The 103882-nt window shown below is 44.3% G+C and overlaps 2 protein-coding genes and 1 pseudogene across 3 annotated transcripts; all 3 read left to right on the top strand.

Moving 5' to 3' along the window:
* Positions 1 to 24465: 24465 nt before the first annotated feature.
* On the top strand, positions 24466 to 79249 carry ZC3HAV1 (zinc finger CCCH-type containing, antiviral 1; the record flags this gene model as incomplete). The annotated part of the gene is made up of 13 exons (XM_081101757.1): positions 24466 to 24788; positions 44162 to 44297; positions 45422 to 45671; positions 51023 to 52105; positions 52543 to 52629; positions 53986 to 54109; positions 55859 to 56033; positions 58960 to 59080; positions 63282 to 63384; positions 73414 to 73504; positions 74273 to 74403; positions 74775 to 74905; positions 78987 to 79249. Exons 1-13 carry the CDS (start codon positions 24481 to 24483, stop codon positions 79247 to 79249), a joined length of 3003 nt encoding a protein of 1000 aa, XP_080957883.1. The 5' UTR covers positions 24466 to 24480.
* On the top strand, positions 71932 to 72442 carry LOC308526610 (biogenesis of lysosome-related organelles complex 1 subunit 6-like; annotated as a pseudogene). Its single transcript has one exon. The product of its transcript is annotated as a biogenesis of lysosome-related organelles complex 1 subunit 6-like (transcript).
* Positions 79250 to 87598: 8349 nt separating the features above from the next.
* On the top strand, positions 87599 to 94158 carry ZC3HAV1L (ZC3HAV1 like; the record flags this gene model as incomplete). The annotated part of the gene is made up of 4 exons (XM_081102792.1): positions 87599 to 87966; positions 88784 to 88919; positions 91906 to 92164; positions 94022 to 94158. The coding sequence occupies 4 exons, from the start codon at positions 87599 to 87601 to the stop codon at positions 94156 to 94158; spliced, it is 900 nt and encodes a 299-aa protein (XP_080958918.1).
* Between the last annotated feature and the right edge of the window lie 9724 nt (positions 94159 to 103882).

The following is a 103882-nucleotide window of genomic DNA, read 5'->3' as shown; positions in this document are numbered from 1 at the left end:
GTTCTAGTCATATTGGATGGAAATAATCACTCTTTTCTAATTAGAGTGGTTCTCAAACTTCCTAAGTCTGCGACCCTTTAATACAGTTTCTCATGTTGTGGTGACCCCTAACCATAAAATTATTTTCATTGCTACTTCATAACTAATTTTGCTACTGTTAGGAATCGTAATGTAAATATCTGATATGCAGGATGTATTTTCATTGTTTGCGACCCACAGGCTGAGAACCGCTGGTCAATAGAGGATCCAGAAATTGACCCAAGCCATTATACTCAATAAATATTTGACAAAGGAGGCAAGAGCATACAATGGAGTCGAAACAGCCTCTTTAATAAATGGTGCTGGGAAATTTGGTTAGATACATGCAAAAAAATGAAACTAGATCACCAACTTACACCATACACAAAAACAAAATGGCTAAAGGACTTGAATGTAAGATGGGAAACCATAAAAACCCTACAAGACTCCATAGGCAGCAAAATTGCAGACATATGTCATAGCAATATCTTTACAGACACAGATCCTAGGGCAAGAGAGACTAAGGAGAAAATAAACAAATGGGACTACAGACACAGACAGACACAAACATATACCCACAAACACACACACATATACATATACACTCAGACATAAATACATACCCACACACATGTACACATGTACTCACAAATATGTGTGCACATATATACATACATACTCTTACACACAGATATACATACGTAACACAAAGACATATGCACATATACACATATACCTACACACATACAGAGACACACACACACACACACACACACACACACACACACACTCACAAACATACTCAGACTTAGAATGGATTGTAAGGAAAAGAATCATGGACCAGAGACCACAGAACTAACATCTGGATGAATGACTGACATTTGGACACAGTGAGAGCCAGCAGCCCCTGGACCTTCACAATATCCAGAAGCACTCCAGCTGCTGGGACAGTAAAAGCAGTTCCGCTGCAAAGCCAGACATGCCGGGCTGGCAGAAAGCACATCTGCGGACCAATTCCAGTTCAAGAATTGCTGGTTGGAAAGTGTTAATCAAGGAACTTGAGCATAAAACTGACAATCAAGGCATTTAAGCTTATGTTTGTAGTCCTGAAATCCACTCCTATAATCTTAAATCACTCCCATTGTTTCATCTTGAAATTGGAAATGGCACTGCTTATCTGTCAGGGATGCCGTGAAGACCGGGTAATGATTATAAAGTACTCAGGAGCTAAGTATTAAAATTACAAGGTACGACACAGGCCAGAATCTGGCCTACGCAGCTGACACAGGCTCTACGCTGCTTCTGTCACACATGCCACTCTCCCTGTGGGGAGCAGGCCTAAGCCGGCAGTTAGACATCCTTAGCACTACATGAACCGGAAGCAGGAGAGGCTACCAACCACCACCTCTGCACTCGCCAGCCGTGAGCCCGGCTTCTGGCTGAGTAGCACTCCCCCTGTGGGAGCACACTGACCACCAGGGGGCAGCTCCTGTGTTGAGTGGGATCAGGCCGAAACTGGCTCTCCAGCATTCCCTGAGGAGTCCTGGATTGTGAGATGGCGCAGGCCAGGCTGAAGGACCCCACCGGTGCATGATCAGAGTTAGGGAGGGACCGTGGGAGGGTTCCAGGGCGTGTCCAGCCCGTCTGGCTCAGTCCCGATTGTCTGGACCCCAGAAGCAAGCTAACCTACCAGTTGGAGCATCTGCCCCCCTGGTGGTCAATGCACGTCATAGCAAGCGGTTGAGCGACCTTAGCATATCATTAGCATATTACACTTTGATAGGTTGAACAGATAACCTGGCGACCGGACACTTAGCATATTAGTCTTTTATTATATAGGATATCTGACATTCCCTTTTTCTTTAAGCCAGTTTGAATTGTAGCTTCTGGCAATTGAGATTGAAAGGTTTCTTCTATCTGTTTAGTTACAATCTAAACAGATAGAAGAAATCTAGCGCTGAATAACCAGCCCTAGAGATTCAAGTGTGCCCTAAGCTCAAAGAAGGCAGGTATGATTTCTTAAATTCTTTTTGCACCCTCCTTGTGCTCCAGCCCCTGCCTATCCCAGACCCCACCCCTTGCCCTGCAATCACTCGGAGAGTAAATGACTGCATATCTTAATTCAATGCTATACCTTTTGTGTACACACGAACATTGATCTATTAGTATAGAGACATACAGACAGGCAATGCACAGACTTCAGAGATGTGCAAATTCACCAGCACTGTACTCCTCCCTCATCTCCCCCCAGCCTCTGGCAACCACTCATCTATTTCTGTCTCTAAGGATTTGCCTATTCTGGACATTCCATGTAAATGAAATTGTTAGGGGCAGAAATAGAATAGTGCAGATTAGCTATAGTTATAAGGAATATTAATTATGCTCTGTGAAGTATTAATCATGCTCTTAACCTCGATTGTTCTGTTCTGAAAGAAAAGCACATCCTGACCTGGCTAGGAGTTGTACACCCCGGAACCTGGAAGTTAACCTCGGAATGTGCTACTTTCTCCTTATCCGAGAACTGCCCATCGTCATGGAAAGATTAACAACTTTGCTGAAACAATGAAGTCCCAGGCTGTAACCACCCAGAGGTGCCCGCCCTTTCCAACCACCTGCCCACATTGCCTATAACTTGTGAGTATTACACCTTGTCTACTTCCCCATACCTGTAGTTCCTACTTTCCCATGCCATCTTTGTCCTTCTACTCAATATAAGCATATGGGGGTGGCAGGGGAGATAGAGCCAATTTGTGTGGATGACCTGCTGCTCTCCCATCCTGCTGGCGTTGTTGGAATAAATGCTTATAGACAATTCAACCCTGTCTCTGCTTAATTGGCTCAAGTAGTGACTGGCATCCTGGACCCATTTGTTGTCCAGTTTCAAAATAATATAAAGAGATGTCTAAATATTGAAAAACTTTAAAATCTGTCTGGCAAACTATTAAATAAAGTGTGGTATCCTCCTACCTTGACAAGTGTACTATAATGAAGGTTAGGCTCCAATGTAGAGACCTATGACTTCTCAGAATTCTGTGCTGCAGGGGACATCTTGGGGAGAGCCATCCCCAGCCCTCAGTCCAGGCTCTTCTCTCCTCAGCCCAGGCTCCATCCTGAAGTAGGAGGGACTTCGTGCATCTGTGTGGATGCCCAGGCCACAAATGCAAGTCCTAGTCACCCATTCACCTGTGAGCTATCAATCCCTGGCAGACATAAACCCTTTCTTTGAAAAAGACTTTCAGGCCCAGCCAGTGTGGTTCAGTGGTTGAGCATTGACCCATTAACCAGGAGGTTATGGTTCTATTGCTGGTGGGACACATGCCTGGGTTGTGGGCTCCATTCCCAATAGGGGGGTGTACAGGAGGCAGCCAATCAATGATTCTCTCTCATCATTGATGTTTCCATCTCTCTCTCCTTTTCCCTTCCTCTCTGAAATAATATATATATAAATTATATATGTATGTATATAAATATACATACATATATATGTATATGTGTGTATGTATATATATATATACACATATATATATATACACATACACATATAAAATAAATAAGTAAATACAAATGTTTAAAAAGACTTTCAGCCATGGTAGTTATATTTATTTAACAACCCCTTAGCTCCATGGTTCTTCATACCTGGTGTAGGGTGTGGTCAGAGCCCAAAGCCCCCTCACAACAAGATCCAAGGGAAGTATTGGCTGATGATGCTGTAAACAACCCTGTTGAACTTGCTAAATCTATTGAAATGATGTGTTTTTCAGCAGTTTGAGAGACCGCTTTAAGCCTCTGAATCCCTGCAGAGGCTGTTTGAACTGTGGCTGTAATTATGCAGGGCAGAATATGGTATTCATTGAGTGTACTTGAGAAAAAGCAGTTATTCACGATGACAGCGCTAATACTCACCCAGGTGTTATGAAACACAGAATAACACAGACACACTAAAGCAGAGAGGCAAAGTTGGAACTGGCAACTTTATTGCAGTTGCAATCGAAGAGCAGTTCTGAGTGATGGTAAAAAATAATCCAGCCCTGGCCCTGGCTGGTGGGCTTAGTTACTTGAGCGCCATCCCATGCATAGAGAAGTTGCCAGTTTGATTCCAGGTCAGGGCACATGCCTGGGTTGCAGGCTCTTTTCCCAGTAAGGGGCATGCAGGAGGCAGCCAATCAATGTTTCTCTCTCTCTCTCTCCCTTTCACTCTCTCTAAAATCAATTTAAAAATATATTTTTAAAAAAGTAATCCACCTCTAAGCTCAGCGTGGTGTTCCAGGCCACAAATGCAAGTCCTAGTCACCCACTCACCTAGTCCCTGTTACTGTACTTGAGTTCTGGTGCACGGTGATGACGACTTTGGATCCTTGGAATCATGTCCCTGTTATTCATCAGGGTCATGAGTTGCTTAAAGACTATGGAACACAGTAAGAAGTTTTGGCATTTCTTATTGTTATGGATTCTCCTTAAGGAAAAAGTCTCATGAAAAAGAGAACCCTCAGCATTTCTATTGGAGCCACAGTAAGTCTGTTCATCAGCTTTATTGAGTACTGTTAGAATTTTCATTCTTTTAAAAAATTATTATATACTAGTATTTTTATTGATTTCAGAGAGGAAGGGAGAGGGGGAGAGAGATAGAAACATCAATGAGAGAGAGAACCATTGATCAGCTGCCTCCTGCACGCCTCACACTTGGGATCAAGCACACAACCCGGGCATATGCCCTGACCAGAATTTGAACTGTGACCTCCTGGTTCATAGGTCAACGCTCAACCACTGACCTACATGGGCGGGGAAAATTTTCATTCTTTTGTTCACTAGTTTCACAAATATTCTACCTTACCATCAAAAAGAATATTGGCCCTAGTTGGTTTGGCTCAGTGGATAGAGCATCGGCCTGTGGACAGTTAGGGGCGACCAGGCTGGCAGGGGAGGTTACATAACCTCTTCGAGTTTTTGTTTTCTGAGGTAAGAAAACCCATCTCACTGATATGCTTAAGACTCATCTGACATCATTTACAAGCAAGAGGCAGTATAATAGTATAACGGTTAAATGTGCAGCCTCTGGAGGTAGACTGCCTGGGTTCAGTTCTTGGCTCTATCACTTATTTTAGCTGTGTGACTGGGGCAAGTCACTTAACCTCTCTGGGCCTTGATTTTCTCACCTGATAATAATAACAAAAGTACCTAACTCCTAGGTTCATTGGTTATGAAAGTGCACAGGAAAAAAAATTCTTTTCTACCCAAATTCTTCTGGCTGATGTAATAATCAAATTGACATGAGACAAATAACCAGGAGAACATAAACAAATTTATTACATTTGTATATATGGAGGTTCCAGAAGAAACTGAGACCTGAGGACAAAACCATCAGTTAAGGCTTATATGCTGTCTTGAACTATGTAGAAAGGAGGGTTGTGGTTTGGGACTTCAAAGGAGAAGAAATTGCCCTGGCCAAGTAACAGTTGGTTAGAGCTTTGTCCGGATGCACCAGTGTTCCAGTTTCTGGTCTGTCGGGGCACATACAGGAAGCAACTAGTGTGTGAATGGATGAATGAAACAACAAATTGATCTCTATTTCTCTCTCTCTCTCTCTCTCTCTCTCTCTCTCTCTCTCTCTCCCGCCCCCCCCCCTTTCTCTATCTGTAATCAAATAACAAAAATAAAGGGGGAGGAAAGCAATTCCCATGAACATGGAAAAGCAAATGTTTGGTAGACAAATGTTTGTTGGGCCATCTTCAACAATGGACACGAGAGAGGACTTTGATCAGACGTGTTTTGCAAGATTCTTCCCTGTCTGTTACACTTAGTTTATATTAAACTGTACTTATCTGTAATGGTATCTTCCTTCCTAGAGCAGGTCGTCTATCTCAGTTCTTTTAGGCAGTTAGGGGGAAGGTCAAAGCTTCTTCCTGAGTCTTTTGTTTCTTAAAAATAACCAGTTTACAGACACTGGTGGTGGTCGTCTTTCTCAGGGAAATCTTTGCTATTCAGGTGGTTTTTGCCTGCTGGGAAGACATTTGACCCATTTTATGGAAAAATTCCTTGGCCCATCCTGTGAAGTTTCTGAGGCCCATTAAGAGACTGAAAATAACAATTAGCTTCCAGGTAGAAGCAATTGCCCCACCCTGTTTGAAAACCTCTCACCTCATCTGTGGACGATTGCCTGAGACTATTCCAGACTGAATCCAATCAGTGTGCAGGCAGAGGCAGGTCTCTGGAGGCTCTGATCTAATTAGTCAGAAAGAGAAGTTTGGGTCCCCACCACAGACACCATCCCAGACAGCTCAATGAGGCAAAAGCCAGTGGGACCCCAAGAGCCTATAGCTGACACCTACTGGACCAGCTCCATGGGGGAAGGGAGCACAGCTCAGAACAGGGGCAATCAAGAAGTGAGATTCAAGACAGATCCAGCCTTTGGGCTAAGGAGTCCTCGACCATTGAACTATTAGGGGATTCAACCTCTTGGACCTCAATCAGGTTGCCCAGGGCCAGAAAGGGACAGTGACTCACATTCACCTGCACTAGAGAAGCTCCCAGGAGGCCCAGGATAGACACGACAAGGGATCAGAGCAAAATCCAGTGAGCCCCACAAATAGTGGATTCAAAGCACCTGTATAACAGCTGGCACAATGACATTGCGGTTGAACTTCACTGGCAGCAAGTCAGAGGGGAGATCTCTCCCACAAGCAGGACATCAACAATCAAGTCAGAATTACAACAGCAGAGCCCAAACAATGCACACAAGGGGCATTCCTAGAGATCCAGCTCAGGTAAACAAAGAGACTATATCACTGGACCTCTTAAGACACTTTCTACATAAGGTCATCCCATAAAGACTGGGAGGCATAGCAGTTCTATCTAATACATAAAAGGAAATACAAAGAGACAACTAAAATGGGGAGACAAAGAAACAACCCCAAAATGGGAGAAAAGAAGGAATCTCTAGAAAAAGAACTAAATGAGATGGAGGTAAGCAACCTATCAGACATAGAGTTCAAAGCATGGTTATAAAGATGCTTAAGGAACTTAGTGCAAATTGCAACAGCATGAAAAAGGAAATAGAGGCCATGAACAAGAACCAGACAAAAATGAAGAATGTTATATCTGACATCAAGAACACACTGGAAGGGATTAAAAGTAGATTAGATAAAGTAGAGGACCAAATCAGCGATTTGGATGACAAGGTAGAAATAAGTAGCCAATTAGAGCAGCAAATAGAAAAAAGAATTGAAAAGCAGGAAGATAGCTTACGGGAGCTCTGGGACATCATGAAACATAACAACATCTGCATTATAATAATATCGGAAGGAGAAGAGGGCGAGCAAGCAACAGAGAACCTGTTTAAAGAAATAATGACACACACACACACACACACACACACACAGACACACAAGAAAAAAATAGAAAGAAATAATGACAGAAAACTTGCCCAACCTGGTGAAGGAAAATGTCACACAAGTTCAGGAGGCACAGAGAGTCCTAATCAAGATGAACCCAAACAGACCCACACCTAGATACATCATAATTAAAATGGCAAATGTTACAGACAATAAATAATCTTAAAGGCAGCAAAAGAGAGACAGAAAATTACCTACAAAGGAGTTCCCATTAGGATGTCAGCTGACTTCTCAATAGAAACACTTCAGGTCAGAAAAGAGTGGCATGAAGTACTAGAAGTAATGAAAATCCAGGGCCTAAATCCAAGACTACTGTAATCAGAGAGGCTATCATTTAAAATTGAAGGTGAAATAAAAAGCTTTCAAGACAAAAAACGGTTGAAGGAGGACATTGCCACCAAACCAGCAATGAAGAAATGTTAAAGGGACCACTCGAAGAAGGGAAAAAAAAGGAGAGAGAAAGGAGCATAGGCATAAAGAAAATAAAAATGCCTCACAGGGAAGGCAGGGAAGGGTGGGATAAGGGGGAGTAAGAGATTAACCAAAGGACTTATATGCATGCATATAAGCATAGCCAATGGACACAGACAGTAGGGGGGTGAGGGCTTGTGCTGAGGAGCAGGAGAGGGTGGAGAGAGGTCAATGAGGGGAAAAGGAGACATAGGTAATACTTTCAACAATAAAGAATTTAAATAAAAAAATAAAAATAAAAATGGCACCCTGCCAGTGTGGCTCAGAGTTTGAGTGTTCACCTCTGAACCAGGAGGTCACAGTTCAACTCCCAGTCAGGGCACATGCTTGGGTTTCAGGCTCCATCCCCAGTTTGGGCTGTGCAGGAAGCAGCCAATCAGTGATTCTCTCTCATTGATTTTTCTATTTCTCTCTCCCTCTACCTTCCTCTCTGAAATCAATAACAAAAATATTTTTAAAGAAGTAAAAGAAAAATGGCAATATGTAAACACCTATCAATAATAACCTTAAGTGTGAATGGATTAAATGTTCCAGTCAAAAGACATCAGTTGACTGAATGAATAAGAAAACATGATATATATATATATATATATATATATATATATATATATATATAGTTTACAAGAGATCTACGTCAGAACAAAAGACACACAGACTGAGAGTGAAGGGGTGGAAAAATATGTTCCATGCAAATGGAAAGGAAAAAAAGCTGGGGTAGCTATACTCATATCAGACAAAGTAAACTTTAAAACAAAGACCATTACAAGAGACAAAGAAGGCCACTTCATAATACTAAAGGGAATGATTCAATAAGAAAATATAACTATTATAAACATATATGTACCCAATATATGAGCACCCAAGTACATAAAAAAAACTCTTGATGGACTTTAAGGGAGAGATTGACAGCAATACAGTCATAGTAGGGGACTTTAACACCCCACTGACATCACTGGATAGACCTTACAGACAAAACATTAACAAGGAAACAGAGGCCTTAAATGACACACTAGATCAGATGTCTTCTCCCCAGGCAAAAACCACCTGAATAGCAAAGATTTGCCTGAGAAAGAAGACCACCACCAGTGTCTGTAAACTGGTTATTTTTAAGAAACAAAAGACTCAGGAAGAAGCTTTGACCTTCCCCCTAACTGCCTAAAAGAACTGAGATAGACGACCTGCTCTAGGAAGGAAGATACCATTACAGATAAGTACAGTTTAATATAAACTAAGTGTAACAGACAGGGAAGAATCTTGCAAAACACGTCTGATCAAAGTCCTCTCTCGTGTCCATTGTTGAAGATGGCCCAACAAACATTTGTCTACCAAACATTTGCTTTTCCATGTTCATGGGAATTGCTTTCCTCTCCCTTTATTTGTTATTTTTAAAAATTTTTAATTGATTACAGATAGAGAAAGGGGGAGGAGAAGAGAGAAATAGAGAGAGATCAATTTGTTGCTCCATTCATCCATTCACACACTAGTTGCTTCCTGTATGTGCCCCGACAGACCAGAAACTGAAACCTTGGTGCATCCGGACAAAGCTCTAACCAAATGAGTTACTTGGCCAGGGCAATTTCCTCTCCTTTGAAGTCCCAAACCACAACCCTCCTTTCTACATAGTTCAAGACAGCATATAAGCCTTAACTGATGGTTTTGTCCTCAGGTCCCAGTTTCTTATGGAACCTCCATATATATAAATGTAAATGATGTCAGATGAGTCTTAAGCATATCAGTGAGATGGGTTTTCTTACCTCAGAAAACAAAAACTCGAAGAGGTTATGTAACCTCCCCTGCCAGCCTGGTCACCCCTCACTGCCCTCCCCTGCCAGCCTGGTTGCCCCCAACTGCCCTCCCCTGCTGGCCCGGTCACCCCTAACTGCCCTCCCCTGCTGGCCTGGTTGCCTGGTTGCCCCTAAGTGCCCTCCCCTGCTGGCCTGGTCCCCCTCAACTGCCCTCCCCTGCAGGCCTGGTCACCCCCAACTGCCCTCCCCTGCTGGCCATCTTGTGTCCACATGGGGGTGGCCACCTTGTGTTGGAGTGATGGTCAATTTGCATGTTACCTCTTTATTATATAGGATAGTACTGGAAGTCCTAGCCATAGCAATTAGACAACAAAAAGAGATAAAACATAAAACGCATCCAAATTGGAAAGGAGGAAGTAAAACTCATTATTCACAGATGACATGATATTGTACATAAAAAACCCTAAAGACTCCACCAAGAAACTAGTAGACTTAATAAATGTATTTGGCAAGGTAGCAGGATACAAAACCAACATCCACAAATTGATGGCATTTTTATACACCAGTAATGAACTCTCAGAAAGAGAAACTAAAAAATCAATCCCATTTACTACTGCAACAACAAAAAAATAAGATGCCTAGGAATAAACTTAACCAAGGAGGTTAAAGATCTGTACCTAGGAAACTATAAAACATTGAAAAAAGAAATAGAGGAAGATACTAGTACAAACAAATGGAAGCGTACACCATGTTCATGGATTGGAAGAATTAATCATTAAAATGTCTGTATTACCCAAAGCAACCTACAGATTCAATACAATTAAAATACCAATGGCATATGTCACAGAACTAGAACAAATACTCTAAAAATTTATATGGAACCATAAAAGACCCTGAATAGCTGCAGCAATCTTGAGAAAGAAGAACAAAATAGGAGGGATCACAAACTATATTACAAAGCCATTATAAACAAAATGGCCTGGTACTGGCAGAAGAACAGGCATATAGACCAATGGATCAGGACAGAGACCCCAGAAATTGACCTACACTATTACGGTCAATTAATATTTGACAAAGGAGGCAAGAGCATACAATGGAGTAAAGACAGTCTCTTCAACAAATGGTGCTGGATTTCATATCTATGTTTCTCTGTTCTCCCTCCCTCTCTCTGTAAAAATCAATAAACTTTTTTTAAAAAGTTAAATAAATTAGCCCTGGATGATGTGGCTTGGTTGGGCTTTGTCCCAGGCCACAAGCCTGGGTTGCAGGCTCAATCTGTGCATGAGGTAGCTGATTGATGTTCTGCTCTCATTGATGTTTCTCTTTCTCCCTCTCCTTTTCTCTCCCTCTAAAAATTAATAAAAATATTTTTTAAAAAGTTAAATGAATTATATACAGAAAACATTTAGAATAGTGCTGAGCACATTGTCAGTGCTATATATGCTTCAGTTAAATTTTTAATGAGGTATAATTTGCATGCCATAAAATTTACAATTTTGAAGTGTACACTGTAGTGGCTTTTAGAATATTCACAAGAATGTCCATCACCATTTTATAATTTTAAAACATTTAATCATTCCCAAAAGAAACTTATACTCATTAGTGGTAACTCCCCATTCCCAAAAGCCCCTGGCAACCATTAATCTATTTTCTGTCTCTATGGATTTGCCTATTCTGGATATTACATATAAGTGAAATCATATATGTGACAATATATGTTTGGCTTCTTTCACTTAGCATAATGTTTTCAAGGCTCATCCATGTTGTAGCATGTACCAATACCTCATTTATTTTTATGGCTGAACAACATCCCATTGTATGGATATGCCACATTTTATTTAAGTCTTCACATTATTAAGCATTTAACATATAGTTAAGGAATAAAGAAATTAAATAGAGTCATTCTGGTCAAGCTGCTAAATTATTAAAATTAAGTAGGCTGATTCTAGGAACTTCAACTTCTGAACTGTCCAGCTCTTCGTTAATGCCTGGATGCACATCAGATCATTGTGCATCAATGCCCAGACACACACCTGACCCTCAGATGAATATCTGAGTGACCTCAAGAAGGAATTGTTCCATTGTCCAGACCACCATTCCTCTGAAGATTACCATCTTGGACCAACCCAGAGGCTAAGAATGCAGGACTGAGTCTTCTCAAGAAGGTACTTTTAAAATATAAGAACCCTCAGCTTTTCTTTCTCCTTTGCCTAGCTGTATTCCAAGTTTGCAAACTCTAAGACCTTTAAATAAACCTTTGCCACTTATTTCTAGCCAAAGCTCCTGACTCCTTTTGAGGACATTCAACATAGCAAATGCTCAGGTGATCTTGTCAGCATCTGACCCAGTGCCTTGGTTCAGGGTCCAGTCTCAACCCTCTTCTATCCCAGGTGGAGTAGTACTCAAGGAAGAAGCCCAAGCCAGGGAAGAAGCCCTACCCAGGTGCAGCCTGCTGCTGGGCCTCTCTTCGCCTGCCTTACGCCTAACCTTCCAGTCACTGGTCTCAGAGATCTCACATTCCCTGTGTTTGCTCTCCAGCCACACACGACCTGGTAACCTGTTGTAATTCCCACTCCCTCTCATCCGCTCTCTTCCCTTAACGATCCAGTGGTTCTCAACCTTCCTAATGCCGCGACCCTTTAATACAGTTCCTCATGTTGTGATGACCCCCAATTTCATTGTTACAAATTGAACATAATTAAAGCATAGTGATTAATCACAAAAACAATATGTTTTCCGATGGTCTTAGGCGACCCCTGTGAAAGGTTCGCGACCCACAGGTTGAGAACCGCTCAATGGCATTCTTCCAGTCCTCCTCTGGACCTGATTACTCACCCAGTTTCCTAAACAGTCCATGTTACTTTGTGTTTGGGAATTTGTGTGTTCGGGCACATTGTATTAATTATACATTGCTGCATAACTATTTACCACAAAACTTCATAGATTAAAGCAATCCACATTTTTATCTCCCATAGTTAAAAATTTTTTCTTTTGTTAATCCTCACTTGAGGATATTTTTTCCACTGATTTTTTTGAGAGAGTGGAAGGAAGGGAGGCAAGGGAGTGGGGGGGAGAGAAACATCAATTGGTTGCTGCCCACATGTCCTTGACCGGGAATTGAAGCCGTGACGCTGCAGTGCGTGGGCCAACGTTCTGACCACCGAGCTGGCCCGGGCCTCCCATAGTTTCTGCTGAGCAGCTCAGCTGGGTGGTTCTGGCTCAGAGTCGCTCCTGAGGTTGAAGTCAAGCTGGGGCTGTAGTCACCTGACGTCTGGCTCACCCACATGCCAGGCAAATTAGTGTTGGTTGTTGGCAGGAGGTCTTTGTGCCCTGCTACATGGACCTCTCCATCGGGCTGGTTGAATGTCCACACAACATAACAACCAGCTTCCCCAGAGCCAGTGATGAGAGAGTGAACAAGGTGAAAGTCACAGTGTTTTTTATGAGTTAGTCTTGGAACTCACACTGTTGCGTCTGCAATATCCTCTTGATTGTACAGACCAGTCTTACTCAGTGCGGGAGGGGACTACACAGGATGGGAGAAGCGTTGGGGGTTGGTTAGCTGAGTATGGTATCAGGCTTTCTCATCACAAAGTCAGCCCCACCTCGAGACAACTACTTGCTTGTTGCCTCTGCTGTCAGACAAGTGTTAGGAGAAGGTTTGCAGCCTGAAGTTCCTCATTTTAACACCATGGAAGCAAAGCCTATACATTTATCCTCAAAGAGGGAAACAACCCTTCTCACTATAAAGTTAACCCCTCCAGGACACCTAGAGCTTCCTCCTTTCCCAGTTCAGTTCTTCTGAAGGACCCTAGCTGCTAGGCAGGTTCAATCTAGGGGAAACCCCTCGTCTGCTCCCTATGTCTGCTGTGCTCTGTCTGGCTGACTAAGACCTCCCGTGACTCCACTATCTCCCAGAAAACACCTGTTTACATGGACTTTGGACATTACATCTGACTCAACCCTCTGGTGTTTATGTACTTCTAATTTCTACGACTTGGCATAGCTGACTCATCGCTGCCGTGTAAGTTTTGCTTCCCTTTTTGATTGGTGCTGGTTCAACAGACTCGCATGGCCTGATACCACACGGATGTGCCCTAGAAACTACAGCTTTGCACTTCCCCCAGCTGTGCACCTCTCTGAAATGTTCACATATGCCCAGATCTTCCATTAAAACAGTAATACACAAGCAAGCAAACAAATCTCCCTCTAACTACCTGAATAATCCCTCTCCTTTTCTCTTCTCTCCTCTGCCTCCTTGTCAATCTTCTAAAAAAAAATGTATTTTTATTGATTTCAGAGAGGAAGGGAGAGGGAGATAGAAACATCAATGATGGGCGTGCAGGAGGCAGCCCATCAGTGATTCTCTCTCATCATTGATGTTTCTATCTCTCTCTCCCTCTCCCTTCCTCTCTGAAACCAATAAATATATAAAAAATAAAATGAGTGATCCATTTTGATTTCCAACCTTAACAGTCTGAAAAAAACTGCTCTATCAAGGAAACTGGAATCTAAGACTGTACACAGGAGAATTTGTTGACATAGGAGCACTCTGGCAGGATACAAGCGTTAGCATCCTGGCAAGGATCAGGGGGATGGTGCAAAATTACTGCCAGGTAGCTTCTAGAAGCCTGGAAAACTGATGGCCTGTGAAGAGTGAGGTTGAAATGCTTATATTTCTGGGGCAGACCATAGGAGGAAGGATTAAAAGACTCAGGAAAGTGGAAACGCTGGGATAGGTATATGATGTCAGGGCCAGAAGACCCCCCGAGGATTAGGCTCCCCAGGAGGGCTCAGAGGAGTCACATTCATCCAGGGTGTCAGGAATGCAGTGGCGACGGGGCACCAGCTTCATTCAGAAGTTCCCACTACAGAAGCTGCATTTTCAGAAGCCTCCTCCAGCCTCCAGCGGGCTTGAAAAGGTGCACTCCCAGGGCATTCAGGACAGACCTGCCAAGGCAGCCCTCTGGTGCCCATGTGAGCAGAGGAGCCCCCGGGGCTCCCCAGACCTGCTCTTTTGTCTACACGAGTGAACACAGCCACAGCAAGACAAAATTGACCACAGCCTCCCACCGCAGATGTCAATACTTATGATGAACAGAATGGCCCCAGAGAATCCCCAGCCAGACCTTTTGAACCACATGGATGATTCCAGCATGAACGTGATACCGCAGAATCCAGCTGGTCCCAACTTGGTTCAGGAACCGACCAGTCAGATCGAGGAAGCAATAGCAGCAGCAGCTATTACTAAGGCAACCAAATCAGATTCTTCCAGCCAAGAATGTGCCCACCTCACACACATCAACCAGTACCCCCCCCCCCCCCCCCGCCCCTGAGTTTCAGGTTCCCATAGCTCCTTCCACCTCTTGCCTGTAGGCCCTTGCAATTTGGCACGGGACTCTGTCATCACCAAGAGTCCCACAAGTGATGTCCAAATGCAAGATCGTCCGTTGGAGAGGCTGGAGGCTTCAGTTCCTGCTTTGCTACCTGATGCCTATACCACAGAGCAAATCATGTAATGGTACAGTTTTCCTGATGAGGAGGAAATACCTGACTATTCTTTCCACTGTGCAGATCAGTATCTCACCCACAGGCCCCAGCCAGAAGAAAAGGGTCCTTAGCATCTTTGCTGATGCAGCTTTAGACCTGTCATTTGGGCAAACCTCATCCAGTATGACAAGCTGAGGCCATTCAGCTTACAGTCTGTGGATGAAAGGGGCCACATGCTGACCTGACAAGCTCAGGAGAGGCCTGCATAGCGGTCTTGCAGACTCAGAGACCTAAAGTAACCACAAAGGATGGTCTGAAATTAAACTTCAACTAAAAGCAGTTATGGTGGGCAGTTATGTCCTAGGCCAGTATCTTCAAGGTCAACCTTTACCTTAACTGAGCCTATCTGTCTTTTTGCATCTATGATAACATACCCTTGAAATGTCTGGGTAACTTGTGACTTCCCGGTATCTGGAGCCCCTGGGGCACAACCAGGTGTGCTGGGTCCCAGGACAGATACCACAAATTCCTTCATTATCATGTTAATCGTTCCTGCACCCACCTAAGGATGTGTCCATCATTTTACTTTTATCCAATCCCAGGGGTTTCCCCGCTTTGCTTTATCCCTCTTCCTTAATCTATCACCAATGAATTTCATGTAACTCACCTATGTCCCTCCTTTGATTGCAATGTATAAATACAAATGTAACCCGCCATTCTTCGGAGCATTATCTCAATTCATTGAGGTTCTGCTTCCCGGCATATGTCGACAGTTTGGCTCAAATAAACTCACAAAAAATCTTTACAGGTTTCAATGGTTTTTTTACGTTAACAAGTCTAAGAAACCGCCTGGAATTCCAGAATCCCTCCACTATAGTGAACTTTGGATCTCTCGGATCAAAGTGCTAATAAATAGGACATAACTGAGGGAAGGAGGGGCTGTCTTGGAACTGGGCTCACGGATAGCCATGGGCTGATAGGATGCTGATGCAATAGACACCAGGCATGGCCCTTAACTGCAGAAGCCAAGGGTTCATAACATCAGGGTCAGAGGGGCAGCCAGGGGATCTGACCAGAAGAGAGCTCCAGAAATTGTGATTAGAACAGAGTTTTCCTAGGAGGAAAAAAGTACTGCTTCACATGTATAATCTGAAAAGAATGAGAATGAGTAATCAGGAGAATGAGGAAGATGGCCACCCAATGAAAGGTCACAATTCCTTGCCTGGTGTCCATGCCTGAATCAGTGTTCAGAAGCAGAACCCAGTGACTGAAAGGTGGCCAGGTTCCCAGAGAGAAGGACCCACAATACTATGGCAAGAATGAACTATAATAGTTTCTCCGATCCTTCTCCACAGAGATCTAGAGTATTCACTTGGATGATAGAACACTGGGACATTTTGATGACTGTTGGGCACAAGGTCAGAGGTCAACAAGTATCCTGAGACCTGAAGCCTCTTCATGCCCCCGTTAGAGTGAGAGCAACTGGAGTCCTAGGGTCCAGCCTCCCTGGACCCACTGGCTATCTATCATTCCCTGCGGGAAGTCATCCATTGTCTTCACTAGCAGAGAGGTGTGGACAAGGATCCCGGAAGGCTGGCGACCCTTGAGCTCTGGCAATGGTCAGGGCTGTGCACCCACTGTTAGTCCAGACCAGGGGTCCTCAAACTTTTTAAACAGGGGGCCAGTTCACTGTCCCTCAGACCGCTGGAGGGCTGGACTATAGTTTAAAAAAAAACTATGAACAAATTCCTATGCACACTGCACATATCTTATTTTGAAATAAAAAAACAAAAGCGTTCTGGCACATTTTCTCCTAAGTGAAAGACCAATTGCTGCATCTCCGATCCCTTGCTAGAGAGAAGGAAGCACAGAGTCTGTTAGGAATCTTTGGGTTCTTGAGGAAACACATTCTACACCTAAGAATACTACTGTTGCCCACGTACTGTGTGACACGGAAGGCTGCCAGCTTTGAGTGGGGCTCAAATACAATATTTGTATTTGCATGTGGCCCACAGGTCCTTAGTTTGAGGACCCTTGGTCCAGACAATGGTAGCTGAAGCAACTTCCCCATTTATTATTATGTAAACCTTGCTGATGGGCTAGTCTGCCTGTTACTGAAAATTGCCTGCCTAAGGGCTATGGGTGTATCCCAAACCAATAAAAGGTTGGTGAGGCCTGAGCACCAGTGGAAGTCCTTCCCCTTGAGTTGGACTTGCTCTCCTGGCCCCCCAATATTTCCAAATTATCTCTTGTCTTGTCTCTTTCATTTGCGTGCGGCTCCTCTTCCAGATCCTGAACCCTGAACCACACGGGACGTGGGGGAAACTTTACACAATTCCCCTTAATCCCCAAATGTACAGTTGGGATTGGGAAGTTGGGCTAACCTCATATTGCATCCTTGTGATCCTTCCTGACTGTGATCGCTCTCATCTGCAGAGTAAGAGCTATCACAGTAGGGAAGGCCAAGTGGGAGCATCTGAAACTGCACCATGCCCCCTGCCCCCAGGCCAATATAGTAGCCACAAAATATCATGGCATCCCAGGTTGGGGAGGAGGGCAACTGCTAATGCCATTCTTAAGTATAAAAAAGATGAAGAAATGTTGTTCCTACCATATCTCTATTTAACTTGCCAGTGTTGACCCAGAAGCAATTGGACCAGTGGTTCTCAACCTTCTGGCCCTTTAAAGACAGTTCCTCCTGTTGTGACCCAACCATAAAACTATTTTCATTGCTACTTCATAACTGTCATGTTGCTACTGTTGTGAATCGTAATGTAAATATCTGATATGCAGGATGGTCTTAGGCGACCCCTGTGAAAGGGTCGTTCGACCGCCAAAGGGGTCGCAACCCACAGGTTGAGAACCGCTGAATTGGATGGATCCTAGAGAAAGGCTTCGGACTACTTTAAGGAAGTGGAACCCCTTTACACCTGCTGTGCCTGATGTGGTGGCTTGGCTAGAGTGGAGTTATGCAGCCTCAGGTACATGACTGCAGCCATCCATTTGGCAAATGCATTCTTTTCTACCCCAATCAGGAAAGAATATCAGAAATAGTTCATATTCCTACGGAATGGATGCCACAGTTTCGTGTTCACTCTTCAGTCTTCTGTCCTAATACAGTCCGAAGAGAACCAGAGCATTTGGACATCCCACATCACAGCACCTCGATCCATTACACTGACGATGCCATGCTGCTCATGCAGGATGAGAAAGAGGTGGAGCACACACTGGCTGCGTGAAATAACACATGTACCCCAGAGGGTGGGAGGTAAGTTCTATGAAGTTTCTGTGACCTGATGCTTCACTAAAGATGTTACAGGCCTGGTGGCTAGCAGCGTTCTGGCACATTTTCTCCTAAGTGAAAGACCAATTGCTGCATCTCCGATCCCTTGCTAGAGAGAAGGAAGCACAGAGTCTGTCAGGAATCTTTGGGTTCTTGAGGAAACACATTCTACACCTAAGAATACTACTGTTGCCCACGTACTGTGTGACACGGAAGGCTGCCAGCTTTGAGTGGGGCTCAGAGAAGGAAAGAGCTCTCCAGCAGGTCCAGGCTGTGATTCCAGCAGCCCATCTGCTTGGACTATACAATCAGGCAGAGCCTAGAGCAGTCATAGCGAACCTATGACACGCGTGTCAGAGGTGACACGCAAACCCTTTTTTTTTGGTTGATTTTTCTTTGTTAAATGGCATTTAAATATTTAAAATAAATATCAAAAATATGTCTTTGTTTTACTATGGTTGCAAATATCAAAAAAATTTCTATATGTGACACGGCACCAGAGTTAAGTTAGGGTTTTTCAAAATGCTGACACGCCGAGTTCAAAAGGTTCGCCATCACTGGCCTAGAGTATTGGAGGTGTCAGATGGGAAATGATGTAGTTCGACATTTATGGCAAGTTCCAGCAGGAGAATCACAATGCCATCCCCTGGGATTACTGAACGAGGTTATGCCAACTGCAGTGAAGAATTACCCTCCTTTCGAAACACAGCTCCTAGCTTGCTGCTGGGCACTGGGAGAGATAATGATTGACCGTGGGTTCAGAACTGGCCATCACAAGCTAGGCCCTACTGGGCACATGAAGTCATAAAGCCAGGCAGGCCCAGCATCAAAGCCATCAGAAGAGGAAACTGGTACATCAGGACTCATGAGCTGAGTAACTAGCCCAGATCTCCATGTCACTCATTACAGCTGCACTGGCACCCCTCCTCCAACTTATATCCTATGGCTGTAGGAGGGGGTCCCACAGAAACACCTAAACAAGGACAGAAAGACCAAACTCAAGTTGTGGATAGGTCATCTCACTATGTGGGCACACGCTAAAAATGGATGGTGGCTATATTACAGTCTCACTCCTGCAGGGAAGGGCATGGGAAACATTGGGGAGGGAAAATCTCCCCGGGGGTGGGGGTGGGGTGGGGTGTGCTTTGGGAAGTGCACCTGGTCATCCACTTTGTATAGATGGAGAATAGCCCAAAGTTAGAACATTTGTGGGCCTATGGTCAGGGATGAGTGGCCTGGCTGTGGATGGGGGTCCTGAAAGAAAAAGATTATAAAACCAGAGACAAGGAGGCCTGGAATGGAGGACTACAGGAGTGGACACAAAGTGGGAAGTTGTTTGTATCGCATGTTAAGGCCTGTAGTAAGTATCTCTTACAAAAGATGTGGCAGCTTTGACAAAATGATTTGGCCCGTTAATACAGCTAGTCTTTGCCAGAGCCCCCTCTCCCCCAACTGCTGCATGATGGGACTTTAACAGAGAGGACATGGTGGCAGAGATGGAGGTGATGCAAAAACCTAACAGCATGGACTGTCATTGACGCAAATGAATATAGCTATGGCCACCTCTGAATGGCCACCCTGCTAGTGATAAAGACCCGTGCTAAACTTTTATATTCCTTAAGGAGGCCAATAGGCTACTTGGTGACCATTTGACCATATTGGGCCCTTTTTTCCTGGTAGGGCCAGCAGTTTACTCTCATAGGAATAGACGCTGATTCCAGATATGGGGTTGCCTTTCTTGCCTGCGTGGCCTCGCTAGCACCACTCTCTGGGGGCTTGAAGATCACCTGGTCCACAAGCAAGAAATCCCATATAACATGGCATCTGACCAGAGGACTTTCTCTATGGCACAGAATGTAGGCGAGTGGGCTCAGGAACTTGGGATCTACTGTTCCTATCACACACCTCAGCACCCAGAAGCTATTGGATAGGTAAGTATTGGAATGGCCAGTTAAAGTTGCAGCTGAAGCTCCAGCATGGAGGTAATACAGTGCAATGATGACATTCCTCCAGGCCATCATAATATATGCCTTTCATCAGACAACTTAATATGGTGCTGTGTCCCCAACAGAAGAAGCACATGGGTCTGGAAACAAGGGGCGGAAGCATGAATGGCCCCAGCTAGCATCATTCCAGGGATCCAGTGGGCTTCCCTATCACCACCATTCTGGGCTTTGAGGAGTTAGAGGTTTTGATCCCCAAAAGGGGTACATTCTTGCCTGGGGTAAGAACAAAGATTCAATTGGGTTACACACTATGGCTGCAACCAGGCACTTTGGCCTCCTAATGTTCAGAGACTAACAGGTAAGACAAGGAATTGCCACCTTATCAGATATAATTGACCTGGAGGAGGTAGGGCCACTATTAGTGGGGACAGTGTGAGCTCCAGTGACCTATTTGGGTGTCAGCTGATACTCTTCTGCCCAACTGTGACTATGAATAGACAAGAGCAGCAACCCTAGTCTGAGAAGGTGCTTAGACCACTTAGAAATGAGGATTTGGGGGGGCTAATTTTGGGGGCCAGGGAAGCTACTGAGACCTGCTGAGGTGATAGCTAAGGGTGAGGGGAATTGAATGGATAGTGGTGGAGGTATATCATGAGGCCCTGTCATGGCCTTGCAACCAATTTCTCTGACAGGGGCTATAGGAAATTCCATTAGCTTTCCTCTGGTAAGTTTCCCTTCAGGAAGAGCTGCCCATCAGAGCCAGAGAGATATTCCCTGAATACAGATGGAGAAATAGATACTGGTGGTGCAAAGGTGGACTATAGCAGGCACAATATGTCACTCAGATCCCCCTTAAGCTAGGAATTGTTGCCCAAATCAAGGAGTGTGTTTTAGGTGACAGCCTCCAGCTTAAGCTCCTTCAAGATCTGCTTCAGTGTCTGGACTAGAGTCACGTATTTCTCCAGTGACTCCTCCCCCATGACCAAGCAAGGCAGTGGCCCAAGGTTGGGCTCCTGCTCCCAGCCAGGCTGGAGGACTTATGAGGTTTGCAAGCCAGTCTGACAGCTCTCACAAACCAATCCAGCGTCTTCCCTTAACTTTTCCTGGTGTTACACTCCTAACTCCGTATCTGTCTGCTTCCTGGAGAACACAACCTGTGACAGCACACATTTCAAAATTTCCCCAAACGGCTGCCTTTCCCCTTCCCACAATCCTTAAATCATTTTTCATGGCTTCAAATTGAGGGGGATTTTATATCTTTATTCCCAACCTCTCTAGCCTTTCTCAAGTGTCTTATATACTAATTACAGCATTTAACCTGATAATAAACAAAATTCAACCAAGTAAAATTGAATAATTGGCTCTATTAAGCAATTCATGAATCTGGCAGGATCCTATCTACCAACTAGAAGGGCCTCCAAGGGGTTATTTACAAAATGGAAGGTTTTTTTATAGGCAGAAGAGTGGCAGGTGAGTTATTAGCAGATGAAATTATTACTTTCAGGCCAAGACATCACCATTTTGCGGGGGAGGAAAGGGCAAGGGTTTTATCAAGGAGACTGCCTCTTCTTCCTGGGCGTTGCGGGAAGGGCTGAGGGGCGCCAGCACAGCCAAGGGTGATCCCGAGTGGGAGGGTGAAAGGATTGAGAAAAGACAGACAAGAGAATGAAAGCTGGGTCTCAGTGGGACGCTGCTCCCTGATGAGGAGACAGCGCCAGCGCGCCCAAGCCGTGTTTTTATTTTATAGCAGATGCCACGAGGCAAAGTAGGGACGTGATCAAGTTGTTTACAGCATCCTCACGAGTTTCAACCTCAACTACATGCACCCGAACTCTATCACAAGGCAGGTGGGGCTACCTGTTCAGACCATAGCTTCAAGCTCACAACCACAGCCCTTGGCTATGATTGTGCTGGGAGGGCCCTGCCCTCCAGCTGGGACTTGCACGTGGCAATGAGAGGACCCTGTCCTTTCTTTAGTCCGAAACTTGAACCTGGCCAAAACACTGTACCTGCGCCCCACAAAGGCCCACATAACAGACTTTTCCAAATTCTAGACTGGTCAATTAAGATTCTATTCCTGGGAGATGGTGAAACTGCAATTAACACGTTGTATGCGGGAAACGTGTTTACACGTTTTACGTATTTATACGTTCTACCAGTGTAGTAGAGCGCAGGACACGTATTAATACGTTGTTTATAGACTAGCGGTAGAATGCGGGTAACGTATAAATACGTAAAGTTACCGTAATTTTACTGAACGTTGCCATTTGCGCAAAAAATTAGCAAAAATGGCCCGCGCCACCTGTTAGCGCGCGATAAAAACTACCCGCAAACAATGTGTTAAAACACAGGTGTGTTTTTTTCATGTCTTCCCAAACACAAGCTCCTTCAGAGCAGGGACTATTTCTTAAACTTCCCGAGTGACTAATGTAAGGCTACCTACATACAATATACTATGTTGAATTGAATTGGTTAAAAGCCCTTTCCTGGGAACCTGTCAGACCACAGTTAAGGCCAAGTGGATCAAAGGCAACTATAGAATAGCCAGAGGGAACAAAAAGTCAAACGATCCTGGGTGGGCCCCATGTTTGGCTGGTGTTCATACCAAAGTCCTCTATCCCTGAGAGAGACAGTTCATCTACTACGAATTCCTAAACTGAGGGGAATTCACATTGATCATTTTGTAGAATTTCCAATTTGACAACTGAATTCTATCTTTCTAAAAAAAGGTTTATTTCTGATCTGATCCACGACCCATTTATTTCACTTGGAGTGTTGCGGGGGTGGGGGTGAGGGTGGGGGTGGGCACACACACTTTTCTCCTCTCCCAACTTGGGTCCAGTGCTTGGGGGCCTGCAGATGAACTGACAATAGGTGAACAGGAGAAAAGACAAGATTTATTTACACATGGGTAGGGGTGGGCGCGCTCAGTGATTGAAAAGTCCTGGAGTAGCCAGATTAAGTCTCTCAATTTAACAAAAGGGGGGAGGGGAGATTAGGGCTTCAGTGGGAGAGGATAGCAGGTTCTACTGGGCTTTTTGATGCGAATAGAACGGGCAGTCTGTCTCCGCCAGGCAACTAAATTAGCAGTCAACTCCTTTCCAAGAGTTAATGGTAGCTGTATTTTCAGGAGCCTCTGCTTTAGTCAGATCGAGAGAATTCCAGATACAATTTCGTGTGCATCTTTTGTAGGTCAAATGTTTCCAATAATCTTTATACCAACTCTGGAGGTCCAAGTGCGTCCCCACACGGGAAAAGGTCTTGTCCCAAAGCCTAAAGAGAGAAACCTTTCTTAGATCCCAGGAATGCGTCTCAACAGGCCCCTGTGACAGCGATTCCAGGCAGGCCAAGGAAGGTCAGAAAGAGATCCTTTCAAAAGCTCAGAGATGGCAAAGGAGAGGCAGAGGCATCGTCGCCGTTTTTCTAGGAGCGCGTGGTGGGGGGGGAGAAAGTGCATATCGGTCCCGGCCAGGCGGTCCGCGAGCTGGGGCCTGTGGGTCCTATGTGGGGAACCTCGGGTAGCATCCGGGCTCCAGCTTGACGACTCAAGTTTCTTCCCCAAACACAGGAGATAATAACATTCCCCTCTAGGAGTGGCCGAGAACCGTGACTACCATCGGAGGCTGGGCTCCCAGCCCCGAGCTGGCGCTTGCGAGGTGTGTTCTTTCCCTGGAAGGGTGGGGTGGAGACAGGAAGCCTCCAGGGGGCTCCCCACCAGCCGCACGCGCCGCCCCGGCGGGCTTATAAACAGCGCCCCGGCGCCTGCAGATCACTGTGGTTCTACTTCTCTCGGAAGAAGTCTCGCCCTGCGCGGACCGGGAACCGCGCCCTCGCCAACCTAGAACCCAGCGGGAGCCGCAGACCCCCCCGCGCAGTTGGCCGCCTATCCACTCGGTTGCCGTCGCGGTTGACTTTAAATCTGAACACAGCGGTCGGGGTCAGTGGGACCTGCCCTCTGGACCCGGAGCCGAGGGGGAAACCGAAACCGCTGGGCTCCGCTAACGGCGGCGGGAGAGCGCGCGCTCGCGAACCCCGCGCCCCGCCCGAGCGCCGCCCGCGCCCGCCCCCGGGCTCCGTAAGTTTCGATTCCTCCCCGAGCCGAGTCGCGCGCCGCGGCCAGTCCAGCGCAGAGCAGCGCCATGGCGGACCCGGAGGTGTGCAGCTTCATCACCAAAATCCTGTGCGCCCACGGGGGCCGCATGGCCCTGGACGCGCTGCTCGACGAGATCGCGCTCTCCGAAGCACAGCTCCTCGAGGTGCTGGAGGCGGCGGGGCCCAGCCGCTTCGTGGTGCTGGAGACCGGCGGCAGGGCCGGGGTCACCCGGTTCGTGGTGGCCACCACCGCAGCTCGGGTCTGCCGTCGCAAGTTCTGCCAGACGGACTGCGGAAACCTGCACCTCTGCAAGCTCAACCTGCTGGGCCGGTGCCACTATACGCACTCGGATCGGTGAGTTCGCCGCTAGGGAATGGGCGGGTCCCGGGTCCCGGGCTGGGAGGACGGTCGGGGCTGCTGTCCACCAGGGTTGCGCCCCCGGGGCACCTCGCACCCCACAACCTTTGCCTCCAGCCCCTCACTTCCCTGCGAAGAGCTCTCCCTCCAGCGCCTGCAGACTTTTCCTCGAATGTGGCTAAGGCGATATTGCCTGGGGAAGACTACCTTAAACTCCCTGCTCCCTTAGAATACGGTGCTTTGGGACCCGCCACGGCCTAGAGACTGTGAAGGCAGGTTTGGGAAGGAAGGAGAGCCTCCCCTCCCCGGAGCTTGAGTCTTTAGCTCTCTGCTACCTCTGTCCCCAGGCGCGCTCCCAGCACCCCCACCGCGCCACGCACCTGGGCCGTCTCCGTTCCTCTCTTTGTCCCTTGTCTGATACCTGATGCGCGTCCGCACCGTCGACTAGAGTGGTCCCATTCGCGGTTACCGATGATGTGTTGTCTCCCCGCCATGGACCGCCCGCTCTTGGGGCCACTTTGAACGAGCGTGGCTTACCTCCCAGCAGCTCTTTCTGTGTCCCCCCTTGTTTTTTATTGCCTCAAGGTGTGCCCCAAGGTTTGGGTTACGCTTTTTGGCCTGTCTCCCATCTCTCCCTAAGAGAGCCCATTCGTCTGGGTTCAGCCGTCACATCCACCAGGATGGCCCCCATGTGCCCCTCGGCCTCCCGGGCCGCCCAGGCCTTCCGGCCCAATCTAGGTTCTAGGTTCTCGATCTCCCTGGGTCTCCCTGGGTCTGAGCAGCGTCTGTACCCGGATAGGAGTCAATCTCATCTTCCTTTCCCCAGGGCAGGGTATCTGACACTCCCCCCAACCCCCCTTTCATCCTTCCCAACACCTTCCTCACCAAGGCCCTTTATTGAAGTCTCCCATCCCCTGCCTGCCTGGTCCTCCCGTCCATCTCCCTTCTGCATGAATGCCTTGTGGAATTCGTAAATGACTGTCTCTGACCATAGTCTTTCTCCCCAACTTTTCTGTCCCTAGGTAGTGCTGCCCAATTATTTTTCTTATATAGTACTTTTCACCCTGTGCCCTCCTTAAAAACTTTCAGTGACAGCCTACTGTCCAAAATGGTGGTCAACAAACTGTTGAGAAAAACTTTCGATTACTCACCTCCAATTTTATATGTGTAATAAAATATATATAAAAGACATGTTTTAAATGGATGAGGTAGTTGATATAATATTTAAAAATATTTTTGTGTGTGTTTAGGGTAAAACTAAAAAAAATTTAAAAAGTGCTTGAATGTGCTTTGTTGTTTAAAAAATATATATGAATATGTTGTGAGGCACCAATGTGCAAGTATTTTTGACTTTTAGGAAGCTATGTGTACAGAGGGAGAGAACTAAGTCACAGCGAGGATGAAGTCAGGAAGGAAGAAAGGACGGAAAGAGGGAGATACAAAGGAAAGGAAAGGAACATTCTAGTAATATACTGAATAACAATAGTGTAGAAAGGCTTCGTTTTCTCTTTCTGTTGTGAAATTTTTTTCCGCCAACTTGTGTTGGCTTTAAGACCTAATTAAGTTTAAAAAAAATGTTTTATTGATTTTTTACAGAGAGGAAGGGAGAGGGATAGAGAGTTAGAAACATCGATCAGCTGCCTCCTGCACACCTCCTACTGGGGATGTGCCCGCAACCAAGTCATATGCCCTTGACCAGAATCGAACCTGGGACCCTTTAGTCCACAGACGGACGCTCTATCCACTGAGCCAAACTGGTCAGGGCCAAAGTTTTAAATATATATGCTTCTTTTGATTTTTTTACTATAGATATTTTAAAACTATATTAAAGTAATGAAAAGAGAATGATGAACCCATGTACACATCATTTTGCTTCAACAGTTTTAAAATTATAGACAATTTCATTTATTCCTTCCTCTCTATATCCATCCCCAACTCCAGTGTGTTATTTTAAACCAAAAAGAGTTCATTTGCTTCATAAATACTATCTAAAGCAGTGATTTTCAACCTTCTTTATCTCGTGACACACAAATTACTGATATTCTTTGGCACACAAAGATTTTGTGCTGATCTGACCCCAAAAAAGGTATAATTTTAATTCATTCACATCAGACAGCTACTGTGGATATGTTTCATAAATATATTTAGAAATTTTGTTTCAATTTCTTATACACCAACTTTAGAAACATTAGTTTAGAAACTTTAGTTTTATGACTTTGAGAAACATTAGTTTTTTGAACTTTATTTTTTGCCTGGTTTAAGACATCAAAACCATCTTAAGGTCACAAATTGGGTTGTCAACCTTTACTTTTCTATATTTTAAAATAATATGTATATATAACATAGGGATAATTTGGTCAGTGAAAGTTGGAATGGATCTTTTGGGGAATTCATTAAAGTTACTTTTTTTAATGAAGTGATCCATTCTGATTTCTTACATTTATTTGTCTTGTAATATTTTTTATTAACTTTTATTTCTTTTACATCACTTTTGAATTTGAGAATTACACATTTTTAATCCATCAATGTACATTGCGTCTTCATAATAAGGACCCTTGGGAGAATTTTTTTTTCTTTTTGCCTTGGAGCCTAAAAATATGTTTTTCTCCCAAGTATGTTTTAAAAATGTTCTCCCCATCTTAGCAACTTATAAAACCTTATCTTCTAAAACTTGAAGTGTGCGAGTCTGAGGACTTGATTCGTTGATCACTGGTTAATTACCATTCAGTTTGGTAAACTGTTCTGTTTGAGGACAGTTTGCATTTTGCTGGATTTATAAAACTGCTTCTGTGGGGCTGTTATACGTAAATGGGATCTCTCCTATTCTGTAGTTCATCTTTTCTCTTACATCGCTTTTAGCCATATATTTTAGTCAGCAACATGGCTTGCTTTATTGTTGGGTAATTATTTGTTTTGGTGCATCAGCTTGGATATTGCTGTTTGCTTTGCTGAAATATTATGCCCACTGGTGGAGTTCTAATCCTAGTTCAGACACACAAACCATAACTAGAATTCATTGGGCAAATAACCATGAACCACGCACTCTAATGAGCACTTTAGAATAGATATCCAAGTTAGTCTTTACCATGATTTTTGAGGTAGGTATTTGTAAGCCCCTCTTAATGTAAGGAAACTCAGGCCTAGAGCTGTTTAGAAATTTACTGAAGTTCACATAGCAGATAAGTGGCAGAGTTGGTGTTGAGCCTATATCTGCATAACTTCTTGACTAGCTGCTTGTGTGGTCAAATAGCCGTGTGAAGTGTGATCTTTCATTAATTCCAGTTATTTTTTTGCAAGCATGATTTCTGTTTAAAGCAGGTGTCTGTGTATTTTCGACCAGCTTTGTGGTTTCTGCTCATGTGGCTGTTTCCTCTGTGCTCTTTCCTGTTTGTATGCCTTTCTTTCCTCTGTGGTGAACTTTGGTTGAGCAGAGGTAGGTGGAGAGAGGGTTAGTTGACTGCTTCATAAACTGAAAACAAAACAAAACAAAAAATCCGCAACCACCCAAAAGAACAAAAAGTGCAAAGAATAGTATAACAAGCACCAGAGTACAGTGGGGCCTTGACTTACGAGTGTCCCGACTAATGAGTTTTTTGAGATACGAGCCATCTCTCGGCTGATTTTTTGCTTTGAGTTGCAAGCTAAAATTTGGTTACGAGCCAGCTTCAGATACCCCACCGCTAGTTGGCGCAGCGAACATACAGTGAACGCCACACTGATTAATGGCATTTCAATTCGTTGTAATGGTGAAAATTGATTTGACATACGAGTAATTTGAGTTACGAGCTCCGTCACGGAACGAATTAAACTCGTAAGTCAAGGCCCCACTGTATATATATTCTGAGTATATTAATATAACAAAAGTTATATAAAAGAATAAGGTCACAACTCATCTTCCAGAATAAATAAATGTTTGCATCTTTCATTTTTGCTTATCTTTTTAAAAATATATTTTTATTGATTTCAGAGAGTAAGGAAGAGAGAGAGAGAAACATCAATGATGAGAGAGAATCGTTGATCATTGGCTGCCTCCTACACAGCCCCCACTGGGGGATCGAGCCTGCAACCTGGGCATATGCCCTGATCTGCAATCGAACCCTGACCTCCTGGTTCATGGGTCAATGCTCAATCACTGAACCACACCAGCAGGATAGTCCATTAATTAATAACAGCTGTGTAGTATTTCATCAAATGATTTATACCACAATTCAGTACCTGTTCTTCCAATAATGAGCACTGGGATATTTCCAGTTTTTGGCTACAACAAACCATGCTGCCAAAAATATACACTTAAGATCAATTCTCTCAGCAAATTTTAGTATACATTATTATTAACTATGGTCACCATGGTGTACTGTGGGGAGCCGAAACCCAGTCCCTGGTCGGGCACCATATGTGGGGAGCTGGCACGGCCATGGCATACTCAGCCCCAGGGCGCCTTATGTGCCATGCCAGCTCAGCCTGGTTCAGTGACCCTGAGTGGGGCGGTGAAAGGATTGAGAAAAGACAGACAAGAGAATGAAAGCTGGGTCTCGGTGGGACGCTGCTCCCTGATGAGGAGACAGCGCCAGCGCCCACAAGCGTGTCTTTATTTTATAGCAGATGCCAGGAGGCAAAGTAGGGGCGTGATCAAGTTGTTCACAGCATTCTCGTGAGTTCCAACCTCACTCAACTACATGCACCCGAACTCTATCACAAGGCACGTGGGGCCACGTGTTCGGACCATAGGTTCAACCTTATAACCACAGCCCTTGGCTATAATTGTGCCGGGAGGGCCCTGCCCTCCAGCTGGGACTTGCACGTGGCAATGAGAGGACCCTGTCCTTTCATTAGTCTGAGGCTTGAACCTGGCCAAAACACTGTACCCGCGCCCCATAGTGTACCTTAGATCTTTAGAACTTACTTATAACTGAAAGTTTGTACCCTTTGACCAACATCCCTCCCCACACCCCTGACAATTCTACTCTCTTAAATGATTTTGGCTTTTTTTTTTAGATTTCATATTTAAGTGAGATGATGCAGTATTTGTTTTTCCGTAACTGGCTTATTTCACTTAGCATAATGTCTTTTAGTTTCATACATGTTGTCATAAATGGCAGGATTTACTTCTTTTATGGCTGTATAATGTTCCATTGTATACATATATACCACATTTTCTTTATCCTTTCATCTGCCCATGGTCACTTAGGTTGTTTTCATGTCTTGGCTACTGTGAATAATGTTGCAGTGAGCATGGGAATGCAGATATCTCTTTGTGATAGTGATTTCATTTCCTTTAGATATATACCTAGAAGTGGGAGGGAAAGATGGAGGGGAAAAGAGAGAGAGAGAGAGAGGGAGACTTTCATGTGAGAGAGACTCATTGATTGGTTTCTTCCTGCGTGAGCCCTAACTGGGGCCAGGAATAGAACCTGCAACCCAGGTACGTGCCCTTGACCGGGAATCAAACCCACCAAGACCCTCTGGTGTATGGGCTGGCGCCCTAACCACAGAGACACATTGGCCAGGGCTGGTATTTCTTATTTTAATTATTTGAGGAACCTCCATGCTGTTTTCCACAATGGCTGTACCAGCTTACAATCTCATCACCACTGTGGTACATTTGGTATTTATTTTTCTCATTATTTTTCTACATATGTGTGTATTTCTAAGCAGTATTTAGGATTGTTTTGCCTGTTTTCAAACCGATAAGCGTCATCAATACCAGATGTATAAATTTTTGCTTTGTTTTCTCTTGTTTGTGCAGCATGATGTTTCTGAGACTCACCCCTAATATACAGAGCCCTATTTTGGTACCACCTTGAGAACTGGGCAAGATGGACTTCTGCCCTGCACCCTCTGCTCTACAGGCCCTAGTTCCAGCCCTCCTCCAGTTGTGTCCTTACTTTTTAAGGAGCCCAGGAGGCCAAGGAATGCCTCATCACCTTCTCGGCCATGCTCTAGTTCCTGGGACCCTGGAATTCCCAAGCCTATTTCTGGAGCTTGTGTGGGCTTCTTCCCCAGGTCTTCATACATGTGGAAGAAATTTGGCTGGCATGTCCATTGCCTTTGCATGATTGCATGAGCAGTGTGGCACAAGAGCCTGAGTTGGGAAGAGTAGTAGGCTGGAGCTGGGAGCCTAGCTGAACTTTCTTCATTCTGTTATTTCTTACCATAGAACTCTGAGGTCTGAGAATTCTAAATTCCAACTTGGCCTTCCAAGTCATTATAAAAGTACTAGAGGCCTGGTGCACCCGGTGCACGGATTCGTGCACTGGTGGGGTCCCTTGGCCTGGCTTGCACCCTCTTGCAATCCAGGACCCCTCGGGGGATGTCAAACTGCTGGTTTTGGCCCCATTCCTGCAGGCCAGGCCAAGGGACCCCAGGGCCTCTAGTATGCATATAAGATCTTTGGTTAATCTCTTCCCACCTTCCCCCCTCCCCTCTTCCCTCTGAGATTCATCAGTCTGTTCCATGTGTCCATGTCTGTGCATTGAGAATCTGCCCCCTGGTGGTCAGTGTGTGTCATAGCTACCAGTCGAATGGTTGAACAGTCGCTTAGGCTTTTATATATATAGATGTTAAGATAGGAAGATAGAACATGTTTTATTGAACCATTTCATAGCTTGATTAATTAGTTTTAAGTATTTAGACACTTGGTGTATGGACCTCTATTTTATTTTGCCCCAGTCCCATAGATTTTAGGAGAGTGACTGCTCTAGTTCATTCAGATGTATAGCTTTCTTTTGTATGAATGTACACAATTTGCATATCAATTTTTATATTTTTAAAGTGTAGATTGTTTTCTTTTTTTTTTATAAATTGTTTTATTGCTTAAAGTGTTACAAAGAGTATTACATATGTCTCTTTCCCCCCCCCCCCCCCACCCTTGACAATCCCCTGGCCTTCCCTACCCCCAGAGTGTAGATTGTTTTCAATTTTTTGCTATAACAAACCATGATGTGTTGGACATTTTGATATATCTTTCCTTGTGCACACATGCAAGAGTTCCCTAGGTATCTAGTAGTGATTATCCAAACTTAACCTTTTTAAAAAATGTTTTTATTGATTTTTAGAGGGACAGAAAGGAAGAGGGAGAGACACAGCCCCCACTGGAGATCGAGCCCACAACCCAGGCATGTGCCCTGACCAGCAATCCAACCGGCAACCTCTTTGTGCATGGGTTGACGCTCAACCACTGACCCTCACTGGCCTGGCTGTTTCCATTGATTTTAGAGAGAGGAAGGGAGAGGGAGAGACAGAGAGAGACATCAATGTGAGAGAAACATGGGTTGATTGGTTGCCTTCTGCATACTTCCCAAGCATGGATAGAACCTGCAACCAGAATCGAGCCCACGACCCTTCGGTGCACAAGAGAATGCCCATCCGACTGAGCCACACTGGCCAGGGCTGTATTCTCCCTGCAGAAGAATATGAGGGTCCCTTCCTTCATTTCCTTGCCAATTGATATCATCAGCCTTTTAAAATTTGTTCTAATACCAGGAATGTGAAATGTACCTCATTGTGGCTTTAATTATTATTTTTAAAATATATTAATTTCAGAGAGAAAGGGAGAGAGAGAGATAGAAACATCAGTGATGAGAGAGAATCATTGATCAGCTGCTTCCTACATGCCTCCTACTGGGCATGTGCCCTTGACTGGAATCGAACCCAGGACCCTTCAGCCTGTAGGCCGACGCTCTATCTACTGAGCCAAACCTGCTAGGTCTGGTTTTAATTCTTTCCGTATTCTGGCTTGTAGCTCTTTTAAGTCACATTGCTTGTCTTACTTGGTGTCTACTTCTTAGTAGTTGCTTACTTGCTTTTTTTTTTTTTTTTTGTCATCTTAGTTCTCTGTCTGTAATAGACTTTATTATTATTATTTTTATTTCTTATCATTGCAAACTGTATATAGTTCAGTGGCAATAAGCATACTCATGATGTTGTGCAACCCTCACTACCGTGTAGTTCCAGAACATTTTCATCTCCCCACAAGAAGCCATACCCATGAGCAGTCACTCCTCTTCCTCTCCCCAGCCCATGGTCACCTCTGACCTACTGTCTTTGCAGATTTGCCTATTCGGGATGTTTCCTCTAAATGGAATCATACAAGATCTGTTGCATTGTGTCTGGCTTCTTTCACTTCGGTTTGCCTTTTACTTGTGTATGTCACATGTCATTTGTGTGGGTGTATTTACCCAGGAGGTGTCTTCCTGGAAGTTCCTTCTGTTGCTCATTGTGCTCTGTCCGTGCAGTCATGTTGTTAGGCTGATGGCCTTGGGGACCTGCTATTTTCTGTGACATCAAGGCACAGATGTGTGTACCCTGTAAGAATCATTTGGAAATTTTCTTTTCTTTTTTATGTTTTTGGTAGGAGAACATTTATTTGTTAAATCACAGAGGCAGAAGAAGTAGTTTCTACAAGAAATGGGCTTAGGCCAGGCCAATGTGGCTCAGTGGTTGAGCGTTGACTCATGACCCATGATCCATGAGCGAGACCCATCAAACCAGTTCCATTCCCTGTCAGGGCACATGCCCAGGTGTCAGGCTTGATCCCCAGTAGGGGGTGTGCAGGAGGAAGCAGATCTTTCCATCTCTCTATCCCTCTCCCTTCTCTCTCTAAAAAAAATCAATAAAAACATATTTATAAAAGAAGAAAGAAATGGATTTAGGAAGCAAGTAGGAGGTAAAGGAATGGAGCTTGGGAGTGAGGAAGCTAATGGTAACCTGCCTGGGGCAGGGAGGGAGAGGGGGAGGGGGAGGGGGCAGGGGAAGGGAAAAGGAAAGGGAAAGGGAAAGGCATGGGCTTGCTCCCAGGAGGGAGAGTGCTCATTTGGAAATTTTTCTCTTTATAGATTCTCTGAGTTTATTTTAATTTGATCCAATTTGACTATCATTTTCTGCAGCTTTCTGTAGACAGTAAGAAACCACGACCGTATAAGTGATACTGAATCATGATAAAATCCAAAATAGTGATAGGTATCTGATAACAATATTTTCTACTTTAAAAAAATAATTCTTTATTGTTGAAAGTATTACATATGTCCTCTTTCCCCTCATTGTCCTCTCCCAGCCTGCCCCCGCCCCCCCAGCCTCCCCCCCCTCCCCCATTGTCTGTGTCCATTGGTTATACTTATATGCATACAAGCTCTTTGGTTGATCTTTTATCCCCTCTCCCCCCAATATTTTCTACTTTTAAACAGAATATAGAGATGGCAAAAATAAATATTTACAATAAGTTTAGATTTGTTTTCCTTCTATAAAAGGGTTCTAATATGCTTACTGTTTCTGACCACATTTACTTCCAAACATGTATCTGTTGTGACCTTTACCTGTAGGCTACTTTGGAATTGGCAAGGCCCCAAGATGGAGTGGGAAAGGAGTAAAAGAATCCAGAAGGACCAAGGATATCAGGCCCAGTGAGAAATCAGTTTAACCAAGTTGGAGCAGGGGAGCTGAACTAGGATTGGAAGGAGAGAGTAGAGACCCATTTTATGATCTTTTAACACTCCCCTACTGAGAAGAGACTCAGTATATTTCAGACCAACTCAGAGCACTGGGTTAAGAGACTTCATCTAGAGAGAAGTAGTTTCTGAACAGTTTTGATTCCTTGCCCGTCAATAGAGGAAATTTTGATTGTGTACACCTGTCCTATATAATAGTAGAGGAATATGCAAATTGTCCCGGATGCTGTAACATCATGACCGCTCAGCAGGAGGCATGCACAGCAGGAGCGGCTGGGCAGGGACTTCCATCACTAGGAGGGCTTCCGCGCCCAGGCCAGGGCAGCTCCCAGCAGAGGTGGCCCCCACGTGGCCTGGCCCGGAGGCCGCCCAACCCAGGGTGGCCCCCGGCGGAGGCAGCACCCGGTGGAGGCGCGTGCAGGCCTGCCCAGCGCTAACGTGACACTGCCTGCATGTGTTCCTGACCTGGGATGTGGCGCTGCCTGTGTGCGTCCCCGCCCAGAGCTGAGGTGAAGCTGCCTGCATGTGTCCCCACCCAGCGGTGACATGGCGCGGCCTGCTTGCGTCCCTGCCCAGTTTATTAATAAATTTGTATATTATTTTCATACACATTTTACTTATTTTTTTTCATCTCTGACACTTCTATTATAGAGAAAGGGCAAATAGCAATATTAAAATATTTTCTCTAATTAATTCCCTTTTAATGTGCATGAATTTTGTGCACTGGGCCACTATTTATGTATATATTTATTTAATAATGTAATGTATATGTCTTTTTTTTTTAATACTCACCCTGAGGACATGCCTAGAGAGAGGAAGGGAGAGAGAGAGAAAGAGAAACATGTATATGAGAGAGAAACATTGGTTGGTTACCTTCCCTATGTGTCCCTACCTGCGATTGAACATTGTGGTGCACAGGACAGTACTCAACCAACTGAGCCACTTCAGCCGGGCATAACTCTTAATTTGTATAGTAAACATTTGATATATTTTTACCTTTTAATAAAACTTTAAAATCAACCTTATTGAGGTATGATTTACATACAGTAAAACGTACCACTTAAAGGTACAGTTGAAGAGCCTTGACAAAGGGATACACTCATGTAACCACCATAGTCAAGATAAAGACTATTTCTTTCAGTCCTAAAGGCTCTCTTGTGCCCCTTCTAAATGAACCAGTTAATTGCCTCTCCCCTCAACCCAGGCAATGATTTTTTTACTCTTTTAGAAAATAAGTGAGAGTTGTAATACTCCTCTCCGCCCCCCAGTGCTGATGGATCAATCTTGGGTGGCCCCCAGCGTTGGAGCAGTACTTCTGGAACATGGCTGTATATCTGTATCACCTGGCGGCGGGTGGGGCGAGCTTATTAAAATGCAGCTCCCCAAGTCACACATCAGAACTTCTGGTTCAGAAGGAGTTGGTTGGGGCCGGGATCTGAATCTGCGTTTTTAACATCACCCTGAGGATTCCTTTGCAGAGGCTCAGGGATCACACTTTCAGAACCAGGATGTGAGGATCACTCCCTGGTAGAGTGAGAAGGCAGGTTTTATGTGTGGCTTCTTTGCAGGGGTGTGTGTGTGTGTGTGTAAAAGAGAAACGGGTTCTTTAGTGCAGAGTGAATGAAGATGAAGAAAGTCTGTTTTCTCCGAGGTTAGGTGACATAGTCCTTGCTTCTCTCTGGGACTGTTGTAGTGTACCCCGCGAATCACACAAGGACGCCTCAAGAAGTTGAATTAGGGAGCCACATTTATTTCCAAGCCTGCGGCTACGAGGGGGCTAATGCTCTCCAAATCTCATAGTGCCTGAGTGATGGCAGTAGCCATCTTATAAAGGCAAAAACCACATCCTGCTAGACATTGGAATGTGGAATTATCTTGCAAAAGCAGTTTTACAGAAGCAGAATTGAGCAAAGTTAAAATCTTTAAAGGTTATCTATACTTTCATCACCTGGAGCCACTGAGTCACCAGAAAGTATTCCTGGAGACACTGAGTTAAGGAAAGCGATTTTGTGGCTCTGGTCCTCAGACACAGGAGAATAGCCTTTGTGATGTGGGCTGGCAACATACTGGGGTGATTTATGTGAGTTCCCAGGTCTCCATCTGGAAACAGGTAACTACCCTATTGTTTAAGCAGGTGTGTACAGAAGCCAGAATAGCAGGGCTAAAATTCAAACAGCAGTTTTTACCGAGATGAATGTTACTATGCTTCATTGCTTCAGTACAATTGACTGGCGATACAGGAAGTGAGGACGTTCCGGTCACCCCATCAAGAATATTTCTTGAGCACATACTTTGTGTCGCAGACAGTAGACTATTCTGAAGCTTCCGCCCCTTCCTTTCTCACTAAAAGAAATCCTCAAATACGGTTAAGCAAGTTAATATTTCTCTATTTTAATATTCTTAACTTCCCAGGGGATCCATGTTGGAAGCTTGGCAGAGGGAGAAGGGGGGTGCGTGTGCGAGGAGAGTAGCCTTGTCTGACCTGCTTCGTCTAATCAAGATTTTGGCAATACTGCCACCACCTCCTACTCTACTCTTGCCACTCCCTACACTTTTTCTCCATCCTAATATGGATAGCACCCAAACTTTGCTGCCCATTGGAATCACTTGCAAAGTCTTTAAAAATTACTGGTGCTCGACTCGTACCCCCTAGACATTCTGATTTAATGTCTGACATGGGTATTGGGATTTTGTAAAAATCCTCACCTGAGCATATGTATGTTGACTTTGAGAGAGAGGAAGGGCGAGAGAGAGAGGGAGACATAGATTTGCTGTTCCATTTATGCAGCCACTGGTTGATTCTTGTATGTGCCCCGACGGAGGAGACACTCCGCAGCCGCTCACCTGGACGATGCTCTAACCAGCTGAGCCACCGGGTCAGGACGAGGGTTTGCTTCATGGATACCATATTATTCTTTAGGCCAGTGTTCTCTAGATTGTATCTCTCACACATCCTTTTTCACCTGGCTTATATTATGGTGAGCTAGTTCCTGTTTTCTGTGCAAATTAAGTACCTCTTTGTTTTTAGCAATCCCCCACCAGGTGTTGAGAAGCTGAGAGGGTGAGGGAGAGATGGGAAGGAGTATTTTGATACAAATTATTGTAAAAAAGACTAGGCTCTCCCTTGGTTATTATCTTTCCCCCTGTTGGTCCGTTGTGGAGCCCAGAGCTGCTGCTGCTGTGTTTACCGACTTGTGAAATGGAAGAGACCAGTCCAGGAACCTAACCCACAGGCCTAATCGGACCACTGCCGCCCTGGTTCTCAGCCCCAGGGCCCCACTTCCCGCTGAGCTAAATCGGTCTCTGAGGGTGTGGCCCAGGTTGAGGTATTTCCAAACACTCCTGGCAACCTAAGAAACGCTCAAACCTGTAGAAAATCTGTATGAGTTTAGCTGAGCCAAACTGACGACAAGGGAAGCAAAATCTCAACGGATTGAGAAAATGCTCTGCAAAATGGCAGTTTTGCATCTTACTTTCGACATTGCAATCAAAGGAGGAAGTGCAAGGGGGTTACAGGAAATCCACTGGTGGTAGATTGGGAAGGCAGGAGAAAGCAGAGCGGGAAAATCTCTAGAATTGGATAAGAAGTAAAAGGAATAGATATATTTTTTACAGAGGTGGGTGTAGGATAGGTAACAGTTAATTAACATAATAAGGTGAAGATTTGTGGTCTTTGCTCTGGTGTGATTGTGCTTAGAGTGGTGGGGAAAGGGAAATTACTTTGATATTCCAAAGAAATGTTATGGTAAATTCAAAAAAAAAAAAGACCGTAGACTCAGTTAAGGTAAACATTGACCTTTGTTAGGGAAAAATACTGGCCTAGGACGTGACTACCACCACGAACTGTTTTAGTTAAAAAGTTACAATTGCAGACTATCCTATGTGGCTACTTTTGGTCTTACTTTTGTAAGGCTGCATGTAGGCCTCCCCTGAGCTTGTCAGGTTTGGTATGTGGCGCCTTTTTCGTCCGGGGATGACACCACTCCGAAGGTGGGGGAGGATGTATTTGCCAGGGTTAAAAGAACATTTTGTTTTGTGGCTGGAAGAGCAAAGTGAGGTCATTTGCGTTTATGCGTTTGGCCTGAGATTCCTGAGAGAAACAGTTCTGCCTCTTTCAAGGCCACCTCTGCTGTTTTTAAAGGCTATCTTTTATCCCAACTCCTGCTGCTTCAAGTTTATCTGCAAACAATTGTTTTTCCCTGGGCAGTTCATCATGGTTTGTAGGCGAGCTCTTTACTGTGCTAGGAGGTGGGGAGTCCTACGGCTGCAAACCAACCTTTTGGGGGGACCCCATTGTCCTTTGTTGGAGAAGGTTGAAAGGTTCAGAGTGGGCTGGGGTCGCACACCTATGACATGAGGCTATAGTGTATTAAAAGTTTTTATTTCAGGCGTCTGGGTGCAGATGGGTGCAGACTGGGCTGAGTGATGAAGGGGAGTCAGTAGAGAGTGTAAGAAGCGGGGAGAGTTTTATCAGCTGTTGCTGGCTGCAAGCAGTTTGGTGGTTGGCTGACATAAGGGTCTGGTCCTTCGTTCCTCCCAACACCAGGTGTCTCTTGGTTTATCTGAACTATGTGGTGCTCAAGGCTGCAAGTTTGCTGCAAGATATCTGCTAAGCACAATAAGTTTTTCTCTGCCCCGTTTTATTCTCTTTAACCCTTTCAAAGGTAATATTTTTTTTTTAATATATTTTATTGATTTTTTACAGAGAGGAAGGGAGAGAGATAGAGAGTTAGAAACATCGATGAGAGAGAAACATCGACCAGCCGCCTCCTGCACATCCCCCACCGGGGATGTGCCCGCAACCAGGCACATGCCCCTGACCGGAATCGAACCCGGGACCCTTCAGTCCGCAGGCCGACGCTCTATCCACTGAGCCAAATCGGTTTCGGCTCAAAGGTAATCTTGAACCTGGTACTTAATTGGACCAGCAGCCTCTGCACCACTTGGTAGCTTGTTAAAAATGCAAATTCCCTGCCCTAGCTGGTTTGGCTCAATGGATAGAACGTCAGCCTGCAGACTGAAGGGTCCCGGTTCGATTCTGGTCAAGGGCATATGCTCGGGTTGCGGGCTCGATCCCCAGTGGGGGCTGTGCAGGAGGCAGCCAATCAGTGATTCTCTCTCATCATTGATGTTTCTAACTCTCTCTCCCTCTTCCTTCCTCTCTGAAATCAATAAAAATATATTTAAAAAAATGCAAATTCCCATTCCCATCCTCCAGACCTACTGATCAGAAACTCTGGAGGTGGGGCCCGGCAATCTGTGTTCTTACAAAGCCCCTAGAACAGTGGTTCTCAACCTTCCTAATGCTGCGACCCTTTAATACAGTTCCTCATGTTGTGGTGACCCCCAACCATAAAATTATTTTCGTTGCTACTTCATAACTGTAATTTTACTACTGTTAGGAATCGTAATGTAAATATCTGATATGCAGGATGCATTTAGGCGACCCCTGTGAAAGGGTCATTTGACCCCCAAAGGGGTCGCGACCCACAGGTTGAGAACCGCTGCCCTAGAGGATTCCGATGTAGGTAAAAGTTTGAGACTCACTCAGTGGGTCTGGGATGGGGCCTGAGGATTTGCATTTCTGACAGCCTCCCAGGTGATGCCTGTCTGGGGACCTCTCTTTGAGAACAGCTGCCTTAAAGAACCCCAGGAAGACATGGGAGAGTTTCACACTATTTCTTGGCTTAAGCCCACTAGCCGATACGAAGGACCTGGAGCTGGGACAAAACGATCAGAAGAAAGCGCAAAGGAAGCTTCTGCCCCCTTGAACCTGAGCATGGAGGCATCAACCTGCTACACCCTCTCGTGGTCGGCAAACTGCGGCTCGAGAGCCACAGGCGGCTCTTTGGCCCCTTGAGTGTGGCTCTTCCTAAGCCTTAGGAGTACCCTAATTAAGTTAATAACAAGGTACCTACCTACATAGTTTAAGTTTAAAAAATTTGTCTCTCAAAAGAAATTTCAATCGTTGTACTGTTGATATTTGGCTCTGTTGGCTAATAAGTTTGCCGACCACTGGTTTATACGCGTCCTCTCTCCTTGGACTCTGCTCTCAGGTTTCCATTTAGAACAGTGGCTTAAGTAACCCAGAATGGTGCTTTTTTCCCCTTCTTTTTTCCTGTCTGACTTGGAAAAGTTTCAGATGTCTGTTTTTGTTTGTCCAGATTGGGTTTTAGTTTGTGTTTTGCGATCTGGGTATTTGAGTCATCTTTGATTTCTCCTTTTCCCCAGCCTTAGTTTCCCAAAGTAAACAGTATACTGTTACCTTAGGATTATTGTGACAAATAAATTAAACAACAAAGTTCCTGTCACTTAGTGAATATGCAATAAATGTTAGTTTCTGTACTTCTGGTCTCACCCCCAAATAGATGAGCACAATCCCACCCCCATCCTGTGGCTGATCAATATGCCGAAATTAGGGCAAAGATAGAGAAGTCTAGGGAATGTGGGGAAACTGAGCAGGGTTTCCGGTGGGGGTGGGGGTGGGGGTGGGGGTGCGGGCTGCAGGTCAGAAACCAAGGGTAGACATAGATGTTGCAGACTGAGGACGGGTTCAAGGTGCGTGTCCTGGAATCCAGAGGAGCGAGCGGTTTGCCCGAGGATGGAGAAGGGAAATGAGAAGTGAAACTGGTTGGGCAGCGTGTGTTGGGTGGGCTCTTCCTCAGGCAGGGTGTCCTGGCTGAGCTTGGAAAAGCCTGGAACGCAGGCTTCCAGCAGAGGAGCCCCCATTAGGCCCCTGGCTGCCTGTAGTATTTAGAGGAAATACTCTAGGGACCTTGGATGTGCTCCACTCCCCCGTTAGGACACAACAGACACCTAGTTGTGACCAAAGCTGTGTCTCTCTGGGGCCTGGAGAGGGCTGGGTCCTTTCTATGACCCTTTTTAGGTGGCAGGAGAGCTGCCATAGTCTTGGCTCTGTGTTCAGGATGTCTGGATTGGAGCTAAAGGGAAAAAGATTCTTAATTCCCTCTGATGAGCACTTGTTACTTATCTCCCAGGCAGAGGGCAGAACCTGTCTAGCTAGTGGTGGGGTGTTTCAATGAGGTTCTTTTCAGCTCCGTATCAAGAGGATCATTAATGGCATCGGCCAGTGGGGTGAGATGCCCTATGAGGTAATGAGGCTCGCACACAGCCTAAAGCTGTGATGGAGGGGCTTTCTGTTCTGGGTGGAGGCTGGGCCCTTCCTGCTGTAGCTTCTCTTCAGACCACCCCCTCCCATGGGGCTTGAGGGAGTGATAAGGTGGAGTCTTCGCCCAGCTGCTGAGGGCTCTGGGTGGTGAGGGTTGCTGGGGAGCAGTTATCTGAAACCACAGAACCCAAAGCAAGCAGAAAGCTGAGGTCAGCCTTATCTAGAAGTGCCCGAAATGGCTGAAAGCCAGGGCCACCTGGTGGAGAAAGCGGCGAGGGCCGCCTGAGAAAATGGCTGGGATAGAGGCAGTGCCAGAGCCTGGCTAGCTGCCCTTGACTTCTCTGAGAAGCAGGGTGCGTGGGAGGGCTGCAGGGTTGTGAGGGGGCTGGCAGTTACCCATTCTGTGATTTTTCTCATGAAGGCTCCACCGCTAGATCTGAAAGCAATTCCAGAGAATTTCAGAAATGCCTTACACACAGGCGGCAGCACGAGAATGAGTGACTTTCAAAGATTAATTCTTAGAGAATAACTTTTACCTCAGATGTTTACATTTAAAAACAAATGATCAATTTCAGCAAGATCATTTTGCAAAGTCATTGGCATTTCTTTTTTCATAGTAATAATGAACTAAAAAAATAGTGGCAACAGATAAATGTTTACTATTTGGGAAACGAAGGAGAACTGTTAAAAGAAAGATTTTAATTCTCAATAAGGAAAATAGAACAAGGCAAATAAATGGAGATATTTATTAAGTGCAAATTAAAAATATAAGTCTAATTCCTACCTATTTGAAATAGCAAAATAATAAAACTCAACGTTAATGTGCTTGTGGGGAAATAATCACACTCACATATTGGTATGTTTTCTGAAGAGCAGTACATCAAACTGAAACAAGTTGCCAAGAAAATAATTGTGTCCTTTGGGGAATACTCCCAAAGGAATAACCCCAGGAAAATAACAGACAGGAAGAGAGGTTATTTGTATAAAGATAATTGTAGTCACACTATTTATATAGTGAAAATCTGGCCATAACCTAACCACCTGATAATTTGATAATGGTTGTGCAAACTAGAAAATAGAACATCCCATCATATATATTTTTTATTGATTGATTTTGAGAGAGACCAAAACATCAATTTGTTATTCCACTTATTTATGCATTCATTGGTTGCTTCCTCTTTTTTAAAAATATATTTCTTTATTGATTTCAGAGAGGAAGGAAGAGGGAGAGAGAGATAGAAACATCAGAGTCAGCAAACTATGGCCTATGGGAGGAATCAGGCCTAACACCTTTGTTTGTAAATAAAGTTTTATTGGAACACATAAAAAAAATGATGAGAGAGAGTCATTGATGCCTCCTGCATGCCCTCCACTGGGGATCAAGCCCACAACCCAGGCATGTGCCCTTGGCCGGAATCGAACCTGGGACCCTTCAGTCCATAGGCCGACACTCTATCCACTGAGCCAAACTGGCTAGGGCTGGTTGCTTTTTTTATGTATCCTGACTGGGGATCGAACCTGAAACCTTGGCGTATCAGAACGACACTCAAACCAACTAAGCAACCTCGCCAGGGCAATATCCCATCATATTAATAACTATTACAATCATAAGTCTGAGAACTTTGGTGATACGTTAGGTAGCATATGTAGATTAAAAAGTGGAGTGCGTTTGTTCTGTAGACATTGCTAACTGTCAAATTCTGTTTGTCCGATGAAACCATCAGTGTTCTCAGGCTTCTCAGTGATCTCAGTCAGTGCATCTTGGACTTCAGTGTGATTTCATCGTTTGGAGATATTGTTGGAAGATGGATTTTGATTCAGTAGGACTAGGGTAGGGCCCGAGATTCTAAATTTCTGAGAAGCTCCCAGGTGCTACTGGTTCTCCTACCACACTTTGAATAGCCAAGATCTAAATCTTTGCCACTTAGTATGGTGGCCACTCGTTATACGTGGCTATTCCAATTTAAATTAATTAAAATAAAGTAAATAGAAAATGCAGTTCCTAAGTCTCACTAGCTCTATTTTAAATGCTCAGTAGCCATGTAGGGCTTACATCTTGGAAAGCTTGGATGAGAGAGCAATCTCATTGTCAGAGAAAATTCTATTCGGGATAGTGTTGACCTACATAATCAAAGACTTAAAGTGAAGGGGGTTTTTATCTCTTTCTGTAGACTTCTTTGAATTCTACCATTAAGAGCTCGTTATATTCCTTTATAGTCACAAATTATACAGGTATACATTGATATATAAGATGAAGAAGAAATAAAGCAATGAACACTTTTGTGTAATTAAAATCTTTGATAAATGGAATTCAGTTTTCTCCCTGACTCTATAGTCAGTCCATAAATGTGTTATTCTCATTATTATTTGTCTCTCATTGAGCAATCAGTTCTAATAAATTGGTTTCAGTTTTTTTTTAAATATGTTTTTAAAAATTGATTTTAGAGAGAGAGAGGAAGGGAGATAGAGACAGATAGAAACATCGATGAGCGAGAAACATTCATTGGCTGCCCTCGAAATGTGCCCTGACTGAGGGTTGAATTATGCCCTGACTGGGAATTATACGGGCAACCCTTTGGTGCATGGGAGGATGCTCCAACCAACTGAGCCATTCTGGCTGGGCCATCAATTTATATTTTTAAAGTGCAGTTTCTAAGCAGGACCAACCTGTACTAGTTCTCAAAGGACGTGGGTCTTGGTTTCCAATGACTGAAAGTTCCCTGGATGATTTTTAAAAATTTTTTGTGAATTGGAAATACTGACAATTGTCATTCCCCCCCCCCTGCCCCCCCCCCCAGACATTTGTGCAAATATTCTCACGATGTTCTCTCAGAAGACAACTTCCTAGTCCTGAAACGTCATCAGATCTCTGGACTGAACAAAGAAGAATTAGCAGTGCTTCTCGTCCAAAGTGACCCTTTTTTTATGCCTGAGGTAAGTTATGATTCCTTGGTTTAAAAAGCAGGAAGAATGTGTAATGGGCAGTGTTGTATCATGGATGTGTTCGAGTAAGACCAGGGAGAAACTCAGCACCAGGGCTCTCACGGGGCAACACCAGCAGATGGCTTCTGTTGGATGACCTAAGAGACTCCAGCAGTTTACTTCCTGCTTGAAGGGTAATAAGAATGGAGTCTGGAATGTCTCCTCTGCTAGGCTGCTGGGGAGCCTGCTGTGAGCAAGTGTGACCTGAAAGTGCAGTAGTAGGGCGAATCGAATGCTCGCTCCCTTTATTTATTTATTTGTTTGTTTATTTTTGGTTTTTTAAAGTATATTTTTATTGATTTCAGAGAGGAAGGGGGAGAGGGAGAGAGAGATAAATATCAATGATGAGAGAGAATTATTGATTGGCTGCCGCCTGCACACCCCACACTGAGGATCGAGCCCACAACCTGGGCATGTGCCCTGACTGGGAATCAAACTGTGACCTCCTGGTTCATAGGTTGACGCTCTACCATTGAGCCACGCCAGCCGGGCGTCTGCAGACTTTTAAACTAGCGTCCTCCAGTCCTGCGTCAGATGGCCTGGCCTCAGGCATAATAATGTTTCTTCTGCCCTCCTTTCAGTAGGAACTACATCTCTGTAGAGCTAGGTATACCTACGTCCATAGCCTTACAAAATTATCTTCTTTGGTTGATCTTTTGAGAAGCTTTGCCACATTCTGTCTGGTAGAGACTTGATTCTGCATTTTCAACGGTTGCAAGTATGACCCGCCTGTCTTCTTAATGAATTGATATCTACAGGTGGGCCTTCCTCCTGGAGGTGCCCTCATCATGGAGGCCTCACCTTGGGTCCTGTTTGGTCCTATCCGTAGCTCACCATTTTACTCTGATTCTTCCAAAGGATTATCAAATTCATATTTCTTGTAGTGAGTCCGCAGGTTCCTTCTGCCCCAAAGTCATGACCAATTGAATATAAGTCATTGAAGACGGTGGCATACGCACGCATTGTCCCCTTTGGTATATGCTTCTGAAATTTCTGTGTCCTCAAACTTGCCTTAATGAATGTGTGGCAGACACAGGAAGGATTTTTGTCTCTGATTCTCATTCTCTCCTCTGTAGATATGCAAAAGTTACAAGGGAGAAGGTCGAAAGCAGATTTGTGGCCATCAGCCCATGTGCGAAAGACTCCACATCTGTGAACACTTCACCCGAGGGAATTGTGGTTTTACCAACTGCCTCCGGTCTCATAACCTGATGGACAGAAAGGTGCTGGAGATGATGAGGGAGCACGGACTGAGCCGGGAAGTCGTGCAGAACATCCAGGACATCTGCAACAGCAAGCACAGCCGGAGAAGGCCCGGGTTGAGAGGTGAGCCCTGTCTACTTGTAAAAATATATATATATATTTTTTATTGATTTTTAGAGCGAGAAGAAGGGAGAGAGAGAGAGACAGAGAGAGACAGAGAGAGAGAGAGAGAGAGAGAGAAACATCAATGTGAGAATCTAACATTGATCGTGCCTCCTGGGGATTGAGCCACAATTTTCATGGTGCATGTGATGACACTCAACGGACTGAGCCACATCGGCCAGGGATATACTTTCTACTTTTTAATGGAATAAAGAGAAATCACAAGGAAAGAAAAGTCACCTACAATCACTCTACCTCACCACGTAAAACCATCTTCATTTTCCCTTCAAGACCTTGTCCACGTTCATACACAATTTTTACATAATTACAGGGGTGGGCAAAAGCAGACTTACAGCTGTTTGTATGGAAAATGATGCAATGATTAAAAACCAATCAGGTTTTAAAAAAATGTTTATCATTTTCTTTTTTTATACATTTGTGTGGGGGGTTTTTTGTGTGTTTTTTTAAAATATATATTTTTTTTATTTCAGAGCGGAAGGAAGAGGGAGAGAGAGATAGAAACATCCGTGATGAGAGAGAATCATGGTGGATCAGCTGCCTCCTGCAAGTCCCCCACTGGGGATCGAGCCCACAACCCGGGCTTGTGCCCTTGACCGAAATCGAACCTGGGACCTTTTAGTTCACAGGCCGCTGCTCTATCCACTGAGCCAAACCGGCTAGGTCTGTTATTATTTTTCTAAAAGCTACTTGATAAAGCTTATTTTTTAAAAATAAAAAGAAAATTTTTTTTAGATTAACCAGTTGTTTACATTTTGTCACAATTGTTTCATTGCTTTCTATCTCTGTCCATATATATGCTCACACATATAACATTTTTGTGTTTAAAACATTTGAGGTATGCTGTCATCAGGACACTCCACACCTAAATATCTGAGCATGTACCTCCTCAAGGCAAGGTCATTCTCTTACATAAACCACAATACAATTACCATAGGAAATTTAGCAGTTAATACATGCAATTTATTTTATTGTTCTCAATACTGTTTCTTTAAAAATGTGTTTGTTATTTTTTAAGTTGCAGTAAAGTAGAAGATACAATTGACTATTTTAACCATTTTAAGACAGTGCAGTGGCATTAAGTACATTCACATTGTGTGCAAGAATCACCATCATCCATCTCCAAAACTTTTTTTAAAAAATATATTTTGATTTTTTTACAGAGAGGAAGGGAGAGGGATAGAGAGTTAGAAATATCGATGAGAGAGAAACATCAATCAGCTGCCTCCTGCACACCCCCCACTGGGGATGTGCTCACAACCAAGGTACATGTCTTTGACCGGAGTCGAACCCGGGACCCTTCAGTCGGCAGGCTGACGCTCTATCCACTGAGCCAAACCAGTTAGGGCTCCAAAACTTTTTCATCTTCCCAAACAAATTCTGTGCCCATTAAGCAATAACCCTATTTCCCCCGCCCTTGGGAACCATTTTCCTTTCTGTCTCTATGAAATTGATTACTCCAGGAATATCATAGAAGTGGAATCATACAGTATTTGTCTTTTTGTGACTGTCTTATTTCACTTAGCATAGTGTCTTCAAGGTTCATCTAATCCATGTCAGAATTTACTTCCTTAAAAAAGTTATGGCCCTGGCCGGTTTGGCTCAGTGGATAGAGAGTCGGCCTGCGGACTCAGGGGTCCCGGGTTCGATTCCAGTCAAGGGCATGTGCCTTAGTTGTGGGCATATCCCCAGTGGGGGATGTTCGGGAGGCAGCTGACCGATGTTTCTCTCTCATGGATGTTTCTGACTCTATCCTTCTCCCTTCCTCTCTGTAAAAAATCAATAAAATGTATTTTTTTAAAAAGTTATAAATATATTATGCCTTGGTGGGTGTGCTCAGTGGTTAGAGCGTTTTTCCATGTACTGAAGAATATTGGGTGTAGTTCCCGTCATTGGCATGTACCTGGGTTGCAGGCTTGATTTCCAGCCCTGGTTGGGGCACATGCATGAGGAAACCAATCAATGTGTCTTTCTTGCATTGATGTTTCTTTCTTTCTCTCTCTCTCTCTCTCATTCCTCTCTCCCTTCCACTCTCTCCAAAAATAAATGGGAAAAATATCCTAGGGTGCAGATGAACAACAACAATAATTGTGTAAAAATGCACTTAATATAAAATTTACCATCTTGATCATTTCTAAGTGTTCAGTGGCATTAAGTACATTCGCATTGTTGTGCAACCGGTCTCCAGACCTCTTTTCACCTTTCAAAACCAAACTCTTATTATAATCACTTTCCATTTCCTCCTCCGCTCAGTTCCTGTTAACCACCATCTGGTTTCTGTTTCTTTGAATCTGACTTCCATGAGTGGAATCACGCAGTATCTGTCTTTTTGTGACCTCCTTTTTTCACTTTTCGTAACGTCCTCAGAGTTCCTTTAGGCTGTGGCCTGTGTGAGAATGGCCTTCCTTTTTAAAGCTGAACAATATTCTGTGGTATGTATACCCCACATATTGTTTATCCACTCCTCATGGATAAACAATGGGATGCTTCTACCTTTTGGCTATGGGAATGTGGTAACGCTGTTTTGAACACGGGTATACACTATCGCTTTGAGACGCTGCTGTCAATGCTTTTGTGTATGTGCTCAGAAGTGGGATTGCTGGATCACATGGTAACTCTGTTTAATTTTTTGAGGAACTTCCAGACCATTTTCCTCAGTAACTGCACTATTTTACATCCCACCAGCAATGCACAATACCTCCATCTCCTTGCCAGCACTTGTAATTCTTTTTTTTTTTTTTAATATTAGTCATCCTAATGGGTGTAAAGTGAGCAGCACTATTTCTTAAGCATTTTTATATTGTTTAATGGTAGGAACACTTGCCAATTTTTAATGTCTTTATGAGGTGGATGTTGAAGAGGCGAATTTTGTGAAGCAAATAGAATACATAATTCTAAGATTCTTTTTTTGTTTTGTTATTAAAGTATTACATATGTCTCTTTTTTCCCCAATAGGCCTCTCCCTGGCAACTCCTCCCACCCCCCCTCGCACCCCCCATAATTCTAAGATTCTATGAGAGGTAATAAACAATTAAACTTCCTTATATTTGAGAAATGCTTTATAGTTTACAAGGAAAGGACTTGCTCCTCACAGCAAAATAGTGAAGAAAGGCAGGAGTGTTTTGCCTCACTTAATGGAGGAGGAACCTGAGTCTTGGGAATGTTAAGTGACTTTGATTGCAAGCAGCCTTAAGTCAGCTTTAGGAGAGTGAAGGGCGATGCTCTGAATAAATAAAAGAAATGTTTCCCAGGCCTCGCACCGCTGGGCAGTAGCAGAACTCGTGTTCTGATCCTGCATCTGACGTCTTCTCTCCCGCACCATGGTGCTCTCTCAGCGGGGGGACATCTGGAGGGCTGGTTTTTGGCGTTGTTTTCCAAAATGAATTTATTTATTTACTTTTTCTTTTTTTAAAAAAAATATGTTTTTATTCATTTTAGTGAGAGAGGAAGGGAGAGGGAGAGAGAGAGAAACATCAATCTGCTGCTTCCTGCCTGTTCCCTACTGGGAATTGAGCCCTCAACCCAGGCATGTTCCTTGACTGGGATTTGAATCTGACCTCTCGGTGCATGGGACGGCGCTCAACCAACTGAGCCACACCGGCCAGGGTTATTTATTTAAAAAATATTATTTTGTATTAGTTTCAAGTGTACAGCATGTAGTTAGACAATCATATCCTTTACAAAGTATCCCCCCCTATTTCCAGTACCTACCTGGCATCATACATAGCTATTAAAATACTAGAGGCCCGGTGTGCGAAAATTCATGCACTGGCGGGGTGGGGTCCCTCAGCCTGGCCTGCTCCCTCTCACAGTCTGGGAGCCCTCAGGGGATGTCCTACTGATGGCTTAGGCCCGCTCTCTCTGCAGGAGGCTACCAGGCTGATCAGGGGAAGGCACTGCCCCCATCACTCCGCTCCTGCTGCCACTGGCGGCCCTCACAGCCACTGCGGCTTTGTCCGGAAGGATGTCTGGTCTATCTGATCTAATTAGCATATTACCCTTCTATTAGTATAGATTATTGACTGTATTCCCTATTTACATCCCTTTGACTATTTTGTACCTACCAATCTGTACTTCTCAGTCCCTTCACCTTTTTACCCAGTCCCCCAACCCCCTGCCCTCTGGCAATCACCAGTGTATTCTCTGTGTCTATGCCAATATGAACTTACTGTGTGCGAGAGAAATCTTTATTATCGCTTCCAGTTAATCTACTTAAGTAACTACTTTGTTGACAGGAGGAGGATGTTTGCTTTTACTATGTTCCTGCTGCCCTCTGGTTTGGAAGAGAAAAAACCTTCCGCACACACAGTAGCACAACTCACACACATAAACACTCATGCACACTGCACACACCACACATGCATACCACATGCACACACTTCACATACACTCACAAACACATGTGTGTCATACACTTCCTCCTATCTGCTTCCCAGGGGTGTGACTCAAAGTTGTAGAGACACCAATTCTTTTTGATATTGCTCACTTAAGTTTGGGCATTGGGTGGGGTGGGAGGAAGCAAGTTGAAGAACTTTGGGAAACTTTCTAGTTTAAGTAAATTTAGACCTTTACACTGTCATTTCATTTTTTTTTGTTTTGTTTAAGTTTTATGAATTCTTAACTTGTTAGGTACATCCACATCACAATATTAGCAAAATCTAGATGACTTGGAAAATCCTGCCTAATTTGCACTAATCTGCCTCTCCATTCACCCTGTCAGTGGTGGATAGCCCCACCTAAGCGTTTGGGGGCTTGGGAGCTACATCTGAGTCTCAGGAGTGAAGCTAACAGAGCCAGGGTCAGCTTGGCCCTTCTCGTTGGCGGCCTGGTATTTTCTGCTGTGTAGGGAATGGCAGGATGCCTTCATCACCATGAATGCCCTTCTCAGGAGTTTTACACACCACGTTAGGATAAGTAATTTGATCGAACATGGATAGCAAACCTGGGAAGGCTGAGAGGAATAGTGGTCAGAACTCCATCATGTTTCCCAGGTGATGAGGCTCAATGGTTGAATGTCGAACGCGAGCCATAAGGTGATCGGTCCCATTCCCAGTCAGGGCACATGCCCAGATTGCGGGCTCAGTCCCCAGTGGGGGCGTGCAGGAGGCAGCTGATCAATGTCTCTCTCATTGATGTTTCTGTCTCTCTCTCCCTCTCTCCCTCTCTCTCTAAAATCAATAGAAACATATATATATATATATATATATATATATATATATATATATATATATATATATTTTAAAAAGAACTCAATCATTTTAACGCTACTTTTCATTGTTTTTGTCTTTTCCTAGGTCCTGCACGTAACCGGGACCCAGCAGCGAGAGGTAGAAGCAAGAGTAGAGATCGGTTCTTTCTGGCCAGTCAGGAGTTCCTTCCATCTGCCCCAGCTTCAACTGAGACACCCAGCACACCCAGTGCAGATCAGATCGGCCGCAGGTCTCCCCGGGATGATGTGCCTGTAGAGGATCTCACCTGCAAGTTCAAGCATTTGGGAAGTCAAGATGGCCCTCAGCCTTCCTCAGCCTCACCCAAGGCCACCAGTCTGGGAGGAAGCAGGCCAGTGGGAGGAACCCAGAGGTTTTCAGAGAATGGCAGTCTAGAGGACCTCTTCTATGACAGTACAGCCAGCAGTCACCTCACTTCTGATTTGACACCCACTTTCAACCAGAAGGTGCCCACATCCTGGCCGAATGACCAAGGCACCAGTAGAGAGAATTTGTTTTCTCCGAGTCAGGCTGCCTCATATTCTCCTCTTGGTTCTCTGCAAACACCTAACACCGTGACCACCAGAAAAGGTGTGGGCATGCTGTCCCCAGGCCACATGAATGTCGAGGGCAGAAGTGGGAATCCAGAAGCCCAGCATTTCCCACTTTCTAATAATAATTTGGATGGGATGGCCACAGACACCACGTCCACGAGATCTTTAAATTACAAAACCGCAACCAGTAGGCAGAGAGAAAATTCATTACCTAAGAATCAGGAAATCAGAACCACTCACCCTACTCTGGACCCCATCATTGTAGATGACGGTAAACAGAGAGAGCAGGTATTTTTCCACAACACAACAAATGGCTCGACTAAAGTTACATTTGAATCTACTGATGCCACTGATTTTGACGTACCGTCGGCAGTCAGAGTCAGGGCAGATAAAGATGTGTTAGGCTCTGCAAGTCAGAATCTGAGACCCCAGGCCCTGCGCACACTGGGGGAGACCACTGCCCACACATTAGTGAGCACTGTGTCCAAAGTACCACCTGTGACGCCTTCCTCAAACAATAGAGCTACAGCCCATGCGGCCCATGTTCAGAACCCTGCTCCAATGCCTGTCACCTCTGCCAGCGAGCTTGCCCGGAGGACACCCGGCTGTGCGTCGAGTAAGTCACTGAAGGACAAAAGGGGCCCCATGTCGTGTCTGCAGCAGAGCCCCTGTGGCTGGCAGTTTTCCTTAGGAGGTTCCCCAGCAGTTATTAAAGGGCAGCGAGTTGTAGAGGGTTTGAGTTAAGGGGTGGTACTGGTAAGGAGACTGACTTAGAAGGTGGAAGGACCTACCAGTAGAAGAGTATGGAATAAACCGCTACATATATTGAGAACAGGAGTAGTTGGACCATGGTTTAAGAAGTCAACATTGCTGTCATGTGACCCTAATGTTCACGTTTGTTTTTATGGAGGGCTTGTGATGAGCAACACATCAATCAGGAATTTTCTTGACCATGGCCCAGTTTGGCATATTCTCTCCCACTGTGAGATCCGGTGCCTTGATTTTTGGTTTAAAATTAAGATCAGCATACATGCCTCCTCTTCTGTTTTACAGATTCTGTATCTGACGTCACCAATACCATGGATGATCCTGGTTCAAAGGAAATTTGTCTTGACCATCTGAATAACAGTTGTCTATATAGTGAGTAACTTAAGGTCTTTCTAGAAGTAGAAACTATTAATAGGGGCATGGCTAACATTTACTAAGCATTTACTATGTGTGAGGCGCAATGCTAAGAACATTACATGCATCTTCTTTAAACTTTACACCAACCCTAGAAATAGGTTCTCTTGCTAACCCATTTTACAGATGGGGAACCTGGAGGCATGCAGATGTTACGACTTTATATGTACAAGTAGGCAGGTTGGATTTTGACCCTAAACTGCCCAGCCTGCCTGTGTTCTTCACCAGTGCATGCTATTATACTTTCTTCTTTTGCAATTCTGTTTTAGGTGAAATATTATGCTCATTCAGGGACCTATCTTTTCATGTACTAAAAACAAGCAAATGAACAACAAATTCAAAAAACAAAAGAATCCTAGCAGACACCCTTTTCAAGGTTCATTTCCTGTCATTATTTAGCACTAGAGGCCCAGTGCACAAAATTCATACATGGGTAGGATCCCTAGGCCTGGCCGGCTATCAGGGTCGATTGGGGCCTTCTGGCTGCTGGCCTGGGTCTTCCTTCGTTCCGCACTGCCCCTGGTGGTCAGCGCATGTCATAGTGAGCAGTTGAACTCCTGATCTCCCAGTCGAACTCCCGAGGGGACACTTTGCATATTAGCCTTTTATATATATATATTTATTGTCTCGCTTGTGGCCATGCATACTAAAGACACCTGTGCTCTACAGGCACAGTCATCTGTTGGTCATTCCAGCTGAAGAGCCACACCTGGTCACTGTCCCCTCCCATCAGGCTTCCTATAGAAATTATTCCCATGAGACTGTGCTTGGGACAAATTCCTGTCCTCTCACTTTTATATCTCTCCCCTTCCTTCTTCTGTCCCAGGCTTGGACATCATGTCTGATTTCGTTTGCTTGGTCACTTGGTTTTTTACCTTTGAAGAGGAGGATTCTGCCCTGTGCTCTCTAAATCAAAAGTCTTTAACTTAAAATTTTCTTTTTCATTGTCATAAAATACATATAACATAGATTTAAAAAAAATTATATATATATATATTTCAGAAAGGAAGGGAGAGGGAGAGATACAAAGGGTAACTGTACATTTAGAATGACCTCAGATCTTCCTGTGGGTAAAGGGACTTTCTGGGGAGTAGAGAATTGTTGTTTTCTGATGAGTCTCTGTGGGTGATAAAGGAACCTGGGATACGGTTATGGGGCAGTGCAGGCAGCAGCCAGCATGAGCAGAGGTGGAGACAGCATGTGCCTGCATGCGCTCCTGGCTGCGCGGGAAAGGCAGGCCTCGATGGGAACGTCGGCAGTGGCCTTAGTTGAATTGGTTACAGTCCCACTGAGCCCTCCTGTCTGTCTTTGTAGAAGGCTGCAACAGGGTTCACTTCCACCTGCCGTACCGGTGGCAGGTGATGAATGCCAACACCTGGGTGGACCTCCAGCCCATGGAGAGTATTGAGAAGGCCTATTGTGACCCCCAAATCTGCACGTAAGTTGGTGGCTGGACTCTGGCTTGTGAGATTCACAATATCATCAAAGGAAAGCATCGTGTTAGGCTTATGGGAAGAAGACACAATTTTCCTTCAGAATCCCGTTTAGTTTTAGATAAAAACAGCAAACGCCTACTGAGTTAAGGAAAAAAAAAAAAAAAGAGTGGATTTGAAGTCACGCAGAGCCTGGATAATGCTAGGGATTCTGAGAATATTTGCTGATTCACGCAAAGTAAACATGACACGATTATTAGTTTAGTTAATATTTGTCATTGTGTCGTGCAAATAAACACCATGCAGAGGCCGGTTTATATTTCTACCAGCTTATGGAAGAACTATTAAAAGTACTAAATGATTACCTCAAAAGAGCCTTTGGCTTAATTTCACAGTTTTAGAATATGATTTGAGCAATTTCATACAGTTCCAGCGCAGAATTTTGTTGTAACTTTTAGCATTTTATAACTTCCTTTTTGTTTTCTGTTTTCTTTCTCCTAGACCCTGATATCTCTGATTCTGTCAGGGCTGAAATAGGTGATACCACATATGACAATATTTATAAGATGCATCCTAGTTTAATAAGGAAATTCCTTGGGGGGAAAACAGATCTCATACATTTCATCATCTGCAAGTTTAGTGAATTTTTGGTGGAGATTCTGCTGCTGCATTTGGCCACTAGAGGGCGGCATCAGCTATTTTCTTGTTTGTCGGTGAATTTCGCCCCCTCCCCAGATAAATTTGAAGTAGAGTTTCTTAGCACTATTTACTTTGGGGCCAGAAAATAATAATAATAATAATAATAATAATAATAATAATAATAATAATAATAATAATTTCTTGGAAGGGGTTGGTGTAGCAGCATTGCTGGCCTTTAACCACTAGATGTCAGTTGTGATAACCAAAATGTCTATAGACATTGCAAATGTCCCCCTGGGGACAAAATCATTCCTGGTTGACAACCACTGATCAAGGAGGTGCTTCTGGGAGCAATAATTCTCAAGCCTTTTAGTCTCAGGACCCACCTCTCTACAGTCTTCAAGTGTATAGAGGATCCCAAAGAGCTTCTGATTATATGTATTATAGCTATCCACATTTATCATAGTAAAAGTCAAAACTGAGACAAATTATTGATTCATTTAAGAGTAAATTCATTACATGTTAATATGAATAATATTTAACTACATTTATATAATTATACAGTTTTGTGCACATAATTATAGCTGTAGATATGTATAACTAAAAATAGCCGTTTTCCAAAACAAAAATTCATTAAGAAGAACGACATTGTTTTATATTTTTGGAAATCTATTTTGAAATCACACATGATGTGGCCTCTTGAAAACTCTGCTGTGCACCGGTGAGTGTACGTAAGTGAAAAAGGCACAGAATGTCTTAATTTTATGAAAATATTATTACCTGTGAAGAGGTCTTTTGATAAACAATTGAAAACCTGACCTACTGTGAGTTTCTAACTCACTTTCTAACCCTGAACCGTCTTATTTGGGAGAGTTTTTGAGGAAAGAATGCATTTTGTGATACCATTGAATATGTGGGGTAGGCAAGTGACATTACCGCTCTGTGTTTTGGCTGTTTCTTTCATGTGGTAAGACCGGCAGGTGTATCAAGAACATCTGAAGATTCCTTTCAGCTCTAAAATACCAGTTCTGTGCTTTTGTTAGGGAAGACCGGATTGTAGAAAACAGGGGTCAGGGAAGCATTTTGATTAACTTTAAACTTTTCCCCCTCGTCAGCATTCCTTTCGGAAATTTAAAAATCAATTTCCAGAAAATGACTTGTGGTTCTGATCCCATCCGACGCATCTCCACACCGTCGTCCGTCACACTGCCGGATAATTCTGTCTTCACCACAAAATGGATTTGGTATTGGAAGAGTGGAAGTCACAGATGGGTTCCGTATGGGGAGAAGGTGAGTTCTCTTCCTCCCCTGGAGGCACGTGTTTAAACTTGCCAACTCCAGGAGAGAACCATGACTAACGTGTTTGACGCCTCCATGGTCCCCCATGGAGAGTGGGTGTGGTGGAGGACGGGGTGCTTTTCACAGCATACACAACTGTATTGGCATTGTTTTCGCAGGCATGTGCTGTGATTGCAATTATAAACAAAGACATACATTATTTTTAAGAAATCGCTTGAGATGTGAGTCCGCTGCATGCCCCTCTACCCTCACTATCAAGGACTGGGCTAGGACCTTGAGATAGCTTTCTATGTATTAGTGCATAACTGTACAGATCACGGCTTCCCGCCAGAAAACAGGGAGAGTGTAGGACCAGCAGGCTGACACAGAGGGTCGCTAGGGTTCCCTGTCTGAATTCAGGGGGACTTGAGAGGGTGGGCCTGGAGCATTTGAGGCGTACCCACATAGGGACATGCCAATTGGGGTAGACATTTAGATAAGCAGAGCTTCTCTCTCGTGTCCCTTCCTCTCTTTGATTCATAGGATTAAAAAGAGAGAAAGGGAGTCCGGCTGATGTAGCTCAGTGGTTGAGCATTGACCTATGAACCAGGAGGTCATGGTTCGATTCCCAGTCAGGGCACATGCCCGGGTTGCGGTTTCAATCCCCAGTGTGGGGCGTGCAGAAGACAGCCGATCGATGATTCTCTCTGATCATTGATGTTTCTATCTCTCTCTCCCTCTCCTTTCCTCTCTGAAATCAATAAAAGTATGTTTTTAAAAAAAGAGAGAAAGAGAGAGAGGGAGCACGCTGACGCAGCCAATGAAAGCAGAGTGACGAGAAAGAGATTTAAAAAAAAAAAAAAAGCAAGAGATGAAGTTAAAGCCAAAGACAAAACGGGCACAGGGAACACCAGCGTAAGGTTCGACATAGTTAGAGGTTGATGAGCCGTGAATCTGGCCCTGAGCTGTCTGGCTGCCAAAGCAAACAAAGAGGCAAGCTGTCACGGGATCCCTGTGTCTCCCTGGGAAGAGCACACCAGTTCCTCAGGAGCAGCGCCACTCTTTTCTGTTAATGGGGCCTGAGAAAAACATCTGCCACGGGGCCGGGTAGAAGGGACCGAGGGTGCTGTGGCGAGAGGGTCTCGCAAGTCACTCCCGTAGCCCATGGCTTCCCAGCTGTCCTGGTCTCCGTACAGGTTATCAAACAACCTTTCCCGGAACCCCAGCGAGCGCACGGAGTAACAGAACTTAGTTTCCCTGGGGAATAGGATAGGGGCTCAGAGTTTGGTGTCTTGACCCCTTTGTCGCCTCTCTGCTGCGCTGGCCTCTGGAGCACCTTGGGGTGAACTCTCCCATGATGTTGAGCTTTGTACAGGTTCTAATGGTCAAGCCAAGGATGATGTCAACATGCAGCTTCTTTTTTTTAAAATATAGTTTTATTGATTTCAGAGAGGAAGGGAGAGAGAGAGAGAGAAACATCAATGAGGAGAGAGAATCATTGATCGGCTGCCTCCTGCATGCCCCTACTGGGGATCAAGCCCACAACCCGGGCATGTGCTATTAATCAGATTCGAACCTGGGACCCTTCAGTCTGCAGGTCGACGCTATCCACTGAGCCAAACCAGCTAGGGCAAAGTGCAGTTTCTTAAAAGTGATTCTGTGAGGTGCCCGTGGAAATAGAAATGATGAAGTCAAGTTAATTAGCTTTGGTTAAAATAAACTATAGGTCTCAATGGTTTTTATGCCAAATAATTGAAATTTTCAGTAAGCTAAGGGAAAAGCATTGGGGAATATTTGCATTTTAATGACATCAGGGTTCCAGAGATTAAAGGTGGAAAGAGTGGGTGATCTCAGTGAGAACTTGAAAGAGACAGTAAGCATTAAAAAGGACATAAAAACCACAAGAAAGAACCAGTCAGAAGTGACGAGTACAATATCTGCTAATAGGGTCTTACATCCAGTCTGCCGTGGGCTGTGTAGTCCATTGTATTTGGTTACTCTGGCTCGGTACAGAGGAGGAGGGGCGGGTCATTTACATTTGGACAGCAGTGCACCCACTGGAGCTTGACTTGCCTTCACCACAGCTCGCCCTGCTTTCTCATGTGGTGGGCTAATAGAGCCACCGGGGTCTCCTTCGTGCTAGAGTGCTGGATTCTGTGATCAGGGCAGACACGATGTCCGTACGGTGGGTCTGAGTTGCTTGGTACACTTGGGTCATATTTTATGGAAGGTGTAAAAAGATTATTGCAGCCCTAGTGCTTTGGCTCAGTGGATAGAAGAGCATTGGCCTGCAGACTGGAGGGTCCCAGGTTCAATTCCAGTCAAGGGCACATGCCTGGGTTGCAGGCTTAATCCCCCTGTGTGGGGCGTGTAAGAGACAGCCGATCAATGATTCTCTCTCTCATCACTGATGTTTCTATCTCTCTCTCCCTCTTCCTTCCTCTCTGAAATAAATAAAAATATACTTAAAAAAAGATTATTGCGAAGAGCTATATTTTTCCAGCATCCACCAAGTGTAGTTCCTACAGTGTAGACCAGGGGTCCTCAAACTTTTTAAACAGGGGCCAGTTCACTGTCCCTCAGACCGTTGGAGGGCCAGACTATAGTTAAAAAAAAAAAACTATGAACAAATTCCTATGCACACTGCACATATCTTATTTTGAAGTAAAAAAACAAAACGGGAACAAATACAATATTTGTGTTTGCATGTGGCCTGCGGGCCATAGTTTGAGGACCTCAGGTGTAGATTGTTCTCTCCTGATCCTGGGATGGAGGAAACTATAAAAGGGGAGCCTTTATGATCTGGTCTGGGAGGCAAAATAATCCCTCTTTAGATCCCAGGGCTAAAATAAAATTATGTAAGATACAGTGGTAGATATTACTTAAAAGCCTACCATTACTTAAAAGTCTTTACTTTTTTTTTTTTTTTTTTAATTAGGGCGGCAGTTGGCAAATTTCGAGCATTGATTCCTCATACCTGGAGTCTGTCTTCCTCTGCTCTCCGAGGGGCATTGTGCCGTTTCAGGCGGGTTCTGAGAACTTCGAGTTGAGTTTCCAAGGTAAGAGTCTGCATTTGGCAGTGGTGCCCGTTGCTGGAATGGGCATGAGTGGACATGCAGGGGGCAGTCGAGAGGATGTGGGTTCAGGGTTCTTTTTAGCAAGACCAGCAGTGTGGGGTGTGGAAGCCAGTGGCCATCAGAAGACCCATGCCCTAGTCTTGGCTCTGACATACAGTAGCTATGTAACCCCGGGAGCAGCCCCTGGCCTCTCTCGACCTCAGTTCTCTCATCTGTCAAATGGGGGCATTGGGCTAAGTGGTTTCTGGGGGTTACTTCCAGCGTCACCATTCTAAGTTTCAGATTCTGGGCATGCTGCTTCCCAGCTGAGGCATAATTTTCAGGTGCTGATGACGACAGTGGAGACCCTGGGCCTGTGGGTGCCTTCAGGGTAGTAGAACCTTGCTGATCCTCTCAGGCGTCATCCTCTAGGTCACTGTTCGGTTTCATCCATTACGTTTTCTAAAGATCTGCCTTTGGCTGTGTTTATCTCAGCCACCATGGTCAGCTTCTACTCCTCTGTCTGTGTGTTTAGTAAGAAATCAGGGCAGCACTGCCTTCCCTGTGAATGGGTGGGCCCTTAGCTGCACCCTTGGGACACTCCCTGCAGATGGTCACATTCTTGGTCTTTTAGGACCTGCCCTGCAGGTGCTCTGTAAGAGGTAAAGGAGACTTGCTCAAGTCCTCAAAATGCCCAGGTGGTACCTGAGATTTGGACTCTGTACTCATTACTAGTATAGCTTTGAAGGACCAACACTAGAGGCCCGGTGCACGAAATTCATGCACTGGGGGTGGGGGAACAGGGCGGTGGGGGGCGGCACGCACAGTCCCTCAGCCCAGCCTGTGCCCTCTTGGAGTCTGGGAGCCCTTGGGGGATGTCCTACTGAGGCCCACTCCCCGAGCGCTAAGGATGTCCAACTAAGCCATCAGTTGGACATCCTTAGCACTGCCGCAGCGGCGAGAAAAACTGCCGCCACTGCCACTGAGCTTGCCAGCCGTGAGCGCGGCTTCTGGCTGAATGGTGCTCCTGCACTGAGCGTCTGCATCCTGGTGGTCAGTGCACATCATAGCGACCAGTTGTCCGCAGTTTGGTCAATTTGCGTATCAGCCTTTTATTATATAGGATTTTTGAAAAGCAACCTGGTAATACATATCAAGGAATAGTAAAATGTGCTTGGCTTTTCATCTTCTCAGGAATATTTCTTTCTTTCTTTTTAAATATTCCTATTGATTTTTAGAGAGAGAGAGGAAGGGAGAGGGAGAGAGAGATAGACACATCAGTGATGAGAGAGAATCATTGATTGGCTGCCTCCTGCACGCCGCTCCCCCCTCCCCCAATGAGGATCGAGCCCACAACCCGGGCATGTGCCCTGACTGGGAATCGAACTGTGACCTCGTGATTCATGGGTCGATGCTCAACCACTGAGCCACACTGGCCGGGCTCTTTCTTTTTTTAATAAAAAGCACTTCACGAATGTCTGTGTCATCCTTGCACAGGGCCATGCAAATCTTTTCTGTATTGTTCCAATTTTTGTATGTGTGCTACTGAAGTGAGCACTCAGGAATTTTTCTAAGGAAATACTTCATTGGAAGAAAAATAAAAAGCTGTAGGCAAGAAGGTCTTTATTGCAGCCTTATCGAAAGAACTAAAACAGGACATGACTCAACAAATTGGGGCATTACATTTTAGTGGAGTATTGGGTACTTGTTAAAATTCTGATTATGAAAACTAGTAAAAGCAAAAATTGAAATTGTTAAATGAAAAAGGCAGGACCCCCAATTTCTGTTTCTGCACTTCTCTATTTGTATGCTGAAGAATCTAAAATGGAAAAGATTTTTATTTTTTATTTAATTTTTATTGTTTAAAGTATTACAAATAGTAGTACAAAAACGGGAAAGATTTAAAAATGTAATGTGCATGCTAGTGCAGCAATGTATGTAATGGGACCAAGACTAGAAGGCAATAGAGATAAATAAAAATCTCTTCTGTTGGATGATGAAATGAAAAATGGCTTAAACATTTTCCCCCTTGGTTGGTAGTCTATCATTTAGAGTTTGTCAAAGAAGAAAACCAGTGTTCCAGGTTCCTCCATCTGGAGCAATTTGATCAGTAATCTTGTTCACTTGCAGCAGAGAAAGCAGCTCAGAGCAGTTTACAGGGTCCGGACTCCTTTTCTCTTATTTCTTTTCTTTTCTTTTTTTTTAAAAATATATTTTATTGATTTTTTACAGAGAGGTAGGGAGAGAGGTAGAGGGATAGAAACATCGATGAGAGAGAAACATCGATCATCTGCCTCCTGCACATCTCCTACTGGGGATATGCCCGCAACCCAGGTACATGCCCTTGACCGGAATCGAACCTGGGACCTTTCAGTCCGCAGGCCGACGCTCTATCCACTGAGCCAAACAGGTTTCGGCACTTATTTCTTATTCTTATATTCTCTCATTCATGAACCGAATATTGGAGCGTCAGCTGCGTGCCAGGCACTGTTGTAGCCGTGGGCAAGCCAGGCATTTTCAGAAAGTGCTCACAGCCACAGGGAAAAGAAGCAATGTGGTGAAGCAGCGAGAGAATGGGGGAGTCTTGGGATGCGCCTGCTTTTATGGGAGGAGGAAACTTTGAAAGGGGGGGTGCAGCCCACCAGGAGAGGGAAGACCAGCACTTCAGCTATCAGCTGTAGACAAGCCTGAGGTTTCAAAGAACAGCAAGAAGGTCTGTGAGAGACGAGAGCAGGCACAGAAACGTGGATGTTTTATGAGCCGGAAATCAGGAGAAGGTTGTGACGTGATCCGATTTGCCCTGTTTGCTCTTTTGGTGTTGTGTACCTTTGTTTCATCTTACATCAACTATACTGAGTCGTAATTGCTACAATGACGTGCATGCATTTTGAGCGTGCCATTGGATGAATGTTGACAAGTGCATGCAACTTCTCTCCTCATCAAGATAGAGAACAGCGTCAACAATCGAAGAAGTTTCCTCATGCCTTTTTGCCATGAGTCTTCCCCTGCCTCCAGCAGCTCTGCTTTCTGTTACTATCAATTTGTTCGATCTATTCTGGAACTTCCTATCAAGAGAGTCTTTTAGTGTGTGCTGTGTCTACAGCTGGCTTCTTTCACTCTCAGTGATGTCCTTTAGATTTAGCTATGTTGTTGCATGTATAGTAGTTCTTCCCTTTTTGTTGCTGAGTAATATTCCGTGGTCAGGATCTATCATGGTGTGTTTATCCATTCACCTCTGGATGGGTATTTGGATGGCTACTGGGAACATTCAACTGCAAGTCTTTGTGTAGATACAGGATGTCATTTCTCTTGGGTAAATACCAAGGAATGGGATTGCTGTATCACATAGGCAGTGCATGTTTATAAGAAAAGGAAATCATTGTAGCAATATATACAAGGATTTCCTCTTCAAGGCAATCACTCTGGTTAAAGCTTGGATCTAGGTCTACAGCATGCATGAATTGAAAATGGCATTTCATACTTCATGTAGAAAAAAACCTTCAAAATATATAATTATGTCATGTAGTCCTACATAATAAAGAGGTAATATGCAAATTAACCCTCACACCCTCACAAGATGGCTGCCTACGACCAGGCCGGCAGGGGGGTTAGTGAGGGACGACCAAACGACTGAACAGCAGGCTGTGTGGGTCAACCAGGCCGGTGGAGGTGCAGTTAGAGGCAAACAGGCCAGCAAGTGGGGGGTAGTTGGGGGCAACCAGGCCGGCTCCTCCCTGACCACCTGCTGCTTGGTGCACTGCTCTATCCCGCAAGGGGTCCCGAACTGCGAGAGGGCGCAGGCTGGGCTAAGAGACCCCCCCCCTCCCCCCTGCCAGTGCACAAATTTCATGCACCAGGCCTCTAGTGATATATAATCATTAATGCCTGGTTTAGGGCAGCTCACATGGATGATGTCTTGTTATCTGCCTACCCTAGCTCTCTTCTTTACCACCAGATTTATTGCTAAGATTAGATTCATTGCTAAATGCTATTTACATCTTTGTTTTCTGGGTCTTATAAAAAGGGCAGTGAAGTTTACAAATTTTTATCATGAGCAATTTCCATCCAAAAGTCTTTCCTCTATTTATACATAGTAGGTCAGACATGAATATTTGCTGTTTTACTAGCCTCTGAAAAATAACAATAAATCATTTTCTAGGACTAACCCTTAATTCTTGTTGGTTTTCTTTTTTTCTGTCTAAAGGGATGATGCAGACAAACATCATTTCCAAGACCCAAAAGGATGTCGCCAGAAGACCAACGTTTGTGTCTGCCCGGGATGTGGCGCAGATGAAAAGAGGGCCAGAGTAAGTGTTCTGAGGCAGTGCTTGCTGGCAGGTGTTTGCGGCGGTCACACACTGATCCCATCGACCCACTCGAGTTTGGAGCCTGTTTTCTTCTCTTTTTAAGATACATTTTTATTGATTTTTGAGAGAGGGGGTGGGAGAGGGATAGAGAGGTAGAAGCAACTGGGAATCAAACTGGTGACCTCTTGGTTCCTGGATCGATGCTCAACCACTGAGCCACAGCGGTTGGGCGGAAGCCTGTTGTCTTGATGTTCCTGCTTGCATTCCGTTGCAGCTCCCTTTTGCATTGCCTGTGAGTGAGGTGTTTGGAAGCAGCACAGTGTGATGGGAGGAATACTAGCGTAGGACATCTATCTCTAACTTATAGGGGACTTGGGGCAAATCTCTTCACTCCCCTGGGGCTCAGCTTCCGTAGCTGGGAATGGCTGGATTACTGGGGTGTGCCTAGAAAATGGTCAAAAGCGCTGAGTGTGGTTTTGCTGTGGGTTCTTGTGTGTATCCTTAGTTTTGTTGAGAGAATTTATAAAGGTGGGAGGCTGTGGAAGAAATGGAAAGAAAAAAGTGTTGAGGTAGCTGAGCAAGGGGATTTGGAGAAAGATAAAGTTGGCGAAGGGGATTTTTAAAGGAAATTTTGCTGTGGGGGATTCAGTGTAACTCTCCTCTGTGTGCTCATGAAACTCAGTAAAAGCTGCATTATCCATGAACGTTTTTGGAGTTGGATTTTTTTTTCGGAGTGATGTGTGATTATGTAAAACACATTTCAAGCCTGGCCGGTGTCCTCATGGTTGAGATTCCCGGTCAGGGCACATACCTGGGTTGCTGGCTCAATCCCCAGTAGGGGGTGTGTAAGAGGCTGCCAATTGGCGATTCTCTCTCATCATTGATATTTCTCTCTCTCTCTCCCTCTCTCTTCCTCTCTGAAATCAATAAAAACATATTTAAAACAAGACAAAACAAACAAAAAGAAACATTTCAAGGCGGGTGCAAAATCCAAGTGTTCTAATTAGGTTCTTTTGGTGGAAGGAATTAAGATATTTCGTGAAAGAGGGAATTAGTTAAAGAATAAACATGGTGCCCTGACTGGTTTGGCTCCGTGGATAGAGCGTCGGCCTGCGGACTGAAGGGTCCCAGGTTCGATTCCGGTCAAGGGCATGTACCTTGGTTGCAGGCACATCCCCAGTGGGGGGCGTGCAAGAGGCAGCTGAATCGATGTTTCTCTCTCTCTCATCGATGTTTCTAACTCGCTATCCCTCTCCCTTCCTCTCTGTAAAAGAATCAATAAAATATATTTTAAAAAAAAAAAGAATTAACATGGTGTAATAAGGAAAACATTTTACAAAAGTTCAAGGATGGGAAGAACTGAGCTATGTCAGGCCCTCAGGAGTGGAAGTCGGTTCCAATTCTGCTTTAGAACCTGAGCAGCCTGGGCTCACAGGTCCTTGCCTGTACCTGTTCATGTGACCAGGTTAACGGCCCTGACTTTTTTTCTTAAGTTTTTTTTTATTGATTTTTAGAGAGCGAGGGACAGAGAAAGAAACATTGATGTGAGAGCAGAACATCAATCAGCTGCCTCATGCATTTCCCCTACCAGGGACTGAACCCGCAACCCGGACATGTGCCCTGACCGGGAATTGAACCTGTAGCCTTTTGGTGTATGGGATGTAGCCCAGCAAACTGAACCACATTGGATTTCCAGATGCTTTTCTCTGGCTAGTGCCAGACCATGTTAACCTCAGAAATTCAGTCTTCATATCCCTTTAGCTTAACTTTCTGCCACTACTGCCTAATGTTCTCTGAGTTTCTTTTTTCTTTTCTTTTTTTGCTGAAATGACAAAATTTTATTTTTCAATTACAGTTTACACTTAATGTTATTTTGTATTAGTTTCAGGTGTACAGCATAGTGGTTAGATAATCGTATACTTTACAAAGTCTTCCCCTTGGTATTTCCACTCTCCACCTGGCACCGGACACAGTTATCACAATATTGACTGTAGTTCCCTATGCCGTACTTTACATCCCTAGTGACTATTTTATAACTTCCAATCTGGACTTTTTTTTTTTTTTTAAATATATTTTATTGATTTTTTTACAGAGAGGAAGGGAGAGAGATAGAGAGCCAGAAACATCGATGAGAGAGAAACATCGATCAGCTGCCTCCTACACATCTCCCACTGGGGATGTGCCCGCAACCCAGGTACATGCCCCTGACCGGAATCGAACCTGGGACCTTTCAGTCCGCAGGCCGACGCTCTATCCACTGAGCCAAACCGGTTTCGGCTGGACTTCCGTTTTAAAAAAAATGTTTTTACTGATTTCAGAGAGGAAGGGAGAGGGAGAGAGAGCTAGAAACATCAATGATGAGAGAGAATCATTGATTGGCTGCCTCCTGCACACCCCACACGGGGGATCGAGCCCACAACCGGGCATATACCCTGACCGGGAATCAAACCGTGACCTCATAGTTCATGGGTTGATGCTCAACCATTGAGCCACACTGGCCGGGTCCAATCTGTACTTCTTTATCCCTTCACCTTTTTCATCCAGCCCCCCAACCCTCCCCTCTTCTGGCAACCATCCGTCTGCTCTCTGTGTCTACTATGAGTCTGTTTCAATTTTGTTTGTTCATTTATTTTGTTCTTTCGATTCCACATATAAGTGAAATCATATGGTATTAGTCTTTCACTGACTGACTTATTCCAGTTAGCATAATACCCTCTAGATCAGGGGTTCTCAAACTACGGCCCGCGGGCCACGTGCAAACACAAATATTGTATTTGTTCCTGTTTTGTTTTTTTACTTCAAAATAAGATATGTGCAGTGTGCATAGGAATTTGTTCATAGTTGTTTTTTTAAACTATAGTCCAGCCCTCCAGCGGTCTGAGGGACAGTGAACTGGCCCCCTGTTTAAAAAGTTTGAGGACCCCTGCTCTAGATCCATGCTGTTACAAATGGGAAGATTTTAATCTTTTTTATGGCTGAGTAATATTTCATGGTAGATATGTACCACAACTTTTTAATCCACTTGTTTATTGATAGGCACTTGGGTTCCTTTCATATCTTGACTGATATATATAACTAGAGGCCCAGTGCATGAAATTCGTTCAGGGAGGGGGGGAACCCTCAGTCCGGCCTGCACCCTCTCCAATCCAGGACCCCTTGGGAATGTCCGACTGCCGGTTTGTGCCCGTACTTTTAACACATTGCGTACCACATAGAAATCTCTAAGACATGCGCCAGGGTTTGCACGTTTTGGGGCAAACTGCACGTTATTTAAATAATCATAACTACAGATCATACTGCACTTTAGGTGTTGTTTTGCAATGTTTTACAGCATTCTCGTGAGTCTCAACCCTACTCAACTACATGCACCTAAACTCTATCACAAGGCACGTGGGGCCACGTGTTCGGACCATAGGTTCAAGCTTACAACCACAGCTGTTGGCTATGACTGTGCTGGGAGGGCCCTGCCCTCCAGCTAGGACTTGCACGTGGCAGTGAGAGGACCCTGTCCTTTCATTAGTCCGAGGCTTGAACCTGGCCAAAACACCGTACCCGCGCCCCACAGTGGACAAGACAGTGTGTTGACATCTAAGGTCCATAACAGATGGCGCGTGAAAAACGAGAACACTCGTGAGCGGTCCTTAACAGATGGCGCGCGAAACACGAGAAAACCCCTGAGCAGTACGCGATGTGTTAACAGATGACAGCTCCATTGTTGTTTCTTTCTTTTCATGCTTGAACCCATTGGAATTAGTAGGTATTCAAAGTGTGTATCCATTTTGGGGGGAAACCCTGTATATCTCTAGTCAGTGGTGAAAGGAACCAATGGTGGATTTGGAACCCCCAGACAGGGAACCTTGCTCACTCCCCGCATGTCTCCCCACTGCACTCACCGCATGTCTCCCTCGGTGGCCGGCCCGGGTGTGCGGGAGGCTTGGCTTTCTTCGTCGCCCCAGGAAGGCTTGGCTTGGGCGGCGGCCATGAAGCTGGGTGGAGCGGGCAGAGGCTTGGCTTCCTTGGTCGCCCCGGAGCTGGGTGGAGCGGGCGGGAGGCTTGGCTTCCTTTGTCACCCCAGCTCCGTGGCTCCAGCCGGTGCCGCCATCTTTGTGGCCACGGGCGCTTCCATCTTTGTTGCGGAGTGATGGTTAATTTGCACATTACCTTTTTATTAGCATAGATGCCGCAATGACTATAGGGGTGCATATATTCTTTTGAATTAGTGTCTTGGGTTTCTTTGAATATATATCCAGAAGAAGAATCACTGGGTCATAAGGCTTTTAAATTTTTGAGGACCCACTATGCTGTTTTTCACAGTAGCTGCACCAATCTGCGTTATCACCAACAGTGCACCAGGGTCCCTTCTCTCCACATCCTCACCAACACTTGTTGATTGTGGATTTATTGATGATAGCCTTTCTGACAGGTGTGAGGTGATGTCTCATTATTGTTTTAGTTTGCAATTTTCTGATGATTAGTGACATTGAACATCTTTTCATATTTCTGTTGGCCATCTGTATATTCTCTTGTGAGAAGTGTCTGTTCAGATCCTCTGCCCATTTTTATTGGATTGTTTTCCTCTGAATTTCTTTTAAAAAAAACACATATTTTATTGATTTCAGAGAGTAAGGAAGAGGGAGAGGGAGATAGAAACATCAATGATGAGAAAGAATCATTGATCAGCTGCCTCCTGCACGCCTCCTACTGGAGATCGAGCCCACAACCCAGTCATGTGCCCTGATCGGGAATTGAACGTTGACCTCCTGGTTCATAGGTCAATGCTCAACTACTGGGCCACACCAACCAGGGCTCTTCTGAATTTCTTAATCCAGACTCCCAAGAATAAGAATCAGGTTGGCTTAGCCATCTAAGGTCCCGTCAATTTTATAAATATTCAAATTAATAAAGTAAAAATATTGCAGGGTTGGGAGGTGTAAAGTTGATGCCCTTATGAAGCCTACATCTGGTGGGCTAGACAATAGAATTTACTACTTTAATTAGTGATACTTTAGCAGAGCAGTAAGACAGGGAGCGGGTGCTCCTTTCATCTGGCAACTAACGAGAGCATTGTAGCTATTCCTTGTTCCTGCAGTTCTGGCAGGATGTCTCGACAACATTTGTTTAAACTGTATTCCTTACTACGACCTATAGTTCTGACCTGTTAGTCATTTCCATACTCCCATTTCCTTTTCAACTTCCAGCTGGGTTGTTCTTTCTGTGTACCTATACTTCCAAGGGAAGAAATTAGTTTGTGGCATTTCCAAATATTTTATGAAGTCAGCTCATTGTCTGTCTCAGAGGTTTACATGTCACAGATGTCTGATACATTTCCATGTACCACTTCCCTGGGAACATCCTCCCCATCAGTCATGAACCCAGCATCTTTCATGGCCCAGCTCGAACGCCACTTTCCCATACAAACCTTACTTGGTACTGTCCCCAATCCTCTCCTTTGCCCTCCAGAAACACTTTGTAAGTCTCTTATAATTCTTACCCCATTCTATCTTGTAACACAGTTATGTGTGTAACTCTCTTCCCCAGCCCAACTCTCCCTGCCTCTTCCTTCTCCTTCACAATGATCAGCTCCTCAACTCTTTTGAAATATTTTACATAATGAATGGTATATAATGATACTAAATGGACAGCTAAGTTAGTGAGTGAATAGAATGAATTAAGAAAGCCGTGTTGGTGGGAGGTCATGTAGAGAACCAGATTTAATCCTGCCATCACAAGCCCGGAGGAGACACATTTGCTTAAGGATAAAATAGGGCTGTGAGTACTGTCCTGCGAAGTCTAAAGGGAAATGAACTAATAAATAGTACACTTCCTTCTTGATGGGCTCTTTAAAACAGTTTAATCTGCTCTTCCTTATACAAATTCAGTATGGAAATCTTGAGTTTAGAGTACAGCTACCTTGGGGCCAATTTCTCATTCCAAAAGAATATTCATTTTACAAAAGAGGTCTTTAGATAGTTTTTCCCCCTTAAAGCATTTTTAAATTTAATTTTTTCATTATGGAAAATTTCAAAGTTAAAGTAGAGAAAATTGTACAGTATATCCCAATGTGTTTTTGGGGGGTTATTTGAAGAAGCCCAACTTCAATGAGTGTCAATATTTTATCATTCTTGTTTCATCTATCTCCACCATCATCTCACAGTTTTTCTTTTGCTGAAATATTATCATGTAAATTTCACACATCCTATCATTTCACTGTAAATACTTCAGGTGTGTCTGTTTTAAAAACATTACATAATGCCATTAACCCATCTAACAAAGTTGACAATGAGTCCTTAATATCATCTAATATCTACTTCATGTTCTATTTTTCCCCATTGTCTCAAAAACGAGTTGATATATTCCAATTTGTATCAAAACACGGTATGAATGCCCTAGCTGGTTTGGCTCAGTGGATACAGCGTCAGCCCAAGGACTGAAGGGTCCCAGGTTGGATTCCAATGATTAGTGACATACCTGGATTGCAAGCTTAAGCCCCGGCCCTGGTCAGGGCATGTGTGGGAGGCAACCAATTGATGTGTCTCTCTTATATCAATGTTTCTCTCTCTGCCTCTGCCCCTCCTTTCCACTCTCTCTAAAAATCAATGGAAAAAATACCCTTGGGTGAGGTTTAATAAAAACTAATCAAACAAAAAACAACAACAATAAAACAAACATCATATGAATATGCCATTTTCTAGATTTGTCTCTGAAGCCTATTTTAATCTATTACAGTGTCTCCTCCTCAACCTTTCTGTTAAACCTTAACTGGGGATTGAACCTGCAACCTTTTTGGTGTATAGGACAATGCTCCAACCAACTGAGCCACCTATCCAAGGCCACTTTTTTTTTTTTAAGAAACCAGGTGATTTGTTCTATAGAATCTTCCAAATTCAAAATATAGCGGATTGTATCCTCATGGGGTTGCGTGTAATTTCTGTGAATTAATGGTTAGATTTAGAGGACTGATTAGATTCAGGCTCCCTTAAATTTTTTCTTAGTTATTTTTTTAATATATCTTTATTGATTTCAGAGAGGAAGGGAAGAGAGAGAGATGGAAACATCAATGATGAGAGAGAATTATTGATTGGCTGCCTCCTGCACAACCCCTAATGGGGATCAAGCCTGCAACCCAGGCACATGCCCTTGACTGGAATCGAACCTGGGACCCTTCAGTCCACAGGCTGACGCTGTATCCACTGAGCCAAACCAGCTAGGGCTTAGGTTTTTTTGTTTGTTTGTTTTTGTTTTGTTTTTAATTGACTTGAGAGAGAGGAAGGGAGAGGAAGAGAGAGGTAGAAACATTGATAAAAGAGAAACATCAATTGGCTGTCTCCTCCATTTCCCCTATTGGGATCAAGCTGGCAAACCAGGCATGTCTCCTGACCGGGAATTGAACTGGCGACCTCTGGTGCATGGGTCAACTTTTAATCACTGAGCCACACTGGCTAGGACAGGTTCCCTTTTTGGTCAAGAATCCTATATAATAGCCGAAACCGGTTTGGCTCAGTGGATAGAGTGTCGGCCTGCGGACTGAAGGGTCCCAGGTTCGATTCCGGTCAAGGGCATGTACCTGGGTTGCGGGCATATCCCCAGTGGGAGATGTGCAGGAGGCGGCTGATCGATGATTCTCTCTCATCGATGTTTCTAGCTCTCTATTGCTCTCCCTTCCTCTCTGTAAAAAATCAATAATAAAAAAATATTTTTTTAAAAAAAGAATCCTATATAATAAAAGGTTAATATGCAAATTGTCCCTCCACCAGGAGTTCAACCAGGGGGCGGTGCCAGCCAACTGGACCCCACCCATGCATGAATTCGTGCACCAGGCCTCTAGTACTATATAAGTGGTGCTTTCTACTTCTTGTCACTTTTTATGAAGAGGTCCCATAATGTCTGATTGTCCTATCTTTAGTGATGAAGATGGGAGTGTGGGTTCGTCATTTCAGTCTGGTCCGTCCATTGTAACGTTCTTTATCTGATCTCCTACTCAATGGTTTTAGGAGCTATTGATGTTCTTTGTTGTTTAGATCTATTATTGCCTGAGGGGTTACAAAATGGTGTTTTCCTAATTCTCTCAGTTCTTCTCTAATAGCTGTTATTTGTGTATAAAGAAGACTTTTTCTCATGCATGGTTACCCTGAAATACAGTTCATAGGCAGCTGGATTCTTTCCCCTGTACATTTAATATCCTTAAAAGTTTATCATTTGACAAAAAAGCCGAGGGACACATTTACTTACTGCTAACAAATTAGGACTTTAGAAAGTTGAGCAGAACTATAAAAAAGAGCCCTAGCTGGTTTGGCTCAGCATATAGGACATTGGCCTGACGACTGAAGGATCCTAAGTTTGATTCCGGTCAAGGGCACATGCCCAGGTTGCGGGCTCGATCCCCGGTTGGGGGCGTGCAGGAGGCAGCCGATCGATGATTCTCTCTTATCATTGATGTTCTCTCTCTCTCGCCCTCTCCCTTCCTCTTTGAAATCAATAAAAATATATTTTTTAAAAAAAGAAGAAGAATCAATGCTGAGCCCCTGCCCTGTTCCCAGCGGGAGGGACATGAGTGTCCCTGGGCCGCCGCGGTCGGACGGGGTCCTGATGGGGAGGCCGGGGAGCAGACCCCGGGTTTAAGTGACACTTCTCCAGATGGAGAGTTAATAGAGGACCTGCCTGGAGAAGACAAAGCTGTGAGCCACTGGCAGAAGCATTGCTTTCTCACTACCTGCTGGATCTGCAGAGATCAAAACAAGCCCTCCAGGTACTCATGCAGAACCACGGGAACAAGAGGTTTCAAAATTTAAAGAATGTCATTCTGTGTTGGATATTAATGCTTTGTTCACTGAAGCCAAACGCGTTCATGCCAAGTTGGTAAATATAAGGAAGGAAATGCTGGTGCTTCACAAAAAGACATCAAAGTTAAAAAAAAAAAAAAAAAACACTAAACTGCAGCAGAAGAGGCAGAAAGAAGAGCTGGGAAGGGAACAGCAAGGAGAGGAGGAATTTGAAAGAGAAAAGCAGTTAACTGAAAAGGAGTGAAAAGTTGAATGTGTGTGTGTGTGTTCTTCCTGCCCCTGCCCCACGTGCTTTGCGTTTAAGAAGACTTAAGAGCAGGCTGACGTTAAGGTGGTGCCTCATACCATCGTGTCCTGACTGAAGTCCTTCCCGTAGTGCTGCCTCTAATGTTCATTTTAGCCATTTGAGAAGCTGCTTCTCCCCCCGCCCTCCCCCTTAAGTAAAAGACAAAATGTCATTTGGTTGGACATTTATGCGTAATTTTTCAATTTCTGTTTTACTTCATTTTAAAATTCAGTATTTTTGGCCTTGAATCACATATGAACTGGAAAATGGTTTGCTTGTTTTTTAATAGTCTAGACTTTATTTTATTTATTTTTTATTTATTTATTTTTTTAAAAATATATTTTATTGATTTTTTTACAGAGAGGAAGGGAGAGAGATAGAAAGTCAGAAACATCGATGAGAGAGAAACATCGATCAGCCGCCTCCTGCACATTCCCCACTGGGGATGTGCCCGCAACCCAGGTACATGCCCTTGACCGGAATCGAACCTGGGACCTTTCAGTCCGCAGGCCGACGCTCTATCCACTGAGCCAAACCGGTTTCGGCTAGTCTAGACTTTAAATAGTTAAAAATTAGTACGAGCGTTTTAGTTTCCTAATAACTGTGGAATTAAGTTTCAGTTTCTTATTTTATGAAATGACGTGTCTCTTTTGGCATCCAATGCTGGCTTTTGGCAAAAAAAAAAAAAAAAGAATCAATGCTTTTTACACTTTAAGTGAATGGGAAAATAGCATTTAATTAATTTACCAAAGTTGGAATAATTTCTGCATTTTTCAAAAAGCATGAGTGCTGGTACATCTGTATCAGAAATATGCAGGGATGTAGTCCAAAAAAAAAAAAGAGAAAAATACCAGGAGAAAATGATCTGAGAAATCTTTGCTTAGTGGCTGGAAGTTAAGGACAGAAAATACTTGGGCCTACGGGACAGGGGGCAAGTGAATTGTGACTCTCTCGTCTTTGTAGCCCTCAGCCGGCACAGACCCTGCCAGAGCCTGGTATCTCGGTATTTCTTCCTGAGCAGAAGCGTCCCTTCCCGCCACTGAATGGATATGAGGTACCTGGTTTTTACGTTTCGGTGGGTGGCTATGGGAAGGTGGGGAAAAACACTTTGCTACAAGTGTGTGTATTTGTTTGAATGAAGGAACACATCGCTTCTGTGAAACTCTGGGGTCAAGGTTTAAAGGTGGGCGGCTAAATGGTGATGGTGTCACTTTCCCAGGGACGACTGCCCTGTCCCGGGAGCCTTGTTGTCTCCAGAGTCCTGCCACACAGGATCTCACTGGGCAGACCCTCTGACAAGCCTGTGAGATAGGTGTTAGTACCTTACTTTATGGGCGAGAAAACGGGAACTCGGAGAGTGACAGTGACTTGTCCACTAGTTGGAGTTCAAAGGCTGGTTTCAAGGGGAGACACACAGACTGTGCTCAGCACGTCACCTGGTGCGGCTGGGGCGAGACTTCCTCGGTCGTTGAGGCTGCACGTCATGCTCGAGCTCGGGGTACAGGCTGCTTTGCTCGGGCTGCAAGGGCACCTTCGATGGCCTTTAACTCGCCAGGTCACTGGACTAAGGCACGCACCTTGGGGGTCTCCCTTTACCTCTCTGCATAATGCTTCGTTAGCCACGTCAGCCTGAACAGACAGGCCCAGTGCCAACTAGTTCAATGGAATAAACTGCCAGACCGGGCAACCCAAACCAGCTTATCCCGCCTGCTGTCAGAGGCCTGGCAACGAGACTCAGTGGCATAGGGGGCCACACATGTGGCCATCGCATGCTTTAAATATGTCCTGTTTCACATTTTTACATTTAAAAATTTTTTTTTAGTTGTCAGAGATCAATAGCTATGGCTCGGAATATGCCAAAGTAAGTGGGTATTTTAGAGCGACGATGAAACACGTCAAGATTGAGAAGATCAGGAAGCTCAAGAATCTGCAGCTCTTGAATACTTTTCAAAGGTTGGTGGCCATGTGATCAAGTTTCTTCGCGAAGAGTTTACAGGGATTCGTTGAGGCCTGTCCTTTGCGATGTATAGTCCCTGGTTTCTTTCAGTGGTCAGCAGTTTCTTCGATCTCTAGTTCTCATTGCGTACACTGGAGCTTCTCTCTTTCAGCGTTAGTTTTGTAATCCAATGATTTCACGTGTCTGTCATTTAAAAGTTTTCACCAATTTTGTTTTCTAAAGCTGTTTTCTTAATGTCAGTAGCTCCATTCTGAACGCTGGTGAAACGACATTTTTAAGGCAATTAGACTCTAGTTGGCATTAATGTTGTTAACCAGTGTGGGAGAAGAAATGTTCTCGGTATTAAGTTTCACATTTCCTGTGTTAGGAAAAAAATGGAGATGAAGGTCACCGAAAAATACCTATTTTGTGCCACACACCGCGCTCACGTAGATTCTATCTGTGCGAATAATTTCGACTGGATCTCGCATGGGACTTCTGAAGGCACCTATGGAAAAGGTTTGTGCTGGAATAGAGAAGCCTGGGCTGTAGGTCATAAGGCGGGCTGTGCGTTGCTTCTGTTATGAGGTTGTGTGATTATTTTATATGAACCAGAAAGTCCAAACTTTCGTAGTCAAGGAGAGAAAATAGCTCACCTGCCTTAAGTGCCCAAATTAGAGTGGCAAGTTGACCTGGGACCTGATGGCCACACCTGAGTCCTGCTCAGGTCTTCCGTTTTCGGAAGAGAAAACTTCCCTTTTTTCTGAAACACCTTAATTCTCTGAGACTCTTGGATCTCATACACACTTGCAAGCTACACCACCTGTTGGCTATTACTCAGTTCTGGCTGTGGCTCTCTCTGACCATGTCCATCCCGTAGAAGCCACAGGAAGTAGCCTCCATTGCCACGAAGAGGTTCTGATAAAAGATGGGAGCAGAGGCCTCTCCATTGCAGGCCATGCGGGGTCCCCTGGGGACTGAAGTTACACAGGTCTGTCCACACATGAAGTCTTTTCAGCTCTTTCTGTTTGCTCCTCACCTTCATGCAATTCTTAGAAACAAAACCAACAAAAAAAAAACAAAGTCTCTCTCGTCTTAAAGGAACACATAATAGTTTATCAAGGTTCAAAGTGGGCTCAATTCATACAATTAAGATTAAAATCATACACGCACACCTCAAAAAAGCAAAAAGCCAATTTGTCAACAAATATTTTTCATTGATTTTTTTTAATGTTTTTATTGATTTTGGAGAGAGATGAAGGGAGGGGGGAGAGAGAAACATCCATGTGAGAGAGAAATATCAGTCGGCTGCCTCCCGCACGCCCCCTACTGGGATTTGAGCCTGCAGCCTGGGCATGTGCCCTGACTAGGAATCAAACCAGCAACCTTTCGGTGCATGGGGCAATGCTCAAGCAACTGAACCACACCCTCCTGGGCAGTCAACAAATATTTTTGAGTACCTGCTATATGCTAGATGTTGGGGACACAGTGGTAAACAAGTTAGACATGCCCTCCCCTCCCCAATTATTTCACATGATTAATAAAATGATTGCATGTGCAGCTTCTGGGGAGGAAAAGAATATGTCCTGTGGACACCTAACCCAGCTGGAGAGGTGTTCCCCAGGAAAGGCAGATAGGGGTTCCTCTGCCATCTAGAGTGAGTCAGCATGTAGAGTCAGGGACAAGTGATGGAAAGTATGGCCACACAACAGATTTGGGACGTGACCCTAAGTGCATCGGAAGCTAATGAAGGGTTTAACTTGGTCTTATTCCGCGTGTTGTCTAGTTAACAACGCCCATTATTTTTTGCAGTGCATTTCTAGAGCCCATCCTGATCATCAGAAGCTGACTATGATTCTCTCTTTTTCCTTATATATTCCTTCCAAAGATTCTAATTCTCTCTGAGGCAAAGAACGTGTCCGGATAAATAAAATACGGTTATGTATCAAAAAAAGTGCAAACAAACATAAGAAATAAAAAACACAGCACAGTGTCTTTGACAGTACTAACCCATTACATCAATTATACTGGTTGAATGTTAAAACCTGAATAGAGTAGATTTTTAGAAAGTCAGCATATTGGGAAGTCTAAGTGTGACTTGTGGAACAAATCACATCCAGCTAGGGAAAAAAACAAAAAAAAGATTTGAGAAGAGTGTTTATGAAGATGAGACATGGTGGCAAAGGCGTGGGAGGCTATAGATAGTCTAAGATTTCTAGGACTAAAGCAGAAAAAAAAGGTCTTTACAAGTCATGATTGTATTTATGAAAAAATAAAAATAAAACCATATTAGCTTAAATGTGCATATCTGTATGTACATGCCTAGGAACAGGTGTGTAAGAGAATTCCCACCAAGCTGTTAACTGTTTGGGAAGGAGAGTGGGAGTGGAAATGGTAGGTCAGTATAGTCAGACTATCATTTAAAAAAATATATATATATATATATATATATACTTTCTTTTTTTAAATATATTTTTATTGATTTCAGAGAGGGAGAGGGAGAGAGAGAATCACCGATTGGCTGCCTCCTGCATGCCCCACACTGGGGACCGAGCTTGCAACCCGGGCATGTGCCCCTGGCCGAAATCGAACTGGGACCCTTCAGTCCGCAGGCCTACGCTCTACCCACTGAGCAAAACCGGCCAGGGCAGCCGTGGACAAACTACGGCCCGTTTGAAATGAATAAAACTATTGAAAAAAAAGACCATACCCTTTTATGTAATGATGTTTACTTTGAATTTATATTAGTTCACACAAACACTCCATCCATGCTTTTGTTCCGGCCTTCCCGTCCAGTTTAAGAACCCATTGTGGCCCTCGAGTCAAAAAGTTTGCCCACCCCTGGGCCAGGGCAATACTTTTTATTGACTTCAGAGAAGGGAGAGGGAGAGGGAGATAGATAGAAACATCAATGATGAGAATCATTGATTGGCTGCCTCCTGCACTGGGGATTGAGCCTGCAACCCAGGTATGTGCCCTGACTGAGAATCGAATCATGACCTCCTGGTCCATAGGTTGATGCTCAACTACTGAACCACACTGGCTGGGCCGGACTGTCATTTTTAACTCTAAATATTGTTGAACATCATTTACCCAGAATACCCAGTAGCGTACCTATTCACGATAAGCAATATTTCATGAATTCAAACATCTGAATTATAAAAAAAAAAGCAAAAAATCATAAACATTTGCAAAAAAGTATTTAACATTTACTACTATAAATACTACAAATTCATTTTTCCTATTACTTTTTGCATAGAAATCAGACTTTTCAATATATACTCATTTCATTTAAACAGGCAGAAAAGGCCCTGGCTGGTTTGGCTCTGGATTGAGCGTCGGCCTGTGGACTGAAGGGTCCTGGGTTCAATGCCAGTCAAGGGTACATGCCTGGGTTGCAGGATTGATCCCCAGTGGGGGGGCGTGCAGGAGGCAGCTGATCAATGATTGTCTCTCATCATTGATGTTTCCATCTCTCTCTCTCTTCCCTTACTCTTTGAAATCGATAAAAATATTTTAAAAAATAAATAATATAAAAGGGCAGAAAAGCATGTGGCATTGATAAAAATAAAAGTAGGAATATTTTATTTGTTAGGAACTTGTTGATCTGCTGAGTATGGAAACCTCAGTGATTATCAGAGGGTGTTTTAGAGTTGAGGATGAGGAATCAACTGTCTTTGAAAAGCCCTGCCAGGGTAATGGCTTGCCATTCTATGCCTCTTCCTGTCACATTTTTCACGACCTTAACATCAGTAGTAAATGACCTGTGTCCCTTACAATATTAAATGGCCTTTGCTGGAATATCTTTAGTTCATCAGTTATAATTCAACTCACCCTGCATGAATTGCATCATTGTGATATCTCCACTTGGTCATTGCACCCAGTGGCTCTCACCATCACAGTGAGCCCTGCACACTAGCAAATGTTTCTGTTATTCCAGTAGGATTATGCACTGTATTCAAGTTTACTTGTATAATAAACACTCTTTAAATACAAAGGAAAGCCCTAACTGGTTTGGCTCAGACTCTACAGTCCCAGGTTCGATTCCAATCAAGGGCATGTACCTTGGTTGTGGGCACAACCCCAGTAGGGAGTGTGCAGGAGGCAGCTGATGGATGTTTCTAACTCTATCCCTCTCCCTCCCTCTCTGTAAAAAAATCAATAAAATATATTAAAAAAATAAAAATAAAAATAAATACAAAGGAAAGCTTGTAAGTATCAGTAAGGTATTGTTGACATATACTTAGTCCAGTGACTTTTTTCAAACTTTTTCGTGTCATGGCACACACAAACTAATTGCTAAAATTCTTTGGCACACCAAAAAAAAAAAAAAAAAAAGGTATAATTTTGATTCATCCACACCAGACAGCTATGGTTGTGTTGGCTGCTGTTGTTTTTTTTATTTAACAATCTAAGGGGGAAAAGGTCAGCACCCCTGACTAAGTAGTCAGGTATTGAATGTTTTAAAAATTCTTGCGGCATACGGGTTGAAAATGGCAGGCTTAGCCAATGCCTGTCATCTAATTGTGTGTAAATAATCTTATAAACTACATACTTCCTTTTATAATAATTCTTAACCTTTTTTTCTTATTATTTCTAGGAAATTACTTTACAAAAGATGCCATTACTGCCCATAAAAACTTCCAGTCTGATCCCAAAAACATCGTTATGTTTTTTGCCCGAGTCCTGGTCAGAGATGTTATTGAAGGAAAGAGGAGTTACACAAGCCCTCCTCCACCGTATGACAGCTGTGTGGATTCAAGGTTGAATCCTTCCATTTTTGTCATCTTTCAGAAAAATCAGATTTACCCAGAATATGTGATTGAATATACCGAAGCAGATAAAGCGTGCGTGGTTAGTTAGAAATGATGAGGACACCATCACAAAGGATGCCATAGCCATTCCGTCCACTTATAAAACCCGATCGCCGCCGATAACCGTTAAACTTTTTTACATTTTCTCAATTACTTATCAAATGCCTTAGGTCAGTGGTTCCCAAACTTTGTTGCACATGTGAATCATCTGGAAACAGACAAACAAAAATCCCAGTGTTCAGAATGCATCCCCTTCCAACTAAATCACTGCTTCTGCGGGCGAGAGCCAGGCAGCGGTGTGTGTCGTAAACTTTGGGAACCACTGCCTTAACTGTAACTGTAACTGTAAAGACGTAACTGTAAAGAACAATTTCTAATACTGTGATTGCAGCAACTACTGTCTCTCCCAAATACTCTTACAGTTTACTGTATATGGCACGGTTTTGTGTTGGTTAAATTGAAAATAACTTAATTTGGGAACTTTGAGAGAAATCTAAAAATGCCTATTGAAATAAGCACATAAGACAGTACAGCCTTGGATAATGATTGTGAAAAGATGGGGGAGGGGAATGCTTAGGAATATCCAGGGGGCGGGGGGGGGGGGAGTAAAGGTAATTTAAATGCCATTACAGACACAGCCTGCGTACCGTACCATTGCAGTGAAACTGATGGGCATACATTTCGTTATCTCTACGTTTATTTAGGGGGCCCCATCCAGGTCGACTCTGGAATTCATAAAAAAGAGTTGCCGAGTGTGGCTCAGAGAGAAGTACCAACTCGAGTTAAGGGCCCGTTTGAGCTCTTAATATCATTATGTCAAAGTAGACACTTAGGTTCTGATCAATATGATTCCAGAGAAGGCTTTTCTCAGGTTGGACTTTCATGAGGTGTGTGTGTTTTGGGGGCACTGAGGCGCAGTCACCCGAGTCACACAGGCATGACTGACAAACTGGAGGGCTCCTATAGTCGTTCGCTGTGGCAGATGAGGCTCACCGAGGAATTAGGAGCAGGGCCCTCCTGTTGCAGGATGGGTCCCCTAAGGAGACAAGATTTGTTTCCTGGTGAGCACAGAATCAGAACTAATAGGATAATGCCTCAGACAGGCTTTGCGCCTGCAAGAGGCTTTTTTTTTTCCTAAAGTAACGAAATGTATGGAATTGTTGTGCAGTCAGTTTTTAGAGCAATTAAGCTGCCTGGACCAAGTTCCTTATTATGAGTCAGGTTTTTCCTTTCAATTTTCCTTTTCAAACATTCCATCCCAATCTCCAAATATTCCTTATAGTTCCTTCCAGCAGACATGTTATAAAAACTAATTAGCATTTGAGGTTTTATATGTCAGATTTTTAATCAGTACACAGCCTGCTACAATTCTTTGGCTTAAAGGATCCACCAGTAACAAATGTTGAGAGGACTTTTTAGCGTAAAGTTGTTTTCTGGGAGGCTTGCCACAAATACTCTTGTTTACTTCTTCCTTTTTCATGGTAGTTTCCGTTCTGGAGTTTTCATTTCCTGATCTTGACCTTCAATGTTGCAGAGATCCAACTTATACAACTCTCTCCGACCGCCCATTAGACATCTCTAGTGGGATATTTCACAGGCATCTCTGCTTTACCAGGTACAAAACGGGATTCTGGCTCTGCCTCCCTCAGATGAACCAGTTCCTCCCCAGGGTTCTGTTGTAAGTACGTGGTATCACCATCCACACATCTGCTCAAACAGCAATCCACAAGTTGCCCTGGACCCCCTCCCCCTACCTTCCCCTGAGCATCTAAGCTGTTCTCAAGTTCTGTTTTCCCTCTTAAATACCTTGGTCTCCTTCTACATTGTTCTTTATTTGGCAGCAAGAATGGCCATATTTTAAAATTTTTTACTTAATAATCATCATCTTTCAAAACACAAATCTGATCATGCCTTTAGAGTAAAGTTCAAGATCATTATCATGGCCCCACATGATCTCTCCCTTCCCTACCCTCCATCATTTATTTTCTCCCACACAAGCTGCTCTGGCTTTTCTCCAGTCCTTTGGGATCTTTCACATAGCTCGTTGGTCTTCAATTAGCATCGCTGCCTTCTCTTTAAATGGCAAATACTTTGTAACGTCCACATTATTATCCTCAAAATGCAATTTAGTGGTAATGTACTCTATCTACCTAGATACAATTTTAGAAATACATTTAAAATTAAGTAATGTTAATATAAAAGGGAAGTTAAAAGTACATAACTTGGATACGACTATACTAGAAGACCTAATTAAGTACTCAGATGTTTACATCTATTTAGAATGAATAAGCAGGTAGGAGATTAGAAGCTATTTTGTACAAAGAAGTATGGGAAAATGAAACAGCAGGGATACAAGTGGACATTAGAATAAAAACTAGTGACATAATAACTTACTTGCATATGCTGATAATAAGGACACCTTAATTGATGTGGATATTTTAAAAAAATATATATTTCTTTATTGATTTCAGAGAGGAAGAGAGAAGGAGAGAGAGATAGAAACATCAATCATTGATCGGCTGCCTCCTGCATGCCCCCTAATGGGCTCGATTCCCCTTAGGGGGCATGCAGGAGGCAGCTGATCAATGATTCTCTCTCATCATTGATGTTTCTATATCCCTCTTCCTTCCTTTCTGAATTTCACTATGTAAATGCTCCGGCATGACTACGGTATACGACATCATGAAATAGATATTTATTCCTGCTTTGAGTGAATACCTTTGGATTTAGGAATCGATCAGAGGCTACTTCCTATAAAGAAGTACAGGAAAATGAAAGATAAGACACTAGACACTAGAATGAAGACCAGTATTAGGGTAAGTGATAATAGACCATTACCTTATCTGTGTATGGTAAGGGAAAGAGCGAAATTACCTTACTGTAAATAAGGATAATAAGACAAGGCAAATTACAGATTGTCTAAGAGGAAAACATATATATTCTCTCAGGCGACCTGTAGGTCCTACATAAATGTCCAGCGGACATTAGAAAGTCGTATAGATACTGAATAATTCTTCGTTTTGTGGGGCTAACCCATATACTGCAGGACATCTGTTATCCCTGGTTGCATCCACTGAGTGCAAATAATAATTCCCAGTTATGAAACCAAAACCCATCAATTTCTTTTTTCTTTTTTTTAAAATATATTTTATTGATTTTTTATAGAGAGGAAGGGAGAGGGAGAGAATTAGAAACACCGATCAGCTGCCTCCTGCACATCTCCCACTGGGGATGTGCCCACAACCAAGGTACACGCCCTTGACCGGAATCAAACCTGGGACCTTTCAGTCCGCAGGCCGACGCTCTATTCACTGAGCAAAACCAGTTTCGGCCCCATCAATTTCTAAACTATCACTGGTGAGACCCACAGACTCAGTTAACATCTAGCATCTTGAGATTAGCGTGTTTACCTTCATAAGGAGTCCTATAGATTAGATCGGATGCTTGCCTCCCAAATCCGGTTTTTAAAATAATTTGTGCCTTGCTTTGTTAATTTTTAGCGTCTATCCAACTCGAGGTTGTCTGCTTTCTGCATTAGAATGTAAGCTCCTTGAGGGCCGAGCCAACTTGCCTTGTTCACTGTGCTGGACCCCATAACTAGCTGACTGCTTCAGACCTTGATAAAATAAATTGTGTGGACGTTAGCTCAAGTATTTCTATTTCAGTCGTTGAATTGTATCTTCTTCTTCAAGCTCAATTAGAGACTAATAAAAAGTAAATGCAAATTTTTCTCTGCTGCCTTCATTTGCTTTATTTCTAGGTATCTCCACAAGACAGCCAACTGCAGACACACATGATTCAATGAGGGATAGAGAATGTGTTTTGCCCCTTCCAGCTTTATCATTCCAGTGGCAATCAGGCAGGTGGGTAATGACGAAGGAGCCTTCAGCACATGGCCGGGAAAGGCAGGGTGGTGGTGGCAGAGAAGTCCACAGCCTGTGGGCACATCTTTTGTTGAGGAGGAGGAGAGAGAGAGAGAGAGAGAGGCTGGAAGCTGCTAAGATATCTTTTTTCCTGTGGTCAGGGGTAGGACCAGGGCGAGACTGAGGCACAAAAGTTGAAAGTGTAAATGGTCTTCAGAATTTTCCTTTGAAAGCCCTTCTCATTCTTTCATCACAAAGCTTGGATGGAGAGAGCGGAAAATCCCTGTGTGGCAGCATAGATTTGATGAAAGTGAAGGCAGAATTGCCATGATTTGGACCTCAAGGTAAATAGCAACCTGTTGCTTGCCTGGAGCACGGAAATGCCACCAAACCAAGCATGAGCAGGTGTTTGAGTTTTTCCAATTAGTCATTTGTCCTCTTTGTCTATTTTCTCGGGCATGTCTCAAGTTTTCAGACATGTTTAACGTTGCTATTCCCCAGGTTTAACCTCCCTTCTGTGCTTCTCATTCTTCGTTTTTGCTAAGTGATCTTACCAACTTTCACAGCTTCTGCCACCTAGTACTTTGATGTCACTCACCTATATTTCCCTTCATCTTCCTTCAACTCTTGATCTGAATATACAACAGCCTACTGAGAATGGATCTTGGATTGTCCATTGCAAACTAAATATAAAAAATTGAGATTATAATCACTTAAGTCATGTTTCTTTTCCATTATTCCTTGTCTTGCTTTTCTAGAAATCCATTCTTAACTGCCGCCAGGGATATTTTTAAAACACATATCCTACAGCATGGCCAGGCACTGTTTTAAGTTTAGGCATACAGCAAATAAAATTCCTGCTTTCACACACTTGAATCCTACAAATGCATAAATAAGCAAGATGAAAAATCAGTGGTAGTTTTCATGTGAAGGAAGCAGGGGAGAGAGAGAGAGAAACATCAACTTTGAGAGAGAAACATTGATTGGCTGCCTCCTGCACGCCCCACACTGAGGGTTGAGCCTGCAACCCAGGCATGTGCCCGGGAATCGAACTATGACCTGGTCCATAGGTTGACACTCAACCACTGAGCCACGCCGGTTGGGCTGGGGAGCTACTTTAGATTGGGAGGTCAGGAAAGGTCTTGCTGAAGAGAAGACTAGACCTTCCAAGCTCAAGAGTTGAATGACAAAAAGGAGATCTCTAGATGAGGGGGGAAGCATTCTAGGCAAGGGATCATTTCACCTCCCTCTCCCCCACTAATGAATTCCTGAAGTGGCTTCCCAAAGTCTTCCTATCTAATAAAAGAGTAATATGCAAATTGACCACTCCAACACACAAGATGGCCAGCAGGAGAGGGCAGTTGGGGAAGATCAGGCCTACAGGGGGAGGGCAGCAAGAGAGGACCAGGCCAGCAGGGGGAGGGCAGCAAGAGGACCAGGCCAGCAGGGGGAGGGCAGCAAGAGAGGACCAGGCCAGCAGGGGGAGGGCAGCAAGAGAGGACCAGGCCAGCAGGGGGAGGGCAGTTGGGGGCAACCAGGCCTGCATGGGAGGGAAGCAAGAGAGGACCAGGCCAGCAGGGAGAAGGCAGTTGGTGGGGACCAGGCCAGCAGGGGAGGGCAGTTGGTGGGGACCAGGCAACAGGGAGAAGGCAGTTGGGGGGGGACCAGGCCAGTAGGGGAGGGCAGTTGGTGGGGACCAGGCAGCAGGGGGAGGGCAGTTGGTGGGGACTAGGTAGCGGGGGAGGGCAGTTTGGGGGATCAGGCCAGCAGGGGGAGGGCAGTTGGGGGGACCAGGCCAGCAAGGGAGGGCAGTTGGGGGGACCAGGCCAGCAGGGGAGGGCAATTGGGGGCAATCGGGCCAGCAGGGGAGCAGTTAGGTGTTGATCAGGCTGGCAGGGGAGTGGTTAGTGGCAATCAGGCAGGCAGGCGAGCGGTTGGGAGCCAGCAGTCCTGAATTGTGAGAGGGATGTCTGACTGCCCATTTAGACCTGATCCCACACTGGGCAGTTGGACATCCCTTGAGGGGTCCCAGATTGGAGAGGGTGCAGGCTGGGCTGAGGGACATACCTTTCCCGCCTGCCCCCCCTCCCTACCCCCCGCACAAATTTCGTGCACTGGGCCTCTAGTCAGTATATAAGTCTAAACTTCATAGCATGGAGAGAAGCTCTTCTGACATCTGGCCACTTGCCTTCCTCTAGTTTCTTTACATGACATTAACTCATTCGATCCTCAGAACCACCCTGTAAAATAGCAATGAGGCTAGTTGAATTCCCAGGTTATGTCTTATTCATCTTTGTACTAGGTCACTGCATTAGCCGTTGGCTCAATAAATGTTCATTAAATGAGCACGGTGTTGGCAAAAAGGATTTTGCTTAGTAAATGTACAGGTCTAGACCCGTGCTGTCCACACAACTATCAAGTGAGCCACGTGGGTAATTTACAATTTTCTCATAGCTACATCAGAGAAGTAAAGAAGCAGATGAGCCCAGCCAGTGCAACTCAGTGGTTGAGCATCGACCCACGACCCAAGTGGTCACTGGTTTGATTCCTGGTCAGGGCACATGCCTGGGCTATGGGCTTGATCCCCAGTGTGGGGTGTGCAGGAGGCAGCCTATCAATGATGTTTCTCTCTCATGATGTTTCCCTCTCACTTCCCCTCTCTTTAAAGATAAATAAAAACATTTTTAAAAAGCAGATGAAATTATAACATTTTATTTAAATATCAATGTAACACAATTAACAAAGTTATCAATGAGATATTCTGCATTCTTTTCATTCTAAACCTTTGAATTCCAGTGTGTGTGTCTCACACATCACATCTCAATTTAGATTGGTCACATTTCAAGTGCTCTACAGCCACATGTGGCTGGCTGGTGGCCACCTCCTCACTTACTGACTTCCTAAGGCTACCCGCACCTTCTACCACATGATAGAACATGAGAGACAGAAATTAGCCGTTAACAACTGTGGGCCAGCTCTGACAAAAGACTGCTCACATTCCTGTATACCTGTTGGAATTTAGGATTAATTTCTAGTTATTTATTTCTCCGATTATCCCGAGGAGACAATAGTCAGATGCTGCAGAACCTGGGAGACTCTGCTTATTTGCACATGAACTTCCAATCTGCTGCCCACAGTTAATACACAGGAACAGACACTTAAACAATCACAAAAGCTTATTCAGTGTACAAGAGGCCCCAAGACAACACTTTATTCTGGCTATAGGTGGCAAGAGATGTTATGACAGATGTTATAGAATCCAGATGTTAAAACAGGAATGGAATGAAGGATCATCATTGCCCCAGGCACAAGGAACAGCTCACTTGTTGCCAGATTTCTTAATTCCACCTGTGGCCAGGGGGCCCTTCACTGCCTTGGCGTTTAGTTCCTCAAGTTTCTTCTGCTCCCCTTTTTGCTTCTGCTTGAATGCCTTTACTTCGCAGATTTCCTTGGGTTGCTTCTGGCCACCGTCGCAGCTGGATGTGGGGCCTACCAGTCCTTCCCCAGGAGTAGACACTTCTTCCTTGCAATTAGCCCGTTTCACCTTCTCCCATCCCTCTGTCTATAGCTAATATACATCCTTTCAGCCCAGTTTACCCCCCCCCCCCCCCGACTTCATGTATAAAAAGGCTTGCAAGCCCTGGCCGGGTTACTCATTTGGTCAGAGCATCCGCCCCATACGCCAAGGTTGCAGGTTGGATCCTTGGTAAAGGCACATGCAAGAATCAACCAAGGAGCCCAGCTCTTGTAGCAGGGTGGTTGAGCCGGGACTTGAACCAGGAGGTTGCGGACGGATTCCGGTCAGTGCACAAGCCTGCGTTGCAAGTTCCATCCCCGGAAGCGGGTGCAGGAGGCAGCCTACCCATGATTCTCTTATCATTGATATTTCTGTCTCTCCCTCTCCCTTCCTCTTCTCTGAAATCAATAAAAGCATATAAAATAAAAAAAGAATCAACCAACGAATGCATAAATGAGCGGAACAAATCAAGATTTCTCTCTCTCTACCCCTTCCTCTCAAAAAATAAGAAAAAATGAATTAAAACAAAGCAAACAAGCATTTGCAAAACTCCAGTAGGACGGACATGCTGCTGGTGGTTTAGACGCCATGCCCAGAGAATGGCCTTTTTTTAATTTACTTATCAATTTATCTATTTATTTATTTTGCTAATAAACCCTGTCTTAAAAACACTTTAGCAGTGGAAGTCAAAATTTTTTTTGAACTCACATTACCTATTTCATCTTTGCAGCCCTTACCAGTCCCTCAAATTCTCTCATTTGTTTGCAAGATCCCCCCCCCCCCACCCCACCCCCCGCAGGCAGGGACTCACCCTGACCCGTGCCTGGCACAGAGCAGGCGCTCAGTAAGGTGCTGTCCCTGCCTGGCCCGCCTCCAGGGGGGCCCGCGGGCCCACGGCCGCCGCCCCCCGCCCTCCCCAGACGGCCTCGGGATGCTGGTTTGAAATCGCGGACGTGACTGGGAGGAGCCTGGCCGCCTCGGATTTCCGCGCTGGGCCGCGCAGGGAGCCGGGGCGGCCATGGCGGAGCCCACCGTGTGCTCCTTCCTCACCAAGGTGCTGTGCGCCCACGGGGGCCGCATGTTCCTGCAGGACCTGCGCGCCCACGTGGAGCTCTCGGAGGCCCGGCTCGGCGACGTGCTGCGCCAGGCCGGGCCCGACCGCTTCCTGCTGCAGGAGGTGGCGGTGCAGGAGGGCCCCTGGGACGCCGAGGCCGAGGTGGCGGCGGGCGCGGGCGGCGGCGGCGGCGGCCCCTCGGCCTGCAGGGTGGTGGCCGTGTCCTCCGCGCGCCTCTGCGCCCGCTACCAGCGCGGCGAGTGCCAGGCCTGCGACCAGCTGCACTTCTGCCGCCGCCACATGCAGGGCAAGTGCCCGAACCGCGACTGCTGGTGAGCGCGCGGGGGTCGGGGCGCGGGGCGCGGGGCCCGGGGCGCGGGGCGCGGGGCGCGGGGACCGGGGCCGGGGTGGGCCGGGCGGCCTCCCGGACGCAGGCGGCGGCGCGACCCTCGCGCGCGGGCCTGGCCCTTCGGGCTGGAAGCGGGACCCAAAAGAGATGAAAAAGGGGGTCGTGTGCCCGAGTGAGTCAGGATTGGGACTTTGGGGTTTACGCCCGAACTCCTTTTCGGGGAGCGTTTGCTAATCCCGTCAGGGCCTTGGACCCTTTATGCAGAGCTTGCCTCCTCCCACCCAGACGCACAGTTTTACGGAAGCTGGTCTCTCCTCTCTGGGTGTAGAAAGACCAATCTAGTCCGAGCCCCAGGAAACGGAGGGGTGGATGGATGATTTGGGAGAGGTCGCCTGACTCTGCCTTGGTTTACTCAAGCTCCCCAAAGTGGGGTGGGGGCAGGCTTTCTTTTTAACGTTGGTGGCACGTTGGTGGCTTGTGGGGGTGGGCAGCTGTTTGGGGTGGAGAAGACAAGTGCACTCACCTGCAGAACAGGTGGGCACCCTCTGTCAGGGCAGGTGAGTGGGGGTGGGGCACACCCTTGGCTTTAAATATCCTCATTGAAAGTGAGGATGACCCTGGGAGGGGAGATGCATCAACCCAGCTTTCTTATTACCAGAGCCTGTTAGGCTGCAGTACCTGGTGTTCCTGTTTATTAACTTCACGTCCAAGTTGAAAGTGACCCTAGGGCCTAGGCAAAGAATGGGACCGACCGGCCTCCTCACCTAGGCCTCTGATCCAGAGCCTTCCTTGTGTTCTAGGTCTACCTGTACCCTTTCCCATGATATCCACACACCTGTCAACATCCAAGTCCTGAAAAACCATGGGCTTTTTGGCCTCAATGAGGCCCAGCTTCGGATTCTGCTTTTACAGAACGACCCCTGCCTTTTACCAGAGGTGAGTCACCAAGGAGTCACCCTCATTGTCTGCCCAGTGGAAAAAGTCAGGGGGGAGCATGGCAGCCTGAGGTGTACCCGGGTGGTGGGTGGGGTGGTGACCTTTCTGGAGTCTCTGATTTTACTGGACTTTGATACTCAGGGAGGGATGGACCCCTGTGGTATAGAAATAATTATAAAGGCTACTGGTTTTTTGAGTGTTTACTAGATGCTAAGCAGTTTATATACCTTAGTTTCTTAATAACTTGTCCCCATTTTACAGGTGAGGAAACTGAGTCTCAGATAGATTAACGTGCCTTAGGTCACATGATAAATGGCAGATTTGAATGTAGGTCTGTCTATGAAGCCGGTGTTGTGTGAATTGCCTGTTTATGCTTTTGCCTATTTTTTTTTTTTTATGGAGGCATTTTTCTTTTCCTGTTAATTTATACGATGTCTTTAATGATAAAAAATCATTTTCTGGTCATATTTGTTACAAGTATTTACCCCCATTTACTTTTTTGGCGGTCTTAGATATAAATTTTAATTGCTTCAAAGCAACATGACTCAGTTTTATACTTAAAGAGTACCCATTATAACTGCTATAATGGTGAAGTTAGTATGTTTGTAACCGTTTAGCTAGACACAAATACTTTTTAAAAATAAAATAGTTGGATTCCTAGCTCTGGCCGGTTAGCTCAGTTGATTGGAGCATTGTCCCAATGCACCAAGTTTATGGGTTCGATCCCCCATCAGGGCACATACAAGAGTCAACCAATGAATGCGTAAATGGATGGAACAGCAGGTCAATGTTTCTCTCTCTCAAATCAGTATATAAATTAAAAGCCCCGGTCGGTTTATTCAGTGATTACAGTGTCATTCCATGGACCGAAGGGTCTTGGGTTCAATTTCCAGTCAAGGGCATGTGCCTCAGTTGCAAATTCGAGCCCTAGTCCTGGTTGGGCTTGTGGGGGAGGCAACCAGTGGATGGTCTGTCACATTGATGTGCCTCTCTCTGTCTCTCTCTCTCTCTCTCTCTCTCTCTCTTTCTCCCTCTTCCTCTCCCTCCCTCTCCCCCTTCTCCCACCCTTTCACTCTCTCTCTCTAAACATCAATGAAAAAATATCCTCGGGTGAGCATTAAAATATATATATATATTAAAAAAATAGTTGGGCCCTAACCGGTTTGGCTCAGCGGATTGAGCGTTGGCCTGCGGACTCAAGGGTCCCATGTTCGATTCCGGTCAAGGGCATATACCTTGGTTGCGGGCACATCCCCAGTGGGAGTGTGCAGGAGGCAGCTGGTCGATGTTTCTCTCTCATCGATGTTTCTAACTCTCTATCCCTCTCCCTTCCTCTCTGTAAAAAATCAATAAAATATATTTAAAAAAAATAGTTGGAACCCTCAAAATAAAATTTTATAATAAACCACCCATTAAAAGTTGAGTTTTCTAATCTGGTACAGTGATTTTATTAGACACTCCCGAGTTGCCAGAAGAGGGGTGAGAAGAAGGGAGGGTGTTGGGGAGGAGAGGGTAGTTCAGGATTGTGGTCCCATTTTAATGCTAAGAGATGGCAGGGTCTGGAAGGGAAGAAGGCCCCAAAGCTGGAGCCTTTGGTTCAGATGGCAGAGGCTGCCCTCAAGGCAGCAGCGTGTACCCACAGGCAGCACTGGAGTCAGCCTTAGGAGCCAGGAGGTTTCTTCTTGGCGCCCATCTCCTTTCTCGTTTCTTCAGGGGTTGAAGTCAGGTTTGGTATGTCATGAGTTAGGTACATTCCAACTACGTTGCCAGGAGGGACACAATGCCTGATCATCTTTTTTGTGTGTGAGCTTAAGAGCGATTTTATTTTATTTTTTTAAATATATTTTATTGATTTTTTACAGAGAGGAAGGGAGAGGGATAGAGAGTTAGAAACATCAATGAGAGAGAAACATTGATCAGCCGCCTCCTGCACACCTCCCACTGGGAATGTGCCCGCAACCAAGGTACATGCCCTTGGCCGGAATCGAACCTGTGACCCTTCAGTCTGCCGGCCGACGCTCTATCCACTGAGCCAAACCGGTTAGGGCAAGAGCGATTTTAGGGGTGACAACCTGACCCATCCTTATGAAGGTCCCCACCAGGCGGGTCTTGGTTCACGTGAGACAGACCCAGTTTACATCAGTTGCCCTAATGTAATTATTATAGTGCTGCCTAAACAAATGCCCTTGTCTGGCTGACAAATGATCTGTTCACATTACCTGTCTAGGTTGGTTTCTCCACACAGAGGGATTTAGGTGTGTGTGATTTCTTGAAGTAGGGCTCCTTGCAAAAACTTGGTAAGATAAAATAAGAGGGAAGCAGGTTACAGGGAAGGACAAGCTACAAGCAAGGCAAAGTCAGTCTTTGAGGATTCATGGCGGGGATCGAGCTGCAATTACCCTGAAGAATTGAGGCAAAGGGCCAGCCTTTAGTACCTGCTTAGAATTCACTCATTGGCTACAGACTTTGGGAAAGTAAGGTAGGTCCAGAGAAGGTCTAAGTCAGAGAGAGGCAGCTGTGTGTTAGTGACAGCTGGGGAGATCTGGAAGGGAGTACTGTAACTACCCACCCGCCTTCCACCAAATGATTTTATAAAAAGTGCATTTTTTTTTTTTTTTTTTTTTTAGTCCTCACCCGAGGGTATTTTTTCCATTGATTTTCAGAGAGAGTGGAAGAGAGAGGGAAAGACAGAAACATCGACATGAGCGAAACACATCGATTGGTTGCCTCCTACACATGGCGTGACCAGGGTCCGGGGCGGGGAGAAGCCTGCAAGCGAGGTACGTGCCCTTGACTTAAACGGAACCTGGGACCCTTCGGTCTGCAGGCCCGAGCTCTATCCACTGAGCCAAACCGGCAAGGGCCTACCCAACGATTTTAACAGCCATTGGTGACCAGAAGTTGTCAGTTGGAGAAATGGTCATTTATTGGCTTAAAAGATACAGTGCAAACCAATGTTTTCAGTGTTGCCTCATTTCTCTCCCAGGTCTGTCTGTGCTACAACAAAGGTGAAGCCTTGTATGGCTACTGCATCCTCAAGGACAAATGCAACAAGTTTCATGTGTGCAAGTCCTTTGTCAGGGGAGAGTGCCGGCTTCAGAAATGCAAACGGTCCCACCAACTCATCAACGTGACATCCCTGAAGCTGCTGGAGGACCAAGGACTGAATGTGTCCAGTGTCGTTAATTTCCAGATCATCTCTACCTACAGGCACGAGAAGCTGCACAAGATGCTTGAAAATAAAGGTGAGAATGTCAGACGTAGACAAAACTCCTTCACTGAGATAGTTTTTTAAAAACACACACATATTTTTATTGATTTTAGAGAGGAAGGGAGAGGGAAAGAGATAGGAACATCAATGATGAGAGAATCATTGGTCGGCTGCCTTCTGCATGCCCCACACTGGGAATCGAGCCTGCAACCTGGGCATGTGCCCTGATTGAGAATTGAAACGGTGACCTCCTGGTTCTTAGGTTGATGCTCAACCACTGAGCCATGCCGGCCAGGCCTCACTGATGCCGTTTTGATCTGAAGGTGAGTCTGGGGAGAAAGCACTTCAAGTGTTTAGAGCTCTGTCCTAGGGGAAGTTTGGGACAGTCAATGTTTTATGATACAGAACTGTGATTGTAACCAAAGAAGGGAAGGGATGGAGTTATTTCCAGGGCTGCCAGCTAATGGCATCTGCCCAGTGTGTGAACAGTGGAGCTCCTCGGTAAGTTGGGGGTCAGGAGGTAGATAGGCCAGTCTTAACAGCTTCGTTAGGAAAAGAGAGGAGGGAGATGGGCCAGTGACTAGAAAGGTAAGGATAATGTAGGGATGGCTTTCTCTTATTAAATTGAATTGAAGTTTTTTCTTTTTTAATTGTTAGGAAATTTTAAGCACATTACTGAAAAATTTGGATCATAGAATAAAGATAAAAATTGCAAAGGATCACTCATTCAAATGCACAGTAATTGTTACCGTTTACTTGCAAGCCCTTCAGTTTTGTTACTATACGAAGACTAGTCCAGTTGTAGTCAAAGTATGTTTTGGTTTAGCATCTTAAACTGTCACTCTATACAACATCATAACCATCTTCCTATCTCGAAGCTTAGTCTGTCACTTTTTAAGGTCTACAAAGTATGATTGGTGTTCTTTTCATTGGAATGCTTTCAGGTTACTTATTCTGTTAGATTTGCCTGTAGCTGAAAATCAGTTTCAGTGGGTGGTAGACTCAGGAGAATTGTTGATGGGAAAACCATATAATTAAATCAGAGTCTCTAAGCTTTTATTATGGGCTTTTCTTATGTTGGGATGGTAGTGGCCGACTTCCTAGGCAGGTAGTGAGAAGGTGGGGAGGGCTTTGCATATACCAGTGTCGGAGGCTATCTAAGGACCCTGAATGGTGGCAGGGACCTTCTACTCTATATTATGTATAGAGCCTGTCGTTATCTTCATCTGTTGTTTTGTGGCTCTCCCCTAACTATGAAATAGTTTCTTTCTGGTTGCTCTGTGTGTGTTTAATATTATATATATATTTAAATATACTTTTTTTAAAAAAAATATTGATTTTTTTACAGAGAGGAAGGGAGAGGGATAGAGAGAAACATCGATGGGAAAGAAACACCGATCAGCTGCCTCCTGCACACCCCCTACTGGGGATATGCCCGCAATCAAGGCACATGCCCTTGACCGGAATCGAACCCGGGACCCTTCAGTCCGCAGGCCGATGCTCTATCCACTGAGCCAAACCAGTCAGGGCTAAATATACTTTTATTGATTTCAGAGAGGAAGGGAGAAAGAGAGATAGAAACATCAGTGATGAGAGAGAATCATTGATTGGCTGCCTCCTGTACACCCCACACAGAGGATTGAATAGCCCACAACCTGGGCATGTGCCCTTCACGGGAATTGAACCTGGGACCCTTCCGTCTGCAGGCCAGTGCTCTTTCCACTGAGCCAAACTGGCTAGGGCTAATATATTTTAAATTCAGAAGACACAAACTCTCCAAATCTAGAATGTTTTTCTGAGATCTGATTCGCTGGACTAATGCTCCCAATATAAAATGAAATTTAGAAATGGAAAAAGGAGTGTCTTAGGAAACCTCATCTCTTCTTTTTAGATAATTCAGCGTCTTCTGTTGAGCACTCACTGGGCCTTGAGAAGCAAGGAAGACCAGTTCCTGGGGCTGCAGAAGCCCGTCCCCTGGCTTCTGCCCCTGCCCAGTCGGCCACGAAGCCATGTGCAGGGAAACCGTGAAGGACGTCGCTGAAGTAAGAAGAAGCTCAAGAAGCTCGTCCAGTTGGAAGGTCTGGAAACAAAGCTTCCGTTTTGAGCTTTGATTTGCAGCTATTCATTCATTTAATTATTTCTTTAAAATACCTACCTCACTGGGTGTCGTGAGAATGAAAGAAGAAGGAAAAGGAGACGTCAGATTTGGAGGGTAAGGTCGGGGATGAGGTTGGAGCAGGCAAAGAGAGGGTAAACCTGAGTGCAGATGGGCTCCGTGCTGGGCAAGGCCTGGGATGGCAGCTTCTGCCTGCAGTTCCTGAGAGCTTGCCCGGGCCGCTGGCAGAGCTCGTGAACAGGCAGGTTTCGCTGACTTGCTCTGTGACCCGGCCACGTGTTTGTCTGCATGCCCATATATACAGTTTGAGTACATCAACCTCATAAGCATCTTCTCATATTTGTTCACATTTATCATGCATCATTATTTTTATGCACAGATACATTCGTATATCACAGTTTTCTTAACTGCTTCCCTTATCCTGGGAAATTTTGATTCTTTCTAACAAATTTGGAATATAACTCTTTTCTTAAAATCCACACAATATTGAATTTTTAAAGTTAGTCTTTTGCTTAGCTTATGGTTGCAAAATGATACTATCTTTTGATTTGCATTTCTTTAGGTTTTTGTGTAAGTGAATATTTTTAAGTGTCTGCTTTCTGTAGGTCTTTATTTTGTGCATTTTGCACATGCCCTTTAATTACGGGGGCCTGTAATTACCTCTTTTGTGCCAATGGGGGATGGCCTTTAGTTAGGCTCCTTAATTTTTATGAAAGGCTATCAGCCATACTGTGCTCATATAATATTCACCTCTTGTGGTTGCATCCTCGGGCAACACAGAGAATATAACTTTTGGGTGCTCGCCAGAGATTCCTACCTCACTTCTGCTCTGCCCTTATGAAACTCTGTCCAAAGCCCAGTTGTTATGGTTTGAAGGATGTGTAGTTCATCCGTTCCTCAGAATTGTATTCATTCTTTTATGGATCAGGATGGACCATCAGAGATCTATATACCTCGCCCACTTCATGTTCACTTCCCCCTCCCTCTCCTCTCTTCCCCCACCCAGATGTCTTCATCCAGTGATGCTTAGATGTTTGGTTCTTTGTTTCCATCAAAGGGTACCACAGAGAAGCACTTTATGGAACCCTTCCCTGCGTTTGCTGTCGTAATAGCCCCACATGTCTGTGTGGAGTGTTTTTAGAAATACTTAACTGTCCTGCAATAGCATGACATTTGAGAAATAGGGGCAAGGTAGTGAGTTTTTCATAAGGCTAACTTTATTTAATTTAGAAATATTTTTGTCGTGAAGTTCTGTCTTTTGCATTGGGGGTGGTATTCAAAAAAATGTCTTTTGTAAAGGGAGAAATTGCTGTTTTCTCCTAATGGACAGTAAAAGTCATGCAACTTCTGTTAAACTTTTCAGTTTGGTTGTCAACAATGGTGTTTCTGAAGCCCTCACAGCTTGCATATCTTGTTTCTTCTTCCTAGTTCTGATTTCTCCTGGTGCTAATTTTTTAAAAAATATTTTTACGTTTTTATTATTATTATTTACATTATATCACTGCACTACATATATTTTTGTTGTAAGCCATCGTCAGTCCTTAATGGAAACAGTGTAGTATGTAAATGCTTATCCTTTATATGAAGAGACTTGGTAGACTTTTATATTATCGTGTTTCTTTCATATATCTTTTAATTATGTGCTTATATATGAGGTTATTGACCCTTTGTAATCTTTGTTGCAATATTTTATTCAATTCTATAATATTTCATTTTAATTTTAGTTCTTTGGTATTCATTCTGTAGAAATATTTTAGGTAATTGTACCTGACGGTCAGCTGTTACAGAAGTAGACTCAGAGATAAGTTTTCTTTGGCAATTTATTGGGCCTTATGAGATGAAGCTATACACCTCTAGACTCCACAAATTCAACATAGCCTAAATTGAAGGATTACGTTTTCTCCAAGCTGTTCTTCCCCCTTCCCCTTTTCTTTTTAATTTTGGAGTTTTCACCATCTAATGACTTAAGCCCCAAAACTGCAGAGTGCCCCAATACTCTTCTCTCTCCTTGTTCCCAGTGTCAAATTGGTTACCTAATGTTGGAGATTATTTTCCCCTCGAAAATCTCTCAAATTTTTATCCTTCTCTGTGCCTTTCTTCACATTCCCTACACACTGCCTTGTTTAAAACACTCGTCACCTCTTACAGAACTCAGTGGTTTTCAAGTCATGTCTTGCGAGTGTCTTGTGGGAGGTGCTAGGTTACGCTCCTTCAATGGTGGTTGCCCCATTTTAATTGTTAATGTAATAGACTTTTGTGGATTTCATTGATCTCCTTACCACCCTTCTCTCCCTCTGCCTTCCTTTCTGCTGCCTGGTTGATCTTTTGAAATCCAGTCCTAATCATATTGCTTTTTCCTGCCATTACCTTTATTGGTCCCCATCACGTAGGGAATGAGTCATAAACTCAGACAGCTACGGGGACCAGAAAGAAAGGTGAGTTAATGGATGAAATGAGCTGGATTTAAGAGGAAGCGGGTAAAGAGGAAGTGCTGTGGCAAATTGTCCCGTCGAAAAGGGGCCACTGCCTCTCGTTTTCATGTGGGAACTTGGTCCAGTTTGTCAGATTGTCCATTTTGACAAAAGAAGCCAGAAAGCCAGATTTTCTGATCTTTAAATATTAAGTTTTTAAAATGCAGGCTGATATTGTGTGTACTGACCTACTTGTGATTTTTGGAACGGGCCGTTTGATCCTGTGCCTCTGAGTTTGTAAGTTCCCTCCCTCTCGGTGTCACCCTTCTTCCCTTCACCTGCCTTAAAACCTGGTAAAATTAGATTCTTTAACCCTTTGCGGTCGTATTAAATTTGGACATGGGTGTCGTACTGGTCAGAATTAATTTCCATTGAAAGAGCAGTGATACATAACATGCAAGATTATGAAGGATAAACAAGATTTATTAATTCTTTTTTGGAACTACGTCACTACTAGTAGAATCACTACAAACATTATCACTTTCTACGTCAGAGTCAGTATTCAAGGTGCCAAAATAAAACTCTTCATTGTTACTTTCAGATTCGCAGTACACTTCTTTCGGTAACTTTCTTTTTGCCATTTTGGAGTATTATTTTGAAATATCTTAACAAGCGAGAATGCCTAATTACAGTTAAACGTCATTTGTAAAGCTTTATTTGAAATTCTGCGAAGTATCTCCGAAGCTTGTCGATTTCTTCACTCTCAAAAGGCGAGTGACTCGCCATGGTGTTTTGCATGGCGAGTGTGGAACGACCGTGTTTGTTTATATTGAGTTTCGATATCTCCGATTTGTCGGGGCATTGTTCTGGTTCGTGACAAGGTCGCTTAGACACTTAAGAGCTTTCAGAGAAATTATGAACTGATACATGAATAGATAGAGTTAAGATTCGTACGGTTCCTTGCTGTGGTGGCTGAGAGCAGACAAACGACCGCAAAGGGTTACATGCCGGGTTAACCTTTCCTGACCCCAAGAGAGTTCTCAGCTCTCTAGCCTAGCACTTACTTCCTTACATTGCAGTGCCTTGCGCTTTTATTCCCTAGCTTTGAGCAAAAACATTATTTATTCTTCTTGGCAATTCTAACACTGGGTAGTTAGATATTTTTGCCATAAACGAGTTAAACTCTGCATTTGAATCAATTGAATCAGCATTATATTGGTCTTCATTGTTCTTTTTTCTTCCCACATATATATTTTTAATTTTCAAAAAAATCTTTTTCTCCCTCAGGAATGTGTTACATAAGGTGTAAAGATCTTTTTAATGCTTCAATTTGAATTGTCTAGGTCTAAAATGAACACTTTAAGAAAATATTTGTCTTTTAGTGAATTGCCTTTGTGCTAACAGCATTTAGTTTTTTTCTAAAATCATAGCTGCAAAAATATTTGTCTTATGTATCTATTTTCTGTTAAATAAAATTGTGATAAAAAGATATTTTTTGATATTTCTTCATTAAATATTAAGTTAATTATTAGTTTTAAACAAATATTATCTACTTAAAGGAAATAACAACTATTGTTTGTTAGAAACTTTTAGTAGGAATTGGTATCTTTTAATATAATCATATATTTTTATCATTTAAGTCACCCAATATTATATTAATGGCTTTCACTATATTAAAACATCCTTAAATTCTGAGTAAACTCTACTTGATTATGGCATTATATTCTTTTGATGTATTTTCCCCCAATTAGTAACTTTTATTTTAAGTGTGTACGTCTATACATTTATAAATAAAATTCATTTATATTTTATATGTGTATATAGTAATTTTTTTGTTTTTATTGCTATATATTCAAAGTATAATTTTTTTCTGAGGGTTGTTTTGAGTTTTTGTAAACTGATTTGTAATGTCATTAATTTTTTCCCAGCTCTTTTGAGAAATAACAGACACATAACATGTGGAAGTTTAAGGTGTGCAAGGCTATGATTTAATGCATGTATACTTGCAAAATGATCACTACAATGAGGTTAGTTAGCACATTTATCACCTCACATTCATTGTTATATTAACAATAATGTATTATTGTATTACTGAGTTACTCTCTCTATTACCATTTAGGAATACTTTTCCAAAAGATTTTTTTTGAAAAAAATATAATAATATATCATTATGGAAATTTTGGAGAATACAGGAATGTATTAAGAAGTAAGTAAGCCCTAGCCAATTTGGCTTGGTGGATAGAGCGTCAGCCTGCGGACTGAAGGGTCCCAGGTTTGATTCCGGTCAAGGGCACATGCCGGGGTTGCGGGCTCGATCCCCAGTGGGGGTGTGCAGGAGGCAGCCGATCAGTGATTCTCTCTCATCATTGATATTTCTATCTCTTTCCCCCTCTTCCTTCCTCTCTGAAATCAATAAAAATATTAAAAAAAAGAAGTAAGTAATAATCACCCATAATACTACTTTGTAGAGACAATCACTGTTAGTATTTTAAGATACCTTTTTCAGTCATTTTTTTATGTACATATTCTTAAATATTGAGAGTATACCATATATACAATTTCATTTTATGCTGTTTTGGATTGATATTATCTTATAAACATTTTCCTATATAATTGAAAGCACTCATAATTATACGTGATGGTTTTATTATGTTTTTTTTTAATATATCATTTATTTAATTATAGTCCTGTTGTCGGATATTTATTGTTTGCTACATCTGGTACATAAATCTTTGTCTGCGCTTCTGATCATTTTCTTAGATGTGACTGTACTGTTCCAGAGATATGAATATTTTAGTCAAAAAAGTATTTCAAAATTGTCTGCCAGAGTGGCCGGACCCTTTACACTCTCAGCAGCGTGGGGCTTGCCACGCTTCACCAGCATGTGTTGTAGGTACTTCCATCCTGATGGAGAGACAGGATACCTTTTGTTTCTGATGAGTTCTGCTGAGCAGGTGTGTAGAAAAGTACATTGGTACTAATTGCTCCTTAATTACATGTTAAAGGCTGTATTTTAATCTATTATGCAATAACATGATTATGTTCTGTGCAATTTCTGATGTTTTATCTTTACTGAGATTATCTTCATGGTCAGTTTGTGTGTGTGTGTGTGAGTGTGAACTGACCATGTGTTTATCTTACAAGGATAAAATTTTACTCTCATGGTGCCTGAGAGGTGTTCACGCTCAGGTGTTTATCTCCCAGATAAATTTTTGTTTTATGCAGAAAGTGAAACTGCTTTGTTGGTAAATGTTTCCCTCCACGTCCCGTGTGGTTCAGGGTTCAGTATCTGGAAGAGGAGCCGCACACAAATGAAAGAAAAGACAAGAGATAATTTGGGAATATTGGGGGACCAGGTGGGTAAGTCCAACTCAGGAGGAAGGACTTCCACTGATGCTCAGGCCACACCAACCTTTTATAGTCAGAGGTAAACAAGGCAGTGGTTACCATAGTTACACAGTTCTTCTGAGTTTCACCTGTTTTGACCATAGTTACACTTCCTGCACTTCCCTCAGCCTATTAGCTTCCCAGAATAGATCTGGGGAGTGTTATAAGGTCAAGCCTAATTATGCTAAGAGGACTGTGCCCTGTAAGCTGGGACTTGTTTGTGACCCTGCCAACAGGTCAGTCCGAGGCTCAACCCTATATCAGTTTCCCACACTGCCTCCCTCTAATGTGCACGGCAGGCTCTCGGTTCAGTGAAGTGTCTGCTAACCTGAGTTGACCGTATCTGCTTTCAAACTTCGGAGGGGCTGCTCTGGCCAAGGAAAACTTGGAAATGCCTCAGACAAACCTTCCTCTGAGTCACACTCTTTTCCAGGCCCATCAAAGCACACCGGAAAACAAAGCATTTCCTTATTTGGTCTCCTGACTCCATATGTGCATGTTGCCCCCTCTGTTCTCTCCAGGTGTTGGGGTTCCTGACATCTGAAACTTCTTTCTGAAACAATGTCTAGCTTGGCTTCTTTGGGTCACTGTGTCTCCAGCCATAAGCCCCTGTACCCACTTTAACCCCATACCTCACACCTACCCTAACCTATGAGGTAGGAAGGAATTTTCCAAGTGGCTGCATTCCTGGGCTCCCCAGCACTCACCTCGCTGGCTGAGTAGTTCCTGCACTGGAGCACAAGGGACAGTGACAGAGGCTGCCGGCTCCATGGGCAAAGTGCTCTGTGTTAGTTATCTGGGTGACAGAGGCACATAGAGTCCCCACCACACAACTACCCTGGCATTAGAGCCCACCATCCTCTTCTTCCCATCCAGGACTCTCCATATAGAATCTAGTGAGGGTCCAAACCGCTCCAAGTCAAAGATACAGCACCAATCAGAGCTCACGCATCATATAAAGATACTAGAGGCCTGGTGCACGACATTAGTGCAGTCAGCGGGGCGGCGGGGGGCAGGGGGAGTCCCTCAGCCTGGCCTGCACCCTTTCACAGTCTGGGAGCTTTGGAGGATGTCTGACTGTGGCTTAGGCCCGCTCTTTGGGGAGAGTGGGCCTAAGCCACAGTCAGACATCCTTAACACTGCCGTGGAGTCAGGCTGCTGTGCTTCCCAGCCATCAGCCCAGCTTGTGGCTGAGCAGCGCTCCCCCTGTGGGAAGCGCACTGACCACCAGGGGGCAGCTCCTGCATTGAGCATCTGCCCCCTGGTGGACAATGCGTCATAATGACCAGTGGTTCTGCTGTTTGGTCAATTTGCATATTACCCTTTTATTACATCGGATATCATCATTGCCTGGTTGGTGTGGCTCAGTTGGTTTACTGTTGACTCATGCACCAAGAGCTTGCTGGTTTAATTCCTGGTCAGGGCACATGCTTGGGTTGCAGGCTTGACCCCCCCAGTAGGAAGCAAGCAGGAAGCAGCCAATCAATGTTTCCCATAGATGTTTCTGTCTCTCTCTCTTCCTCTTTCTCTAAAAACTCAACAAAAACATTTTAAAAAGATATATCATTAAGATAGGTTAGGTTAGGCCACATTAGCAAACAACCATTATATCTCATGACACAGCAATAAAGATTTACTTTTCACTTGTGCTCACCATGGTTAGTTTCAGTTACGTTCCATGTCCTTTTCACTTTGGGACCCAGTTTGACAGAGTAGCCCCCATCTGGACCAGTGCTGGTGTGGGCAGGAAGAAACCTCAGGCTGGCTCTTACAGGGTCTATCTGTTCTCATTGCATTGGTCATGTGGCCACCCTATGCACAGCAGGACTGGAACATATAATCCTACATGGAGAGGTAAGGCAGGTCACATGGCCAAACCTAATGTCACTGGGCAAAGGCGATAATGCGCCTTCAGGAGGCAGCAGTAAATATCATTAACTATATAATATAGTCACCCACAGGAGGCAGCTCAGACAAGTGGTCTTCCTTGTGCTGCCGTGGGGTAGGGGGCAGTTCCCTTTAAGAATGCTAAGAATTTCTGATGTTGGCATACATTTACGGCTTCAACTGAGATGTGCTAAACACTGACAATAAGCTGACAATGGAGGCAAAACAAGTTACTGCAGAGTTCTTGTTCTGGCCAGCAACTGGAGGGACCCAGACCAGCACAGAGCACCTGGTTCAGGAACGGCTTGGATGTGGGGCAGAGTGGCTAAATCGTTCAGGCTGGGTGAACCAACTGTCCCTGTGTGCCCAGGACTGAGGGGTTTTCCTGAACAGTGCCAGGCACAGCAGGACAACTGGTCACCCTACCATAGGTGCTCTTCAGGCTGCCCCTTTTTTTCAACAATGGCTTCTTCTGAAGCTGGGCTGAGGAGGTAGGTTGATTCATTGTGTAGTATTTATAATCCCTGATTGAATCAGCAAAGTATGGGAAGGTGTGTGTGTGAGCACCTGTGCCTTTATCGGGGAAGGAAAAGCTCATTTTGTGGGAATAGATATTGCTTATGATTCACCCAATGAGGCAATTGATGCTGCTTGTAAATCGCCACAGGCAATCCACACGGAAACAGACATGCCCTATAAAAAGCCGTAATATGGTTGATGGTTGATGCCACTCCATGCTTCTGGGCCTCACTTTGCTTCTAAGACAATAGGGCCGCGACAGCTGGCAGATGGCAGGCCAAGATCTTGAGACACCCTCCCTTGTAACCACTGAATGTCAAAGGTTTACAGCAAAAGGACTTCATCGCAGACCCGTGCACCATCCCTTCCCCTAATCCCTGCTATAGTCACCAGCTTTGTGATAATTTTCTCATCCACCCTCTGCCCTGAACCTCCGTGTGCACCAGCCACTGCCATTCAGTTTATGGAGGAAGGTGTCCCCTTCCATGGGCTTCCTAACCACCTTGTCCCTGATGGTTTGCATTCTGGTCCACCTGGCCCTGCCCATCGTTCTTTGGCAAGAAGGAAAATGTTGGCTGAATTTCAGAGGTGTACTTCTGCTCTTACAAGTTCTCCAGATAAGACAGTTGGTGTGTCCATCTCTTGCCACTCATTCCACTTGAGGGTTGGTGAATAACAAAACCGTATACTTTTCCCATTGAGAATGTACTCACCACCTGTCAGCTAACATGAGGACTGCTATTTCAGCTCTAAGATCTGTACTAAGTTAGGTCAACCCTTACAAGGGGGTGGATTCCAACTAGCATGGTTATACTCCAGGGGCCTCCCATAGGCGTGACTGGGAGGAGACCAAATTAAGACATCAGTGAACTTGTAGGCACTATTCCCTTTTTTTGTCTCTGAGAAGAGATTTATATTTGCCCTATAAAATCTGTATCTTTGACATATGAAAGGCTTATATCTGCTGCCCAATCTTCTGCAACGAGAAGACAAAACAGGATTTGTCATATAAGCGTCTGGGTATTTGGCTCATTTAGAGGTCAGAGCTCATCTCTCCACCTCCCATAACTATGTACATCAGAACTAACTATAAGTTGGAGATGAGGACAACCAAAGTCTATTTTCTCATATTCAGAAATTTCTATATTTTTACCTGATCTTGGAGGATGGGTGTGTATTGAATATATTGTTTTATTTTTTCTGCCCTGTGGCCTCCCTATCAAGCTGCTATTGATCTATAAACAAATATGTAAGTGCATTAGAGGTGTTTGTTGTTGGTAGAACCATGAATAAATTTTTCTGTAATTTGAATAATCACAATGTAAATGATCTATTTTGGGAGTTAGGAATGTCTATCTAAGTATATGTAATATATAAATGTATGTAGTATGTTTTATATGACATATATAAACACATATATATGGACGTCTCT

Source organism: Myotis nattereri, assembly GCF_964212035.1.
Source record: "Myotis nattereri genome assembly, chromosome: 11".
NCBI lineage: Eukaryota > Metazoa > Chordata > Mammalia > Chiroptera > Vespertilionidae > Myotis > Myotis nattereri.
This window is presented reverse-complemented; position numbering and strand designations above follow the sequence as displayed.